This window comes from Coturnix japonica, chromosome 19 (genome assembly GCF_001577835.2).
Source record: "Coturnix japonica isolate 7356 chromosome 19, Coturnix japonica 2.1, whole genome shotgun sequence".
NCBI lineage: Eukaryota > Metazoa > Chordata > Aves > Galliformes > Phasianidae > Coturnix > Coturnix japonica.
The window spans coordinates 5,909,686-6,048,291 of NC_029534.1; the positions used below are offsets into that span (position 1 = coordinate 5,909,686).

General features: G+C 45.9%; 9 protein-coding genes across 13 annotated transcripts in view; 7 read left to right on the forward strand and 2 right to left on the reverse strand.

Moving 5' to 3' along the window:
• Positions 1-2,720: 2,720 nt before the first annotated feature.
• On the forward strand, positions 2,721-15,071 carry PPM1E (protein phosphatase, Mg2+/Mn2+ dependent 1E; the record flags this gene model as incomplete). Its single annotated transcript, XM_015880615.2, has 6 exons — positions 2,721-2,880; positions 6,372-6,571; positions 8,035-8,223; positions 8,993-9,136; positions 9,448-9,541; positions 9,790-15,071. Coding segments are annotated over 6 exons (1,851 nt in total), but the record flags the coding sequence as incomplete, so codon positions are not given.
• Positions 15,072-15,973: 902 nt separating this feature from the next.
• On the reverse strand, positions 15,974-36,919 carry TRIM37 (tripartite motif containing 37). Its single transcript, XM_015880614.2, has 25 exons — positions 36,706-36,919; positions 36,382-36,483; positions 35,173-35,213; positions 34,559-34,675; positions 33,857-33,944; positions 32,663-32,785; positions 31,852-31,975; positions 30,536-30,603; positions 30,233-30,357; positions 28,849-28,899; positions 28,350-28,431; positions 27,249-27,325; positions 26,611-26,790; positions 26,307-26,421; positions 25,884-26,096; positions 25,393-25,529; positions 24,618-24,718; positions 23,475-23,675; positions 21,680-21,991; positions 21,121-21,246; positions 20,451-20,631; positions 19,679-19,797; positions 17,966-18,118; positions 17,067-17,151; positions 15,974-16,664 (listed from the first exon to the last, which is right to left on the reverse strand). Exons 1-25 carry the CDS (start codon positions 36,724-36,726, stop codon positions 16,661-16,663), a joined length of 2,946 nt encoding a protein of 981 aa, XP_015736100.1. The 5' UTR covers positions 36,727-36,919; the 3' UTR covers positions 15,974-16,660.
• Positions 36,920-37,132: 213 nt separating this feature from the next.
• On the reverse strand, positions 37,133-43,927 carry SKA2 (spindle and kinetochore associated complex subunit 2). The gene is made up of 7 exons (XM_015880621.2): positions 43,798-43,927; positions 40,148-40,237; positions 39,287-39,463; positions 38,959-39,045; positions 38,201-38,240; positions 37,668-37,800; positions 37,133-37,584 (listed from the first exon to the last, which is right to left on the reverse strand). The coding sequence occupies exons 1-7, from the start codon at positions 43,828-43,830 to the stop codon at positions 37,458-37,460; spliced, it is 687 nt and encodes a 228-aa protein (XP_015736107.1). The 5' UTR covers positions 43,831-43,927; the 3' UTR covers positions 37,133-37,457.
• Positions 43,928-44,118: 191 nt separating this feature from the next.
• On the forward strand, positions 44,119-48,291 carry PRR11 (proline rich 11). Its single transcript, XM_015880619.2, has 9 exons — positions 44,119-44,387; positions 44,666-44,931; positions 45,439-45,561; positions 45,791-46,039; positions 46,171-46,269; positions 46,734-46,843; positions 46,979-47,041; positions 47,129-47,222; positions 47,902-48,291. Exons 2-9 carry the CDS (start codon positions 44,671-44,673, stop codon positions 47,968-47,970), a joined length of 1,068 nt encoding a protein of 355 aa, XP_015736105.1. The 5' UTR covers positions 44,119-44,387; positions 44,666-44,670; the 3' UTR covers positions 47,971-48,291.
• A 57-nt stretch (positions 48,292-48,348) lies between these two features.
• On the forward strand, positions 48,349-53,269 carry SMG8 (SMG8 nonsense mediated mRNA decay factor). Its single transcript, XM_015880612.2, has 4 exons — positions 48,349-50,364; positions 50,968-51,113; positions 51,450-52,325; positions 52,853-53,269. The coding sequence occupies exons 1-4, from the start codon at positions 48,465-48,467 to the stop codon at positions 53,048-53,050; spliced, it is 3,120 nt and encodes a 1,039-aa protein (XP_015736098.1). The 5' UTR covers positions 48,349-48,464; the 3' UTR covers positions 53,051-53,269.
• A 447-nt stretch (positions 53,270-53,716) lies between these two features.
• On the forward strand, positions 53,717-67,133 carry GDPD1 (glycerophosphodiester phosphodiesterase domain containing 1). The gene is made up of 10 exons (XM_015880620.2): positions 53,717-53,957; positions 57,255-57,297; positions 59,383-59,518; positions 59,989-60,034; positions 60,695-60,813; positions 61,245-61,334; positions 61,873-62,006; positions 62,708-62,767; positions 63,560-63,611; positions 64,027-67,133. The coding sequence occupies exons 1-10, from the start codon at positions 53,822-53,824 to the stop codon at positions 64,147-64,149; spliced, it is 939 nt and encodes a 312-aa protein (XP_015736106.1). The 5' UTR covers positions 53,717-53,821; the 3' UTR covers positions 64,150-67,133.
• A 1,147-nt stretch (positions 67,134-68,280) lies between these two features.
• On the forward strand, positions 68,281-98,403 carry YPEL2 (yippee like 2). Of its 2 annotated transcripts, XM_015880937.2 has the most exons (6): positions 68,304-68,388; positions 75,689-75,877; positions 78,389-78,701; positions 91,955-91,998; positions 92,551-92,659; positions 93,983-98,403. In XM_015880937.2, exons 3-6 carry the CDS (start codon positions 78,585-78,587, stop codon positions 94,070-94,072), a joined length of 360 nt encoding a protein of 119 aa, XP_015736423.1. In that variant the 5' UTR covers positions 68,304-68,388; positions 75,689-75,877; positions 78,389-78,584; the 3' UTR covers positions 94,073-98,403. The 2 variants fall into 2 exon arrangements, with proteins under 2 accessions (XP_015736422.1, XP_015736423.1); XM_015880936.2 differs by lacking the exon at positions 75,689-75,877 and having other exon boundaries at positions 68,281-68,388.
• Positions 98,404-107,035: 8,632 nt separating this feature from the next.
• On the forward strand, positions 107,036-120,604 carry DHX40 (DEAH-box helicase 40). 3 transcript variants are annotated; one of them, XM_015880988.2, is made up of 18 exons: positions 107,037-107,218; positions 107,314-107,459; positions 108,732-108,851; positions 109,960-110,190; positions 110,384-110,450; positions 111,037-111,168; positions 111,835-111,934; positions 112,384-112,470; positions 112,978-113,160; positions 113,603-113,683; positions 114,278-114,435; positions 116,454-116,568; positions 116,876-116,984; positions 117,281-117,375; positions 117,889-117,958; positions 118,165-118,254; positions 118,362-118,590; positions 120,132-120,604. In XM_015880988.2, the coding sequence occupies exons 1-18, from the start codon at positions 107,080-107,082 to the stop codon at positions 120,269-120,271; spliced, it is 2,292 nt and encodes a 763-aa protein (XP_015736474.1). In that variant the 5' UTR covers positions 107,037-107,079; the 3' UTR covers positions 120,272-120,604. The 3 variants fall into 3 exon arrangements, 2 of the variants coding, with proteins under 2 accessions (XP_015736474.1, XP_015736475.1); XR_001559021.2 differs by lacking the exon at positions 118,165-118,254 and having other exon boundaries at positions 107,036-107,218; positions 118,441-118,590; XM_015880989.1 differs by lacking the exon at positions 118,165-118,254 and having other exon boundaries at positions 107,080-107,218.
• Positions 120,605-121,761: 1,157 nt separating this feature from the next.
• The window catches only part of CLTC (clathrin heavy chain), a 29,772-nt gene continuing 12,927 nt past the window's right edge, over positions 121,762-138,606 (forward strand). For both annotated transcript variants that reach the window (XM_015880464.2, XM_015880465.2), the window contains exons 1-15: positions 121,762-121,982; positions 128,895-129,102; positions 130,611-130,879; positions 130,981-131,142; positions 131,918-132,031; positions 132,430-132,603; positions 133,515-133,712; positions 134,379-134,579; positions 134,854-135,006; positions 135,283-135,405; positions 135,667-135,804; positions 136,089-136,253; positions 136,371-136,551; positions 137,013-137,176; positions 138,454-138,579. In XM_015880464.2, coding sequence (XP_015735950.1) covers positions 121,941-121,982; positions 128,895-129,102; positions 130,611-130,879; positions 130,981-131,142; positions 131,918-132,031; positions 132,430-132,603; positions 133,515-133,712; positions 134,379-134,579; positions 134,854-135,006; positions 135,283-135,405; positions 135,667-135,804; positions 136,089-136,253; positions 136,371-136,551; positions 137,013-137,176; positions 138,454-138,579 — 2,418 coding nt within the window. In that variant the 5' untranslated portion in view covers positions 121,762-121,940. The remainder of the gene's footprint in view (positions 121,983-128,894; positions 129,103-130,610; positions 130,880-130,980; positions 131,143-131,917; positions 132,032-132,429; positions 132,604-133,514; positions 133,713-134,378; positions 134,580-134,853; positions 135,007-135,282; positions 135,406-135,666; positions 135,805-136,088; positions 136,254-136,370; positions 136,552-137,012; positions 137,177-138,453; positions 138,580-138,606) is intronic.

The window sequence follows — 138,606 nt, forward strand, 5'->3', positions numbered from 1 at the left end:
TAAGTCGCTCAAACCCCAGTGATGAACTTTTCTGCAATGAGAATTTGAAACTTGCCATCTCCCTTTTCTCATTAGGAGGCCTTGTACCAGGTTTAGAGAACAGAGAAAACACTTGGAAGTTCTTCACCACTTCAGTGCTATCAGCAAGAAGAGCTGTGTGTTGGGTTGGTAACATCATAATACGTGGGCCGAGTTAAACCCACTTCTGACTGTTTTTCTCAGAATTAATTGATGGAAACTGCCCGCTTTCAGGCTTGATTTATTACCTTAGCAGAGTTATTCCAGGATTGCTGCAGAGCATCTGTGGGTGTTCTAAACACGCCCACAATGCCAGAGAATCAGGAAGGATGTACTTAAACCCCCCTAATTTATCTAATGACATCCCTAGCAGTTTTTGTGTGTGTGGGTTTGGTATTGTAGTGAAAATACATTCTTTGGTTGGATAAAGAGCTCCTATGTGAGACTGCTAGCACTGGCTTTAGGGATGTGTAAATAGCATTTGGAGCTGATAGGGGCGATGCTCTGACTGGCTGCATAACTTGTAAACGTATGCTTTAGTTTCGTACTTAGCATACTTAAAATAACACCCCAAAATTGCAGATATGGGCACTCACGATTGTGTCTTACAGAGGTGGCCATCCCATCGCAGCCCATTTTGGCAGCCATTGTCTCAGTTCTCAGCAGTGTTCCCTCTTTGCCCAATAGAGATTCTTGACGGCTCATTTATAAGGGGTACGAAACAAATTTGGCTCTTCCAACATTTCCTACACTGACACGTTGAGGGGGGATCAGCTGGGATTCCTGCAGGTCCCACACAGCCTGTTCTGTTTGTGCCTCAATCGAGCTCCATCTGAGGGAGGTGTGTTTGTAAGTGCTTTTAGCGTGGATTCTTCTGCTGTGCTTTATTTAGGCTGTGCCGTAATAAATAATCTTTCTCTGGCTTTTTTTTTAGGATGCTGTTCTCGTGGTGTTGCTAACTGCAGACATAATTATCCCATCCCAGGCGTCACAATCTCTCACTTTTGTTGTAACATGAAAATTGCATGTAACGTGAACAGCAACCAGTATTGCTGCTCCGGAGTATTGAAGCTAATAATAGAAATGAGAAACCTGTTCTTTGTGAGCTAAATAAAGGCAGACGAGACTCGAGAGAAAATCAGCTTCCACACGCACCCAAAGTAAAGGAGGTCCCGGTGTTCCTCCTGCTGATCTCTCTTAGCACCGGGCACTGCTGAATGTAAATAGGATCAGAGTTCCTGCGCTGTGCTGGGAAGAGCCAGTCCTAAGGCAGCTGATTTCCTCAAGCCGTCGTGCTTCATTAGTGGGCGCAGTGCTGAGGCCTGGAGGTGCTGCGTGAGCAGAATACTCAGCTGCTAATTCCAGGAAATACTCTTAGTGATGGTGCAGTAACACAGCACAAGTGGCTTTCGGCCATTGCTTGGAGGGCTGGAGCTTGTCTTGTGATGACATATCATTTGCAAAAAGATATTTGTTGCTAATCTTGTATTTAAGTAATTTATAGGTGTGTTGAATTCTGAATAACAAGGATTGGAGGATGCATTTCATATATGTTTCCTGGATCTGTTGGATAATCCTACTGCTTGTAGCAACATTTGGTATCAATTATCAAAAATCCCCAAGTGCGGATCTCTTTCCTGGGCAGCAAATCAAATGTGAACACAAGGGATGGTTGCCACGTGATTTTGGGGCTTCAGAACTAGTCTGATAGGTCCATGTTTTGTGTGTTGAAGTTTGTGGATGCTTCTAGGCTGATGCCTCTTCTCCATCCTTGGTAAAAGTGTGAGCACAGAATTCCTGGTCCTAAGTAGAAGAAATAGGCTCAGGAAGGGTATTTGCTCATTACCTGCTCCCTGGACTAGCTGATGTGCAGTTCCATTGCTGATGGGTTGTTTCTGAAAATGAATTAGCTCATATAGTGTGGTCCTGCAATGGTAGACACATCTTATGCAGGACATCATTACCCCTTCTGATTACTATGGAAATTGGAGGTTTCAGGCTGCATCAGCAAGAGACGCCTGGAAAAGCTATGTCACACAAATGGGAAATACAAAGGTATGCATAAATTAAGGAGTATTAAACTCCTCTCGAGTGAGAAAATGTACATTCAAGTGGCCTTGGTTTGCTATAGATTAATTAACCTCGGGATTTATCATGTTTAATTAAGCTACAGTGAGTTAAAGCCACTTTACTCTTGATGGAGAACATTCACAAGGGAGCTTAATTCCCTTTTAACCTTATGCAATGCACACAAACTTCATGTATCCTGTGAGTTTGCCCTAACTTTCCTTGGCGTTGCTTAGGTTTTGGAGACTTTGGAACCTGAAGAGTTCTCTTATCCTTTGGAATCCTGGCTCCATTTCTTAGGAGGAGCTAGACAGAATGGACTTGTGATCAAAGTGTAAAATGGGCACTCAAAATACGCAGTACACAAGGATTGTGTGACAGACTGCGGGGGGTTAAAGTCTAGATTTGAGAAGAAAAGTAAGGGCAAGAAGCAAAACTTTAAAACTTAAGAAATGGGGAAAATAAAAGTGAAATGGGGCTGTTAAAATCTATATGGTAATCTTGGGAAGGTCCTGCTGCTGGATTGTGGTGCTGTCTGACAAAGACTCAGAGGTTTTACAAGTCTTGGACGTGTCCAAGCTCCAGTTTTTCTATAGAGAACGATTGTGATGCATAACTGTGACTGAATTGCTTTGATAAATATCTTCATATTGGTTTCTTTTTTTCTCTTTTCTAGTAATTGCCCTTCATTTCTTGCTGCTGCTTTAGCTAGAGCCACTTCAGATGAAGTCCTTCAGAGTGATCTTTCAGCACACTACTTACCAAAGCATGTGGACAACGCCGATGGGATTATACGTAAGTACACCAGTGCATAACAACGTACAATTGTATGCGGTGTGAATCTTTCTTTTACACCATCTACCACAGTGTCCTATGGATAATTCATAGATTTTAAAGTCATCAGTGCCTTAAATGATCCATCTAGTCCGACTGATTTGGTATGAGATTTTCCCCACATTAGCTCCTGCTATCAGTTAGCTAAATAGGGCTGGACTTTAGCAACATCATTGTCCGTTGTGACATAAAAAGATTCATGAAGAATTTATCCCACTCCAGACAGCACTAGTGGCTCATTTCTTAGTTACAACTTTCTTGGTTTTGACTCTTGTCTAATTTCAACTTGAATTATCTTCTTACATCTTGTTCCTTTCTCCAGCTGTACTTGAGTCTTATATTGAATTTTTGCTCTTCAGACCAGATCTGTCACTCCTTTATTTTAAGAGCATCTCTATAAGGACTAGGACTGTATCTGGTGGCCCTGGATTTCTTGATAAGCACTTGCAACAATGCGTCCTGCTGCTTGCTGGCAAGCACAAGTTGTTCTTCTTCATCCTTAGAGGAAAGTCAGATATGTGTAGGAAGAGATTACTGAAAATAATTTAGAATTAAGTTTAGCTTTTACTACAGCTCTTTATTTATTTGTTTCTTTCAGCAGTGGGTAATGCAAACATGTTTAGTGCTGAAGAGGGAGATTTCCTTTTATCCATATATCCTTGTTAGCTATTAAGATTTTGGCAGCATTCAGCTCAAGGCTGTGTACTTTCCATGCGTTAAATAATTTCATAATTCTGCTGACTAAACAGTCTTGAAAAACTTTCTGGGATGCTCATTACAGCAAAGAGCAACGTTCATCATACTTGCTGAGAGGAATTCTGCCATTCCATCTGGAAAGTACTGTTGCCAAGCCACTTTGCCCATTTCCTCCTTTTGTGACTTAAAAAAGAAAAAGAAATGATTCTGGGGATAAGTAAGAAATCTAAAACTGGCTATTTGAAGATTAAGATTCTGGTGAATTTCTCAGAAGCCTTTGGAAAACTGAGAAAAAGAAAAAACATGCGATGGGTTCTTTTTTGTAGGTATTGCTGCCTCCTCCTGCTGAGCAGGTAAATGGAATAGATTTGTCATTGTTCTGGCTGAGCAGCCTTCATTAATTTCAAATTGAGATCTCAGAGACTTGCATAAATATTTGACAGTCTCCAAGGAAATGTTGACTAAGCCTCCACGCTGAATATCTAAAGAGTTCAACAATAAAAAAAAATCACACCCACAGAAATTTCCATTTAAATCTATTTAAATCTGTAATACACAGATGCAAACAGAGATTGGGTGGTATGTGTACGGGCTGTGTATGTAGCAGACACTAAAAATCTGAGTCTTCAGACAGTGTGTTGAGCTCACTTGTCATAATGAAGGTACTCAAAGATGAAATATACCTCTGCAGACTCATTGTAAGGTACTATAGTATGAGAATACAGAGGGAGAGGAAGATGGAGAACGTATTCTGGTCCATGGTTTTATATAAATGTTGCAATTTCACATAATTTCACACCAGAAATGTACAGGGTTTCTCTAACCAAGAGAAAAATTGGTTGTTGACTAGTCAGAAACCAGAGTTCTTATGATGAAGGTTTTCCTTAATCTCATCTCAGTGACGTGTCAAACCTGAGTTCTGATCCCTGTTGTCACACTGCCCGGATTTTCAAGAGAGGTCTTAAAATTTAAGTACTAAAAAGCAAAATCTGATCACTGGTATTCTCTTTACTCTGATTTTCCTCTAAACCGTGTCAGCGGTCTTTAGGAACAATAATGCCTGAGCTGGATTTCCCACTAGCTGTGGTACAATTAAGCACTGCCTCCAACACTAGGGATTTTGGAGCAGCAGGAGGGAAATGAAATTCTCCATGACACAACCACAATGACAGCTGAGTCAGCTCTGGCTCAGTGCTGCAGCATTAACGAGTGATGAGTAATTTACAGCTGTGAGGGGGTGGTTTGACTTTTGTGGGCCTTTCTCCTGTTTTAACCTCAGGAGCAATTATTGATGAGGCTGACACTACACATATTCCCTGCTGGGGAAAGGTATTTAGGATCTCAGCACAGCAAATCCATTTACTGCACTCTTCCTTTGGAGTCATGCTCTGAATTGTAACAGCTGCCTGACATTGAGGTGTGCAGTGTTTCCCATTATATATGCCCATTGGAAAAAGAAATGGAAGACTAAGTCTCCTGCTGGAAAAATATAATTTGGACACTTCAGGCTGTACGTGTTCCCTCTTTAAATACATTATTCAGCTGAGAGGTTTCTAGTGACACCGGTGGGAGTGGTACAGGTGTTATGGGAGAACTGATATGCATTATTGTGATGGTGGTGGGATGACCTGGTCATTTGCTTTTACTTAATTTTATTTTTTAAGGCTATGTGACCAAAAAGACAGGACTCCTTCCTTCTATAGCTTATTTCCAGCTTAATGATTGCTCTTGCAGATCAAGCCAGAACCAAATGATAATCAGCAGAACCTGGGATATATTTGCTTCTAGAGATCTTGGCCTCCAGATATAGCCCATGTCTTGTGCAGACCTCGTACTGAGATCAGTAAATGCTGCCTTGTAGGTTCTTTACAGAGTTCCTGAAAACCGAGAGGTGCTGTAGCCTTCCCTTTACTCCTTGTATATTCCTCTGTGAGGGATGATTGACATTTAGGGACTGCTGTTCAGCTTTGAAGATGTCTGGCATTGGTGAATGGTCAAGATAAAGGAGATTTTGATATGTTCTGCTTCTTGTTTCCCTTCCTTGATCTTCAGAATGACTGTAAATGCCCGACATTTCACATTTGAAGGTGACTATTTTTCAACAATGACAGTACAGCATTTTCTTAAATTTAATACCTTTGCAGTTTTCTCATTTGTTCATACAGACTTCTTTGACACACTGTTGATTCAGGAACTGGACAATTATATTAAGAAACTGAGAAGATACCTAGATGTGTACACTGCTGAAATAACTTAAAGTAATGCTATTATTTCTGCAGCTCATTATCTGTGTTGCCTCAGTTCTGCAGCAAGACATTGTTTTGAATGGGTACTTTGGTCTCAAACAGTACCTGGCTGTAATGGTTTGTGCTTTCTGTAAGTGATCCTGTGTGCCATGAAGAAGTCCCTGTTGGAGCTGCCATAGCGCGGCTACACCACCCTGTGCAGAGCTACACAGGGGATCAAATGCTGCAGGAAACGCATTGCTCTTCATTTTCCCAGTTCTGCAAATGAGTTCCCCAAAGGGATGGCAGCTTGTTTAAATTAAAAAGACAAACAATGAGCTTCTCACTGATGAATGCTGATTATGATAAGTTTGGCTTCCTCTTTTCATGTATCAGCAGCCAGAATTTCCCTGCTGACATCCATCTCAACTACTTGGCAAAAATGGTTTTGTTTCATCTTTGTAATGTATGCAAGAGAAAAACTCTCAATAACACTCTCAGCCTTTTATTTGTGGCTTTTGTTTTCCCCAGAGATCGAGACAGTGAAACTGGCCCGCTTAGTTTTTAGCAAACTCCACGAGATCTGCAGCAACTGGGTGAAAGAATTCCCACTCCAGCCGAAGCCACACCGCTATTATGAGACATCCATCCACGCCATCAAGAATATGCGGAGGAAGATGGAAGACAAGCATGTCTGCATTCCAGACTTCAACATGCTCTTCAACCTTGAGGTAAAGTGAGATGACGTGGAAGATAATGAATACAGTTGCCATTCATGGGGGGACTAGACAGTCTTCTACTGTGAAAATGAAAACCATACCTGTGATGGACCTGGGAAAGATTGAATGTCAGAGGGTAAGCCAGGTCATAACTGAACAAAGTTCAATTGATTCTGTAATTATAGCAGCTATATGACATGCAGTTTCTATGTAGTGTATATAGAATAAAAGAGCAACATCTGCTAAAATGCCACCTAACTAAGCACTGTGTGTATCTGCCCCGTCCTGATGTAACCAGACATGCAATGGCTGAAGAGGTGACCTGCTGTCATGCAGAAAACATGATGTATTATTTGGTGGAACTCAGGGCCAAACTTCCCTTCTGTATCAGCCATCAAGTGCTCACGCTTGGTCTTCCTTCAGACATAAAACTGGACACTGTAGAATATCAAGAAGAAACTGGCAAGAATTTTACCGCGGGAATCAGACTGCTGCATAATTGATTCTTTATTACATTCTGTCACTTTAATAACCATTTTCTGTGCCCTATCCAAATTCTTACCTTTAAATGATACTAATGCAAGCAGAGGCAGATGTTTCCTCTGTCTGTCAATTGTCAGCTTTCTTATTCCAATTTGTGTTGGAGCCTGTTACTTAAAAATTACAATGTACAAATACTCCAGTCAGTGAGATGGCTGTCAAGGTTGAATTGGCACTGACAGTGGGTTGGTGTGTTATATGTATGAATAGGCACAGGAGCTGCTGTCTCCGGCTGCAGAGCATTGTTTCTTTGTTTGAACAGATAAGGGGAAGCAGAGAAAACTTGACTCTAAGATGAGTGATTTTGCTCTACTTGATTTGTAAATGCAATCACATTTAATTATCTGATGAGCAGGTACATATGAGTGTTTTAAACATGGGCATCTAAAGTGATGTGGATTAGAATTAAAGAAAGAAGGAAAAGAGAAAGCAAGCAGAGGTTATCTGGCTTCACATTTTAACTGTTCTGGCATTTTATCCCTGGTGGATTTCAGTCTTGATGGAGACTTCACATGAACTGTATCAGATGTTCTTCTTCGCTCTCTGTGATTTTCATAGTCACAAAAACTTCTGCTCTATTTGATGGGAATGGCACTTCCTATTTGAACTGAGTGACTGAACTGTGGCAAATGGAACATAAGGAGCACTGAGAGAGCTGTGCAGGTGATTCTTGCAAGGCATCTGCTGCCATTTGCAGGTAGAATTCATTAGCAATGAAGCGGGAATTTTTGTCCATATTTCCCTTTGATGCAAGTGAAAATAGGTCTTAGTTCTTTGTTGTTCCAGTGGAGATTGCCCCTAAGTGCAGTTTAATGCTGGTGAATGCTCACAGAGGACGTAACATGTCTCAAGTTCAAAAGTTTTAAAGACAAACCAATTAACTGTTTGCACCACTTTCTCCTTCAGTTGTTTTCTCAATGTGTTTCCATTGACAGGACCAAGAAGAGCAAGCCTATTTTGCGGTGTTCGATGGCCACGGGGGAGTGGATGCTGCCATCTATGCCTCCATCCATCTCCACGTGAACATGGTCCATCAGGAAATGTTCCAGCACGACCCGGCAGAGGCGCTGTGCCGAGCTTTCCGGGTGACGGATGAACGCTTTGTCCAGAAGGCAGCCAGAGAGGTGACTGAGTTATAGGGGAGACACAGGCCTGACTCTGAAAGTATTGATTGACTTATTAAACAGAACAAAAATACAACCAGATTTGGGTGAATGAGAGAGACAGAACAAGTCTCTGGCACATTGGGCTATTGGACAGGAGCCTTGTTAGCAGGGGTGCACTAAGTGCTGTCAGCAGAGGGCTGTCCATGCAGTCCATAGAGCTGATCCCACCGGTGGTCTTCGTGTTCCATAAAACCTCACCCCATGCACTTCTTACAACATCCAGTTCATTAAGAAGGTTGCTGCTATTCTTACGTTCATATGCTAACTAGGTTTAGTCCTTGGGGTGTTGTGGGTTTTTTTTTTTCCCCCCCCTCATTTCTACAGTGTAAATATTAGCTTTAAAAAGCTAGAATAAAGTGATTGATTCCTCAGCCTCCTAAACTCATATAATGGCTGGGTTAAGTGGAGAACTTGAGATGCAGATAGGAATCTGGCATAGGAAGTCAACTAGCACAGCAGCAGATCTCACTAGCTGAGTCTGGCTTCTGAAATGCAGTTCCAGTTCAAGGCAAGTCCCAGGGCAAAAATTAGTGACTTGCAGTGGCTCTGAGGGGCTCTGAACAGTCAGAACAGTAGGAAAAGTGCTGCCCTGTTTCTCCTTGGGAACAGGCTGCGTGCACGTTAGAAAATCAATACGTTCTGTTCTTGAGTTAAGCAGGAAAGTGTTTTGAAATGGTTCTCATTGTCTTGCTTAAAACTATAGGCTTTTGTTTTTTTTCCCATATAGAGCCTGCGTTGTGGAACCACCGGGGTGGTGACTTTCATCCGAGGGAACATGTTACATGTGGCTTGGCTTGGGGACTCCCAGGTTATGCTTGTGAGGAGAGGCCAAGCTGTGGAACTGATGAAACCCCACAAACCAGATCGAGAGGTGAGAATGGTCTGTTTTAAGCACACCTGGGCAGTGTTTGCCGTGGAAGCTGACAGGGGTCATCGTGATGTGGGATTCTGGGACACTGCGTGTCATTTTCTCAGTGTGTTTCAGAGAGGCAGAGTGTTCCAGTTCATCTGATTTGGTTGGAAGTTAGTATGAATTTGTGTGCAAACCCTTTGCTCTCATCTCAAGGGGCCTGCAGCCCTCACCCCACTGTGTTTGTGAAAATGCCAGGTACTTGTTGAAATGTTCAGAGGGAAGTACCAAGAGCTCTATTCAACCAACTCCCATGTTGTCTTGATGTTTAGGATGAGAAGAAACGCATTGAGGCACTTGGTGGCTGCGTGGTCTGGTTTGGAGCCTGGAGGGTGAATGGGAGCCTGTCAGTCTCCAGAGCTATTGGTAAGAATGGGCTTTAATTCCTTTTTCTGCCTTGGTTTTTTTTTAATGCAAACTTTTTTGTAGCAACCAAAACATGAAATGCAGCTGAAGACAGAACTTCTATATTTGCCTCTAGTTTGAGGGGCTGTTCCGAGTAATTTCTAGCCTGAGGAAGGGAGAGCCACTTGCTCCATGCTGTGTTAATTAAAGGTCTTCCAGATGCTGCAGCTGCAAACCCACGGTCTTGTGTACGTGTTGTTTTTCCACAGGGGATGCTGAGCACAAGCCATACATCTGTGGGGATGCAGACTCTGCCTCCACTGTACTAGATGGCTCTGAAGACTACCTCATTTTAGCCTGCGATGGTTTCTATGACACGGTCAATCCCGATGAGGCGGTCAAAGTGGTGGCTGACCATCTAAAGGAAAACAATGGTGACAGCAGCATGGTAGCACATAAATTAGTGGCATCCGCTCGGGATGCCGGTTCCAGCGACAACATTACTGTCATTGTGGTATTTCTCAGGGACATGAATGCAGCAGTCAGCGTTAGTGAGGAGTCGGACTGGACAGAGAACTCGTTTCAAGGTGGGCAAGAAGACAATGGGGAAGATAAGGAAAACCATGGAGAATGCAAGCGACCGTGGCCCCAGCACCAGTGCTCGGCACCTGCTGACCTAGGCTATGAAGGACGAGTGGATTCCTTCACTGATAGAACTAGCTTAAGCATAGGGTCCGGCATTAACCCGTTTGATGATCAAGGTTATTTAGACCTGACAAAAACAGAAACTAGTATGCCTAATAGTGCCAAATACCTGCCACCAATTCAAGTGTTTAGTCCTGGTATACCAAAGAATGCAAGTTTGATTAATGGTTTAACAGTGAAGAACGAGTCACCAGAGAGCACATCAGCATTGACCTGTGGACAGAGCAATCCCAGGGCGTACGGCTCTCCTCTCGGTTTGCATGCTGCAGGGCAGAGCATCTACAGGGTGAAGGGTTTAACCCCCATCTTCTTTGGGCTGGAAGATGAACTGTTCAAGTCGTTGGGAAAACGAGTTGCGTTCTTTCATTTCCATAACGGGAAGAGGCGACGAGGAGCCAGGCTCAAACCAAAGTTTCACACGCCGCTCTTGGCTCTTGAGCCTTCCCATAGAGAGGGGTCGGGGCTGCCCTTGCCTGTCCGACACCGTGGTAGCACCAAGCTGTTGGTAAGACACTCCCCGTGGTGGAGGCTGCCTAGTCCTAACGCTTACAGTGAGAGCATGTTCTTGACACGAAGACAAAGTCATTGTATACCAGATGCATACCTTCATCAATGCTGTAAGATGTAACTGCCTCCCTTGTGTTTCCCCTTCAGACTCCCAAAATATAGACATTCCCAAAATAAAAAAAACTGGCATCATCAGGAAGCAAAAAAAAAAAAAAAAAAAAAAGGTAAAAAAAAAAAAAAAAAAAAAAAAAAAATTTAAAAAAAAAAAAAAGTGGGCATTTCAGAAGTGTGCTCCAGTCCCCTGCAAAGCTCCAACCGTGTGTAAATAGATCTTAGGAATTAACAATTCTAGTTGTTTCGGTCTCCACAAGGATTGCTGGTGGTGCCAGCAATGCCACAGCCACCCGCACGCACAGTGTCTAGTCACACTCACCAGTGAAAGCTGAATAGCTGGGTCCTGGGAACAGACATTGGGAAGGAACAGCCCTTGAAACTGCAGGAAGGTGAACCCACCCGAGGTGCATCTATGGAGCAATATGTCGAGAAAGGTTCTGGTTTAGAACTATTATTTTTTTCTTAAGAGTGGGGAGGAAGTTTCCATAGAAGTCCAGGGTTGTGTGGGTTATTTTGTGTTCTGCTGTTCTGCTTTCTGTTTATTTCAGGCTATCATTAAGATGAATCAGAGAATTACATCCACTTTTGCAGGTAAAAGACTAAAAGCCATACAGGGTTTTACCAGGTAACTTAGGAATGGACAAACTAAGCTCCTGCTACTCTGTTCTCAGACTCCGATTGAGGTACAGACTCATAATTTACCTATTTTTTTCTTGTAAGATAAAATGTGGAATATGAAGAAAACTGTTTTTGTAGTTTTTAAAGAAAAAAGAAATCATTTCCTATGGCTAGAGGTGCAGCATAGGGAATTTCGTATATTTCTGGTGCTTTTAGTGGCATTTTTCTTGTTTGTCAGTTTAGGAAACTGTTCTCAGTTAGTTTTAAGCAAATATGATTGTGCTTCATGCTTTGAGCCAACCTCTCTCCACCGTAACTTCATCTCAGGTCTTAAAAGAAACCACATCTGTGGAGGTGTTCAGCACAGTCCTGCTGTCACTCAACAAGGCAGAGAACGGCTTGCTAGGAACAACGAGCAATTCAGGAGCTGTTGGGTGTCAGTGATCATTTCTAGATGGCAGTGGCATAATTGAATGCTGTGTTGCAGCATGAAGGACAGTCAGAAGCTGTGTCTACAAGGAGCTTTAGTGCTGCAATTTGATGCTTTCCACAATGTGTCCGAAGGGCTGCAGGAGCAATCCAAAGCAAATGGAGATGCCATGGATGCCTACGAGCAGGGGATGTGCTTGGGGTTCAGTGCAGGAGGTAAAACTCAATGACAATCCCCAGCTCTGCTTTGGTCAGACCTGAATTCAGAAGGACAAGGGAGGGACGTCAGCAGACCTTACACTAATTAGCAGAGTGCTGTTGATCAAACCGCATCAAACAGCACCCACCAGCTCTGCCCTGCTCTTGAGGGGATGTTCAGCCCTTAAGGGAGCACTGGATTAGGACGTAAGCAAGCAGGCTATTCCCATCAGCTCCACTGAACAGGCATCCAGTTACTATTATTTGTTACAATAAGACATTTGGAGAAGTATGAATAAATAAGTCTGTGTGAGCATTTATTGTACAATTCATATCATTTAGCGGTAATAATTTAACAATAGTATTAGTATTTAGCTAGCATTTGCAAAGTATTTTAATATTAAGTAGTCAGGAGATTATCCAACACAAAGAGATGGCAAGGTTTGAATTCTGCCAATTTCTGCTTCTTCTGTCTTTGATGCACTATTTTAAAAGCAATTCTGTCAATAGCAAAAAGGCTTTGTGAGCAACCAGGAGTTGGAGTGTGGCTTCAGATTCCTTTGATCTCATTCAGATGTTTTTCTTTTTTAATCTTGTGGGATCATTGGCTCTTATCTGTCATCTTAGTAAGCCTTAGCCATTGTCTGCGTTCTCTTTAGCTGCAGCATATGTTCCAAGTCACATTTACTAAGGAAATTTGAGAATATATGCAACTCTGGGGCATCTCTATGGTGCCTTTGTTTTAAATTATTCACAGTAATAATAACGCATTGAAAGTCCATCTTAGAGCTGACTCGTGTGTCTGAGAGGATGGTTGGTGTATAAGTGCAATTCTTTGTATGAGTACATCAGAATGAAAAACCATTATGGATGACAAAACTTCTTCCCAGCCTGCCGGAGCAGTTGAAGAGCACTGGACTGCATGTGTGCTGTTTGGGGAAGGTAATAGCTTTTTAGGTGTGGATTCATCAGTGATAACTGCTACTACTCGTACCATTTGTCTCGCTAGGCGAACAATCTGCCATCGTAGTTCCGGTGTGGTCAGGTTAAAAACAAAAAACCCCACCACAAACCATTGTATAGATAGCAAGTGTTCATTTCTTCACTAAATGCATATTTATAGAGTAGATAGGAACCATTTGTAAGGTAAGTCCTTTAAAGTTCTATAATATTAAAGTAGTGGTTATTGGTCTGATATATGCTGCTCTTGATTCTACACACTAGACAAAAAAAGCAGTGCTTTGTGAAATGCAGTGTTTTCTCTTAATGCCACTGGTGATAGGAAGTAGTTCTCTTCAGTTCAGAATCCTGTGCCCTTATTTGCTGCTTGCTCACGTAAGCAATAATCCCCCTCTAATGGTATCTAAGTGTTCTGTATCTCGTACTTTGATTGTCTATCTGGTGACGATGTAAAAAAATATTAGGCTAATATAAAAGTATTTAATTGTATTTATTAACTGTTGATACTGAGATCGTCTGTGACCTGTGTTTTGTATTTTTATCGTGTATCTTAGTAGTGGTGGAATTTGTATAACAAATCTTTCCAATAAAGAGCTGAAGTATCCCTTTTCCGCATCAACACAACCCGCATCAGTTTCAGTTTACGTATTGAGCGTGTCTGCACAACTAGGAGGTAGGTAGTGAAAATGTTCCTTCTTGAATCCACGCTGGTTTTGAGCAATGGGCTTCAGGCTGCCTGAAGCTGCTCCAAACTCGCTCGTATTGCTATTCACTGTGAGTGCTAGAGGGGCTCCTCAATCCCCGCTCTGACAAGTTTCCTGTGCACGCTTTTTAAATGTGCAACTCAGAGGAATGCCTGCGTTGCAGAGAGCAGTATAGCACCAGACCAGGGAGCTGTTAACCCACGTCGATTTGCACTAAAGGTGGGTGGAAACGCATGTATGTAACTTTTCTTTTACCTAGAAGTGCCATCAATTGTCCTTGCAACTTAAAACCATTCAGTATTTGATTTAGATTGTGTTATTAACGCTGAAGGACAATGTCAAAGCAGACTAACTTACGCCACATTTATCGTGGTGCGCTGTCATAGAAACTCCACTCTGTATTTGGAACACTGTGTGTCAGTGAGAAATGCATTGTCCTATGGGCAGATAAGATGAGGCATAATGAAACCCATGTGTAGAGAAATGACTGCTGTAGTTCAGGTCCGCTCTCTCTTCACTAAATCCTCCTACCCTGGCAATGGTCTGCGGGAAAAAATACGAGAAAGATTGGTCTAAATTAGGGGCTGTTTCAGCACAATTTATTCACTCAGCACTAGTCCCATTAACAAAGCCATTAAAGGGGATACCCCAGCTTTGTTCACGCCTGTAATTTAGGGCAATCTTTCTTTAATTCATACCTTCTTTACAACAGCAACAAAAACTTCCTACCCTTGTATCGTGCAATAAGTAATAATGAAGCACCAACACAACCTCCGAATGTTCATATTCTTCTCCAGTCCCTGATAATCAGGCGATCGCACTATAATACTTGCCAGCATTAAAGCTAAAGAAAAATATAAATCCCACCTCTTAGGGTCTAGTACAACTATTGTATGTCGCAACTGCATCCTGTTAGTGGTTCTTTTGTTTTTTGTTTTGTTCTCTCCCTCTCCTTCACTCCAGAAGAGATCCTGAAACGGGAACAGGGGAAGCTGGCTGAGCCCAACCTGAGGGCCTCCATGCGTAGACAGCCAGGTTGTGGGTCAGCTGCAGCACTGGGTGCTGCCCTGGGTGCTCCTGTCCATCCGTCTGTAGTACCTGTTTGTGAAACTAACATGTTCTTTATGCCGTGAATAAATCAAAGCTCATCACTTAGCAGTGTCGGGACTTTCCCTTTGCACTTCTGTTCTACAGTTCACATATGAGTTTATAGTTATAACCATGTATTAGTCATCCATATTTTATTTATGAAGCTGTTTATACAAAAACTGTTGAAGTTTTACCAATATCTTAATAAAACAGTAATTTAAACCACGCTCCAGCTAGTCTGTTTCTTTAAAAGCTAATAAAGACACCTCACCCAGATGGTGGCTGCTGTCCTCATTGTGGTGAAAGATTTTCTTTGTGCTAGAGAAGCAATTCCATATAGAGGAGAAAACACATCTCAGTGCTGGGCTATGAGGTGTGGTTACAGGGAGAAAAACTGCTCATCACAGCCCATGAGCGTTCGTTGTCTGAACTCTGAACTGTAAAGTGTTTTACAGGCACTTTCAGGACCAGCTCCAGCCACCAGTCACTTCTCTAAGGCTTCTGAGCCCATTTCCCTAACACTGGTTTAAAATCCAGCAGCGTGCAAGTTGTTCATGAGATCAGCAAGGCATGACAGTACTGCTTCCTCCTGCCCCTGCAAGTGCTGGACACCAACTCCAGCACAGACCATGTGGACAATTCAAATTATTCCCTTCAGCTTGGACCCTTACTAAGAGTAAAGCATCTGTGAGTGCTGAAGAGGCAGAGCTCTGCCATTACTGCTAATTGAGCTGTGTGCAATAATCAACGTGCTACAGCAAACATGCTTCACTGTCACAGCGTGCAGCTCAACACAAACCCCCTCCAGTGCTCAGCAGCAGGAAGAAGGTGTGCATAACCCACAGCAGAGCTGCAGCTCCTTCCTTCAGCTAAACAGCAGAGACTCACTGCACAGAGAGCAAGCACAGGGAAGAAACTGAGGAATCAAGGGGGTTTCTACATGAATGCACAGCTTTAGAATTCTCTATGGACTGTCATCAAATAATTCAGGATAAAAAAGGGAGTTCTATACTCAGCCAGGCATCGTCACCATTCATTGCTGAAGGACACGTCAAGCTACAAACAGTGTGCTGCTGCTCCCAACTGATCCCTGCCATCAGCTCCATCTTCACACACAAACGTCTCAAACTTCAGAGCAGATTTCAACATTCATTTTATTAACAAAGTGCAAACAGTTTTAAACTATGAGTTGTACAGCACTTACACTGTGGAACACTCATACAAACATGACCATCAGTAGTCAGACGAGACGAGGACAACTATCAGATACAGTAACTCATGCTTTTAAACTAATCAGTTATTCGGCTTCCATCATAGCTTCACGAGTAGTTTAGCAGCTTAAAATGCAACGCACGGCGGCAGAAAGTTTGGCAATGAGTTCAGGTTGGTCCACATCACAGACTGAGGGAAACAACTTCTGTGCCCACGACTTCAGCCACCTCCACCCGCTGCAGCGCAGGGAGGCAGCGCTCTCACACCAGCCATTCATACCCCTTACAGAGAGGACATTCAGATGTAGGCATTATTCCAGTGACAGCAGAACACATCCTGGAATACAGGAACGGGGCTCCAGCACCTTCTGGATATCATTACAGAGCATCTGGAGCTGGCGGAGCCAGCAGGAATGCAGCCTTTACAACGAGGCCTTCAAAGGTTGTTTTGCCCCAGTAACGGACTTAAGATGACTGCAGATGAACCACACAATGGTATTTGACAGAACGGAGTGCACACACAGCCATGAACAACAGCCTTGGACTAAGCTCCAGTGAATAAATGTACGTCTTCCCAGCGAGTCTTCAGGCCCCAACGCAGTCCTCTATCTGGTGCAAAGAAAGCCAGCATTCAGTGACACCCTTGTGACAGGGCACTCCTAAGGCTTCAACAGGCACAGCACAGCCTGACAATCCAAAAAGCTACACTACATTCCAAAACCCAACCAGAGCCTATTGGCCATTACATAAGCACGCTCAACTCAGCTGCTCCCCCTGTAGCACCACATCATTTCTAAGGACTGCCTTAAAAACACAGATAGTTGAACAGCCCTGAGGAGGCGGGTCAGCCACACATCCCCCTGTGGCAGGCTGTGCAAACACCCATCTGTCTGCTGGAAATAAAAGAGGAATGTTTCCTTTAATCTCTGCAGCTCCAAGAGCAGCAGGAAAAGGTGCATCCCTGGGCTACAGCCACCCCAGAAGCCAGCTAAGGCAAACAGTTAGAAATACCTGGTGGTGTCTTCTCCATTAACAAAGCTGAGGTCATCAGGACCAGCTTGATCACCCCCTGGGAACACTGAGCACCGCTCTGAAGCTGAAAACAAACCAACCAACATTTGTTACCTTCATCAGGTGAGCAACTGGAACAGAGCGAGTTCACTTTCCATCAGCTGCAAACACTGCTGTATTGTATGTACTTAATCAGCAACGCTGCCGTACCCGATGGCTTTGACACTGCATTAGGGCTGCCAGGGGGTTTAAATTAAAGATCACTTCAGTCAAACACAGATATGAGCGATGCTTTGATTATTCTGATGAGCTGTCACATTTTAGAGCCTGCTGTAGACATACAGCAAAGCAGTAAACCAATTACTTAAATGAGCTGTTAGGTCATCCTGCTAATGCAGTGCACAATGCTTATTCAGGCCAAAAGCCAGCTTCATCCAGCATCAGATGTCACCTTAGAGCTTTTAATTTCATCAGAAGGTTAAAGCTTTTCAGAGAAACATCAGTGCCATTTTAAAAACTCATCTCAAGTGCTCACAGCACACTCCTGCCAATTAAGATGCAAATTCATGTCTAAGGCAGTGGTTACGTCCCTGAAGTTGCAGCCTACTTAGTGTCAGTGCTGGTACATAGGGAGCTCCAATTCAGCTATGGGTTTTCCAACGCTTCCCCAATGGGAGACTCACCTAAGCTGACATTTCAAGGCTACGAAGAGTTCCCCTCTGCTGTTTTGATCTGCTTTTAATTAGGATCCCAAGAGAGGAGATCTAAATCTTATTGGCTCTTACTTGTGCTCAATACCTCCACAGGTACCACCAATAATCTTCGCTTCAATAGCAGCCTACATTAACTGATGCACCCACAGCAGCATCTGGGAAGGTTTGCTCACACAGCCCATTTACCTTCACTTGAGGACTGCACAGAGAAGGCATGGTTAAACCCCTCCGATGTGGAGTTGGCATCCTCCTGCTCTTCGTTTTCTGTGTCACATTCAATGTCACTGTCACTGCTCATTCCTGGCAGGAGATGAAGGACGTGCTTCTGACATGACCCACCTGCCAAAGAAATAAAACAAATCAAACAAAAGCAAAAACAACAGCAGTAAGGTCTCTATACCTAAAGCATTTGAGTTTCTCAGATGTAAGAGTTATCGGATACCAAGGGCTGGAGGAAGAAAGAAAGAGCACATTCAGAAGTGACTGCATTTACTGACAGGACAGCAGGGAACAGCTTTGGAACCAGCCTAGTTTTTCTGTGCAGCAAAACTGGAGAGGAGCAGTTCCAACATGTCACCAGCTGAGTGCAGACTCGGGTTCCTTCCTGTCTGAGCTGCACTGCCTACAAGTAGGACAGACAATAAAGGTGGCTTTTCAACAGCTAACAAGCACTGCAACCATCTGCTCGGCTACACCAAGCAGGCTGGTCAAGCAGCAATACTCTGTTACAAGCTCTTCCTACAAAAGGGAACCACAGCTCTCAATAGTCAAGGTAGCTTATTTTGTTTTACCAGAGCATGAGAGCACATTGATTATCAGCCAAAGACCTCCACCTCCCTTTCAAACCATTTCAGGGGTGACCAAAGGAGTTTGCTTTGCTCTTCTACTTCTCCAGAGTTGATACTCAAGAGAAAACAAGCATTAACTGAGATGCCAACTCCACTGTAGTTTTTCCTCTGAAAGGAAAAAAAAAAAGTAACATTTGTCTCCTGGTGTTTTTAACAATGAAGTCTTTTAGTTTTTAAAACATTTTCCTGTTAAGACTCTCTGCTATTATAGGAGAACTGCAGGAGCACATCGTGATCACGCTGCAGTGACTAAGAGCAGAAATTCAGTTTTGTCACTGAGAGACCTTCTGCAAATGCCAACTCCCACACAATATTGCACACTGCAGATAGAGATGGATGCTGGCACCTTAATATAGGCTTTGTGCTACAATTCAGTCATTGAAATTCAAATTAGTGCAGGGGTGGAAGGCAGGAGAGTTTTAGCAAGATGAGAAAAAAAAACTCTTCTACGTGGACTTTCAAAAAGAATGCCAATAATACTTTTTTCCAGCATGGAAAAGATGCAGGAAGGGAGTGGGGGAAAAGTTTCCTCTGGGTCTCTAAGGAAACCAGATTATGTACCACAACACCCAGTACAGTTGGGCTGCTGAAGGAGGGATTCCAGTGCAAATGTGGAGGTAGTTACCACTGTGGTGTGTCCCTGAAAGCAGGAGACTTTAAAGCCAAGGTCACTGACCACTGGTTTAACTAGATAAGTTGTTATTTTCAAGGTCATGATAAAAACCAGCACAGCAAGAGACCATGAGGTACATTGAGAGGTAAAGAGGCAGGTCCAGAGAAGCAGAAGGCACCTTGTCACAATATCTGCTAGATCTTTACATTCATGCTGTAACGTAATATCACTATTCATGGACAGCAGTGGCAAGAGATACTCCCCTCTCATTTAGATTTATACCACAGTTGCTAAACGCTACAGCAAAGTTCAGCAGCCACGGAAACAGCTGCTGTTTTTTCCTCCTTTCCCCTTCAAGCTACTTCCATTACAGAAATAAATGATCACAGATCGGAAGCATTGTAGCACCGCATCCACCCTTCACAACATCCAGGTTACCTTCCTCTGGTCCTGCTGAAGCACCCTCAGGAAGCACACCCTGCAGCTCACCAGGTTCAGAGCCTTCATCCAAACTACCCAACTGCGTCCCCTCCGTGCGATATCCTTTAGAATTTGATCTGAAAGAATTCAGGAGACAGACAGAAATCCACATTAGGAACCTGGCTTTCATACAGCTCTGGATAAAAAACCAAACAGCTCCTTTCGGTGCCACACATCTTGTTCAACTCATCAAGTTGTATCCACTTCCAGCTCTGACTAATTTCAAAGTACTTAAGAATTTCAAAAAACCCCTCAAGGTTTAAGGTGAAAATGTATTAAAAAAGTGATTTTTTTTCCCCTGTTGTTACGTAGAATAAAATGTAAGTACTCCATTGCACTCGGCTTAGTTACACAACAGTTATTATGAAACTGCTGAGAAAGTCACAGTGAAGAATTTTCTCTGAAGAAACCTGAAGTGGAAACCTTCAGAGAGATGATATTATGGCAAGGAACAGAGGGACAGGAGACGGTGCCCACCTTGCAAATCAAAGCAGCAGACTACATCAACGGCTGATCAGAATGAAAGAGAAGAAAAGTACAACTTGTGCTCAGGTTACTGAGCCAAAAATTGATACCCATATGGAAACACAGCCACCAATTAGGCTTGGAAGTAATTCCTCTTCTGTGTTACAAGCACCTCATTTCAGCAGATTCGTATTTTTTTCCTCACAGATCAAGGGAAAGGAGAAAAGAAAGGACAAGATGAAGGAGGGAACACACAATTCCTTACCCCAGAGCACCAGCTTTTCTGGTCTTCTCCACAGCAGCATTTAAGCCAGAAGCTCCCACATCAGAATCTGACCCTTCACAAGGCCTTTCCTCTGGCTTAGGCAGTGCCTCGGAAGCATTACTGCTGACCAGGGGCCTGGGACAGTGATGGCGACTGCTTGACTTTGAACTCCCAACTCCACCTGAAAAAAGAAGGAGAAATGCTCAAAGCACAGCACACTTTAAAAAGAATAAATCCAGTCATTTTATATCACTGGTGCATTTCCAGACGTGTACAAGCACATCCTCCACTCCAACCTTATGCTTTCTAAGCATCGCACAAGATGCACGTACCGTCTGTGCATGCTCTGACCACACACACAGTCTCTGTTTCCCCATCTCATGCAGTTAAAGTTCACTTTCTAGTAACACAGACACTCTCTTCACTATTTTTCCCAGCTACAGATGCAAGATTGTTTGGCAGCAGCAAAGCAGCCACTCATGTTGTGGATGAGGCTGCACTCAGGCACAGCAGCACCCACAGCAGACCACTATCAGAGCTCTGTGCTGGTACAGCAGCATTAATTAGGCTTGCAAACAGATCGAGCAGAGTTTCAGGCAAACTTCAGTTACAACATCCACTTCTGTACAACAGATACAACACACCTCACAGTACAGAGGACCTTGCTTACCTTCACAAGTTTGCCCGTCCCCCTTTAACCGAAGATTATCCCCACAGTCCATAGCTCTTCGTAGAGACAGACTCCCTGCTGCTCCAGAGCGAATAGGTTTGGGTGAGTTACTCTTCTTACCCGCAGCTGCAAACACAGTAGAAGTATTTAACCAGATTGCCTGCAGCATTCTGTGCTCATTTTAAGGAAGTTAATGACCAATGAGACTAACATGGAGCTTAACTACCCATCGTGCACACAACTCCTCCACCCTTCCTGTCAAAAGACATAGGACAGAGAAAAGCTTAAGTAAGTTGGGAGCTTCCAGCCCCCAAGCTGGAAGGTAAGAAGGCGAACTAAAATCACCTCTGTTTCACCTCTGCTGTTTGTGACTTCTCAGATTCACTGTTCTCTGAGCTTGTGGCAGTGCTGCAGGAACTTATCTAAGTGTAGGAATGGAGGAGTGATAACTGGAACAGCAAAATACCAAGTTCTGCTGTCACCATGTTTCAATGCAAGTCATAAGATTGCTCCTATTTCACAGAGCATCCATGTCCCAACTCCCTCCGTGAGTACTTACAACTCCTTATGTAACAACTGGTCACTGAAGACTTGGTCAGCAGCTCCATTCCTATTTCTTGCAGCTTGCTGCAGCTGTCTGTTCCACAGGCAGCTAAAGCACCTTGCTCAATGGAGAAGAAGTTGGGCTGCCCATCGCATGAGCCAGCATTGCTGCTCCTTACTTCTGAGAGTTGGTTTTTTACATCAGACATTTTGCTTCGTACTTCAGCCATCTGAGTTTTAAGTCTCTTCAGCATCTTCAAGTCAGGCGGCACACGCCACATCGCCTGGTGCCTCCGCAGGTCTCGATCCTTTAAGGAGTACGATGATGCTTTACCAAAGAGAAGAGTTGAAGAACAACAGGTAAGTAAAACTGTCCTCAGATAAAAATGGACGTTATTTTTAATAGCCGTAAGAATTCTACCTTTTGCCCTGCTGTAAATACAAGGGATAAGATGCTTTCTTTCATACTCCTACAGCACTTTAATTTAGGATGCTGGTATTACACAACCAAGGGACAACAGATTTCTATCTGCCTGAGGAAGGGCATAGACCTTGCTCTTTAAAAAGAGCAGGAGCTCTGATACCATGGCATAAATTCTGATGATAGCTGAGCTCCCTTATACTGCCAGATAAGCTTGAGTTCATGAGCCCGGCTGCCAGTTAAAATGTCAAATTTGTTACGTGTTTTCTATAAAGCGTGTTAAGAGCTCGTCTAAGATTCCCATCCCACCACCACCTCACATTACCACATAAAAATCAAAGAAATCTGGAACTAGGGGAGAAATTCCCTTAAGTACATAAAATTGTGCCAAAGAGCCAATACCTGAGAAAATCTGCATGCTGCTTACACAGAAATCGATCAGCTTTGATGTCTGTTTGAAGTGCTGTAAGTTCTATAACTGTTTTATTGCAAATTCAGCTCTTCAGAGTTTTTAAAAACCTTCAACTTAAAAAGTGAGGCTCAGCAAACTCCAAATGTAACAGCAGCTTTCTCTTATTTGCATGACTTGTATAAGACTTGGGAACAGCCAAACCATACATGTACCTCAGCAGCGGGTAACTCCAGCTGCAGCCAGTAGCTTAAGATGATCAAGAACCCATTAAATACAAAAGATGAGCCTGATCTTGCCTAAGTATTACAGCCCAAAATGCAGCATCTTCTCAATTTGAGCTGTTGGTTTTCATCATTCTCCTGCTTGAGCTTATGTCTCTTTTGCCCCCCAATTGCTTTTTACAGTTTTCCAGTTCAAAGTGCCTTTCTCATATAGAAGTAGATTCCAGGATTTACCTCCTCATTCACATACTGTGCTCCCATCCCAGTACTCTCAACCACTAAACGTACAAACTGTGTGAAGCAAGAGCTGTAACTGCGTTTCTCAGCAGATAGCTGTTTTGAGTTGTTTCGTCTTCCAGTGCTAACCCCTTCTATAAGAGGGCCTTTCATTCATCTCCCACAGCGGCTTTGAAATGAACTGCATGAAATGCATCACTACAATGTTACTACACAAAACAGCCAGCCAGATCAGTCACATCCCCCAAGACAAGACAAGACAATACTCCCTGATAAACACTTCTGTTTTCAGTTGAGTCATACAGCGTTCTCATGCTGAGGTCACCCATCAAGACAAAGAACGTGTTAAGATGCAGCATACTGATGAGCACAGATGAGGATATGAAAGTTTAGCTATCAGGGAAAACAACGGCCCTTCATTCTCTTTTTCCCTGTCCACAAACCTACTTCTAACTCTGGCACTGCATTCTCAAGAGACACTTCCAGTTTGGAATGAAATTGAGATCTGATGTACAGTTACCTCTGTTCTGTAGAAGAGAGGCAGGTGGACGTGGCTGGAGGCCCCAGAGGTTCTCCATACCATTTCTGTCTTTCAGATCCAACAGGTGGATTAAAATCAAGGGATCAATATCAAGTAAACTGCTGCTAGCTGCTGAGCCCAGGGCGCTTCCTCCTCGCCTTGAAGGTCTTCCACTTGCACTGGTGTAGCCATGGCTGGTACCTAAGGAAGAGTTATGAGGAAATAGCATGCATTTAAATGACAAGAGTTGGAAAGTTCATGTAGATGAGGCATAAAAGCATTCTAAGAAGTGTAACAAATATCAGTATTATTTCATGGATTTATGTTCTGAAAGCAGTCAGATGTACTTCAATAGTCTTTAAGCAAAGTGCCACCACAGGAAAGGAAGGGAGGGGAAAAAAAAAAGTGTTTGGCTCATATCTTCCATGTAAATCTCTTAATAAATAGATTGAATAGATCAATTAACAAATCAAAGAGCATTTATTCTCAAGGCACGCACATAAACTTCCTACTTTTTTCACCCTTCCCATTAGATTTATCTGCAGCGTTTCTGGTGAACATTTGTTCTGATCAGGTCATCTCTATGGCTATCTCCACCATATATAAATACACACATATTCAACATTTCAGTCTTATTAGCCTATGGCTCACAGTTTGTGTGATAATAATCTCCAGAAGGCTCGAGATCTTAGAACACCTATTTTAACAATTTCAATCTCTTTCTTCTTGACTCTTAAGATTATTCACTCCCTTCCACGTAGCTGAGATTTCATAGTGCACAAAAACCTGGAGTGATGCATCACACGTTCAGAGGCCACACAGATACGAGTAAAAAGGAAATGCTTTCCAATTTCATTTTCTTGAAATTGAAGGGTTTTCTGAGAGGCACCAAAGTCCCCCTCCTAACTTCACATCCTTTTAAACATCTCTGGATTTCCCCCTGCCCCTTTTATCTTTATTTGAACCAAACCACTGAGATGTTTCTGCTACGCTGCAATAATCAGAACAAACTGCATGATGCAGCACTTCCAAAAATAGCAATGCCTGCAGAACACACAGTTTGACGTCGCTTCCAAAAAGAACAGAGGAAGAAGTCCAGCAGTGCTTTGCCTACATAGGAATTCTGAAGGCTATTTTTCATACCTGACGCCCCAGGAGCGGCAGCAGCAGCTGCTGCATCTTCCATGAGATCTCCTTCTTCCAACTCCATATTATTACTGTATTCCACATCGTTTTCTCCAGACCTTAAGAGAAGATTGGGGAGAAAATGGCAGAATATAGTTATTGGATTCTGGCTGCTCCTGTTAAACACGATGGCACATACCACTAAGAAAAGCACAAAGCACCATGAAGCTCCTGCACTCTGAGCTACACACAGAGTGTATTAATAAAACAACAGACTCCCTAACAAGGAGCCTAAAAGTTTCACACAAATCCAGACTGTAAAATCTCATCCTGTAAACTTTTGTATCCGTACGCATTACAACACATTCTCACGTTTTAATGAATGTTCTCAGATTTGACATTAGTGTGTCAGCTAAGAAAATTAAGCCCTCTGCTTTTCAGTAACTACCTGTCCTTATTAACACTCCTACTGCATCACTTTCTAATACCAAGCTCTATTTCATTGTGACATAGATCAGTGTAGAAACAAATTCCTTACTGTTTTGTCAGAGAATCTTTACAGACTACCAAAGGTAGAAACACCACAAAAGCAAAGGAAGAGACCAGAAAGTAAAGAACCAGTGCCTGAAAATTCTTTGTTTAACATCAACTCTATCAGCTTATGTTACTTCCAGTACAGGAAACATCCCTTATGTTGCACTGACTCCCAAATGCACTGTAACAGTGATATTGCAAATGAATTTTTACTGCTTGGGAAACACAAGGTGATTATCTGGGACTTGAAGTTACTCACATAGTCTCTTCATCGATGTCATTCTCTTCAGTGTTGCTAGTGGCTGTGGAACTAGCTGAAGAGCTACTGCCATCAAGATGGTTCACCTCATCTTCTCCAGCAAGATCTACATCCAGATCACCATCAGAGAGTTCGTGCTACAGAACAAAGAGAAACACTTAACTCGGACCTCACTGCTTCTGCCAAAAGCTACAAACCCAAACCTTCTCCCCACAGAGGTGTCACACTGGAACGTAGAAGTTGGGAGAGTCTGAAAGCACAGTCAGAGCTACATTTTTTAGCTGCAATTGGGAAACCTCCTTACAGTGGGATCAAGTAGCTCTGTTCCACAACATCACGTAAGATACCTCTTGCTAACTGTCAAACACACTGTCTCCTATTTCCACAAAGAGATTAAGTCTCATTTACAATTCAGAACTTCACAAAAGTTCCTACTGCTCATCTATTATAAAAGGCTACATAAAAGAAGGTAAAATAAAGACTGCTCCTACACTGAGGTCTTCATGCTGGATCTTCTCTTCATCCTCTTCCTTGTTATCTCGCGCTGACCCCGGAGCAGTAACATTCTCAAGCAGTGCCACAGTGCTTGGTCCAGACTTCTTTGATCTCGTTTCTGGTCCATCGTCATTCTGGGGACTGAGGTGAGTGTCTGGAGGTGAAATACCTCGTGACTTCTGAGTCCGGGAAAGTTCAATTGTGAGCCTCTTAATTAGGGAGACAGACAGAAACACACACAGAAGATAACAATGGAGCAGCACCATTGAATCAAGTCCTTCTGGTTTATACAAATGTCATCAAAACACAGCATGTGTATCTATCCAAGTCAAAAAATGCCAAATACAAGCTTCATAACCTAAACCAGTGAATTATTAGGCAATACAAGGTGTTTTTGTATTGATACACATCCAACTTACTTCTTTGAGGTTATTGATTTCTTGGATATAACTTGTCTGAGCAGCTTCCAGCTGAGCAATATACCAGTGTTGGTCCCGACACTTCTGGAAAAAGGTTGGTGAGCGCACCTGGAACCTTCAAAGCAATATTTGAGAAGTTTCATTTTTCTGACAGTCTGACCAGCCCTGTGTAAGAACATTGGATGACCTGAAATGTCATCTCACAGACATCCTGCAAGGGCAGCTCAGCCCACAGCAGAAGGGATGGAACTATGATTCTTATGAAATAATAGCAGAACCCCCCCACACACAACATCTTTCTTACCTTAGGATCACAGTGTCATTTTGTCTGTTTAAGTAGCCTTCGTTGGCTAACAAGTCTAGACGAAAGAATCTGTTGTAACCCCAGCACTCTCCAACTTCAAAATCAGAGGCAAACTCCCTAATGATGTTTTTAGTGGGATCGTTGGTGGACTGGTGAACCATTTCTACGCGGTACTCATACCTATGCATAGGAAGATCACAAGGTAAAGACCAAAACAAAGGGGTCAGAACTGCTGAATGCACCAAGCAAAAGCAAACTGCCCTTTCTGAGAAGCCAGCGTGTCCACCCAGAAAGGTGACTCACTTGTAAAACGTTACTGGGGAAAGAAGGCAGAAGCGGGGAGTAAACCACGTCTGAATGCCAGGAGACAGATACTCCCATTAGGTGTTTAGCCAGTTTGCTTCCTTCCTTGAGCAAGCCACTGAGTAACAGCCTGAAAACATCTTCAGGCTCAACAGCCAGCAGGAATCTCACCTTTCAGCACTGACTTCACCAGTCGCATGCAACACTACAGGACCTGAGGCTGCTCTTTTCCAAACCCTTCAGATGCTTTAGCAATAAAAAAATAACAAACCCACCAACAAAAAAAGCACAACAACATCAAAAGTCACCGCTGCTCTCAGAGGAGGTTTGCTTACTTGGATGTCTCTGGCAAGCCAGCTGACAGCTCCAAGAACACAGACAGGTAGTAGCCCCGTACGACTCCATTTCCATCCTTGAAAAAGTATAAAGAAATAAGTTGATTAAAACCAAAACCAGATAAAACGCACCTCTACGCACTCCTGAAGGTTCAGGAAGTAGTTTCAGGAAACAGTTTCAATCAGATTGCCAGTAGTAGTCCATTGCATACACTACAGCTTTCATCTTTTTAGTCTTCTGTGACCTAGAACTCCGCCTGTAACTTGAGCCAAGTGAAGAGTTCACATCTGGAAGTGCATGAACACCTTATTTGTATCAGAGCTTTAGTTATTCTATTAATAATTAGGAGTTCACTTAAGTGGTGGATTGAATAGACAAGCAGTTGTCAGTGTACTAGAAAACAATTCACATCAATGAAAAAGCAGTAAAAAGCAGCTCCAAATCTACACATCCGTTTCTAACTGTGCTGTTTCCCCTCTAACTCTCAAGATGAAAACAGCTCAGGTTAAATATCAGTTCCAAAGTACTTTATGTAAAGCTGTATTTCAAAGCCGCTTCATTTTTGAAGGAAGGGTCATTTTTATTTCAGAAGAACAAACAAAGTGAAGAAGTTATATCAGTTCACAGAGAATGTGTCTGAATCACCAGAAAAAAACATTACGACAGAACTTGTTTTACACTCATTACAATCGAGAACAAAGAACGGCTCAACTTCAACCCTCTGGATTGAAGAAGTGATTCAACTCACCGTTTGAAAATCAGTTTTAAAGCCTTTCCACAGCACACCTCACATAGACAATCCTTAATGTGCATCACCCTGAAGACTTACACAGCAGCCCACCTATGTACTGCTACAATACAATGCTGTGCAGACACATTAACCAGACTGAGTTCACTAAGAACATTCAGCAAAGGATATCTGGAGGCAGAGAGGGAACACCCCACTGGCTCATGATTAATTCTGCAGCCTTATGTTCCTCCCCTCCCCCATCTTTCTACCTATGTCTCTCAAAGAGAAATTGATATTTCAGTCAGAAGCAAATGCATGTCACTTAGGGAGTTTGGGTGTGATAACAATTTTAGTTGAAAATGTAACTCACTGGGTAAACTTTTAACCTCCAACACAGTCCTGACACTTCAAGAGGTGGGCTGTAAACAGGATCTGCTCGCTGTCGCAAAGTACTATTGAGAGAGGAGAAAAAACATTTGCTATTGGGACAAAGCAAAACCCTCCATGCACTGCTCAAACATTTGCACTCTGTAGGTCCATCCTTCTTGCTGTACAGTCGTGTAGCAGCATGAGGCCACGCGTAACATTAAGTGTTCTTAAGAATACATGCATTCCTTGCAAAATGATCCAATCTTCTGTATAAAGTACAATAAGTATCTCATCTTTATCACGGAAAATCCTTCCCAATTTCCAATTTAGCTACAGGTTATAACTGCTGCTCACCTGGGAAATCACATCTTGACCAAGTTTGTCAGATGCAACAGCCTTCAATGAAGACTATTTGGTGTTTAATAAAATATCACACGTGAACAGAAGAAACAGAAAATGGCTCTTAGGAGTCACAGAAATATCATAAGATCCGTTCTTACCTAAAGTTTTCCAATACAAAAGTAGTTGAGTCATAGGCTGGAACCAATTCACTGGGAGGAGAAAAATACATGAGAATACACTGAATGAGGCAAGATTAAAAATCCCAACTTTCTGAATCTTCAGAAGCCCTTGAGATCCCTCAGCTCACCAGAGCCACTGATGTTCACCAGGACCCCACCAGGTTCATTCAGCACTTCTGAAAACTCCATTTATAAACCACCCTCCCCAGGTGATAACACACAAAATTGACTATTTCATGTTATGAGGAAAAAGCAGCTGAAAGTATTTGAAGATAGACATGAGACTTTGCCCCATTACATGCAACACCTAATAATCTCTCAATAGATTGAATTTAGCTTAAAATTCACTGCTAGTTCTAGGAGCATGCAGCTGTTGCTGTTAAGTATAAAACTGAAATGTTTCTGCTTCAAGAACACGGGACACCTCATTGGAAAATGAATCATCAGCTTTAAGTTCACCTTAGAGAGATCTTTATATTTTTTTCAGAAGACACTTCAGGACAATGAAACCATTGCAACCTGACACTGCATTTAAAAGCAGCCCAGATTGATTCGAGGAATTCTTCTCACATTTCTCATGCTTGCAGTTTTATGGGGATGATTTATTTGCAGCCAGATATCTTGAATTCTGCAACCTCCTCAGAGCCCAGCACTAAGAGCATTCTCTTTACAAAGGAGTGTTAGGAAGTGATTTTGTCTAAATATTCTGAATTAAGGTGACCTGCAGAGGCATCTCATGAGAGCCTTGCAATTATACACTGAACCACCCTATTAATTAGAGAAAAAGGACAAACCAGTAAGCTAAGTGTAAAAGGGAAAAAAATAATCTAGTCAGCTGGAACCCACTGTTCATAGTCCCCAGAAGGGATACAGACTTATGACAAAGGTCCTGCAGGAACAGAAAATCTATGTGAGGTATATGCTGCTATGGGAAGGCACACAGTCAGATATTTTTGGTGTATAAACTTGGACACAAACTGCATCAGGGACATCAAGTTCAACAGCAAGAAATGAAAGGAACCATGCTACCAGATTACTCACATGGCAAAGTATGAGTCCCTTTCACCAGAGGTGGTCATCAGGGAATCCCTCCAAAACCAACCTAACCATCAGGATTTCATCACCCTTGCTTTTAAACCACACATAAAATACAGTCATGCCCTCCTGCTCTTGTTTTACATAAGGCCTATACACATCAACATACACCCTACCTCCCAAACTCACTACAAGGACCTCCTCCATACAGCTGAAATCTGTTTCATGGGACATAGGATGTTCTCCTCTAATTATTTTGTAACTAGCAAATCAGTTATAAGACACCTGTCATGTTCAAACTGCAACAGGGAGGAAAAGCAACACTTACCTTGTGAAGTCAGGAGGAACAGGAGTAGTGACAAACGAGGCCATAGGTTTCCGGTGAACCTGCTGGAACATCATCAGGATCTCTGAACTCTTGGATATCAGCTCACTCTTACTGCACGACCGTAACTACCAGGGAACACAGAAAGAAGGATGCTGACAACAGCTGCTGAGCGCTGTGGGTTTTAAACAAATAGCTCTATCAATTAATACTTGAAAAATAAGCCAAAAAGAAAGAAGGTCAACTGAAGAACTACCCATGTGGTTATACACACAAGTGTTACACTTCAGCTGTTCTCATAATCACCTGATGTTCTACTTCTTGAAGCAGAGATTCCAGAAGTTCAGTTTCTTGGGTAAGAGATGTCTTCTGACCTGTTTAAAGAAAGGAAGACCTGTTTAAAAACAAGATGACACACTCCCAAGGTTGATTGAGAAAGCATTTTAGAAGCAAGCCTACGTTTTTAATTAGAGCTGTAGCAATGAACTCATTTGAGGTTAAGACAATATTGAAACATTCTCGGTGTCCCAGAAATGGCAGGTTTGTTGTTTAAGGGCACTTCTTTGAACAGGAAAAAAAAGCAGGACTGACTTCACTGCATTTGCTTTCCTCCAGAAATCTCTCTTATATTAGCAGACATTTTGCAAGTCCACTTTCTCCACACTTTGATGATTGTTTTCATTAAAAACAACAATAAAAAGAGCAGCCAAACAATGTTTAAATGCATTCATAAACTTCAATTAGCATGAAGAATGGGACAAGGAAGAACAAAAACCCTCTGTCACGTTTCTGTTTTTCTCTCATGGGGATTTACTTTGTCCCCATCACACTTGAAATGTCTGAAGCACACTTGGTAATCCTTAGGAAAAAAGGGGTTACCCAGACAAAATGTTAATCTGTACATGCAAATAACCAAGGCGTTCTGCCACAACGCTAAGACTGATCCTCAAACCACACACCTTAAAGCAGGCCTTATGACACAGATACAGGACCAACAACGTATCTATTTGTTTGCTCTGATGTAAGGGTTGTGTATCCTGCAAGACTGAGTTCATATGTGTAACATTTTGAGACTGGTATCTCAGAGAGCTGTCATCTCCAGTATGTACTGCTATCTATGAACTCAGGTGACCAGCCTCCAGTCAGCAAAAAGCATTAGAAACTAAACTAGTAACTCTGCTTCCAGATGCCATACTCTTCACTTGCAGACTGCCCATACACACAGCTCTGAATGGCTGCTTAGCAGGAAACAATAAAGACTTCAAGTTCTTCCAATTACAGTAAGAGGAGACACCATAACAAAGATTCCTCTCTTGGCTAACACCAGTGATCATGGTAACGTCACTGTGAGAAAAAGCACCAAATATCTTCCAACTAAGCTTTAGTATTCTCTGAGCTATTTATTATACAGGAGTTTGAAATGAACAAAACAAGCTACCTCCAGCAACTCAGGGCTGCAATGCAGTAACTACAACATTAAATACAACTGCTACTGTAGGTAGTTTTCTGTCCGTTTCCAGCTTAACCCCATTAAATGGCACGAAGCAGCCATGATCCCAGGCTATGAAAGTTCCTCAGCAGATTTACACATTTTGAATACATCACTCCCAATTCGTACCCACCCATCAATGTTATAAGCTTATTCTTCAGCTGTGTGTCCAGCCGGGCAATCATCATCTCCACCGCGTTCCTGATCTCCCGAACCCGTTCATCCTTTGCACTACGCACTGCCTCCACGTTCCTCTCCTAAAAGAGAAAAACAACAAAAACCCCATGCACAAAGATGGAGTGCTCACACTTCTGTACATTTCACTCATTTATACAACCCCAGAGATCATACAGTGATCTCCCAGACCCCAGAGATCATAAGTCCATAAAATGGGCTGGGTTGGAAGGGGCACTAAAGGACACCTCGTTCCAACCCTCCTGCCATGGAGTGGGCTGCCACACATTATATATGCAAGGACGCTTTCTAGAGCCTCTTCCAGCCTTTTCCTATGAGAAAAAGTAAAAATCCTGGTCTTAATGATTGAGTTCCATGTATTGAATAAGAAAACAGGAATGTGTTTTTAGATGAGCTGCATTACAGGTTATTCCTGTTGCCGAACTAAGTACTTCATTATGATGTTATAAATATCCCTCAGCTCTCATTGAACACATAAGTGTGCCCTCTGGTGGGTGACCAACAACAAACCTGAGCAACATCTTCTCAAAGGAAGAGGAATAAGATCTGCCAGAACAAAGCACTCACATACTGGTTTGGCACAGTAGTGAAAATCTCTCTGTATAGAGATTCATGTTTACTTTCACACAATCAACTGTGCACAGGTACCAAAACTATCTGTGAGCATATGAAATAGTGCACTACTTCATTATCCTCTGACAATGGTACACTGCAGGAAAACATGGTATCATTTTGAGTCAATTTCTTACCACTTCTTGCACTAAACTGATCAGTTCCATGAGTCTCCTCCTAAGCTTCGCCACTTCTTCATTTACTTTTGTGACGTGTTGTTCGTATATTTCTGCCAGTGGCTTAAAAGTATGTCCTCCATGCTGTTCAAAATGATAATAAATAAATCAAGAGAGGAGAAGAGAACATCATTTTAACTTCAGTCTGCTCCTATTAAATTATTGACAGAAGGGAGGAAAGCCTCCTCGTGTATCACTCGTTCTGGACAAGCTCCAAAGCAGACAGCAAGTTGCAAGTCTGCCCTTTGCTTCCCTTCATAAGAAGTCATGAATTTGGCTTTCATAACATCCAAACTTCCCGTCAAGAATTGTTTGAAGTCCTCCAAAACTAAACTGCTTTCTTCACTGGGTAGCCCTAACAAGTCAAATAGAGATGGAAGGTTTACTACTACTAAAACACCCTTCCCAAACAAGAGCAGCAGGCTGTTAAAGCAGCATTCAACCACCTATATTCCAAAGTGTTACAGCAGCCTCTCCCTGAAATATTCCACTGAGAGGATAATAAACTGTGATAGACTGCAATGCTGATACATACTACCCAGAATGCATTACTTAAATACTGAGAAAGATTTTTCCTTGGCCCATAAAATCATAGAATTACCCAGGATGAAAAAGACCTTGAAGATCATCAAGTCCAACCGCAGCCCAACCAGAACCCTAACTCTAAAAACCCTACACTAAATCATATCCCTGAGTACCACATCCAAACGGCTCTTAAACACAACCAGGGATGGCGATTCAACCACCTCCCTGGGGAGCCTATTCCAGTACCTAACTACCCTTTCTGTAAACAAGTTCTTCCTAATATCCAACCTAAACTTGCCCTGGCACAACTTGAGGCCAAAATTCCTCCCCACCACCTACTGTTTGTCCACGACATCCTGAAACTCCTTGTTATTTTAGCTTCCTTGTTATTTTAGCTTCTTTTTAGCAGAAATTCACCTTGCTTCTCTAATTAGAAACACAAGAGATTACCCTTCAAAACCCTTCAAAAACATCCACGTTATGTTGTAAAAGCACACACAGCTATAGCACTGACATGCTAACAGCCAAATCAAGCTCCATAGCTTCCCTGCTTCCTCAGCCTGCGGCTGGACACGATGCTGGCAGCTCCTCACTGCAGCAATGTGCTGCATTCCAGCAGGCTGCTCTTACCATTCCTCCCCAGAGCGCACACTGGTGGCAGATGCACTTCTTACAGGTCCAGCAGAACACACTGAGCTTTTCATGATGATTTTCACACCTCAAATAAAACAGAAAAACAACATATCAACCATGGAGGGTACACATCATAAAGCCCAGAGCTCCAGTAGAGCATAAAGCATTAGCATAGATTTGCAAGAACAGTCAACAAAAATCTATTGTAAAGTAAACATCCTTAGTATTGTCAGGAAGGATTCCACAGAGAGAGAGTGTAGTCATCAAACCAGATTTAAGCCCAGCAGGTGGAGATTACTGCCACTGAATCAAGGTCAGTTCTATGCACAAGCACAGCCCAGGCAAACCTCCACCGTGTCTCTCCCTGCTCCTCCACCAAGCTTCAGGAATTGGAGAAGAAGGCACAGAACACACATTTAGTCTCTGCCCATTTTTCAATGCTTCTTCTCACATTTTCTCTCATGTAAGCTCTACTCATCCAAATGAGAAATTACAGAATTTAGGAGTTTTGTGTGCTATTGCAACAGAAATGAACTCCACCTTTCAGAGAGAACACTGATTACATCCATTAAGCAGTGGCACCATTCAGCTTTTCAATCAGACAACTAAGTTTGTTCCCTGACTTAAAATAAGAACACGATGAAACTCATTCCCATGCAGCAAACTGCAAACCCTTCACATGAGGAATGCTCTATTTACTTGTCTTTCTCGTTTTCTTCGTGCTTTGTGAGATTGCACAGTTGAAGGGTATCCAGCTGCTGCGTGACCTCCTCTGCCCAGCGACAGTTGACAAGCTCCCGGAGCTGCAGTGGGGCTCTGCAAGAAGCATTGCTAAGAGTTACAGCAAGAACTGTGCTCTGGGAGCTAGAAAAGCACAATGAGATGAGATCAGTTCGCCAAGTCCACGTCACTCAAAAAGTCAACAGTTGTTTCAGAAATACAGCAGTGCAATTGAAGCTGACTTGTTCTTACTGGAGGAAGGAAGATCAAACCAGCCCACAGCTATGCAGGGACACCAGAACTACCATTATGTTCAGGTATTCCTGGGTAACACTGGGAAAATACTTCATTTCTCAGCACTTCAATTCCGCCCATTATTCAGCTGTGCCTCTGTGAACACCTCCATAAAACACAGAAATACCACCTTATGAGCCTTTCTATTTAAACTATCGATTAAATACCTTAAAAGCTGAATATGAACTTCTGCAAAAATGACTGGCTGTTTTCTCAAACACCTCCCCTTCTTTAAGGGAAAATACCCCCCACCTTCCATTCACACAGGTAACACATTCCTGGCATTCAGAATCCCTTACCTACAATGAGGGCACTGAGCTCTTTGTTCTGTCAGCCAACGCTGGGGAGGAAAAAGGAAAAATATTGAAGAAACAGCAGGGAAAGAACTGCAAGCAAGAACAATCTGTTGTTATTTACGAGTTAATTCTTCCCATTAATTTTCTACTTTCCCTTCTGTAGAGATTGGAAATTGAAGCATTCAACCACTTGTTACAAAAGGAACTGCTGTCTGTGTCATAGAAACAGCTGCAGTCCTCGAATCTATCTGGTTCAAATGAAGGCAGGAATTCTGCAGCACCCAATGATCCAGCAGAAGCCGCATACAGACCTGGTGCAGGTTCCCAGAGCTACGGGCCAACAAACATATTGCAGCAAATAGATACCTCAAAGACCAGCTTACAAACAACTTATTTCCCCCTACTGGCCCACAAGTTGGACACCTACAGGCCAACAATCAAACCAATCACAGAATCACAGAATGACCCGGGTTGGAAGGGACCTCAAGGATCATGTAGTTCCAACCCCCTGCCTGGCAGGGCCACCAAACATACACCTTTACTAGATCAGGTTGCCCAGGAGACGCCATAGATCCCCATTGAGACCCCACAGACCCAATAGATCCCCATAGAGACCCCATAGACCCCATTGAGACCCCACAGACCCCATAGACCCCATAGAGACCCCATAGATCAGGTTGCCCATGGCCCTGTCCAACCTGGCCTTGAACACCTCCAAGGACGGGGCATCCACAACCTCCCTGTGCAGCCTGTTCCAGGGCCTCACCACTCTCCTAGTGAAGAACTTCCCCCTGACATCCAACCTAAATCTTCCCTCTTTTAACTTAAAACCATTTCCCCGTGTCCTGCTATTGTCAGCCCTTTCCAAGAGTTTACTCCCCTCCTGGGAGTAAGTTCCCTTCAGGTATTTAAAGGCTGCAATGAGGACCACTGGGGACCCTGTGGATGTTTCTCCTCCAGAAAGCTCCACACAAAGACAGACAGTTGAGGAACGAACATTGAAGGAAGGGTCACAACGCAGCTGTTCCTTAATAGGTCCTCGCACAGCCCCTGCAGTGAGGGCTGCTGAGCACAACACGCTGCTGGGAGCACTGCGCAGTGACACCGAGTGCTCACAGCACAAGGAGGGCCAGAAGGAACACACTGCATTGCCAAGAGCAGTTCCGAGCTGATAGAGTCGCAGCAGTTAGTGATAAGGAGGAGCACACTCACCCGAATGCAGCTGAAGCAGCACAGCTTGGAGCAGTGCGGGCACAGCCGCGCATCGCGCAGCTTCTCCATACAAATAAAACATCGGAACACTTCGGCGATGCTCTGGAAAAGGGCAGATCGGGGTTGTTGTCACCGCCTGCTTCACACACACACACACACAATTCACACACGCACAACGCCCAGCTCAGCAAACGCAGCGCCAGGCCCCGCACACCTCACAGCCGTGTAACGATGGGATCGTTCCTTGCACACACACACACACACACACACACCTGGGCCGCGCCCCTGAGGAAGCGCAACCGCCGCCCGCCGCTCAGCGCTCACCTCCACGCTCTGCTCGTCCATGGCCGCGGTTCTCCCGGAGGGACCGGGCTCCCCCCGCCGCTTTGCAGACCGCAGGGCCCTCGAGGGGCACAAGGCATAAGCGTGGAGCGCTCGGAGCGCTACGAGCCGCCGCCGCCAAGCAGCGCAACGCCGCCCCTCGCCCGGCCGGCCGCAGCCATAGTGGCGGCGATGGGGAGGAGCCGGCCGGCAACGAGCCCGCCCTGCGCAACGCACTGCGCACGCGCGGAGGGGCCGCGGGGCGGGATGAGGTGGAGGCGGGAACGGAGGGAACGGCCGCGGGGAGGCACGACGCCATGACGGTGTGGGAGAGGGGGGAACAGCTCTGCCGTCATGGCAACACAACCTGCTTCTGTTCGGTGCGAATCGACCACCCAAACGCAGCACTCACACACAGCACAGCAGTCAATCTGTGGACACACCGCTTTGCTTTCAGCGTTTATTCAGGAATGTGAGCTCAATGAAGTGGCCTGAGGTATTCCTGAGGTATTCCTGAGGTATTCCCAGGCTATTCCTCTTCAAAGCCCCGCTCAGGAACGCAAGCAATACCACAGCCTTGTAAACATCCACGTTCAAATGCCAACCTCAACAGGTTCCACTCTGCAGCTCTTTAAGTCCCAGAACCAGGATTAGTGCACAGATCTCACAGCCCCAGCAGCTCCCAGCCACCAACACCCAGCCAGTCACACAGGAGCTATGGCCGAGGCACAGTGTGTCACAGACCAGACCTTCCCTTACACGACCAATCTGACATTGCCTTGTTTGTCCAGCTCCACAATCCCCAGCTCTTTCAGGACTCGTATTCTCGTGTCAGTGACTTTCATGTTCATTTTCTTCATCTGGGAGATGCTCAGCGCCGCTCTGGAAGGCAAGAAGGAAGCGCTGAGCACGGCAGGACACAGAGCAGCAGCTCTGATGGGAAATGGTTAAAAAAAAGCACTTACCTGTTCTTATTTGTGACGAAGTGGTTAAATAGATGCCTGTACAAGTTGTTCAAGTCTGCTAATTTAACGGTGCTTCTGATACTCCTGGGCACACTCTGAAGGGTTTCTTCAGTCAGCGGTTTGAACTGCGACTCTGAAAGGTTACAAACAGAAGATAGTCGGTGCTTCAGAAATCAGGGCGAAGGAGGAGGAAACCTGCACTGCTCATGAACAAAGCTCCCAACGGGCTCAAGGAGGAAGGAGAGGAGGGAGATTCTCCCCCCAGACTGTTGTTATCACTACACACACAGTGAAACACAAGGAACTGATGATCTGATGTGGATGTGAGATGTGATGTGCATTAATAGACGTGCTCTGTCAGATACCAGTTGGACAAAACAACAACAAAGAACCAAGAATTAATTTCTGTGAAGGATAAATGGATTAAACAGGGGTTATTTCTGTGGTAAAATAGTACACCGTCATCTTCCATAACACAAACATGAGACAGAAACCCATCAAATCACAGACACACACAGAAGGAAGGAGCTCACCTTCAGCTGTGTCAGGGTCTACAGATTCTGAACAGAGTGGCTGAAAATGAACAAGAGAAGGTCAGAACTTCAGCATTTCTTGTGAGTTTTGATGAGAAATTGGGTGTTTTTTTTACAATCTCATTTCTGTGTGAGCAATTACATCTTATTTGGATAACTGAGGATCCTGCAGCCACTGAAGCCAGCTGAAGAATCTCAGGTGTTAAGCACATCCTGGTTTCAAATAAAATATGCTTAAAATACAGCACTTACCAAAAAATACCCCCAAATCTTCATTGTTTTGGTATTATTATAGACCAAATCTTTGCAGATAATTCTATTACAATGTTGTGCTATAAGTAGATATGGGAGAATATCCAACTTTTTAACAAGTGTTAGTTTAGATCTGAGTTCTACTGCATCACAGTTAAGTACACTGATATTATTGCTCATCCAAACTGCACTGAGTTAAATCAATTATTCTTTGCTGCCATCCAAAGTCTTCTTAAATAATGTATGGAGAGAACATTTCCCAGTGAAAACAACAACAAGAAGCAAACAAACAAGGAGAAAAGTCTTTTGTCTAAACAGGTTTTCCTCTATAGGCAGTTTAATGGGGACAAAGAACCAAGTTAGCCAGTAAACAATAAAAAGTTTGCTAGAAACTTCAGCCCCATTTCTGCTAGGTTCGATTCAAGGCAGGAAGGTACCAGCCCAGCCCAGCCCTTCTAATATCAGCCGAGCTGCTTCTGCAGTCCCAGTGCTCTGTGCCTCATTACCTTTCCGACCAGCAATTCCATCTCTTTAGCAGCTTGGCATCCTAACAGCTGTGCTGCCGCCTGTTCTTCTTCGGACAGAGGCGAGCACTAGAAACAAAAGACATTTGTCATATTAGCCACTTACAGTCTAACTTCAACTAAATACTACTGGCTTAACCACTGAGCAATGGATCAGGCTGGCTTCAATCTTAGCCACATTTCTACTGGTAAACTTTCTTATCTCCGAAGCAACCATACATGTAATAGTTCCCAACAGACCCGTGTCTACCCAGAGGTTACACAAATGTGTAGAGCAGTGAGGCCCAACTTAGTGACATGAAAACACTACCTGGAGATCAGCGCGTTGCTGCAGTGTCTGGATGATCTTCATGGTGCCCTCCAGGGCAGCACGGATGCCGTTCATGGATTCTCTCTGCTCTAAGGAAACTTTTTCCAGCTGTGTACATAACGCTTTGTAACGAGATTTCACCACAGAGATTTCTTCTAAGAGAGCAAGTGGGTTTTCCTATGTAGAAATGAAAGGTCTGTTTAAACTGTCCAATAACAGAAGACCTGTCAGCACATTAGAATTAAAAGCATGGGATTAAGACCAACCCTTTCTGATAAAAGGCGCAGTTGAGAGTATCTTTTTTTTCACAGGTACAAATGGTAGATGTTAATAAACCAATACAGCTCCATGGTTCCATAATAAATACAGCAGGAGACCTTTATTGTGACAGCAAATATGATATGGCTGTTTGGATGTGGAAGAAGGTAGAGATTTTGAAACAAAAGGATTCTATATCACAGACTGTATGTCACGATGCACACAGCAACAAGGGCTTTCTATGAGATTTTCACTTGCTGCCATTGGTTGTATCCCTCCCCAGCACAGTACCTGGCACTGCTGGCCAACAGGCTCCTCTCTGCTCTCACACTGGGGCTGCACTTCAGCTGAGATAGGGAACCATCCCTAACATCAGGTGCTCACCTCATTGCTCACCCCCCAGCATCAAACATGGGACAGTTTCACTGTAGCAGAAATATACACTTTCTCATTGCTGCACTGCATTGATACTATGGCAGATACCTTGGTGTACACACAGTAAACATCTCACATTCATGTATTTTCAGCCTAAAGAAAAATAAGTTTATTACCAATTTCATGTAGAACGCCATAAAATCTATTCGTTTAATTTGAATACACTACCTCTGCTGCTGGATTATCGGGAAGACTTTTCATTATCTCAAATTCCAGTCTGTGTTGAATATAATCCAGATCAGACTCCGCCTTCTGGAACTGAAACATTTAGGGTTAGCCACAATGTATTACAAACAAAACCCCAAGACGGAGCTCAGCCACGTGCCCGTCTGTATTCAGGAAGGCAGCAGACAGGTGCCTGCATTGTAAAGGCTGATGAGTTTCCAGCCCTTCAGTGCAGACCCCTCAGGACCAAGCTAAGTGCTGCTGCATGGGGAGCTATCTCAAGGCTCCACCACCATGCAGCTCTTTGATAATGATCTCAGCTTGCAGGAGCTGTTGGATTTATTCTCCCCAGACACAAACACATTTCCCAGTGGTTTGTAAAGCTTTTCCTCCGTGAGCTGCTTTGCTTTTCATACCTTAAGAACTCTGTTAGCAAAACTGTAACACTCCATTATTTACACAGCAGAAACGAGGAGAAAAAAAATGGAGGAGTCGAGTGTACCAGAGATTTGTCTGTTAATTACATTAGGAGTTAATTCTCTCCAATGATTACAGTGACTGTCACACACTCCATTATCCCCCACTAAAACAGATAATACAACTGATGAGAACACATTGCTTTCCTTGGGATAAATAAGGCGCGATGTTCAGTGCCTGCGTGCAGCCTGCTGACAGCATCAGGGCTGCAGCTGCAACACCTCTGGAAGCCTCTGCATGAAGGAAAGGTGGTTTACTGAGCTCAGTGTAATCACTGGGGGGTTCACAGTGACAGTGATACAATGAAGTCAGAACTCTTGGTGTTCACTTCGCTCAGTGCAGTTGTCACTAATTGTATTGAGCTTAACTCTGAAGTAATCAATACAGCTTCAGTAAGGATCAAAACAAGGCTGTATTTGTTAAAGCCCGTCTGATTATTAACTGTTGGGAATGCAGACAGTGAAGATGGATGGATTTCAATATTATCCATAATGATCTGTTCTTGGAATACTTCAGTATCAATCACTTGGGGATGCCCAGCTAATGGTCAGCCATGAATGCTGTGCTGCTGCTGGCCCTCAGGACAGGAACGGGACAGGAATGTGCTGCGTGTCCATCCTGCAGCCCTGCCTTCCCCCTTTGTGCCCAATGCAAACACACACGCAGTACCAACATTCCTACTTCCTCCTGAAACTGTTCTAACTAGAAGAGACAAAGGTTATTATCAGCAATTACAGAACATTGTTATAGGCCCAGGGATGCATTATGATCCGCATTCCTTTAATTTGTAAGCATTTATTTCTTGTAGCGTATATGGAAACACACACCTCCAACACCCCCAAGTGAAGCTTATGGGCTGCGTGACCAGTGCTGCCCAGCAGTCAATTGGGAAATGCGACTTCTGAGCTGTAACTGTGTAACTTACTGACAGGCTGAGAGGAAAAGCAACACAACCGCAGGCACCACGCACGCCATCGCTGCACGCTCTGCTTTCAGATGCTTTGACAATACTATTGCACTGCTAGCTGTGAAGTACAGTAGTGCAATAAAGTCAGAGCATTCGTTAGCAGCAACAGTTCTCAACAAGCAGTCAATGCACTCAAAACACGTGTTGGGAAGAAGTAAGTTGAACCAGGCGGTGTTTGCTGTGGGTCGTGGGCATTTGGGTAAGGGAACTTGTTTTTCCAGTCACCTCCAGTCTCAGCCACAACAGCACTTATAGGGAGCACTGCAGACAGCACTGCTGGCCGATGCCCTTTTAACATTGCACTGCTTTGTGTATGATCACTAGTAGTACAACATAAAAAGGGCGCCGGACAGACACCGCTCAATGGGACAGGAGGGCTCAGCCTTCCACAAATGGTAGCAGAAACCAACTGAAAGGCTCTGAGTGCAGCACCTGCCCACTCCTCCACTTGTACTAATTGCACTGAATGGATGTGTGCAGAATTGAAGTTCCTTTCAGTGCAAACTGCTGAAGTGCACACTGAGAAGCACTGCAAGTGAGTCAGCTCTACGGCTTCTTGCATAATAAATCTCACACTGGAGATGCTGAGGTTCATTCAACTCTTCGTGTCACTGCGCTTTGAGCTCTAGGCTCCATTAACTGGAGATTACCGTTCACATTGTTCTTTGTAAGCTCCCACAAGTTATTTATCCCTGGTTCCACGAAGCTCTGCACAAAACGTGTGTCAGAACCCCTGGGGAAATAAGAAGTGTTATTTCAGCACACTACTGTATGGAGAGCCAACCCCATGGGCAGCCCAGGAGGAAGAAGCACCAAGCAGAAGGGAAAGCAAGAGGCAATAATCAACACAGACGCCATTGTATATATATAAACTTATTAACAAAGAGTTATTACATTCCCATAAGAGGTTTACATACAGGAAATCAGTTTCCAAATGGATTCCCCAATGGATAAAGACTCAGCTATAATCTCAACCCCCCTATCCTCTATTCTGTGTCTCTTCAGCAATGTCTCTGATAACAGAGACTATTAAACTCCATTTTCCTATTCTTTAATTAGGAATTGAAGCCAGAGCTTCCAGAAGGGGGGAACATCAGGCAGGAGCTGGCTGTGCTGCTTCTCAGTGTGTGCATTGAGTGATGTCCTTTCATTCACGTGGAGCCCCTTTCTGCTCTGTCAACAAAGGTACCTAACGGATAATTGAATGATCATTGGATGATAATTTATAGTAACTTTACATGTTTGGGATTCCAAGAATTCCTGGAAGTTTCCACACAGAGAAAAGCCCCAAAGGAGCGCCGTGATGAGAGCAATCCCAGCGAGAGAGAGAGCACTTAACTCGTGTGAGGAATGAAATGATCTCATTAAGCATTTACACGCAGAAAACATTCCCCAAAGGTTTCGGATCGAGGAAAAAAAAACCCAACAAACTACGCGTGTAACAAAACTACACGAAGCCAAAAAGAAAGGCACCAAATAGAACTGCAGCTGAAGGGCTGCGCTGCCCCTGTGGGTGTGTGAGGGCACAACATCGCTTCCCTTCGCTCTTTAACTTTCTTTCCGCTGTCGGAGGACGGGCAGCGTTACATAAGGGCGCTGCGACTGGGAGCGCGGTGAGGGCCCGGACTGCGGGGCCCGGGGGGAAGCGGAGCCGAGAGGAGCCGAGAGGAGCCAAAGGGAGCCGAAGGGAGCCGAAGGGAGTCGAAAGAAGCCGAGGGGAGCTGAGGGGAGCTGAGTGGAGCTGAGAGGAGCCCGGGTGGCGGCGCCGCCTCAGCGCTGGGCGGGAAACCGCGTTCCCGCTCCCCCCGCTGTGCCCGCCGATGGGAGCGGCCGCCCGGCCTGTACCGCGGGGCCAGGTGTGAGCGCTGCCCCCCCCACAGCTCACACAAAATGGATCCGTCCGAGCGCACCGCGCTCCACGCCCCCCCCAACCCAACCCAACCCTCCCCATCCCATCTCCATCTCCATCTCCATCCCCTCCTGAACCGCCCGGCCCGGCCCAACCCGCCCGTCCCGCCGATGTGCGGCAGCCGCCCCCTGCGGGCCGCGCCCCCGGCCTGCTCCTCCCGCGGGCTCCGCTCGGTGCCCGGCTCCGGCCGCTTTCCGCCCTCACGGCCCCGGCCGCACCCGCTGCTCCTCCCCCCCCCCGTGCCTCAGCCCCGCTCCCCTCCGAGCCGCCGCCGCCGCCCCGTCCCGGCCCCGCGCTCACCATGGTTTCCAGCCTGGTGACCGCCGGCTCCATGTTGAATAGTTGACATTCCTCAGGCGGCGGCGGGGAGATGCCCACCCCCCGCCCCGCAGGGTGGGAGAGACGGGGGCTCCCATTGGGCAGCTGTCACTCGGCGCTTCCTTCCCGTTGGCTCGCGGCTGACGGAGGACGCTCGCTATTGGTCGGGAAGGAATGTAAACCCTCTCTGAGGTAGAGGGAAGGCTATTGGTTGGTGGAAAGGCTGCGGGCGGTGAGTGGTTGGGGGAGGGAGCTTCGCGAGCTGCCATTGGGCCAGAGTGGAATCCGGCTGTGATTGGATGGAAAAGAGAGCGCCGGGCCGCTATTGGCGAGAAAGGGTCGCTCCTCGAGCCGCAGCCTATCGCAGCGCGGCGAGGGCGCGCCTCGGTCCAATGGCGGAGCGGAGCGGCGCCCGGCCCACGATTGGCCCTTTCTTCTCCCGTCGAGCTCCGGCCCGGCGGCCAATCGGCGCGCGGCTGGAGGGGGCCGCGGGTGGAGGCGGCGGAAAGCGGCGCTGCCATTGGCTGAGAGCGGCGCGAGGAGCGGTTTGAATCGGCGGCGCCGGGCGGGAGGTGAGAGCGGAGCGGGGAGAGGGGACGGGAGGGAAAGGAGGGGATGGGATGGGATGGGATGGGATGTGCGGGGGGACAGCGCGGGGATCAGTGAGCGCCGGGATCGGGACCGGGATGAACCGGTGCGATGTCACGGCGCCGAGGGAGGTGGCTGCGTTGGGTGTTCGCTGCGGGCGGGGCCGTGCCGTGCCGTGCCGTGCCGTGCCGTGCTGTGCTGTGCCGGCTGCCTGTGTCAGCGGGTACCCGCTGTGTGTTACCGTGTAACCCCTCTTTTCCAGCAGCCATGGCCAAGCGCAGACAGCGCCGCCTTCAGCCGAGCAGGCGCTGTTTGAAGGCCTTTCGCACGACGCCTCCGTGCCCAGCATCGCTCCGAGGTGGCGCTGATCGCAGCGCTGCCACCCGCCCCGGCTCCAGTCCCCTCCCTCCGGCCGCAGGCTCAGCCCGCTCCTCGCTCCGCGCTGCTCCCTACGTTAAACACATGGTCAGGCCTTTGGCAGCGGTGGTGTCGTTGCTGTACTGCTGGTGCCGCAGCGCTGTCACGCAGGTACGTGCTCTGCTTCGTGCCGTTGTTCTGCTGCACGGTGTCAGGGTAGAAAACGGCTGTAAGTGGAGCCCTGTACCCTGCAACACCCGGAGTATGGGCTGTGTTGGCTGCTGGAGGAACAGCCATGAGAAAAACACTGAAACATCATCAAACACCTGAATGCCTGGAAGGTGTACGTTAAATGTGTGAAATGCAGCTCTTGTATTGCAGTACCAAAAGGATTTGCAACGTCTGAAGGCACAGCCCTTCATTAATAGCAGAGACAACTGCTCAGACAGCTCACGTTGGATGTGAATGGCACCTTAGAGTTCATAGATGGAGTGAGCAGGTCTGTTTGATACAATAACTCCTTGGGTTCCTGCTGTGTGGTGAAATCCTGTATCATCTTCATGCCATGTGGTTCTGGGACCTCAGTGAGAACTTTGATCACTGCCGGCAGCTCCAGTGCGGAGCTATCTGCAAATGCAACTTAGTGAAAATGTTCTTGTGGTTTCTCTTTGTTTGCAGGGTTTTCTGGCGGTTAAAGAGATGATTTTTCCATCGCAAACCTACTTAAAGGAGCTAAATGCATTCAAAGAGCAGCTGGAAAAGCTGGAAATGGAGTTTTCCAGACTACAAGGAATGCTGCAGGTCAGTCTCAGTCCCAGTGGGGTGGTGGTTTTTTGACTCAGTGAGGAGTGTTTCACCTCTCTACAATCAGCATCACTAAGCTGCAGTTACTTCATGGCAAAATGGAGCTGGTTTTCCAGTGAGACCTTCTATCTCATTCTTGATCAACTGAAGCCAGAACCTCCTTTCTTAAAAATCCCCCATGCTTTTAGCAGTGGTTTTATTATTCTCTTATTTGTGTTGTTTTCAGAAGAATGGAATTACGACTTCAGAAAGCTCTCATTGTCAGAGGTGCAATAAAGCAGCTCTGGGTGCTCCTGTAGAAGTGCAGCCAGACCCTCCACCATCAGTTCCTGGGCCTCCTGCAGTGCAGCTACAGCCCACAGCTGTGCCACCACCTCCTCCTCCTCCACCTCCACCACCACCACCACTGCCACCACCAAAACTGCCTGCAGCACCTCTCCTCCTCAAACGTGGCAATGGCTCTAAAGCACTTCTGGTAAGGACTGAGTTGGTCCTTCTACTTCACTCACAGCTGAGTTCTTTCGTGGGTTCATGGGGAACATATCTTTGTGAATGAGCAGCCCCTTGCTGATCCTAATCTCCCTCCCAACCATGTTTTGTTCTTAGGAGCCATCAGTAAAAAAGGATGCACCGATGCACATCACTCTCAAAGATCTCCTGAATGTAAAGCTAAGGAAGACAGACAGCAGCCTGAGAACAGACAAGGTAACCAGAGGACATGTGGATAATGGTGCACTGGTTCCAACTGTACACTGGAACCAGTTCATTTCTTATAGTGCTTGTTTTGCCCCCTCGGGGAGTTGTTCAAGAAGTTAACTAGCAAAATCTCAGTGACCAGCTGTAAGGAGCCCTGATTCTGTATGTTGGCACTGGAAATGAACAAATCAAATGACTAACACCAATGTCAGCTCACGTGCAGCACAGCTCTTCTGATTATAGATGAAGGGCTTTGCAGCATCAATATGTTTTGCTCTTTCTTTTGCCTAATTGAGATCTTGTTTGCAGTTGTTTGCTTTTAAACCAATAGAAGCTTATCCAAGATGCATTAAAATCTCCATCATTCAAAGCCATAAAGCACTGAAATCTTTCAGGATACAAACGTTAAATTGATCTGTGATCACTGAGGCCTTCTAAAGTTTATCTGTGATAACATTATTTTCTATCTTCAGTCAGGATCTCCAGCGAGGACACGCAGGGCATTAATTACGGTCTCTGATCTACAGAGTGTTAATTTGAGATCCAAATCCAAGCCATCAGCTCACATTACAAGCTCCTTAACGTAAGATGCTTTCAGTCTTTCTTTAACATTAAATTCTTCCCTTCAAAATACATTTTTCTGTTCAGAGCAGTGACGGATGCTTTACACAGTGGAAAATGTTTCATTAAAACCTGTTTGTTTTGGGTTTTTTCACAGCAGTACCACTCCTAAAAATCAGTTTGATCTTCGGAAACATCTTAAGAAGGTCAATGTACAGAGGTAAGCTGCACTCTGTCCTCTTGCTTGGTTTTTTCCTAACTAAAATCAGACCGAATCCCAATTAACCTCCATTTCCAACCTTTCCAGAAGTCCTGGTGGCACTCCACTAAACAAAGAAAACACTGAATGTGGGACTGGGCTGACACCAATTATGACACAGGCACTACGGCGCAAATTCCAGGCAAGTCATGGTGTCTATATGGGACAAGGAGCTGGCTTTAAGATCCATGCACTTTCATATGGATTTTTCCCCTGCAGTGCAGTGGTATCAGTGCCCAGTCCATAATTATCACCCCAACATGCTCAGTACCCATAAATAAAGGTGTGTGTTCTATCATTCCCATTTAATAGTCAGGAAACTTCAGGATGTGGGTGTTGCTGCCCCTCTCCCAGCAGGTGATCTAACCTGGCTAAGCACAAAAATGGCTTTATCACCATCCCAGTACTGCCAGCACTACCTCTAAGACCAGAGCTCTAATAGAACCTGAGGATCCACCATCACAGAATCACAGATCACAGAATGAATCACAGAATGACCCGGGTTGGAAGGGACCTCAAGGATCATGTAGTTCCAACCCCCTGCCTGGCAGGGCCACCAAACATACACCTTTACTAGATCAGGTTGCCCATGGCCCCATCCAACCTGGCCTTGAACACCTCCAAGGACGGGGCATCCACAACCTCCCTGGGCAGCCTGTTCCAGCACCTCACCACTCTCCTCCTTATGGAACCTTCTACCTTAAGGCTTGGCCATGTCTGTTTTCTTTTATGAAGCATCAGTGAAGGGTTTACATTTGATCTCAACAGCAATTAGTACCCAGCTCACATCCCAAGGTCTGACCCAGCTCTTGTGTTAACAGATGGCACATCCAAAGAGTCCCTCACCGGCCCGGCTGAGCACTGCAAACAGCTTTGATGAGCACAAGTAAGGTTGGCACAGCACCGTGTTCTCATTTATGGCCATGGAGCTGCTTGGATCACGTTTTAATGTCACGGAGGCACAATGGATGTGAGTGTGTTATGAAGGGGACATTCTGAAAACACTTTATCCAAAGCCTGCCTTGCTTTAAAGGCCACATCGTTGCACTGCGTCTCAATGTGGATTTGTATCCTGTATGGACAAAATGAGGCTTTTTCAGTATTCTAATGCCTTGTTGCTGCTGAATCAGGGACTGTTTGTTCCTGGTGCTGGTTCTGTTTGTAATATCCGTGTGTTTGTTTATGGAAATGCAGTATTTTTTATAACAAGACCCATCTTGACCTAATTGCCCACATTGAAAGCAAAGCAGCACGTTTACAGCCTTCCACAACCAATTACATGGTTAAAAGCACATGAGACAACAGCGCTATGTATTGCGTTGGGACCAGATGAGCTCAGCTCTATTAAAGTCCGCGCTGCTTGGAGGCTGAACAGGGCACAGCAATGGAGCTCAGTGCTCAGCATGGACACGGTGTGGCCTTGGGACAGAGTCCTGCTGTACAAGGGCTGGGTTTGAGCCGCACTCCGGCTTCTTTCCCACGGCGATACCGGTTCATTCTCCCCGCGTTCAATGCTCGCTGTGCCCGGGGCGGGGCGGCGCAGGCGCGGCGTTGGCGCAGGCGCGGGGCCGGGCGGGTGATGATGGCGGGGCCGATCGCGGGGCCCATGGCGGGGCCGGGCGGAGCGATGTTGGGGCCGGTGAGTCTGCGGGAGCTGCTGCTGGCCAACAACGAGCCGAGCGGGGCCGCGGCGGGGCCGGGAGCGGCGGCTGCTCCCGGGGAGGAGGAGGTTTGTGTGGTGGGTATCTTCGGTAAAACAGCCCTGCAGCTGTGCTCCGAGAAAGCGGCCCTGGTGAGCACCGTGTGCGACCGGCAGGTGTTCCCACTATTCCAGCGGGAGGAGGCCGAGGAAACGGGCGGCGGAGCGGGGAGGGACGGCGAGGCGGCCGGCAGGGATTACAACCAGCTGCAGGCGTATTACAGCCAGGAGAGCCGCGTGCTATACCTGGTGCTCACCTCCATCTGCGATACGCCGCAGCTGCTGCGGGCGTGCGGGGACCTGGCGGCGGCCGAGAGCCGCGAGGACGGCCCCGCTGTGCCGCTGCCACACGCCGAAGCGCACGAGTTCTGGAAGCACCAGGAGAAGCTGCACTGTCTCAGCCTCCTGTACCTGTTCTCCGTGTGCCACATCCTGCTGTTGGTGCACCCCACCTGCTCCTTCGACATCACCTACGACCGCCTCTTCAGGGCGCTGGATGGGCTGCGGCAGAAGGTGCTGCCCTCCCTGAAGGCCGCCATCAAGGACTGCCCTGTGGGCAAGGAGTGGAAGCTGAACTGCAGGCCCTGCCCGCCCCGCCTGCTCTTCCTCTTCCAGCTCAACGGGGCCCTGAAGGTGGATCCCCCCCCGGGCAGGGGCCAGGACCCCTGCGGCCACCTGGAAAAGCCCCCCCCCAAGAAGCATTCCCCCAAGAGGAGGCTGCAGCACGCCCTGGAGGACCAGATCTACCGTATCTTCCGCAAGAGCCGAGTGCTGACCAACCAGAGCATCAACTGCCTGTTCACCGTGCCTGCCAACCAGGCCTTCGTGTACATCGTGGCCGGTGGGGCGCAGGACGGGGAGGATCCCGTGGCCATGCTTCTCGATCAGCTCAGGAGCAACTGCACCATGAGAGAGACAGACTCCCTGCTGGCTCCTACCCTGTCGGGACCCCGGAGGTACCAGATGATGCGTCACGGCAGGCAGCAGCTCTCCTTCTATGCAGAGAGCAGCAGCAGCAGCTCCAGCTCCTCGGGGCAGCTGGTGGACTGTACCCTGAAGGAGTTCTTGTGGCAGCACGTGGAGCTGGTGCTCAGCAAGAAGGGCTTCGATGACAGCGTGGGGAGGAACCCGCAGCCCTCCCACTTTGAGCTCCCGACCTACCAGAAATGGGTTGCTGCAGCCCTAAAGCTGTATGAAGTGACTATCGAAGGCAAAGACGATGATCCGACTTCTCTCACTGGCGAACTGAGCTCGAAAATCATGGGCAGCATCAAAGTTCTGGAAGGCTACTTAGATATAGACACCAAGTTCTCCGAAAACCGTTGCCAGAAAGCCCTCCCCATGGCCCACAGTGCCTACCAGTCCAACCTGCCCCACAATTACACCATGACGGTCCATAAGAATCAGCTGGCCCAGGCCTTGCGTGTGTACAGCCAGCACGCCCGCGGCCCGGCCTTCCATAAGTATGCTATGCAGCTCAATGAGGACTGTTACAAGTTCTGGAGCAACGGGCACCAGCTTTGTGAAGAACGAAGTTTAACTGACCAGCACTGTGTGCACAAGTTTCATTTGCTCCCCAAAGCAGGTAAAGAAACTCATTTGTGATCGGTTCTTCCTGTGTTCTGAGCAGTGTATTGCAGATAGTGGGAGCGCATAGAATACAATTGCAGTGCATGGATCAGGCTATGGAAGAAGCTGTAGGTGGTAAGGTGTAGTTTCATGCTGTCAGTGTTGCAGAGGCATAATGCCCAGTGGCTATTCTCATGTCCTTATGCCTTTGCATCCTCTGAATTCTGTTTAAAACAGACACCACCATCCCACTCACATTAAGTAACGATTAGGAGCAAGCCTGCTGTCAGTAGTAGCTTTGATTCTGCATTGCTAATTGGAGGGGTTACACTGGACTTCTTCCTTTTATGTAACTCGATTGGGTGCAACCAAGGGATGAAAACTGAGGCATAAGTATTGCAGGCAGAAGGACTATGCCTTGCAAGAAGCTTCTGAAAGCAAAGACAGTACAGTTTAGTGGTGTAATCTACACTGGAGCTTTGTATACAGTGGGGGAAAGAGGGAAAGAGTTGCTGGTGAACAGTTTTATTGGGTAAGTAGCAAGGAATAACAGTGGGTGAAGAGAATCAAGGAATCTCTAGAAATAGTGAGTGTTTTATCTGATTGATTTCCCTTCTAGGGGAGAAGCCCGAAGCAGACAGAAATCCCCCAATCCTGTACCACAACAGCCGGGCTCGTTCCACTGGCGCCTGTAACTGTGGTAGAAAACAAGCTCCTCGTGACGACCCCTTTGACATCAAAGCAGCTAATTACGACTTCTACCAGGTAACTACTGAGCCTCCATTTTTGCTTCCAGCCGTGTTTTTGCATCATCAACACAGTCTGTATTCTGAAGGGACCACAAATCGGTCCTCTTAACCTTATCAACTTGTAAACATTGCTTAGGGAAAATGGAAACACGATGGGCTGAGGGGGCAATTAAAGTGCATTTCATTGCATGCTAATTGCACATGGTCCACTTTGCATCCATCATGCTTAGGCTGTGCTCTATTTGCTGTTTTGCTTCTCTCTTGAGCCTGAATTGTACCTTCTGAATGGTTTGACTGAACTCTCCCGTCTCGGTGACGAGTTGGGAAGTTAACCATGTTTTGTTTTTTGTAGCTGCTGGAAGAAAAATGCTGCGGGAAACTGGAACACATCAATTTTCCCATCTTTCAGCCAAGCACACCTGACCCAGCACCTGCGAGGGACGAGGCATCACCTGCACCTCCAGAGGGTGAAATTGAGAAACTTAAAGAGAAAGAACCTCAGACTCAGGGTGAAAGCACAGGTCTGAGCTTAGCCCTCAGCCTGGGTCAGTCCACGGGCAGCTTGGGCACTTACCCACAGGATGCCCAGGGAGGAGGGGACAATGCAGAAGGTCAGGGGCAGAGTGGGGAGTCCAAAAGTGAGAAGAGGCCGAGTCTGGTGGATCGCCAGGCATCCACTGTGGAGTACCTGCCTGGGATGCTCCATTCCAACTGCCCCAAAGGCCTTCTGCCCAAATTCTCCAGTTGGTCATTGGTGAAGCTGGGGCCTGCTAAGGCTTATAACTTCCACACGGGCCTAGACCAGCAAGGCTTTATCCCGGGAACAAACTACTTAATGCCTTGGGACATTGTCATCAGGACGAGAGCTGAAGATGAAGGAGACTTAGATACCAATTCCTGGCCTGCTCCTAACAAGGCTATTCCTGCCAAAAGAAGTGCGGTTGTGATGGGAAGGGGAAGGCGGAGGGACGACATAGCTCGAGCTTTTGTGGGATTTGAGTATGAAGATGCACGTGGAAGGAGGTTCATGTGTTCAGGGCCTGATAAGGTCATGAAAGTGATGGGAGGGGGACCGAAGGAGTCCGCCCTCAAAGCCCTCAATTCCGACATGCCGCTCTACATCCTGTCCTCAACTCAGGGGCGGGGACTTAAGCCCCATTACGCTCAGTTCATGAGACTCTTTGTGGTGGTTCCTGACGCTCCACTGCAAATAACACTGACACCTCAGGTAAGAAATGGAACCTGTTACCTGCAGTGCAAAGGTTGAGTGCTGCAGTGTAAACTGCAAGGCCAGAAGGTACAAAGTGGGAGGCAAAGGGTGCCGGGGATTTTTCCTTGAGTTCCTTAATGCTGAATCACAAAACAGTGGAACTCGCTTCTGAGATGGGATTGCCATCAACTGCTCGGATATGAATCAGTTGGTGTTAGAAGTTAAGGAAGAATGCTCATTGAGGCTTGACTCAGCACCAGGATTCCAGCAGTATTATGAAAGCACGCGGTTTAGCTCAACAGATACTTAATATTGTTCACGTCTCACTGATTTCTGATGTTTATCTGAAAGCCATCAGACAGGGGGTGTTTCAGTTCATCCCATTAGAGGAAGCTGGGATGCAGTGAATGCAGTGAGCAATTCATGTTTGAAATAGGCAAGAACTGAAGGCTTTATTTCTGCTGGTGTCACTGGCCTCCTCACCCCAGGCCATTCTATGACTCCAGTGATGACTGATAAACTACTCATTTGCTTCTCATTCTCAGGTTCAGCCCGGGCCACCTCCTTGCCCTGTGTTCTACCCCGAGAAGCAGGAAATCACGCTCCCATCGGACGGGCTGTGGGTGCTCAGGTTTCCCTATGCCTACGTGACGGAGCGCGGGCCGTGCTTCCCTCCAAAGGAAAGTCAACAGTTGATGAGTTATAAAGTTCTCCGAGGGATCCTGAAAGCGATGACGCAGTGAGGAGAGCTCTGGGAGATGGGCTGGAGTTTAAGATGATGGTCCCAATCCAAATTATGGATTTAGATTCACGGGTGTCACTGATTTTTGTGACTCCCACTGTGCTTCCCAGGAACACAGGCTGGAAATAAAGCCGAAGTGAAGAAGGGAATCCAAGAAAAGAGTGATTTTTCTGTTTATTAAGGTTTTGTATGTAAAAAATAAAAGCTGGTTATCATGATACATGAGGCTGTACTACTGCTGTGTGGGTGATCATGCTGCTCCCTCTTCCTAATACTTATTACAGGGTGGTGACGCACTGAACAGGTTGCCCAAGGAGGCTGTGGGTGCCCCATCCCTGCAGACATTCAAGGCCAGGCTGGATGTGGCTCTGGGCAGCCTGGGCTGCTGGTTGGTGACCCTGCACACAGCAGGGGGTTGGAATGAGACGAGCACTGTGGTCCTTTGCAACCCAGTCCATTCCATGATTGATTCTATTAGAGAGCACTGAGCCATGAGCTGAGATGGAGCGGTGGGACCTACCGTGGTTTCCCCACTCCTGGTCCCCAATTATCATCCACGCATCCTTCCACCTCCCTCTTTACATCGCTCCTTTCGCATCTCGGAGCCCCGCAAAGCCCCGCTCCGCGCCTGCGCTCTGCCTCGTCCCCGCGGCCCGGGGGCGGAGGGAGCGGTGCGGCTGCGCGGCCGCAGTGGTAGCGGATCCCGCGGGGAGCTGAGCCGGGCTGTGCCGGGGGTGGGGCGGGTTGTACCGGGCGGACGGAGGATCGCAGGATGTCGGCCACGCTCTACGTGCTGTCCACGCTGGGAGGATACGTCCTCACCTCGGCTCTGCTCCTCAAGTGCCCGGGGCTGCTCCACCGGCCCAAGCGGCAGCGGTTCCGCTGCCGGCACATCTCGCACCGCGGCGGTGAGTGGGGCGGGGGGCGCGGGGTTATGGGGGGGGTCCCTTATATCTCAGCGCTGCCCCTCCGGGCGGATCCCGGCCGGGCCGTGCCCGCTGCGCGCCGCTCTCAGCCCTCCTCCCCCCGCCTAATTTTAGGTGCCACCTGCTGACCGCCAATTCATTTCAGAGCAGAATTAATCCCAGGGCAGCCGTGTCACCGCCATCAGCTCCGTGCTCTCCGTGCCGTGTTTCCCCCGATCCCGGCTCCGGCGATGCGGGCATCGCTCCATCCTCAGCGGCCCTCAGCGCGGTGATCAAAGCGCTCCTCTAAATGACCCCGAAATACTCGGGAAGTTTGGGGTTGGGGGTTGTTTTTCCTCCTCCCTTCTGCAAAGGGGAACCTACAGAGCAGGTTCCGTCCCGCTGTGTGCTGCTGGGGGTCGGCGCCGAGCCTTGCTCCGTGGGTAGCAGCACCAGCCGCTGTCTGCTCGGGTTTTGCCCTAAATTCGATGCTTTGTGTGGGGTTTGAGTGCAGTCCCATCGTTCCTCCTTTCCTGTGCCCGACACTGTGAGTTATTACAGCACACGACGCAGGGCTCCGAAAGCTTTTCCTGCTTGGATTTCTTTCATTTGTTTTATGGGACGCGCTGAGCTTCTTTAGGACTCATCACCTTAAATATAGCACAAAGCAAGCATTGCTCGGCGCGTGTCTGCTGCTTATTTCCTGCTGGGTAATTTTGATTGCCACCCATCCATTAATTGAGAAGCCATCACAAACTTGTGGGTGACTTTGCAGCCACTCGCTGTGACCTCCTTAAGCTGCTTTTGTGCTGCAGCCTCAGCTCAGACACAGCCCTGAGCCCCTGGGGGGGCACTGAGAGCCATGAGAAGGGCAGGAGAGCTTTCCCTAAAGGGAGTGTTGGCACATGGAGACAAAGTCCGGCTCTGGGAGCTGCCCAGTGTCTGTGTGAGCAGCAGGAGCTCACCTGGGTGCAAACACAGCCCTGGGTGCCGTCTGGGTGCGTTGCTCATTGCCTGCTGCAGGGCTGAGGATCGCTGACATTTCATACCCTGCAGTGTTTACCCTGGGATGGATTCCTGTGCGACTCTGCAACTCATCCTGCTGCAGCTTCACGTGCAGTGTCAGGTTTCTTAGTGCATTGCTCCAATTGACTGCAGAGCTCCAGGTAACACTCGTTTGACTTTTTCCTCCCCAAGGTGAGGCTTTGCATGCTTCACTTTGGCTCCTTTCTTTGTGCAGGACTCTCTTATCTCAGTTTATGGTTCCTCTTTCATACAGGAGCCTTCTTATCTCAGTTCATAGTTCCTCTGTGGGTGCATCCCTGAGTTATTTCTTTACTCTTGAAATTGCACATTGCCTGGGTCAATAATAAGATCCTGATTCTCTGTGCTGGATTCCTCTGTCAGCAGCAGCTGCACAGACCTGATGGCAGAGCTGTTGTTCGACCCAGGTGGTTTGACACAGGTGTGTGTGTGTGTGAGCCTGCAGGAGATGCCGTGCAATGGCAGAGTGGCTGACGTTGGAACATGTCTTAGTGATCAGGTACTTTCCTTTAGCATTTGTGGGTTGGACCTGCTGCAGGTCGCTGTGTCCAACCCCGTGCTCAGAGCAAGGCCACCCTCAGCAGGTTGGTCAGGACCCTGCCCAGTTGTGAGTACATCCAAGGATGGAGGCTCTATAGCTCTCTGGGCAACCTGTGCCAGTGTTTGATCACTCTTCCAATAAGAGGGTTTCTTTTTCATTATGCTTAAAGTGCATCCCAGGGTTTCAGTCTGTTCCCATTACCTCGTGGCATCTCAGTGGTGCCCCATGGCAGGGCTGGCTCAGCCTCCATCCCGTGGTGTGTTTGTACTTAGGGATAAGATCTGCCCTGGGCCTCTCTCCTCCAGGCAATGATCCCAGTGCCCTCAACCACAGATTTCTCACTGCTTAACTTTCACAGCCCTTCTCTGGTAGTTCCACATCTCACTTGTACTGAAGAAACCAGCATTAGTGAGGGTCATTTTCTTGAGCCAGCGGCTGACTTTGCCTCATTCGTGTCCCACTGGGATGCTTGCAAAGCTTGCTTCCCTTTTCTGAGGGCAACCTACAAAAGCCATCTTGCTGATGTGCAGCTCCCATTTCAGCTGACATCTGAGTGCTGTTCCTCACTTCCCCATAGCACAACTCAGGCTTTTTGCATCCAGCTGCTTTGACTCCCCACTCCTCCCTGCCCAACACACTATTTGTCCCAGGAGCCATCAGAAGTTCTTCTTTCTCTACATTTCTGCCCATAAATGTTGAGATAATGTTCTGGCTGCAGTTTTCTTCCCCTCTCTCCCAGCTCAGGATGCAGGGCTGTATTCTCACAGTTGATAACTTATCTAAAACTTTTTAATTGTAGTTAATTTATAACTAATAATCTGTGTGCTGTACGGAGCTTTCCTGTCTGTTTGGCACTTATCAGTGGTGTCTGATGGGATTCTCATGCTCTCCTTTATCCCTTCTGCCACTTAACCTCTTCCTAATGTTAAAGTCAAACATCCCTGAATGCCAAACTGCAGAAGCTGCAGTGGATTTACCATATATTAAACCACAGAGGTTTGGTTATTTGGATTCTGTCAGTTAAGCCTCCCTGTCAGCTTACCAGCACAGGTAACCCAATGGAAACAGCTGTGAATTGCTAGTTGTGTGCACATAGAATTGCATTGCTTTGCTGGCTAAACACAGCCTTAGGTAAGTGTGCATTGGCAAATAGGCAGGGCCTTCTGCAGCTCCTGTAATTGCTGTTTACAGAGCCTGTCCTTCCTCACTGCGGAGTAGTTGGGATTTGTGTAGATATCCTTCCTCGTTGCTCTCTGTAGCTTCCTGCAGTTCTGCTTCTCCATAGGTAGCACCTTTGTGTGGCAGGGAGAAGGCACAGACCCCACCGTGCTGATGCTTCAAAGGCTTTTATGTGAAGAATGATGAGTTGCAGGGTTTATTCCTGCCAGAGAGAGAGATGGATTTGCTTCCCCTTTCTTTTCTCTGCTGGAGTTTATGTGCTTCATTCCCCATGTGTGAGACCACCCCCCTTTGCCAGCAGCATTGCCCCTTGCTGGCAGGTTGGAGCTGTTTCAGGAGCACTGTGTTTGCTCAAATAAATGCTCTCATTTGTGTATTCAAAGTATGCAAATCCAAGGTGTCAACATGGACCCTCAGTCAGCTCTGGCTTTATCCTCATTCCTCAAGATGTGTTTCTAATCTGATAACTTCATATTTCTTTCCTCTATTGAGGTGAAGTAAAAGGCTTTCACCACCTGTTCTTGTTATTTTTATAGGTGCTGGGGAGAACCTGGAGAACACGATGGCAGCCTTTCACCAGTGAGTACAGATGGAACCTGTATGTCTGTACCTGTCATGTCCTCATTGTCTTTAATGAATGAAGTAATCACCGATGATCTGACTTCCACCACTTTGGGTTACGGCCCTGAAGTCATCTCCTATGGATAACTTGCATGGGTTGCTTAACATTGCTCTCATTTCACATGAGGAAATCTGGGGTCTCATTGCTTCATCTTCCAGCAAATTAAACAGTGGTGCTTCCACATGTGTTGGAGGTTATGTCTACTGGGTTATCGTTATGAAGCTCTTTTTGTAAGTAGCACCACATGCTTTTTTACCTTCTCAGATCAGTGCTACACCATGTGCTGCTGCCCTTCAGGTCCTCTGAGTTTCGGCTGCTGCTCTCCATGCTCTGTGGTTTAATGTCGTTCATTTCCTTCCTCTGTACAGAAGGTTAAGAATTCATCTCCCACCAGGACTGCGACTGAAGTCTTAATGTTAACGAACTTAATATACCATCTGTAAAGCTATTAAGGAAGGCTTCAGTTATGTTTTCTCCCTGCTCACACATAATTCTTTTGCACAATGTGTGAAAGCCTCTTATCTGCGGGTTTGCAATCGAGTTGGTACTGGAAAGCCCTTTAAGCCTCCGAGCATTAAGAAGCAGCGCATTCTAACAGCATTCTCAAAAGCCCTTGGAAAAGCAGCACATCGAAAACCACAGCTGCCAAAGAGCAGCAACCAAATCATGTGGGCTCCTCTTTGTTCCTATGGGGCTGCTGTTTGGGTTTAACTGTGTGGAGTGGGCTCAGCAGTCTGCACTGTGCCTTGCAGGCAGAGCCGTGCCAGCTTCCCCATCCAAACAGTGCCATTGAAAGTGCTGCAGTCTTTTCTATCTCCATGGAAGCTGAGCAGAGCTGTGTTTGGCTGCTGCCTGCCTGCCTCTCTCCAACTCTGCTACGACGCTTTCAGAAAGTGCTCCTTTTTCAACCATGACTTAATCATGATGTAGGATCGCATTGGTTTAATATGGACAGAGCTCTTAAAAAGAAAAGTTAGGCCACAGCTTATTTGCATTTAATTCTCAGAGGTAAACTCTGTTAAGGGCTGTCCTGGGACTCAGATCGTGCTGTGTAATAACACCGCTTCTGTTCTGACCACTTTAATTACTTTATGCTCATAGAGTAACACATGCTCTGAGGTCCAGATCAGTTTTAAACCGATCACAGCTGCCAATTGCAAATAGCATCACTGCATTCTGGAGAGCTATTAGCTCTTTGTGCCAGAGTGGTTAAAAACATCCTTGTGGACTTGTTGGGCTCTTTTTTACCACTGTACGCTGTGAACGCTTCTGGTTTGAGATTTCAGAGTAATTGTTGTGAAGCTGAAGAAGACATTTGCAGTGTCTTAAAGTACCCGGCACAAAAGATATCCCAGCAGTTCATTCACTGACACAGCTGTCCTTATTGCAGACGTGGAGGGTAGTGTTGTCCTGACAGGAAGCTGCTAAGTAAACTCTCCAGATATTTTTATCTTGCTTCATTTCCATTTCGTTTTATGATCAGGCTTGGTTTAGAGAGAGAGTTTTAAGCGCTGTGTTTACAGCAATGGAAGTTCCTGGTCGACTCAGCATTTATAAAGCCCATTGTGCGTTATTAGGCCTTGCCGTGTGCCATGGCATGAAAACAGTTGAACTTCAATGAGCAAAGAGCTCTGCCATCCTGTTGTGCTTTACAACCTCAATTCTGTGCTTGGATCAGAACATGCTTTACTGAACCTGGAGCCTTCTCTGTGGTGAGACAGATCTCACATTGGTAGAGCCAATGATCCATTAAAGAGTGATATTTCTATATGTTGGGTGGTAGGCTGCAACAGACAAAGTGCCAAGGCTCCCAATCCAAATCCCAGCTCTGATTCACAGTGCTTCGTTTATTCTTGCATCAGCTTTCTGCTGCAATAGAGTTGTTTGTTCCTTGCTTGGCAGTACAGTTGTGAGGATTCGTTGCATCATAAAGCATGCAAAGTGCCTTCATTGAGTTTAGTTCAGCTGAATAACACACATGTGTTAGGCCTGGACCTGTACAAAGTATATGTGTGCTTCAAGGCAGACTTCTTTGCTTCTAGTGCTGTTAACATAGGGACGGACATGCTGGAGCTGGACTGTCACCTGACCAAAGATGAGCAAGTGGTTGTGTCCCATGATGAGAACCTGAAGAGATCGACAGGAGTTGATGTCAACATATCCGACCTCAAATACTCTGTAAGTTGGAGGAACGTTTTAGTGCTCAGTGATGCTTAGGAGTGTGTTTGTAGAATGGTTGGGATGGGCAGGAAAGCTGTGTGTGCATGCAGAGCCTATGGAGAGGAAGCTTAGCCTACAAGTTCTCCTATAACCAGCTACTTGATGGGCAAACTGGAAGAGGAATCCACCTGCACTGTTCTGCTGGGCTGCCTTTCCATCCAGTATAAGTGGAATTCTCAGTTCTCAGGGGTGTCTGGACACACTTTGCCTTATTCAGCAGCAGGTAGCAGCGCTCCAAGGATGCCACGTAGTTCCAGAGTTAAGGAACAAAATGCATAATTGCTGTTTAGGCAAGAAATAGAATTGATTAATTTTGTCTTTAAAGGCAGTTTACGTGGCTTATGAGTTACAATTTCTATATGTTTTTCAAGGAGAGTCATGAATATATCCCTGCATTAAGTAGTGGTGGTTTTTTTTGTCCCTTTAAGGAACTTCCACCGTATCTCTGCAAGTTGGATGTCACGTTTCAGAAAGGTGAGCTTTTATCCTTTGCTGCTTCAGTTTGCAGTCCTGGTAACTCATTTTCCATATGGCAACGTCGTATACTGGTGAAGGGAGTGGAGAAACATGTGTTTGCTTCTATCGGGATCTGGACAGGAGAAGGCAAAAAGCAGATACAACCATTTTGGTGATGTGTGGTGATACGTAGACCCACAAGCAGCTTCAGACATTAAAACTGGGGGGATTTGGCCATCTGTCCCCTCTGCTCAAGGAGTGCTTCTGTGGTGCGTTTTCCTAGAAGGAAAGATTCCTCTGGTTGCATTTAGTCTGCATTGGCAGCTGAGCCCATGTTGGCTCGTTCTGGGTTTTAATGATGCCTGCACTCCTGCTGTTGCAAAAATAATGACTAAATCTCCTGCAGTTTGGACCTAAATACCAAACTTATGTGACTTATGATGACTGAGACATTTGTCTTCATGTATTTTCCTTGTAGGAATGAGCTTTTCACAATTACTTACAGCTGTGGCTGAAGTTGGTGCTGGTGTTTCATTGGATGGTTGATTTAATATGGAAAATATGCTTATTTCTGTGTGTTGCTTTTACTGTTAAGATAATGAGTGCTCTGACAGCTCAGCTGATACCTGCAGTATGTCATAAATGGCCGCAGCAGCAACAACTCTCTTGTTTCCCCAGAAAGTCACTCTGAGGGTAAAGATAACCGCATCCCTCTCCTGAAGGAGGTGTTTGAGGCATTTCCACAAACTCCTGTCAACATCGACATCAAAGTGAACAACAACGTGTTGATCAGGAAGGTGCGTGTAAAGATGTGAGGCTGAACAGTGTGTGAGGACATTGATGTTCCAAAATAGATTCTTGGAGTTGAAGTCTTCCTAGAACATGGATTTCAGGCTGCTGGCATCCTTAGATCTTGCACCATGTGTGAAATAATGTGGAACACAGAGATGTAGTGCAAGATCCAACCATGTCAGCAGACAAGGAGAGAGCCTCTGATGTTGTCTATCTGGACATCATTTGGCTCTGCTTCCAATGACGTCCTTCTCTCTTCATCCTGAGTGCAAAGTAGTGTAATTATCTTAAAATGGGAGAGGATGTAGAAGATCTATCGTTCCTGTGGTGACGTATGTAGTAAAAAAGTAGCAGTTTAAATTAGAATTAAATTATTCTGTGGGTAATAATCAAGGAAAGCATGTTGGATTTCTGCTTTTTGGCTTCTATATTGCAGGTCTCAGAGCTGGTTAGTCAGTATAAACGAGAGCATTTGACAGTATGGGGGAACGTCAGTTACGAGGTGGTGTCCAAGTGTCTGAAGGAGGTAAGAGTGGATCCATCTGAGTTTTGTTCTTGTCCTCTTGTTGCTGTATGATGACGTGCACAAAAAGCACCCTGTAAATCAAGGCTGATGGAGCCATGCCAGACTTTCAGTAGTGATCTAAAATCTTCCGTTAGTATTGTAAGCCCAATAAAAAGTGTTAGAATAAATCAAGTGCAGTTACTGCAATACAACATTTAGGGAATAAAGCTGAATTGTTTTATAATATATGGGATCTTGTGATTTTTATGCCTGGAATTCCTATTGCCAGGGTTGTGCATCATTCATCTGGTGCAAAAGCAATTCTTAAGAAGATTGCTTGTTGTATGTTTCTTTTTATTAAAGTAATGGGTGTTGATATTAGTTGCCATTCACTTATATTGGCATGAAGCTGTTTTACAGCTGTAACTGCTATTCCTTTTTGTGCTAAGAAATTATACAGTTTCAAAGTAAATGGATTTATGCTTATTCCAAAGGGAAACTGATAAAGTTATCTTAACCACAGTGAGGTGTAATTAATTGTTCATTCCTGGTCCTGCAGAATGCTGACATTCCCATCATCTTCTGTTTGCAACGTGTCCTTCTGCTTCTGGGCCTGTTCTACACTGGGCTGCTGCCATTCATTCCTTTCAAGGAAGAATTCTTGGAAATCCCCATGCCTTCCATCATCCTCAAGTGAGTTGGAGTTGGTTGGTGGGTGCCACGCTGGAATAGCTCTAACACAAGTGGGCAATCATGGCAGCTGTCCTTTAGGTGGAAAGGGTGACTGTAAAGAGGATGCTCAGTATCTTTATAGTGTCTATCCCAGGAGAGAACAAATAGCATTTATTTCCTGTTAGGAAAGCTGCTTTTTAGTATTCATAAGTGAAAGTCATGCAAATTTTGTGGTCCTCTATGTTTAATGTGTCTCTTGCCAGCTCTGGGTTAAGCTATTGTTATTGTGGGGTACTTATACATATCAGTGTTTGATAGCATCTCCTGCTATACCACATTCAGGCAGCTGGTGCTGGTGCCATCGAGATAGCAGTATGTTGCAGTGCTGGACAAATAACTGATTTTTGCATGTTTCTTCTTCTATCTTAGATATGGAAACAGAACAAATTAGTTTAAGGCTGAGGGGAAGTCAGTACCGGGGTAGATCTGAGATTTCCCATGCACTGTTTCTCATACCGTACTGAAAATGTAACACCCACCTCTGCACTCTGTTAAGTGTGGCACATTTCTCTTCTGTAACCCAGTTCTAAGTCCCTGTCTTGAAGTGAAAGGGAAATTACTGCTCTGAGGAACTGCAGGACTAATTCATCATGCTTCTATTGCAGAAACATCTCAATACTTTAATCAGCGCTCTGCTAATTTTTTATCTTCTTCCTCAACAGACTGAAAGAACCAGAAAAGATGTCAAGAAGCCAGAAATTTATTATCTGGCTGGCTGACACGTAAGATTTTAATCTTATTAAATGTTTAATCATATTTAGTTTCAGTATTGACACTTGGCTTGAGCAGCAAAGAGCAAATGATTGTGACGGGTGCTTGTTGGGTTGTCATTTCTCTCAGATTCTTCCAGCATTTTTGTTCCTCTACACTTATTTTTTTTCATGCACACACACAGAAACACACTGAGATACAGGAACAGTGCAGAGTACTCCAGTGTGACTTAAATACTTGAGTGTGGGTTCAGTTGTTTGCCATGCAGGCAGATGAACAGCTCTGATGTGTTTCACAAGGCTGTGACTGCTTCCTGGTGTTGTCACAGGAGATGCTGTTTGGCTCACACAGTGTGTTGCATTTTAAGGCTATTTGTGCTTCAGAAAGGAGCTTGGACACTTGCAGAAGATGCAGTGAGTGCTGCTGCTTCTGGGTTTGCCATCTGTTTGCTTTATTAAGTAGCAAATCAGTAGAGTTCCCTCATCTTCTGATGTAAAGAACGCAAATCTCATCTGAAGCTGAAGGGATTGGGGTATTGGCCATCATACAGGAGTGTATCTGTACAAAGAAGGAGGATTTGATCTTCAGAACACTGATACAAATGCCCATTATTAATTCAGGCTGGAAATGTTAGGCGGGCTCGAGTTGCTCAAGCTTTCTGCAGTTGAGTTTTTAATCCCTTTCTTGTGAAAACCATTGAATCTAAATGCTCTATGGAAATTGTGTTACAGAACATTTAATTGGTGTTAAAAATCCCATCTATGCTCCTTGTTCTTGAACAAATGTCTTTCTCTGTTCTGCAGACTCCTAATGAGGAAAGCACTTTTTGACCACCTCACTGCTCGGGGCATTCAGGTACAGTGTGGCAAAGCTATAGGAAATCTGCTTTAGGTCTGGGGAGAATCTGAACAAGGTAGAAATGGCCTTAAGATGGGTTTGTATTCTCTGTCCTTTTCTGTGAGGGTTATTTCAGTTCAAATCCTTTGTAGATCTACATAAACCCGAAGCAAATCTTCATTATATTGGGGCTCTTATTGAGTTTTGGAGATGCCTGAGGATTCAGGTAATACCAGAGTTGAATTCAGCCAGAAAATGCCTTTCCATGCCCTGTTTGCCTTTGAAGAAGGATACATTCGAGTGTTTTGGCATCACAGTGTAATGCTTTTAATACATGTGGCATCATCTCTGTCACATATGAAACAATCCAGGTCAGCAGCCGCTACTCTTTATTTGAGTATTTCCTGCTATAATGTATCCTCCCGTATTGCAGGTATATATTTGGGTACTGAATGAAGAACAAGAATACAAGAGAGCGTTTGATCTGGGAGCAACCGGAGTCATGACAGACTATCCAACAAAGCTCAAGGAGTTTTTACACAACTACCCCGTGTAAATACAGGAAAACAAGGAAGACTTTGCAGAACAGATGGAGCCAAGACATTTAATCAAAAAATACGTTGAGCAACGTACACAAATCATGTTGTTTGGAAGGTGATCCTTGACCTTGTCAGGTCACTACCTAATGTAAAGGCTGTCTATTTATTTTAGGACTTTAATTACATAGTTTACGTTTGTAAATAGATCATGTAGCAAAGGTGCACTTCACTAATAGTCATGACTAAGAAGAAAGTTGCTGGATAGGATACCTGTAGATAATAAGTATTGTTTGACCAGTCACAAGTGTTCCTAGGCAGATGTCAAGGCACGTCGATGACTCCAATTATATTGTAGTGTGCAGAAACTGAAGGGTTTCTGAAAGTGTACCCTTTGTGTACGTTACGTATTGCTCGTGTGGCTTTTACTTTTCAGATAACTTGTAGGGTGAGAAAGAGAAGCAACGCACAGGAGAAATAGAAAGCAGAACCTGTGGACGGCCAGGCAGTTCAGCCTGCAAAGTGTAGTAAAAGCAGTCACTTTTTACTTTCCTTCTGTTTTTTTGTCCCCAAACCAAAATGAACCCACTTGGTCAGTGTAGGTTTACTCAATTATTCTTACCGATAAGAATGTTGAGCTCCACTTCCAGCTGTATTTAGACTTCTTTTTGATGTGATGGTAATACGGTGACTCAGTGGTCAAGGTCCAGACACAGCGTTTATTCTTGCTGCTGAGTTTGCTTTGTTCTTCTGCAAGGATCTTGGTTTGCCCCAGGTTCTGAGCTGCCCATCAGGCTGCCATGGCCTGGCAGTGAGCTTCCCAGAGAGGAAGGTTGCACTCGGTATAGATTACACTTCCTTTGAAATGCTCTTTTCACAAAGGAAACCGATGCTTTAGGAGCCTTTTGCACTTTCATAGTTCTGACACCTCTTGGCTCGGATAATGGGAAGCTGTTTTTTAAATGAGGGACCAAAGACTTTACATTTGGTCAGGAGTTTTAGGAATGGTGTAAAAGGTTTGTTGTAAATGAATTCACCCAAAGCAGACATGTTTATGTGCCTGTAAAAGAAGCAGGTATCAGTCTAGGATGTCTGTAAGTTTTAGTCTCTTTTTTCTCCACATTCAATATTGATGAAGTTCACTGGCATGGACTCAGAAGTCATCTTACCAGCAAAAGCCAGGAATCCCCAAGTGTCATGGAATGGGGAAGGATAGAAATGTATTTATAGAAGCTGAGTGCTGTTCTGCCCCTCTGAACAGATGCTGTCAGCCTGTGATGCCTCTGCATTTTGGTTTTTTCATGTTAGGGTTTTTCAGAAAGAATTTGACAGTTTTAGCTTAATTATTCACCATGATATGCATAGAGCCCAGTCATCAGATGGTACTGCTGGAACACAGCTGTCGTGTAGTGATGATGGTATCTAATTCCTTACGGGTCTAAATGATCTCATTTAACAATCAATGCAGTAGCCAGAACAAGAGAGAGATTCACTGCAAGATAAACTCATTGTTCTAAAAGTTTGTAAAGTAATGAATTTATTCCCTTCCACTCTCAGACTTGGAAGGGCTCCTGTTTCACCTGTACCTGTAGTCATGGAGCATCTTTGCTATTTCATTATGCCACCTGAATGGATAACATTCGTTTGTGTTGTGCACAGTCACATTTGTGCAATGTCCATTTAAGAAAAGGGAAGTTCCTTTCCAAGGAGTTCTTATGGATGAGGTAGAAGACATAACTGCATTTACAGTATAATTGAATGTGTGACAGTGGTGGCAAGTGAGTTAATGGTGTCTTTCTCAATGTCTGCCTACTTAAGATGGCTGTAGATTCAATTTCCTTTTGATTTAATCAGGCTTGTTGTATATTGAATGGCTGAGAGGAAAATGTAACTTCCTACCTGCTCATAGGAATAAGGATTACATGATTTATCATGTGCTGTGCTTGTTTCCACTTCAGACTAGTTATGCTGGTAACTGCTAATAATCAATCTAATCATATTTCTCCCTGTTTTCTAATATTCATAGAATACTTTCAGAATAGGCTTCATGTGGATCTCAATAGGCAAATGAAAAACTTCTACCCTCCCTGTTTGAATTTGGTTTACATCATTTCTTTCCCCTTAAGTTTTCCCCATTGCTGCATAAGCAAACTGTTTTGCTTTATTCCCCATTGACTGACAAAACACTGCTGTTGAAATGGACTTTATTTTCACACTATAAGCTACCTGTTTTGCTGTAGAAGTGCTGTTGGGAACTTGTGCCTTCAAAGATGCTCAACACATACTTCAACTGCTGCTCTTCCTACATCTGCTGTAGCTTTTGACTGTGCTGTTCATACACAAGCTCTCTTAGTGACAGATCTGCTACTTAATACCTGAAGTTTAAAGAAGATACATAGGAAGGAGGGGCTCAGTGCTGAAAAAAAGACCTGCTGAATTTGTTTGATCACTTATTTGGACCACAGTAAAGGAGCTGAAGTTCGATCTCTTGATACAGACAGAGTTGATTGGAAGAAGCCATGAATCTGAGCACCAGTTCACAATAGGCCCCAATAACTGCGTGTAACAAAATGACATGGAACTGAGGGATCTTTGTAGGATCTTTGTTCTGAATTGCTTTATTTGAATGTTCCATAACGTGCTGTGGGATTTCACAACCACTTGGACAGAAAACCACTCGTTGAGGTGTTGCTCAGCCGTCCAGAAGGATGCTCAGTTCATCTCTGCCTCCCAAGAGAGGTTTCTTATTTTCCCTTTGGGTGATTTTAACTCTAAGTATTGTTTAATACATACCGTGTTCTCAATCTTTTGCTAAATACTTTATGTATGAAGGATGATGCTTGTATTCCATGCACTTTTAATCTGCAGAAACAGTTTTGGACCTCACTAGCTGAAAACCTGTGATTTTTATTTCTTATAAGGACAGATTGATGCTCTTGAAATGTGGCACATTCAGATATCTTTGCTCACTAAAGATCTACAACTAAATGCTACTTCCTTGTGATCTCTTTGTCTGAATTGTGATTTCTATTCCAATACTGTGCTTTGACTGCAGTCAACTTCCAAATCTCAATGGTGACCTTTGGATGGATGCTCAGAAAAGGTCTTTTGATATACACTGAACTGCTTGGGAGGTTTTGGCCCTTATGTTGGTTTTCCCATAGTAAACATAACATCTGCCATTTGACCCTTGGTTTTCCCATAGTAACCATAGCATCTGCCACCACGTATAGCTAAACAGAACCTGCCGAGGAGGTAGACCTGCCTTCTGTGTGCAAAGCCTTCAGTAATAAACTTACATCAGTTCCTATTTGATTTATGAATGCTTCCTCTGCCCCTCCAATGTTTCCTCCAAGTACGACTGCAGCTTTCCTGCTGGGCTGCCATTGATTTACGTTTAGTGCTGGGTATTAAGGTCAGAGCCTGGAGGCTGTGTATTAGCTAAGAGGTGAAGCAGGCTCTTTGTAAGCAACAGCGTTTAGTAACCTGGAAAGAATTCAGGCAGGCCGATGGGAGGCGGCTCCGCGCTGCCCTTCGTGTTCCTCCCGCACCTGCAGTACCACTGGTGGCCGCCAGGGGGCGCCGCAGCCCTGCGGGAACCCAGCGGGGCCGGGCAGCTGGATATGGCTGGAGCAGCGCTGTGTGTTGTGCTGCGAGTGGGGGAAAACATTTATTTGCTGATAAATTAAAGCGTCTTTCTTTGACCAGCTGCACCTGGTTAACAATCCTACGGCTGAGAACCCCCTGGGTAATGGGCCTTTCCCACGTTTATCACCCAACAGCTCGATTTATATATCGCTATTCTATATCGCTATTATATACCGCTATTACATACCGCCTTGCTGCAGGTGCCTGCCCCTTTAAGAGCCCGCGGCGCTGTTTGTTATTCCCCCTCACGCTGCACCCACAGCTCGGCTCTGATTGGCTGCCGCCTCGCGCTCCTATTGGCTGCCGCCTCCCAGCTGCTGCCTGCGCGAGCCCGACGGCGGCGGGTTGGGGGGGGGCGGGAGCGCCCCTCTGCCCCGCGCTCTGATTGGTGAATTAAAAATGGGCTGCGGCCGGCTCTAACCAATCAACTGGTTGTTGCTATGTGCCAGCGAGAGGTGATTGGTCAGCGGAGGTGCCGCTCGCAGCCGTCGGGGAGGGCGGGCGCTCTTATAAGGTGAGGACGCCGGTGGGAGGGGGAGTGCGCTGCGGGGCTGCGTGCGGCGGGTGGGCCGCGACCGAGCGACGCGTTACGAGGGGCCGCAACGCGGAGAGTGAGTGAGGGGGGACGGGGACGGGGACGGGGACGGGGACGGGGACGGGGATGGGAGCGGGGATGGAGGGCGAGGGACCGAGAGCTGCGCCACAACCAGCCGCTTCCTGCAGGGGGGGATGAGGGGCGGGTGGGAACGGGGGAGAACGGCTGTGGGGGTGGGAGCGCGGCGCTGCAGCACGGCTGGGCTGTGCGGCCTGTAGGGCCCGTGTGATGAGCTGGGGATGTGGGGGATCCCAGGGTGTGAGCGAGGAGCCCGCAGGGTGTGGGGTGAAGGGCCGGTCCTTTGTGTGCTGGTGTTGGGTTCGGTCCGGATGCACCATTAGGGGATGGCAGGAGGAAGCACCGGGTTTGAAGGTTGTGGTGTTGAATCTGGAATCAGTGTTTTGTTATCGTTGTCTTCTATTCTACTTGATTTTATTTTATTTTTTCAGTTTCAAGTGCAGTTGCAGGTGTAGGAAAATCACAGAATGACCCGGGTTGGAAGGGACCTCAAGGATCATGTAGTTCCAACCCCCTGCCTGGCAGGGCCACCAAACATACACCTTTACTAGATCAGGTTGCCCAGGGCCCCGTCCAACCTGGCCTTGAACACCTCCAAGGACGGGGCATCCACAACCTCCCTGGGCAGCCTGTTCCAGGGCCTCACCACTCTCCTAGTGAAGAACTTCCCCCTGACATCCAACCTAAAAAGGAAAAGAAGTTTTGCCCTCTGTCCCTACAGCTGAATCTGACCTCGCTGCTCCGTCACCTCTGCTCCCTCTGTGTGCTCGGGGCTGGGAGCTGTGCCTGGCCTCACGCAGTGCCTCCCAGTGCTGTGCTCCCAATAAGGATTTAATGCTAATGCGGTTACAGTTACTTAAAGCTTAGGCTGGGTAGCTTTGCTGAGTTAGGAGGTTGGAAAAGAGCAGATGCTGAGAGCTGCACTTACGGTGCATGAGGGGATTCTGGATAGGATGTGTTTGGTGACTTCATGCTTGCAGAGCACCCCTGTGTATTTTGTTTAAGCCTTCACTGTGATGGGATCCACGCCTCTGGTTTCCTTTAAACCCTGTTTGCTGTGTAATGACAGTGCTTGAATGGGGAATTGAAAGGATGTTCATTTCTCCTATTGGGGGGGTGGAAGAAAAAACCCAAATATTTAAAAGTGAACCCTTGGTACCTTCAGATTACACTGGGAATAGTGATGATGTCCAGCACTTCTTTATTATTATTATTATTTAACTTTTCTTGCAGGTTCTCTTTCATGATGCCAGTGTTGGAACAGCTGGCAAAGCTGCTGGTCACTGATCTCCCTTGTGTCCTCTGGATCACAGATCTTGACTAAGTGATTTCCTTGCTGCTTGGTGTGGGCAGTTGAGTCAGGGCTGCTCTGCAGAAGGCAGCGTTGCTACCTGTAGTTCCACATTCCCTCAAAGGCTCGTGGATGAATGAATACCTGCTGCTGGGAGAGGATTTAATTAAGAAACTGGTCACTCTGGTGTAGCTTTTTAGAAAGTGGGAGCTCCTCGATCTGGTGTGATGCTATACAAGCATTACGAGGATTACGGAGGAGTGGAAAAACATTTGTTTATTGTTCTTGCATCATGGTTTTACCTTTTGCCATGTGTGTAAAAGGCTCTTGAAGAAAAGTCAATAAAACCAGGCCTTCACTGTGCTCTGGTTGTGAGCTGAGCTGGAGGAGCTTTGTTAGCTTGAAATTAAACAGAGTGGAATTCATGAGTGATCGCAACGTGGAGCTTTAAGTGGAAAAATTGAGTTATTGAGAGTTATTTGTTAGCTGCTTTGAAGCTGATTGTTGAGGTGCGAGGCAGAATTGCAAAGCAGAATGTGTTTATCACTTTGAAACCGCTGCAAAACATACGGCTTCCTTTCTGTTCTGTAAGCCAGTCCTTTGGTTTGCTCCCTCTTTTCTGTGCTTGTTAACGCTGAGGTCTTGTCTTCTAGATCTAATGACAGCAACAAAAGGCAAGGGACATGTTTTCTTTTCCTTCCTGAAGCCAAGGCAGGTCCACAGAAGAGACCTGACTACTCTCACTTGAGGACTTTTCATTTCCTTAGAACACGTTTTTATCTGAAGATCAGCACATCAGCTGGTGGTGCGATGCCAACTGAGCACCTGGACTACTTCTTACAGAAACAAAGCCTTTCTGTAGCTTGGCTTCTGATGGGAGGAGAAAATGCTGCCCATGCAGCGGCCCTGCAGTGTGTGAGCTGGTTGCTGCCTTGTTCTGGTTGTGCCAGACCTGTCTGAGCACCCTCACCGGGGCAGGACGTCGCATCGGAAGTGTGGCTGGACTGGCCAAGCCACTTAAGGCTGCAGGAAGTAACGTAATTAATAAGACTTAGCTCTCCCACATCTTGTACCTGACAATCTCAAGTCACTTGACAGTGCTAATTAAAGCTAATCACGCTCCTCTGTTTTTAGTAAATAGCTATTATCCCTACTTCACTCTTGCTTTAATGAATGGCAGTGTCAGGCGATGTGAGTCACTGGCAGTGGTGGGAGTGCGACCTGTGTGTGCTGCCTTCCGGTCCTTGGGCCTGCTTACATGTCTGCCTGGACGTGGCTTCTCCACGCCTGTTCCAGCATTGTTACAGCGTATTAGAAGGAGGGATGTTCTGCTGACTCACAAAAATACGTACCTTTTCAACTGGCTGTGGTTGCATTTGTGCAGAACTGACCTCCCCAGGTCTTGCTAAGGCTATTCAATGTTGGAAAAGCTGAGGATGCTTTGAGTTTGCCCTTCAGAGGTTTTGATCCTCTGAGGGGAAAGGCAGAGCCATGTCAGGGCTGCGCTGTCACTTCTCCTGTTTCACATTGGCAGCGACTTCGTTATGAGGAGAAAAATGTAGAGTGGTGTGACCTGGGGATTGCACAGCTCAGCCTCAGAACGCTGCCAGATTGAAGTTTCACTGATGAAATATTAGTAGAGGATGGCTCAAGCTATGTGGTATTAAAAACGGATTGTCCAGCCTCACATACACACACACAAAAAGAGTTAATTATTAACTAAGGAAAAGATTTAATGAGAATCCCAGGAACTCCCAGCAGAAGCATTTGTCTGTGGGCACAGAACTATGGGGAGGCGAGTCAGCTCACATACCTTGGCAGCACTGCACAGGCTGGTGAGGATATCCAGGAGGAATTGAACCACAGGCTGGTAGGGTAACAGCTGACTTGACCATTTAAACTCAGTTTGGTTATAAAGTATTTGTCATATGTGAAGATTGGAGCTGTAAGCCTTCACTTGAATTTTCTCCCTTGCCGTAGGTGCTTTGTGCTGCCAATGGAAATGTGAGCTAGAAGAAAGATGGCTGAGCTGCCATGGGAATAAAATATATACCTTGTTAATGTGGCTGCTGCATAGAAGGAGGTGTTTCTGAAGGAGGCTGGTCAGAATTTGGGTTGTTATTCTTTGCATTAGTTAGGAAAAAAAGGTCTGGTTAAAAAGTCATTGACTCTCCCATAGCACACACTAATGGGCAGTGCAAGCCCAAAGCAACAGGGCCTTCTGTTTTGTAGGGTTTATATATGTTCATAGATATATGCATAACTCTGGCAGAGCATAATATTCTCCATGTGCACCATCGTGTTGAACACACAGCTTTCTTCAGCAGGAATATGGCTGTGGGTTGAGAGCTGCATCTTGCTGTGTGCATGAGCTGAGGCTGCTCCCTTGCCCTGCTGCATTGGATGTACCTGGCCAGTCTGGAGGCAGGACATCCATCCCTCAGTGTGGGATGCTGGCATGACTTCTCTTGAAATATAAAGGAGGAAATAGGGAGTTGTTTGTGTTTTAAACGGGTTCAGCGTGCAGCTTTTATTTATTTGTGGCACAAGTGGGATTTGCTGGTAGGAGCAAAAGGAAGCGCTGCCTTGTTCCAAATCTGTCCAGGCTGCCGTGCTGCTTTCCTGTATCTATATGTCCTCCTCCAGCTTGGCAAAGCGATGCTGGCATCTGTTGTGACTGATGGTGGAGCTCAGCCATGACGGTACCTGCCAGGCGCAGGTGGGCAGCGAGCAGCTTTGATGCCTGATGAGCTGCCTGTCCTCAGCAGCGCAGGCTCTTCTGCATTGCAAAGATGCTGCTGCCAGGCAACTCGCAGGCAAGTGGGATGAGAATTCAGGCAGGAGTGTCAGTCATTCTCCTGGCAGAGGCTGAGCCTTGAGAGGCAGGCCCAGAAATGGTGGCTAATTTTGAAGGCAGCTGTGTGAGATGGTGTCTGTCCTGGCTTTCCTGCATCTTTTTGAACTGATGACATTGTAGAGAGAAGCATTTTCTGGATGTTTTTTTTTCCTTCCAGGTTTATTTTTCTCCCTTGCCTTTCGTTGTGGTGCCCATAATGCATTGGATCGGGTTGTTTTGATCAGGATGCTTTGTCCTGTTGTGCAGAGTGAGATGAGTTAGCAATTCTGATGCTTGGTGGGCCGGAATGGGCTGAGTCCAGCCCTGTCAATAAATCCAGCAAGTTCTCCTGCTCATCTGCAGCCATGTCTGTACAGCATCTTGCTGAGGTACTTTAACCTGTTTGTTTTGTTTCCAGTCAGTCATGGGCTGTAGCTCAATACAAAACAGGTTCTGCTGAGAATGCAGCCATCCTCTGGAGCTGCTCGTAGTGACACCATTGCATCTGGGCTCCTGAAAATGCACTATTTTGGATGTTGGCTTCTTTTATACCTTCCCTCCCCCCCATCTAATTTGATTGAATCTCCAAACTAACAGGCTTTTTTTTTGGGGGGGGGGCAGTGTTAACCTAAGTGAGATGTGAAGATTTCCTGTTTGCTCCTTTGATCGATACAAGCACGGATAGCAGAGCTGTAACCGAGGCTTTTCCTGACGAGCTGTGTGGAACATGGCAGGTGCAGCGTGGTTGATGTGCTCATCCCTGATTCATGATGGCCAGGCAGCACCGGATTGCTGCTTTCTGCATCTCCTCTCGATGCCCTCTAGTGGTTACGTGACGGTTGTCTGCGGTGTTTTTGGTGTCAGTGTGGTTTATTTCCATCCACCTCTGCAGATGCTTTTTCCCAGGGTCACAGAGTGCTTCCTGGGGTGAGGACTGGCTGCAGACTGTGGGTGAGGGAGTCAGGGCCCTCTGAGATGAGTGGCTCATGGGGATGTGTCCAGAGGAATAACAGGAATGAGGTATATTTTCCATTGAAGGTGATCTAAGGGAGAAACCTCTGTGCTGTTCTGTAGAGCAGTTCTATGCTTGAATCTGGACAAAGTAAAGGTGAATGTGGTCTGCTGTTTCACTGTTAATTTCCTTTCTCTGTGGGCTTGCAGGGGTTGGAGAATGAGCTGGAAGAACACAGGCATTAGGAAAGGACACTTTAATGTATCAGTAATGATTTCTATTGACCATGGCAGCAATGCTGGTAGTTCTTACCAAGTGTTTGAAATCGGTGCATTTCAGATGCTGAAGAAGTAGGGGAGTGTTACCCCCATATTTTATTTAAGCATATTTTATTGTTTTTCTATCATGTCCCAAGCTTAATGTCAAGATGGTCACCCTTTCTTTCAGGGCCTTTGACTACATATATCATCTCTTGCTATCTTCACATCTGGCTTCAACTTTCCAAAGCTGATGCTGTGGTTCTCAGGATCCTCACTGCAGAACTGCATCATCTGAGTACAAACATTCCCAGCTCTGCCAGCTCCCTGGAGCTTCAGCATCTGCACTTCTGACACTGATCCTGTAGGGAATGGGAAAACACAGCCTGCCCTCTTAGTGTGTTGTGTTAGAGACCAGCCTCTCTCAAGCTGCAATGCATTAAGCACTGTGCAGGTAGTTTCCACGTGAAGAAAGCACTGATAAGTACATGTGCTTGCCTCAAGCCTTTTATTAAAACCGTGCTAAGAACCTGGAGCAGTGTTGGCTGCTAAGGTTGGTGACCTCGTGGAAACAAAGAACTCCCTAGTCTGATTCCCCCGTGCTCTAATTACACTCAGCATAAGTACATCTCTAGTTCTTCCTATGTTAATGAGAAGAGACACCAAAGGAGGAAGGTTGGGTTTCCAGACAGATGGGCTTTTTCAGCACAGCTCCAGGCAGCTTTCTGTGGCATTTGCTGTGTTCTGCTAAGCATTTTACCAGCTAAAGTCTTAAAAAGCAAATAATCTGTAATACAAACCCTCAAACCCAACAGACCTGCTGTTTGTCCTCTCGGAGTGAGCAGGAACACTTGCCTCTGGGCTGCACTGCACATGGGTTTCATGCAAAACGAGGCTGTATAACAGCCTTTGTTCTCTGCTGCTGTGGCATATGGGCTTGTACCAACAGTAACCTCACGTAGCCAGCATTTGGCACAGCCTTCGCCTTTCTCCTTTTTCGTGTTTCCTGAATTACTGAGCAGCTTAATATGAGAAGTGGCTGCTAGGCAGATGAAGGGTGAGTGCTGAGCTGAAAGCTGGCTGAATAGCAACATGTCATGGGGTTTTTTCTTCATGGGTTGATATCTGACTTTGCAGGACTAGGCAGGGCGGCTGTGACATGCGCAGTGCTCTCCAGTGCTGCTGTGGCTGATCCTCACTGTTTGCCACAGTAGATGATGATGCAGATAAGCTCTTCCTTAGAATTCGTTCCTTTTGTCTCAGTTTTCTGACTGCTTGCAGGTTAATTAATACATACAAATTTCTGTTCCACTGACTTGGTTGCATACATTCCAAAATGAGATTCCTCTTGAACTATAAAAGAGAAATATTGGATTATGCAGAATGCAGATTCTCATCTCTCTAATGGTAATGGGCACAATAATTAAGTCATCAAAGCTTTATTATTATTATTCTTTTTAAAGGCAATGCTTGTATGATGTATGGAGTTCTTCTCGAGTTTTTAGTTGTTTTTCTTCAAGGTGGTTTCTTACTTAGCATCTCAGCCAGGTTTCTCATCAAGGCTTTACTTCCCAGATCTGTTTTCTCCTCTGCCTTTAGCGAAGCCACCCTTTTGTTTTGCCTTCTCAGCACAGCACTGAGAACAAGAATCACAATTCATCTCAATCTGTCCCCAGATACCTTCTCACTTCAATCTGTCTCCTTCTGATAGGCGTGTTTTTGCTGACATTAAAGATGTTATGAGGTCAAATGAACAAATTCTCGTGAAATATTTGTGCAGAAAGGAGCATGCAGCAGGTTGTGTCTGTGCTGTTGGTTTCTCTATGATACCATATAGCTGTAGTTTTTCCTGTTCTACTCATTGTTCCAGAGCACTGATGCTTAGGTCAGCAAACAACAAATAAGACATTCCTCTGACGTTATTCTGGCTGGGCATTGTTTGTGTCTCCATTTGGCTTGCAGGGTTCCTGTGGAGTGCTTTCAGACTGTAGTGCTGCAGCACTGAGTTGTTACAGTGGTGGGCAGCTGATGGGGAAAAGAAATGTTTGGCACAGTAACCTGGGAGAGGAGTAGTAGAGCTGCTGGCTGGTGTGTTTACCTGCTCATCGTGTAGAAGAGGGAGGAAAGAGAGAGATCACACTGTTTGATGAGGTCAGTGTAAACGTGGGTTTTGTCAGTCTGTTTGCTCATTCAGAAGTCAGGTGAAATCTTGCTTGTTCCTCAGCTGGTCTGTCTGCTGCAAGCTGTTGCTTTCTGTCACCGCTTTGCCTTGGAATCTGGTCATTTTTGGCCCCCGTTCTGGTCTGCTTAGGTCCAGAGATGCAGCTGTGCACCAAACAGGGCACAGGATGGTCAATTCCACCCCTGACAGAGCCTTTCTGCCTTAACAGGGACAGGTTTTGTTTCTGACAAGCTGGGGAGTGAGCCCTTCTGTGTCAGGATGGGCCTTCCAGAGCTCTAGCTATAACTTTAATTGCAAAAGGTTAATCTGATTAGTTAGAGTTTGCAAAGAGCTTTAAGGATGAAAAGTGCCATGTAAGTGCTGACTATTATGATGGTGATAGATGGGCTTTATCAGCAATTTGCAGGATGAGTAAGAATCTTTCTCCCTATTTGAGTGGAGGAGGAGCTGCCTTCTGAAAAGCAGGAAAAAATATTTTTTTTTGGGGGGGGGGGAAATAAAGCCTAAACCAACAAACCAAGTATCAGGTTGGCTTACCATGCCTACCTCCTGTTGACCATACTGTGGTGAGTGTTGGGCTGTGCTAAATGCTGGCTATGTGTGTCTATGGCAGCTCCCCAGTGTAATGCTTGCAGTACTGTGCTGGGAAGCTGTGTACACAAGGCAGGTTCTGCAGGGCTGCCCAGCCTACAGTAGGTCTGGAGACTAATGCCTTCAGAAGCATAAGTCTTGGATGCCTTGAATCTTCCTTTTCAGCAATGACAAGAAGATTTAGGAACAGAAGTGTTAAGAGACAGAGCTTTCCATAAATGGTGCTTTGGTATCAAGGTGATGAGTTTTGGGTGGATTTTTTTGTTGTTGCATATGTGTCTGACAGTGCTCATGCATGAAGCTTTCCAGCAGGCAGCAGTAATGGATTCACAGCCCTTCTTACTGCTCTTTCAGTCTGATGTGCTGCTTTGTAAGTAGGCAGGAGTTCTGCAGGGCCACGTCCTGCTGCAATTCTCTTGGATCCTGCCTTCAATTCCCCAATAAACATTTTTGTTTCCATCTCACTCTGATGGAGCAGTTTCCCCTTTAGCAAACAGAGACATACATTTGCTTAAAATTGTCTGAGCCCTGCAGTGCTGTGAACCCTGAGCTTGGTGCTTTGTTGGGGCTGTGCCTGGGGCTGCCCGTCCTGGTGGGCTGCAGCACAGCCAGCTCAGCATGCAGGCTCCAGGGATTTCTTCTGGTGCTGTAGGGACCTCAGCTGGCTTTACTGTAACCTGGAAGATAATCAGATACACTTCAGGGCAGTTACACACGCTGGCTTAGAGACCAGCTTTAAGCTTTTCTGCTTTTCTGTTTTGTTCCCTTCAGAAATTTCCGTTGCAGGTCAGGTTTAGGTGATGGGGTTCTTTTGGGTTTTTCATTTATTTTAAGTGAGGGAGTTGTTGCAGTATTTGACACACAAAGTGCAGACTCAGGAAGTGAACACAATCACATATTGTATGGAAGGGAAAATCCTCAGGGAAGGAGCAGCCAGAGCCCATGGTTGGTTTCTGGAGCATGCATGCACACCATGTACTGGGCAGGGAGGGGAGATGCTTCACTTCTGCTGCTGCCTTCATCCTCCAAGGAGGTGTTTGTTACCTGGTAAGGTTTGTGGGTGCAGGATCTGAAAAACTGATTTCTGCCATCAAAATGACCCAGGCTTGAGCTGCCCAGAAGATTCTGTTGGATAATGGTGGATAGTAAATGGGTGTTTGCATCCTGAATAGGATTTGTAGCTGTGTCCCCTGTTATTGGGGTAGTCTTGGAGGCTGCTCCTCTCTTTGGCTGCTGTCGGATGTTCTGATAGGGGGGAAAAACCACTAGAGTGCAGTTGGTGGAGTAACTCCTGCCTTCAGAGCTCACAGTAAAGATGAGCACAATGAAGTAATCCTCCATTTCCCATGTGGAAGCTGGAGCAGATGGGAGAGCAGAACTGGTTTGGTGAGTCGTGCACTTGCTGGTGGCAGAGGAAGCCCAAGCTCTGCTCCCAGCCTTCCTGCAGCCCAGAGAGCTGTGTTGCACAGCACCAGGCCCAGCTTTCTCAGGATCTGCTGGAGCCTGGCTGCTCCCTGGGCTGTGCTGCATTGCTGAGCCTGGATGTGTGCTGTTCCCTGGGGCGTCTGGGAGACAAGACTTGATGAAAATGAGCTTTTTAGCACCTTCCTATTCCTGTAATTCTTTCCTAATCCATTAAGTGTTGGAAGGATGAATAGAGACTGTGAGTGCTTGAGTGATAGGAAGATGGTAGATAGCAGCAGTGGGAAGATATGAGGGCAGGCAGCCAGCAGGCATGAATGTGTGTTGGTCTGACCCACAGACAGCACACTTGTCCCTGGCAGCTCACTCCTCCATGCTTGCCATCAGACTCTTGGCCAGGAGACCACCATAGCTCACATTACAACACCTGTGCTCAGTGTTCCATCTCTGCTCTGTTTTAAACACAGGTTTATGTGAAGTCCTCCGTTCCCTAGACCTGAATCTCTTCCTCTGAAGCTGTCACCAGCGTGTGGAGCCTGCCCCACACCCATCCCCTGCCAAACCACGGCCTTTACCTGTGTCTTCCGGTGTTTCCCGTGTGACCCGTCCTGCGGCAGTGCCTCCTGGGCTACCCCGGAGTTCACGCAGCGCTCGGTGGCTCCAATGGTGAAGATGACAAGGTCCAAGACTTTCCAGGCATATCTGCCTTCATGCCACAGGACCTACAGCTGCATTCACTGCAGGGCTCATCTTGCTAACCATGATGAACTCATTTCCAAGGTACGTACGTGACCTCACCCTGTGGGTGCAGTCCATTTGCTCATGCTGCAGATCAGTCTCTGTACATGTGCCTGGCCTTCACCAGTACTAATGGTTTCTGCTCAGAAGATGGGCTTTTAGGCTACAGGATCTGTATATGAGCTGCTGTTTTTGTTTTAAGTCACTTGGAAAATAGCTGCAGGGGATGGGTTTCCAAACTGGGAGTCCTTAGAGTGCTTCCTGGGGGGGGGAGGGTCTGTTTGTTCCCATGATATTGGCTTCTCCCTCATTTCCAGCTGTAAAACTGCATTAACTGATGGCTAGGACTGCAAGTTGCCTTCCCCCTGTACTTGTTTGTGTACATGCTTGTCAGCATTGCCAAAGGGTTGTTGCATGATCAGGAGTTGTAGAAGTGCCTGGAAGTGTTTTCTCTGTGGAATATTGATCTGTTCCAGGCAACTTCCCTAAAGCCTTTACTTAAGGGAAGATTTGCTGATGCTTCTACTGAAATGTTAGATGTCTTTCCAAAGACTGTTGAGTTGTTGCTCAAATCCACATCGTTTTGACAGCTTCCAAACTAAAAAAATCTGCAGAGAAAATGCAAGGGATGGATGCTGGGCTGTGCTTTGTGCTGGTAAGGTTGGAAGGATGCTGTTTTGTCTTAAGATTTCTCAATCACAAAGGGAAGAGTCTTGAGGATAAACTGAATGAGAAGCATTCAGAGCCAGTAAGTTTAGGGGTCTTTGCAGGGGGAGCAGTGAGTTAGAGAAGCTGAGAGGTGCAAAAGCTGCTGCTAAACTTTTCTGGAGCCTGTTGTGCCTGGCTGTGGTCAAGCATCAGGTTTCCAGCTTTTGGCTGCCTTGGCAATCAACTCTTCCATAAAGTTTATTCAACTCATAAAGTATGTGTTCAGAAAAAAGCAGACACACTGTAAGATTTATTAGCTGAGATGAGAGGAAATTGCACTCGAGCTCTGTGTGTGTGTATGTGTGTGTGCAACTTAAATGAGTTTAGCTTCTGGAGCAGCCTTAAGAGAGAGGGCAGGATCACAAGGCACAGAGGTGCTTTGCCTGGTGGAAAGGGTGTCATGCTTCACCCTTCCTGTTTGCACAGAGAAGATAAGAATGTGTCACCTCGCATCAAGGGCACTGCTTGTTCAGCTGGAAAGATCCTCTCAGATTCTTTATGTTAGGTGCTCAGATGTATGGCCTTCCATTGGAGGCTGCCTCTTTTTCTCTCGGTTGTTGCCTGGTTGGGCTGATCTGCGCCTCTGTGATGTTTTATCCCTGTGCCTAACAGTTGAATTTCAGCATTCGGCTATGAATTATTGCAGACTGCTACAGTTTTGGGTTTTTTTTTTCAGCTTCTGTAGGCAAGCCTCCTCTAAGGCTACCACATCTGAGTCATTCTGGGCCTCTTGGGGGCTCTTCTTGTTCCTGTACAGGGGCAGTAGTTCTCAGCAGAGGAGGGCTGTAAAGCCTCCAGGTTTTTAAGAGGAGGAGGTTTGTACATTTCCACAACAGAAAGAGGTTTTGAAATGTTAATGTCAACAGCAGAGTTAGCAGTTTGTGCTCAGGTCTGGGTGTGAAGCACAGTCTTCCTCTCAGACCAGCAGGGTGCCTTCAGGCCTTTGCTCCTGTGCTCAGTTCTGATATTTGTGAAATGAGGTAGTCACTCCCCTGTCCCTTCACTGGGGGAGTTGTTGCAAGCTGGATTTTGTGCTGAGATGCATATAAAGAAGGAGATGGGTTTTACTTTCTGCATTCATTGTAGGTCAGAATTTGTGCTTTGCTCTTTCCAACATGCCTAGCTCTGAGCAAGGGAGAACACACTTATTTCTCCTCCTTGTTCTACGTCTGTGCCCCTTATGTTCCTGTGTGCAGTACAGCCAGCTTTGCAGGTAAGTAGCTTCCAGCAGGGCAATACCACTGCACCCTGCTTGGAATTTGAGCTTCCAGTCATTAAGACATGCAGGATCTTCCCAGGAATGTGACTGCTAAAATATGAATGCAGAAGAAAAGATCTGAAAACATGAAACAAAGCTGTGTGTTGAATTATGGCAGTGTTAGCTATAGCATGCTGAGGTGCTTGTAACTGCTCATTGTGGACAGGGGTATAGCCTTGTAGTAGTGTTGGAGGAGTGTTGCTGATGGGGTATTAGTGGGTTGGGTAGCTCAAATCCAAAGGCTTTGGGGTTTTAGGTTTTATTTCTCACAGTTATAAACCTCAGTGAGATACATTCTTAGTGTAATTGAAAACTTTATAAAAATAATTGTGCAATCGTAATTTGTACAACGGACCATTAAACTGAGAACAGAAGGGCAGTCCCTGCCTCAAGGGGTTTCCAATATGTGCAGAGACTTTCCCAGGCAAACTTAAATAGTCATCTTTTTATCTGTTTGAGTTAGGATTTTAAACATCTCCCCGAGGCCTTCTTCAGTGCTTTCATCACAGGCTTATGTTAGCATCTGAGAACCAGGAGGTGGAATTGCCCCGCACATTTTCCATATGAAAATCTAACAAACTGAAGGAAGGAACAAGTACTGCAAGGACTGAAAAAGGAACAGATTATTTCAAACCGGTGTGTCTCAGGCTGCAGTGTATCCATCCCATCTTGAACCTGGCTGTCGCTTGATTCAGAGAAGCCCAAATGACACCATCTTTGGAAGCGCTCCCTGGAGAACATGCTTTTATGTAACAGCAGGGTGTTGGTGGTTTTGCTCAAAGAAATTAATTCCTATATTCGTTTTGCCTCCAGTTGTACAAAGACCACATGAGAGCTGTGCCGCTATGCGTGCTGTGAGCCTTCAGCTCCTTTGGCAACATACAAATGGCAGCACTGGCTCACGCTGCTGGCTGAATCTCTAACTGGAGCTGAATCCCACTATTGTATTGGGTCAATCCATACTTTATTTCCTTTTCGTCTCAGTGTTTCTCCTCTTAGTCCTTCAGCACCAGTACTAACTTTGGCTTCAGTGTTTTGCTAGGTCTGGATATCAGAAACTCTTTAACAACTGTCTTTGCAGGACTGATTTTTTTGCTTTCTTTCCTTCTTCAGGAAAACCTTGTGCATTAAAATGGATGGAAGGTTTCTCAATAACCCATTGCTATTTAAAGAAAATAATCGATGCTGAAGCTTTTAAGAAAATCTGAAACTGTTATATGAAGCCAGTTACTAAAATGTTGCCTGTGCACTTGGCCTTTTATCTTTTGCAGCCAAAGGGAGAAAGTGGTTTAGTATGTCTGATTTGTAATGAGATCCCAATTGTGGGCTGGGTCGTCTGGCCAAGAAAGGTTTTACTGACTTAGGAAATAGAAGGTGATCAGATAGATGGGTGGAGTGAATAACTAGTTTTCATTTATATTTCCTTCAGTGCCTCGCATTAACATGAGTGGAGGTTCTTGTTCCCTCGTAGCAATGGATGATTTAGGAATGAGTGCCAAATATAGCGCATACTCTTATTTCATTGCTTTTTCCAATGCCTGAGTGGGCTGAGGCTCTGGGAACGCAACCCAGACCTGAAACAGGTTGCTGTGTGACGCTGAGTAAGTCACTAAATGTCTTTGTTCCTCTTTTCCCTGCTGTACCATTGAAATGCTGCTGTTTTCTCCAGTCTGCTTGGAAGATAAAGCTCTGGAGCAGGTGCTGTCTGCTCTTGTGAATTAGAACGGTATGTCCTAATCCCCTTTGGCTTTACTGTAAAAACCAAATATCGTGCCAGGCAGCTGTAGTTAAAAAGCATATTTCAGTGCTTTGTGTTTCCAGTTACCAAACTATAAGTGAAAGTACTTGTTGGTTTTCTCTTTCTTAGGCAAAACATCTCATGGTTTTTAGAACCTTTAAGAAGAAAGTGTTCTGTAATCAGCAATGGCACAGCCACTCTGGGAAGTGGGTGGATGGGCTTCTCTTGAGATGTTTGCCTTCTGCATCACTCCTTAGTGTGGCTGGAGGAACAGCTGACATGATAGACATTCAACAGCGTAAAGAGCATTTCCTCTCTCAGATGCAGTGCTGGTTTTTACCTGCTGTGTGCTTTTCAAACTGTCAGTCCTTTTCCATAGGAGTTCGTATGTGTCTGGTGAAGAAGGATGGGAATGAGCAGAAGGGCCAAATAAAGCCACACTGGTGTCTTGGTTGCTGACTTTTTTTTCCTGCCATGGGAACAGTACTCCAGCAGAAATGTCCCTGATTATGGAAGTATGTAGGGAATGTCTTGTGGGCGTCTTGCAGTTTCTTTTTCCATGCACTTCTGTGATCCAAATGCTAAATATTATGCAGTGATGTATCCTCTGAAGTTGGCCTAAGGCTTGCCTAAGAAGTTTAATGCTTTCCTTTGATGTCTGCTTGGGACCCATATGAACATGAAATCCTTCAACACAAAAGGCTGTGGCAATGCCAGCACAGAGAATTTAGGGAAAAAAAACACACTTGTGTGTGCTTGACTTCCTCAGCTGGGTTGGGTGGTTAGCTGTAGAGTGCACTTACAAGCTCTTCACAGTCTTTTGAGACAGGAGTTGTGTGATTCTCAAGCAAACCTCACTCCCAGTCGCTATGCATCCCTTCACATGTGCATGCCTGGCAAGCAGGTTGCTGAGCTTGTTGGTACAGTAATCTCAGTGATCCTTATGGCATATTGAAAGCATCAAACTTTGCTCTGTGTTACAACTCTGGGATCTTAAAGCATATGAGACTTTGGTGCTAGCTTTCAGATAACTCATGTATGAATTTAGCTCCTTCAGAGCATTCCCCTGCAGCTTGTATAGGTGTTGTGTGTGGCAGGCTCTGTGGCTTTTGTCTTTCTCCTCTGGGCACATGAGGAAGGCTGTGTGTGACTTCCCAGAGCCTCAATTCTCATTCAGCAGTGCTGCCAAGGCCAGCATTTGTTTGTCAGTTCACCTTGAAGACATGAAGTTACTTGCTTGGGGCAGGAGGAGGGAGAGCATGCACTCAAGCTGAAGAATAACCCTAAGATGATGATGTGTCTGTAAAATGTATTTTTAACAGGAAAAGAAGCATTTAAGTTCCAAAACCAGTCAATGGAAACAGTCCTACATTTCTAATGTGGGGAATAGTGAAATACTGTGGGGTAAGGTGTACGTTCCCTTTTTGGGATAAAGTTCTTACCATTTTCCATCCCACCGTGTTTCTTCTTCCTTTTAAAGTAGGTCTTGTTTCTTCCCAAATATGAACAGCTCCCAGCTTGGTGCTGAGGAGCTCTTAAGGTTGGAGGAGCTATCATTTCTAGCACAGGCCAGTGGGTTTCATCATGATTGCAGCATGTCGTCCTGGAAAAGCATTTAGTCTTGATTTGAAGACTTCAAGAGAGAAAATTCACTGCTCTCCTTGGTCACTTATTCCAGTGGTTAATCATCCTTACTATGTTACAGGTGGGAGACATCAAATTTAGACTTGTCTGGCTTGTGCTTCTAGTCAGTGACCATTCTTTTTATTATTAAAAAATATATAAATAGATATCCACTGCCTACTACTTCTCACTATAAAAGCTGCTGGTATACAGTAACTCAGGTCACTCTTCATCGCTGTTTTGATGGGCTAAACAGATTCAACTTTTTCTGTTACAATGAGATACTGTTTTTTTCCAGTTCTTTATCATTCTTGTGGTACTTTTCTACATTTCAGCCTCGTTTTATAAATGGAAACAGGGCTGGTCTCATTGTTCCAACCTCAGACTGAACAGCATACAGCAATAATGTCTCCACAGTGTATGCATTTCATAATTGCATTAGTCTTACTGGCTCAGCTCTGCACAGTAAGCTTCTGTTCATTTATTCTGCTGTTAGCTCCTTATCCACCAGGTTTATCCATTTTGCACACATCTAGCAGCTGTCCAGGGGCTTTTGCATCCTGCTTTTCTGCTTTTGTTCCCTAATGAATTCTGCATTGGATATTATTTGAAGCTTTGTTCCTAGCTGTAAGTATTGCTGAAATTCAAGCTGTAAGTGGTGAGCGGCAAAGCTGTTCTGGAAGAAGTCACAAGTGGGTCTTGGTTTTGTTTTGCTTTCTGCTTCCTGTTTCACTGCTGTAAACTTTGAAGTAGGTTTCCATGCAGCTTAAAATAAAATGGGCACCTCTTCCCTATGTGTGCTACCCAGGAGGCAGCCCTGGCTGGGCAGAGCTCCTGCAACCAGGGTGCTGTTAGGGGCTGGGCTGGTGTCTGCTGGCCTCTGTTGCAGCCTGGGGACAGGAGCTGGTCTTGGCAGCTCTGGAAAGCTTGTGTTTGAAAGGGAGAGGGAGAATAAACAAATAAAAGTGCCCTTTGCTGGAAAAAGTCAGAATATGAAATCTGAGCAGCGTAATGAGTATTTGTAGTACCTGTTCCATAGCACAGCTACCTAAATTAGATTTTTGTCCTGTGTAATTGCTTCCTCTGGGGCTTAGCCTGCGAGTCACTGTGCTCCCTCCATTCTGGCTGGCTTTAATGGGGGTGGAAGGTGGTCAGGATCAGGTCTCTGATTGAGGCACGATGTATCTGCTGAACGGAGAGAGCCCAAGGAAACTCCTTATGTAATTGTATTTATACAGCAATTAATTGCTGTGTGATTTTCAAAGTATTTCATTCTGTTTCACTCCCCCCCAAAAAAGGTAATAATTCAGATTGGTTTAGAAATCCTTGTCAGGGAGGATAAAAATGGATTTCCTCATCAATCACTTTCTTTATGGAGGTAACTCTCTTTTCACCTGCTGCTTCCTCTGCCTTAAAATTGATGACCTGAGCAGAAATAAAAGAGAGTTCCCATTTATTATCCAGGGGACTGCTGTGGACGCACTGGTTTTGCTGAGAAGCAGATCTGCTCTCTGTGTCAGCTGTGCTGCTGTTGTGAGCTCAGTGGCTGCATTAATGGAATATGGTGTTCTGCTGATCCATGGACGGTTGCTATTATGCTGCTAATTAAATATCTGTTGCATTAGCAGTTTCCATCTTCCATTCCAGTTCTGTCTTGTGTTTATCTCTAAAGCCCATATAGTAGCAATAATTAATGTGGAAAGAAAGGGCACTACCCCTTCCCTGCCACTCCTTTTCCATATAGTTTTTTTGTTGGTTGCTTCAAGCCACCATCACCATCCAGGAAAACAGTCCCACATAAAAATGAGGGGAAAGAAAAACACACTGCTGCTGTAGCAATTGTAGGTTCACTGGAACATACATATTTCTTCGTCATTCTGTATCCAGGAAGAAACTGCTGGGCTTTGTTCTCATCCTGTAGGTTTTTCCACATTAAGTAATAAAGTGCTGCTTTCTTCTGTACCAAACCATAAAGGGTTGCATTGAGTGGATGGTGGTGGTGGCTGAAGTGCTGGGGATTCTATTTTGACAGAGGGGAGTCGTGCAGGAATGTGGTAGGAGTCACTCCTTGCTCCCATGGGACTGTGTGTGTCTTCTCCCATGTCCATCACCCTCTGCTCAGCTCACATATAAACCCTCTTTTTGTCTCATGGAGCTGCTTTGGTTTAGTGTGCCTCCCTATATGTGAAATCAAAGATTGTCTGCTTCATTCTCTCTGTATTCCCATCATTTTTAATTCCAGTGTCAAGTTTTAAAGTGCACCAGCAGCAACCTGAGGCCATCAGAGGTGGCAGAAGCCCCAAAATACTGTGAAGTCATATAGGCCTAATAAATTTGGTATACTTCTTATTTGTCTTCTGTTGTTTGTGCCTTTAGCATTCACATTTTGAAATTTCCCTTTGAGGTCTGTGAGCTACGAGCAGTTTATAGAAGCCCAGGGCTTATTAAAGGAGTCTGAAATGCGCAGGGCTCATGGTAACCTGTTGGGACTTCAGGTTGTGTTAGGGCTGTTAAGGTAATGTTGGGAGCCCAGTGGAGGGAGAATGAGGCAGAGCTGTTTGCATATAGATTCTGAATGTGGAGGTGCTTTACAGAACTTTGGCTTTAGCTTAGCAGTGTGGTGGTTTAAATAGGTATTGGAAATCTGTGTGCTATGGGGAAAAAGAAAGGCAAAAAGAATGCTCACTTGTCTCAAATACTGATTTTTCATTACTGCAAAGCAGGGTAATCTCTTGCTCTCCCCACTGCTGATAATGGGCAGTCTCAGTGGTACACTGCAGAGCACTCCGTTCCCAAGCACTTTTGGAAGTCTTGTGAACAATGCTGGTTTTTCTTAGCTTTATCTCCTAGAAACATGAAAAGATGAAAGCATCTCAAAAAAAGAAAATTAAAGAAGGCTCCTGTCTGCAGAGGGAACGAAGGGCTTCAGTGAGCACTGCTACTGGCAGGGCAGGAGCTGATAACATCTCCTATCAACATGAAGAACCATTGCAGTGACATCATCCATCTCTGAGCTGCTGCTCCCTTCCCTTCCCACAGCCTGTGTAGCCTTTCCACAGCCAGGCAGTAGCAAGATGCTGCTTTGAGGGTGAAGCAATAAATAGTTATTCAGTGTGCTACAGCAGTGTAGGCTGCTGGGGAATAAGGCTGTGCTGAATTAATTGAATTTACTTCAGAGATGAGTTTGGTCCACTAATTCCATATCGACTTTGGGCTTTAAATAGTATTAAGGGCCTGTGTTGAAGCTCAATGAGAAGTCAGGAGCGCAGCTGGAGCAGGGCAGGGGCACGGCTGTGCACCAGGTGGAACAACGTAAGCTGTTCCCCTGACGTGGGTCCGTATCCAGCATCAGCAGAGCAAAATTGAATCTCAATTAAATCAGATCATTAGCTGTCCCTTGTGGGGAGAGCTGGGTGCAATGAATGAACCCTGCACAGCCTGGTGGGTGTGGGGGTTGGCTCACTGAGCTTGTGCTCCCCCAGAGCTGCGGCGCCTCTTCCTTATTCCATGTCCAATTTCTTTCCACTACACAGTGACTCACAAGTGATCTCCTGTTAGAGCCATCCTATACCTAGTGCTGTTACTAGGCGTACTAGTTGCTGTAAACACATAGCAAGCTTTGTTTTGTTTTTTTTTTTTTTAATCCATTTATTTTTGCTGTAAATAATAGGGCTTGAGAAGGTGCCATTCAAGCAGAGCTTTCAGTGTGATGTTGGTTGTTGGGTGGGACGGCAGCTGAGAGGAGTTGGGGTTTAGTGCCAGGGACAGTGAAGTGGAATTGCTGAGTGTAAGTTGCTTTCTTGGTGTAAATGGGGCTCCTTGGGTTTCCACACGTTCTTTTTGGGCACGAGGAGCCTGTGTCCTGGAGCACAGCTTTGTAGCAAACTCACTCCAGTTGGATGGACGTTGCACCTGGGTTGTTAAAGGTTTTCTCTCCCTTCAGGCTGTGTTTTATGTTAACAGAAATCTCATCCTTAGTTGTTCAGAGCCTGAATGTGCCTGGAGCTGCAGGCCGGCTGTGGTCTCCAGCCCTGTCTGTGTGCCTGCAGTGAGAACTGTTTGCAGCTCTCCCAGGGGTAGCTTGCAGGGGCACGCTCTGTTCCTTTTTCCCTCCCTGGGACCTTTTCATTTTTGTTTTATTGGTTTGCTAAAGGGCTGCCAGCTGGACATAGGTAAGGGGCAGCACTCTCTGCAGCCTGCAGAGAGCAGGCAGCAGTATGGAGCCATTTAGTCCTGGCAGCTGCTTCCTGGTTTTCCAGATGATTCCAGCCAGCTCTTTTTGTGCTCAGCCTATTGTCAAAGCTGTCACAAAGACTTGGGACATTAATCCTGTCCTCTGTTTGCTGAGTGGGCTGCAAGCATGGTGAATGGGGAGCTGTAGGTACTGAGGGATGGGGCTGTGCTGTGTAGGTGTGGGCACATTCAGTACCAGTGCTGTCCCCTGGTTGTGCTGATTGAACCTGAACATCTCCTTCTGTTTCCAGTGGTCACCAGGGACAGGAAGGTGTGAGTGCAGAGCTGGAGGTGGAGGGGCACAGCCCTTCTCACATTTGCCAGGGTTTCCCAGGGCTGCAGCTGCACTGAGTAAGGCTTGGAAGGGCTTGAGCATCTTATCCAGGAACCACAGACTGTGTGAACAGAACGGTGCAGTCAGCACTTGCACTTGAGGTCAGAATATAGCAAATGGACTGAACTGAAATGACAGCTCCCAAGGTTGTGGGTATTGAATTTATATGGATGCAGCTCTGGATCCTGCAGGATGAGTCTGTCCCTGCTGTGGCAAGCAGTGTGTACCTGCCACAATGAGCTCCCACTTTAGATGCTGGATCCACACTACACTTCCTTCTGCAGCAGATCCGATCTGCTGTGAAGCCCCAGCTCTTGCCCTGCATTCTGCCTCTTGCTGGAGCTCTCCTTCTGCACTGTGGTTCTCTGCCAGCAAATTTAGATTAAGAACTCCTTGCGCAGAATGACTTTTCTTTGCCTTCATACTGTGATTATTTGGCAGTTTGTGTGATTGTCCTTTCAGCTGGATCTGTGTTGCAGTACAGCAAGAAAAGGATATTTAAATCCCTGCATGCACAAAAGAGGTATTTGTTTTTAAAAATAAGGATTTCCCAGATCTTGTCTGGAATCAATGTGGCTGAGGGGCTGTAATGAGGGTCTGTAGATTGAATGATAGGAGCTTCTTCAACCACAGCAGCTGCCAAAGGCATCTTCACATGGAGCTCCTGCTGGAATAAGAGGCAGCTCAGCAGCTGGGAGTTGTTCCCACCTGGGTGCTCAGCCCTGCAGCTCTTGGGTGCCACTGTGCTGAGTGGAACAGCAAAGGGTTTGGGATGTAAGGAATCAGGAGCAGTAAGCTGTTGTGTGCTGCACATCACAAAAGCTTGTTTTGTTTTTTAGAAGACTCACAGAGAACAGAGAGGGAGCACTTTATTGCTGGCATATACAGATGTGTTTCCAGCCAGACATTCAGCGTTAGCAGTGCAGAGAAAAATATGTGCTTGGGTTTTCAGCAGGAAACAACGACCAAAAATCCTTTCCGTTTCTTTCAGCTAAAAAGTGATACCAGGAGCTGTTGCTTTAGAGAATGTGAAGTCTGGATTTATACGCGCGTGAGATACACTTTTCAATGTATACCTGGAAAATCTACGCAGAGAAAACATACAGCATAGAATGCAGGTCTTACTGCTGACCTCACTGTCCAGCAAACACCAAGCACGTTGCAGAAATCTTCTGTGTGTGTTTAAAACAGTCACCTCACTACAAAGAAAAGGACATCTGGTTGTGTATAAATAGATCAGCTTCTCCTGGTTTTGTAATGCCCATTACAGCATGTGCCATTTTTGTCTGGAGCCCCAGCAGAGAAGGGACATCTCCAGAAAATGCTGAGGTTGCAACAGCACCCAGGTGAAACTTGTCCACGTACCTTTATAAAGATACTGACAGTTTGCTCTTGTGGACAGCAAAAGCATTAGTGAATTTGAGGTGGCTGCCAGACCTTTCTCACTTCTTTTTATGTGATTTGCCAAGTCCTTGTCTAGCTGGAGGGTGGATATCAGGACAGGCAGCAGCACTGAGAGCTGCGTGATGGCACACTGAGAAGTCCTGCTTGGGCAGAAGGTAATTTGTGGGACTTCTATTTGGTGACCACCTCAGATGCCCTGGAGCCCTGGCTGAGCTGTAAGGAGAATCATCTCTGGGGATGCCACTGTCCTCTGGGAGTGCCCAGGGAGCCCCAGGCACAGAGCCAGTGGGTTTGGTTTTGTTGTTTATTAAAGACAGGCATTTGCACAGCAGTAATGGAAAATCCTATTTCTGTACCAATAAAAACTTTGCTCCCATGGTTGTTTTTATTGGCAAACTTACTCTCTTTGGTGTTTATGGAAAAGTATTTACTGGAAGGGCTGGATGGCTAGCAGGCTACATCTGCTTTCATTCTGCTTTGATGGCACACATGTGCCTGGGGGACCTGATGTTTCATCCCATACCCATCCGCAGCCTGAGGGCTGCCAGGGCCCTGCTGTTCAGGACAGCAAGGTGGGGTGTTGTGTGGGTCTGGTCTCTGTCCCCCTGCCCTGGGGAGCAATGAGCTTCGTGCTGTTCTCATTTCCCACCCAGGGTGTTGAGACAATGCTGCCTGCACCTTGGAGCTGCCAGGCCAGCCCTACTTGGTGTGCGGGTATCAGCCAGCTGACAGCAACAATAATAAGGGGCTTGAGGGCTGCAGAAAGATTGAAAGAAGCTTCTCTAACAAATGCAATTACACAAACATACTCAAGCCATGTGTCCTATTTAATTCCTGCCGAAGAAAAGAGGCGTTCCTCAGGGCACTGCTTTTGTCTGTGTGAAAGAGATACCCATGTGCCTCCGGCATCCACCCCTTCTGCATCCAAGTGACTCTTCTGTGCCCTAGGTGGCAATAACATGGGGCTCCAGACTCAGCTGAAGAGCAGCTTCTCCTCCAGGACTCTTCCTGGCAGTGGCTTGTTCCTTGTCAAGGTGGTTTTAAATTTCTCCTTCAGTGAATTGTGACCTCTTATGCTGGTCAGCACAGGAGCTGTGAGTGCTGCTGGTGTGGATGGAAATGGGGCTAACTGCTCCTAGGGTGGCTCTCACTTTGCTTCTCTGTGAGGCCATCCTTGGTCATACAGAACTCCATCTGCAGAAGCTGAGGGTTTAGGAAAACCATTACGTAGCCCAAGGTTCCTGGTTAAAGGGTTAAATGATCCTGAAAAGCTTCTCTTCAGCTTTACCAGCTCCTCAGTCCTTGATGCGTGAATTCCCTGAGGTGTCTCCTAAGGTAACTTGTGCTCACACAGCACCTGTGCTCTTGCTCATAAGCACCAAATGTTTAATTCAGCATGTGCTTGTCAGAGCGCATTAACGTCACAGGTAGAACTTGCTGCGTGTGAGCTGCTGCTGCCTGTGAGGCTCTGGGCAGTGCGATGGGACAGCAGAGCAACCTGCTGGCTCCCAGCCACATGCCAGCTCTTTAGGACCACCTGGTTTTGCAGTGAGGCCCTGGGAGATGCAGGGCAGGGGGGATGTGCCCAGATAGAATGAAAGCAGTTGTGTGTGCAGCACCTTATGCAGAGCTTCCAGGCTTGGTTCAGTTCAGCATGTGCCCATGAGAGTGAGAACAGCTGAACTCTTGGAAATAGGCTCACGCTGCACGTAGATGCTGGAGATAGCAGGTGATAAAGCAGGTGAGGCTGCCAGCAACTTGTTGTGTGGGCAGAGGAGCCCGAGGCAGCTGCTGCCTTCCAGGACAGGGCCTCTCCATCAGTGCTTGTTGCCTGATGATGGCTTTGTGCCTCTTCCACCTGGAGGCACAACTCAGGCCCTGGTAATTGGGCAGTACTGACCATCTGTGGTCATTAATTAAGGTGTTGGGAGTAGTTCCTGGTTTAGCCATATTTCTGCCAACCAACCCACACTGAATTTTGTTTTCTTGCCTTTCAGTCCTTTCAAGGAAGCCAAGGACGAGCATACCTCTTCAATTCAGTGTGAGTAGAACTCCATGCATGTTATCTTTGCATGTCTTTAAGATGCACTTAAGAAAACTCTCACCAAGTAGTGCAGCAAAGTTTTCTTGTAGAAAACCTCTGCCCAAGACTTGTGAGCCTGCTGCAAATGGGCAGAGAAAGGCAGGAAATAGCACTGATTCACATTTGATTGTAAGTTCGAGTTTCAGATAAGCAGCTAGGAAAAGGTGTGCTTTTTCATCATCAGTTTGAGAAATCAGAGCTAAGAGGTGACTCATCTCTTCCCAGAGAGGGAAGTTGGACAGAGAGTCAGGGCTTTATAAATGCAGAGAATACAAAATATCTACATGCAAACTTTTTGTAGAGCTGTGGCATAGTTTGGAAATGAAGATCTTTCTCAAGTGCACAATTAGTGCGATGTACTGGAATGGTATTGATCTTCTGCTCAAAACTTGTACTCAGTATGCTGAATTTCCTGCTTGTGCTTTCAAACACTGCAGTACCCTCAGCTTCACAGCAGGGTCTTGCTATGGGAAGATGCACTAACAGGGAGCTTCTCTCCGTTTTCTCCAGAGTTAATGTGGGTTGTGGCCCTGCAGAGGAGCGGGTGTTATTGACAGGATTACATGCGGTTGCAGACATTTACTGTGAAAACTGCAAAACCACACTGGGCTGGAAATATGTGAGTATCAGCATCGCTTGTTTTTCCTGTGGATGTCTTTGCTGCAGCTCTTGCTGAAGGTTTGTGTGGCAGAACGTGGTCTGGTGGAAAGAACATCAACTTGGGAACCAGAAATGCGGATTTTGGTCTGTAGCCATTCTGCATTTCCATTTTCCATCCTGTCTTTTGTTGAGTTCAGGCTGTGAGCTCTTTGTGACCAATGTTTCATCTTTCTAAGAATTGTGTGTGGATTTAGTTTTGGTTGGGGGTCCCTCGGTGTGATGTAAAATTCAGCCAGACTTTGTGTTTTGCTTGCTCTGTTTTTCCAGAACATCTCTAATAGAGTGGTTCATATATTGCTAATCCTGTGTCCTTCCTACTAGAAATGCTATTGAACATGAGTTGATCTGTTTGCTGTCTCTCGTGCTCCATAAATTCAATTATCTTCAAATAAAGGCTTATGCTACGTTCTAATTTCTGCTTCAGGAGGCACGCAGCATTCTTGTTTGTCAGAACATTCTGACCAGTCTCTGAACAAAACATCTATTGCATCTGTGGCCTCTGGACAGAAATATTCTTCAAAGTCAGTCAAAAGGCTATAAAAAGCAAAGCATCAAAAATGAATGTGGTGGGAATCCGTGCAGAAACACAGCGTGGATCTCACAAATGGAGAAGAACGCTAAGTGCATAAATTGAGTTTACTGTAAAACTAAATACAGAATTCCATAAGCACAGCATCCTCTCTGATGCATGACACAGATGTGTGTGCAAACAGTGAGCCTGAGCTGGGGCTGAGCTGCCTTTGAAGATGCAACCAGAATGTGCAAGTGGAGTCCGTCCTGCTTAGAGATCCCATGCTTTGTTCATCCTACCTATGTAGAATGGGTGCTTCCCAGGATGCCCCTCAGCTCCACTTCCAAGTGAAGCTGCCCGTTAGCCCAGCTCACTCCCAGAGGCAATGCCTTTGCGGCAATTTTTTAGCTGGAGTAGCTCTGGATTCCTAATCTTAATAAATCCTCAGACTGCTCCAGAAAGAGGCAGATTTCATCAGTGATCGTTCCTAAGGCATAGTTCACAGAGCAGTTGCCATTAGCCTGCCTAAAGCCACGTGCTTACAAGGTGCTGGTTGTGCCTTTTCAGCCTATGGAGATGACCAGAATCAGGTTTAAGATCGTTCCAAATGCAATCTTTGCAGAACACCTTCAGGAGCTCCTGCAGTTTGACTGTCCTACCCAGCAGACAGATCTCCTTGCCAGACTGGGGCCTGGACCAGCATTCCAGGTTCTGTCAGTGCGACCGTACCTTCAGATATCATACTGATGGCATTCGTTCTTCTCTGTTTAGGAACATGCTTTTGAGAGTAGTCAGAAATACAAAGAAGGAAAATTCATCATTGAACTTGCCCACATGATCAAGGATAATGGCTGGGATTGAACGGAGGGAGCCCAGCCCTACCAGTGTGTAAGAGAATGCCATCCAACCGAACATTATATCCAAGAGTGAGAGAGTGACTGAACGCTTGGTTCCATGCATTTAGAGGCTCTGCAATCTGGGAGCATCTTCACACCCTTCTCCATCTTTATTGGTGACTGGCCTCTAAATTTCTGTCTCTCTGTCTCTTTGCTTTGTATCTGTTTGTGAGTTGACCCTGGCTGCTTCTCTCTCTGTTCTGGCGTTGGCTAAGAGAATGCACCGAATGCCCGACAGCCATTCCATGTTGACGAATGCTTACGTATGAACTGAAGTTGGCTCTGTGGTGGCATTTTATCAGCAGGTCTCGGTGCAGGAGGAAGACATGAGTTTTGGGCAGGAGAACGTGATAGCGGGTGGGGAGTGGGCCCAGAGGGAGGTCACTGGGAGTAATACTGCACTTCTCCTTTAAGTCCTGGTTAACCAAGGCTTGAAACTGTCTACTTGTCTAAATGGACAGAAAAATACCTCACGGCTGCGTTCTCTCTGAAGCATAAAACTGCTGCTCCGCTGGTGGAGCTTCAGTCTACGCTGGCTGAGCACAAGACATAACCAGTTCTCCCTGCAAGTCGCAGATCTGTGTTTTGTTTGCTGTTTATGAACTTGTTGTCTAGGGGAGGAAGGGGAGACCTGAAGGCTGGAGAGATTCCCTGCCTCTCCTTTTTCTCTCTGTTTCAGGGTAGGTAGGCCAAACATCCCAACAGAACACAGCTGTGGGAGCATCCTCACAGCTGGAGAAACCAAATCCTGACACTTGAGCCCTTCAGAGAGAAGGAAAAAGCCACTTAAGGCACAAGGAGGCTGGAACTGAAGCTTAGAAGATACAACAGGGGAAAAAAAATCTACAAAAAAAGAAGGCAGGTGCTAAGCAAGAAAGAGGAAATTGTGTTGGAGAGGATGGGGACAAACTCAGTAATGTAGGGCACCCTTTGACTTTCTTTACTCCCCTGGGTGTCCTTGGGGGTTTTTTACCAAGCCTTCATGAGTACAAGTAGCAAAGTGCTGTTAGAATATCTTTCAGTCCCATGCCCCAGCCATCAGCTCTGCTTTGGGAGCCTTTCAGAGAAATGATGTGAAAGGGGGGGAGAGGAGGGAGCAGAGGAACTGTGACAGTTTAGCAGTATTGCACAGGTGGATATTTCAAGCCATGAGGTATCCCCCAAACCTTCCCCCCTTTTTCCCACTCCCAGAAGCCTGCTGGAGGCACAGGGGAGATGGGATGGAAAAAGGAAACTAAAGTATCCTCCCTCTACCCCTGAAATTGTGCTCTGGAATTTAAGTGGGAGAGGTGGATGTGGTTATTGTGACTGCAGAGGATAAGTCCTTTGCTGTGAAGTTTTTCAGGCTGATGAGCGTGGACCTTCCCAAGGTGATGGGTGGGGAAGGAGCACTGTGTGTGAGCGGGGAGCTGCGTTAGATGTAAAAAACAATGTGAAGTTTGCTCTGCAGCAGTCCAGCCGCTATCTGGTGCATGGCTCAAAGACTGTTGGACCGAATTAGTGTTATCTCTCTGAGTGAATTTTCTTTTTGTTTGTGGAGTTCTTTCAAGTAGGTTAATCCACTGGGGGAAAATCTTTCTTAATCCAGAAAGAAAGAGTATTGCACAGGGGTTTGTAGCTCCTTATGAAACCGAAGCTTTGGAGCTGTAATCTCTTGTCTCTTGTCCCCACCCCAAGATCCCACGAGCTGGGGACCAGCGTGGAGGGGCTGGTGACAAAATCATTTGCTGTTCATGAAGGAGATGTGAGCAGAGATGCTGCTTATAGGTTGGGGTAGGCTTTACGTGTTGGACCGAAGCCCCAACCTGCTGGGCCATCAAAGCAAAGGCTGCTTTTCTCTTGAACCACTATTTTGTGACAGCGCGTTGTTACACCTGGCAGGGGAAGGTGAGCTGAAGGCTGCTGGAATGGGTGGAATTGGCTCATTTTGTGGCTAGCCTGTTTGGAGATAGCTTCTGCCTTTACCCTTTCTGTTGTGGTTGTGTAGCGGTTGCTTCAGCTTTCATTTCTGATTGTCTCTGCTTCCATCATCCACATTGCCTTAAGCAGTAAAATCCCAGTCAAAATCACAAGCTCTGCAGTACCCACCAGCTTGTTGGCACTGGCCTGGTCCCATTGTCCTGTCCTTTAGTTGTTGATCTGTGACAATTGGTTGGGTTTTGCCTACTGGGAAGTAATTTGCATTCTTCAAAGAGCTCCTGGTCTCCCACATGCACAGCCCTCAGAAGGATCTGTTTGTACCTTGGGGGGAGAAGTAAGGGATAACCCCAAACTGTTAATATGAGGTTGAGAAAAATACCTTGTGTGGGCTCATGGTTTTAAGTTGGTATCACCTATAAATAAGATACCAGATACTAATGCTTTTATCCTTATATTTGGGACAAGAAAGGATGATGTTCCATCAATCAGGCTGTTTTTAACCGTTCCCAGGGGTTACGCTTTTAATGGCAACCAGTCCAAGCCTGAATATGGCAAGATCTTAATCTGGTTTTAATTGGCTTTGTCTCATCAGCATCCACAGATTTACATTGCCCAGAATGTGGCCTCACGTCCCAATAGGAAAACATGAATGTGTGCCTGTGGGAGCCCACATCGTGTACAGAGTAATCCATGAGCTGCCCCATGGCGTGGAAAGCAGCATAACCAAAGACTGCACCCTGTGCTGGGGGCTGTGGGTGGCTCCAGAACTGCCCCCTGGGGAAGCATGGGCTGTAATGTGGGGCAGCCTCAGCCCTGTGAGCTGAGCTTCCATCGCCCTGCACTGCCCCAAAGCTCAGCCTTCACCGAGTCCCAGATTTGCTGTGCTCAGGTGGATTATCTGCTGTGAGATCCCCGTCCCCGTAATAAGTACCCAGATGGTAATATATACAAAGCAGGAAGGAAAAAGAAAAAAAAGAAAGAATCATGTTATCTTGTGAAGTATGCTTTTGTAAATAATATTTAATTTAAAAATAATATTAATAATATATTTGGTGCCGTTTTCTCGGAGCCCCTCCCCGCGAGCACTTTTCTCATCATTTATAAATGATCCCCTTTCCTTCTGCATTGGTTGGGAAATACATTGAGAGGGATACAAACACCCACGTGGATGTTGTCCTGCTGGGGTTGTGACTATGGGGGTTGGGGGGGATACAGGGGCTGGGGGGGTGGATGTGATTCCTGTGCAGTGCTGGGCAGGGATGGATATGGCTCTGGATGCAGGAGCACAGATTGGCTGTGAGCTCAGCATCACCACTTGGAGGTTTGTAAGGAGCTGTTTTTGAAACTGAAGGAAGTCTTTGGACACAGGTCCTGGTTTTCTTTTCTTTTCTTTTGTTCTGTTTTTCCTTTCTTTGTTTTTCAACCAGGCTGCTACATAACGAACTAGAGCGCAAGTTTACCTCTCGGGCAGCAGAGTTCGTTCCTTTGTTTTCCCTTCTGTCCCTGTGCCCTGCTCCCCACTCTCTGTTTTTATCTCCTTGGGTCTCTGTTTGATCCCAAAGCGGACCAACAGCGTGCACAGCTGGGCTGCATTGCTGAGCAAGGAGCTGTTTCCAGCACTGAACCTCTGCTGCGCGCTCCGTGATCCTCTGATGCTGGCACACATCATTTAAAGACAGACAGGAAAACAAAAATCAACCCACTCACAAAACCTACAGGTGAAATTTGTTGCTCTCATGGTGAGGATTTTCTCTGCGTGCGTTTTCCTGCCTGGTGTGTGAGCACACAGACAGCACTGTGCTGGGTGGGAGCTGCAGCTCTCAGCAGGGCCGGGCCTTGGGGACCGAGCACCCAGAAACAATGATGTTACACATAGAGGCTGAAGAATCCTGTTTAAAAGAGGGAAAACAAAGAGATCATAGTGAATTCAAAAAGAGAAACGGACGTATTTAATGCAAGCAGAATGGCACTGTGTGGTACAATCACCAAGAAGCTGTTCTCATAGCTATGAACTGTATTTATCCTTTGTTTTGTTCTTGTAAGGAAATGGGAATGCTTTCCCCGCTGACAAAACTAAAGGACAGTGTTTCCAATACCAGCCTGTCTGTCGATGCTCTCGTGTTTACAAATTGTGTATACTTTGATTTCTTTGATCTTATTTTAATTTAATTTTATTTTTTATTTTTAGCATATTCTTTCAGGTCATTCGCTTCAGTAATAAACGCGATTGGTTGTTTTCCAGTACTTGGTTTCCACCTTTTCATGTGTTTGTACACTGTATATAGCTCTTCAGTATTAGAGGGAGCCGTATTGTTTGTCATATTTACAAATATGTGTTGGTGCTCATTTGAGAAAATAAACTTTTCAAGTACTAAAGCTGCTGCTCTGTGTTGCTGCGCCCATCTCCTCCCGTACTGTGTGCAAACTGAGGGTGATGGAAGTTGGCTGTGGGGCAGGTGGTGCATTTAACTCAGAAATAGTCTGTCTGCGCTCCTTGCTGTGCTGTCAGTGCTGCAGCACCAAAACCCCTTCAGCACACAAAGACTGTGCTCATGGAGCTGCAGCCCCTGCCTCAGCTGTGCTGTGCAGGTTGTGCTGTGGAGCAGCCCCTGTGGATAGCAGGGAGCTGCTCCATCCTGTGCTCACTGTAACTCCTTTCTGAGCTGTCTCTTATAGGTGCCGGTGCTCCCATCTGATCCCTGAGACCCGATCCACTCTGCCCACCCCTCTGAAACCCCAGTGAAGCCCTATTTGGGTCAGGAGCAGCGCTTGATTTCAGGTGTTCCCAACGAGCTGCTGCAGGCACTGTGCTGTACCCTCACCCTGTGGCTGCAGCTCACTGTGATTCCAGAGCTGGCCAGGTAAGCTGGGAGACCCAGGTAAGCAGATGTAGTACCAAGAATGATAATGTTTCCAAAACACAAGGCTGTGCTTCGTGCTCATCATGACAGCCTGGAAGTGGACACAGGTGTGGTTTTTCCACCTTGGTCAAGATGAGCATTTCCTTCATTAAAAGAGAGCTCACCACATCCCATTGCCCAGTGGGTGCACGCATGGCAGGACAGACCAAGGCCAAAATCCTGGGGCTGCTGTGACCTTTCTGTGCAGCCAGAGGACGGCTATAACGGGAAACATGGCTCAGTGCGGGCAGCCCCCGTCACAGCCACAATGATTTCTGGAGAAGACAATCACGGAGCTATAAATACTGCAGTGCTGTGGCCTTTCATCCTGGGGCAAGAGCAATCGGACACCCAGGGGCAGCCGGAGCCAGGCTGCTGGGTGAGCAGAACAACCCTGTTCCCATTCCTGCAGGGACGCGGGTGATGCTGTATGTTACTTCCCTGCTGTCCTTCCTGTGCTGGGTACTCTGTGTCCCCTCATGACATCCAGGCTGCGTGTCCTTTCCTTCCACCTTTCAGCCATCACATGGGGATTCCCTTTGCCTCGTGGCACAGGTTTGGGGCAGCGCTCTGCTGGTGGCACCAGGAGCATTTGCTGCACTCACAGCACGTCAGAAATGGCTTCAAGCTTTGCTCCCTCTGAAACTTCACATGAAATCCCTGTGATTTCTGCACAAAACCCCATGGGGAGACATCCCAGCCCCACTGCTCGTGGCTCAGCCCTGGGCAAGAGCTGCCCCTCACTTTGTTCTCCATGCATGGAAATACTGGCCTAGATGCAGTGAAAGGTTGGAAAGAAAATACAAGTTCTTCCCCAGGGGCTCAGCTTCACCTCATGGAAACATAAAGAATTTCTGTGCAACCTTTTGGAAGCTTTACAGAAATAACAGAGCCAGTATAGGAGTGTGCTTTTATATAGCTCTGCTTCCACGTCAGGCTCTGGTGGTGTTTGTTTTCCACTCGGATCAGGGTCGTCCCAGAATGGTGTTATTTTTGCAGAGGTTCCAGGATCGGGGCTGAGGTCTGAGTGTCCCAAAGGCTGCAGTGTGTGGGTCCCGGCTGTGCCCACGTCCTGCATGGTTGGGCATGGGGTGCTCCATGCGTGCATTCCCCGTGGCTGTAACACAAACCTCACCAGCTCATGGTAAATCACTGCAGGGCTTTCTCTACCAGGCAGGGTGTGAAGGTGAAGCCAACCTCGTGCATGGATGCTGGGTGGGGATGAGCACCCACACCCACAGTGCTGCTGCTTTAGCAGGGGCCATTAGCAGGGCAGTAACAGCATCATTCACTCAGTGCCACCTATTTAGTCACAGCCCCATCACGCCCAGCAATCCCATGTGTGACCACTGGCACGTCCCATCCCATCTCATCTCTGCTGGCACACACAGACACAGCGCAGCCTCCTCCCAGCTGCAGCATCCCCAGCCCTGCAGTGCACAGCCTGTGCTGGGCTGCTCTTCTCCCTGTGCCCATCCCTCCCTGAGCATCCCATGCCCCCAACGCTGCACTCAGAAAAATCCAGGGACTGGACAAGGTTCAAACCTGAGGAAACAAATGTTGCTGGCGAGGCTGATGGAGGGGAGCGTTTGGTTTGGATTAGCAAGAAAAGCTATTTTGAACTCACGTCTGGAACTGTTGGAGCTAATCCCAGGTGAAAGCTGATTAAGGGCTGGATGGTGGGAGCACATCCCGCTGCTGTCTGTGGTTGTGCTGGGGGAGTTGGGGCTGTAGGGTCAGTGAATGGGCAGCACGCATCCCTGTGGTTCCCAATGGAGCCCCTGTGCTGGCACTGAGCGCAGTGAGCATGTCTGCTCTGTGTGTATCCAAACAAAACACTCAGACTTTGGCCACTGCTTTCAGGGTCCTGTAAATGAGTTCTATGGGGCGTGTGCCCTGCATGGGCAGCGCTGCCAATCACTGCTATCTGCAGGGCCGCCTGCTTTCATCCTTTTAAATCTTACTCCACCTCTCCCTCTCAAAGCACCCACAGCAGCTCGGTGTAACAGCAGCCCATTGGCAGAGCCCTGCAGCCTCCATGGGCAGCACAGTTTGTGCATCGCAGCTGGAAAACCACAGCACTTCCTATAGGTATCAGTGCTGCTTTCTTTCCTACATGGCTCTGCGCTGCCAGCACTGCTTCTCCAGCTGCATAAACATGGGGCAATGCTTTGGCACACAGCGTTTGGGGTAAACACCACGTCGTTTCCCTTCCAGAAAAATATTTACTTGCCTCTCTGGGCACTCTCACATTGCAAACACGTTCAGAGCAGGCTGAGATGGGATGGCTTAGAATGGGTTTGTCAGCTTTCCCCCCCAAATATCACTGCGAGGAACCTCGGGGCAAACAGGGCTTCCTACAACCCCGGCTCTGGGGGCTCTCAGCACAAAGCACTGCTGAGCTCAGGCTGCCATCAAAGCCCTGGGTAAGCTCTGCATGCAAATCCTACACGCATATATTTGCATACATCCAAATGCAGCTGGTGAGGTGGGAGTGTTGCCTCTATTCAGTGGTGCCCGACCACCTCCCATAGCCACACAAAGAGCACTGCACTGCCCTTCCCCTAATATCTACACCCTGCAGAGGATCAGCTCTCCCTCTCCTCTGCAGTTGCTGTGCAGCACTTTGGGAAACATGGAGGGCAAATTCAGCCCCGCTCTCATTCAGCTGCGTTCAGTACTGTGAAGCCAACACTTAGGATATATTCATTCTTGGACTCTTTAGAAGCAGCAAGCTCTGACCCCTCCATTTCTTTTCCAGGGCATTGGAGCAGTGCTGGTCAGGCTGTAGTTGGAGACGTGCAGGCTGAGCCGTGCCCATGCAGCCACGTCACTATTTCTGCTCAGATTAGAGGGAAATTACAATTAATCCTCAGAGTTCAGGGAGATCTGTGGGGCTTAGCATTATTTTTTGTCCTGATCACTCCTTATTTTTAGCAGCTGGGCCTTATTTATAGTGGCTCACAAGCGCTGCCAGTCCTCGTGCTCACCCGGCCCTGAGCAATCACCTCCTTTCCTTGTGCTGCACGTTAGCACTGTGCTCTTCCTGAGTTCATTCTGCTGTGTTGCATCCCTCCTTCCCTTACCTGGAGAGGAAAACCCTTTCTGTGAGCCCCTGTCATTGTGCTGCTGCATCCCTGTAAACCTCAGGTCTATTTGGAGGTGGCTGCAGCTGCTGTGCTGCCAAGCACAGGCCCCACTCTGGGATGGCAGTGAGGATTGATTTCTTGATTACAGTCTAACACGTGGTGCTATAATTAAGGAAATCCTCCTGCTTCGGAAAGTCATTAGGAGGCAATTAATTGGGATGGGGCTGGAGGAGATGTGTGGCATCTCTAAAGAGCTACAGCCCTGTGAGCCCTAACCAGGCCTGCAGGGCTGCAGGGACATTTGTTGGGTTTGGTTTCACAATTTACTTCCCCCCCTGCTTTTTTTTGCTCATTATTACATACTCCAAGTTAGTCTGTGTGTCCCTACACAGCACGTTCTCCTGCAGCCTCAGTTGCTGCCCATTATGGGTTATGGATGCTCCTGGTACTGGCCATGGGGTGCTCCTGGTGCTGTTTATGGGATGCTCCTGGTACTGGCCATGGGATGCTCCTGGTACTGGCTATGGGATGCTCCTGGTTCTGGCTATGGGATGCTCCTGGTACTGGCTATGAGATGCTCCTTCCTGCCTTGGCAAAGGTAGAATTCAACTCACAGCCCAGCAGCTCCTCATGGTTTGTTCTCTTTAGTTTTATTCACCAAATGTGAACTGCACAGTAAACTGCAGCTCTGCCAAGTAGACGGGGTGAGAGGATCGACTCACGGTCAGATGAGGGAAACATATTTTGAGGCAGAAAGAATTAATTAGGGAGAAAATCCATATCTCTGTCAGCGTGTGCTGGTGTGAGTTATTAACGCAGGGAGCAGACGTGTCTGATGGGCTTTTCGTGTGAGAACTGTTACAGAGAGATGAAATTTCACTCTCCCAGATGCGAGGTGCACCAGGCTGGATTTTCACCGTGCTTTTTTTAGGAGCAACGAGGGTCGGAATGGGAAGTGATGGCAGCTGGGCCATCACCCTACAGCATCCACGCACCCATTCCAGACCTCCCTTAGCTCCTACGTACGTATGTGTGAAGCAGAGTGCACAGCATCAGCCATCACTGGGTACATCTGTTTCAGACACAGCCATACACACCGGAGCCATTAAACCTCTGGCCAAGCTATAAAGGCACAGTGAGTCATTTTTTTCAGCATCTCAGGAAATCCTCCACTTCAGATGAGATCAGAAGAAGCCATTAGCGAGGAGGGATGAGGATTCATCTCCAAACAAAGGCAGATATGGAGTAATTGCAGTTCTATAAACACGGCATCACTTAAAGAGCTCAACGGTGCACTCAGCATCTGGGGAAGCATCCAGACTTTGTGTTCCATCTAAAGAGAGATGGGTGAAATCCATTGGGACCCTCACTGCTCAGCACTAATCTGCATCGTACGTTTTAGCTTGTCCATTGTACAAATAAGGAACAGGTGGGGTCTGCAGGCCTGGCTCAGGCTCCACTCTGCCCATCAGCGCTGTTTAAGTCAAATCAGGTTTTAAGTCCAATTCATTTCTGCTTGTATGGCAGAAATTATCCCAGGGCTGGAATCGTTTAAGCACCACATCTGCTCTGTGCAGCTCAGACCATGACTGCTGGTTCCGTAGACAGTGTGAAATCAGCAGCAACTGGGAGCGTTTGTAGTCAGGGCCAGAAAGGCCCTTAGCATGCATTGACAGATCAAAGTTCCCCTATTTGTAGAGCATGATAGCTGAGGGTTGTGCAATATCCCCTTCTCTGTGCAGTGCGTGGAAGTACAGTGCTTGCTGTACCCGTGGCCATTAATGGGAAGCACAGCACAGCTCCTGGCAGTGTGCTCAGCCTGCTCATCCACTGCCTTCCCTTCGGAAGCATCACTTCAGCTGAACAAATCACTAAATTTAGCAGTGAGATCACAGGCTCAGGTTGCATTCTGCAGAAGGTCAAGCTGGAGAATCTTATGGTCCTGCCTGGCTTCCATGGGGAAATGCCATTTGGAATACAGCCGCCCAGCACCTTTCCATGTCTGAGTGCAGCTGAATTACACCCAGCTGCTTTTGTCATGGGGACACAGAGTGGGAACATCCCATGCAGAAGCCCTTTGGTGTCACTGAGCTCAGGGGCAGTGCCTGGGGACAGTGCACTGCTGGGGGACAAAGCTGCACAGGGCAAAGGCTGGGGCTGGATGCAGGATTAGTGGAGAGAAAAGAATGTCCATTGAAATTAATGAAGGACTGCAATTAAAGGTCCGTGTATAACAGGGCTGTAGTAACACAGGGACGGGGCTTTGGGTTTGTTTTTGCTTGGCCATTGGCAGGACGTGTGTGGCTCTGGCCTGGTCACTCACAGCTGATTTTACCAAGGGGATAAACAAGTGGAAACTGGGAAATACAACCTCTGCTCCATATGGTCATAAACAAAATACAAGGCCTGCTGTCTTGTAGTTTCAGAGGACAATTCCGGGTCAGTGCTGGTGCTCATTTCAACAGTGCACCCACTCAGGCTCTAGAGATACCATCCCCATACGCCCCTTCTGCATGGACCATTCCCCCTTTTGGTGCCCCTTCATTAAACCCCATTGGTGCACATTGCAGGACAGCAGCGCATAGTAGCACTGTGGGATCATTTCCAACATTCCACCCTCACCTGTCCACAGCGTGTGAGGACGGATGGGCCAACAGGCAGTGCCCTATATGGGAATGCAGACAGCTGAACCCAGATCCCACTGCCCACGACCTTTCCATGCAGCCACTCTGAAACAGCTGCAGCTCCAGCACTGTGCTCAGATATACAAAGGGTGATGGCTTCTTTCTGCACTGCTCGTCCTCTGCTTTAAGAACAACACTTTTCTGATAAGGAATCAGAGCTGGTGCCACAGAAATCCAGCTGACAGAGCTGCTGGGTGGCAGGAAGGAGCTTCGTGCTGCACAGCTGGTCAGCACTGAAATTAAAGCTCTGGGATCTTCCTTCTAGAAAGTGGCCCCACTTTGAGATCCCAGGCACAAAGCAATTATCTGCCTTCACTTGCTCAGTGTAATTAATAGCTGTGCTAAAGGGATGCCACACTCATTGTGACACACTCTGTCCAGAGCAGGAACTTGGGCCTTTCCTCTGGGAATGGCAATGGACCTGTTGTGTATAACAAGGGATTAGAATGTTTCCCATATCCCACTATAACTCATCAGAAGAGAAGAGATATCCTCTGCTCAGGAAGGAAAATAGATCCTGGGGAGTAACTGAGCACAGGAAGCTGGAAGAGCTGCAGCCCTTTATCACCTCTATGTGTAACTTGCAACTCTGCATAAAGCTCAACCTTAGGACAAGTGCAATCTCTGACTTCTTTCCTAGCCTGAAAGTCACTGAGTTTCCCCATGTAGCACAATGACAGGCAGAGCAGCTGTGTGGGTAGAGATGCCTTTTTACAGCTCTCAGAGCAGGGCACTGTGCTGGGATTACTGGGTTCCTCTCCCAGCTCTGCCTTTGATTTGTGCTGTGCTCAGCCCCCTTCATTTCTTTGTTTCCCCCATCTGTGACACTGAGATAACATCACAAGGGAATCACAGAGCGTGATTCATTAATGTTTATTAGGCAGAGGGAAATCCTTAAATGAATGGCACTGTATTGCAGGAGGACAAAGTTCAGGGCTGCTGGGGGTTGATTAGACCCAAACCTGTTATTCCCAGGCCAGGAGGATGAAAAAGAGAACTGAAAATCCTTCCATCCCCTGGTGTGTGTCAGCACAGTCTGCATCTCCCTCAGCACCCAGGGCTGTAGGTTGGTTACAACTGGGCTGGTGGCTTCGAGGGCTCACAGAGCAGCAGTGAAATCACTTCAGGTCATTGCAATGTCAATCTGGAACAGCAGATTTATCCCATCAGAACACCTTCATGTTGTCCAAAGGTGGGATCTGCACTGAAATGGCTCTTCCTGCAGCGGGTGGTGGAGCTTTAGGGAAGAGATTTGTCTGTTTGTTTTTTTGCACGAGTTGTTTCAAAATAGCAAATAAGCAGCAAAATGTGTAGCTGTAGTGGGACAGTTACTGCAGTGACCCCCTCCCCAGCTGCTTTAGTAAGGGCAGGAAGGCAGCCATGACTTACAGGCCTGGTGCTGCACAGACCGAACAAACAGCGGGTTTAGCAACACCTGTCTCGAGCAGAAACAAATATTGACAGTGTTTAGGACCCGGCTTTGGCAGCGGTGTGGCCGGGGTGAGGTTTGCCCTGCAGGTGAACCTCCCTCCCATTGCACCAAGCGCTGTTTGTGTGCTCGGTGCGTTGTGCGTGCACGGCGTGCCACCTTCAGGCTGCGTGTGAGCTCGGTGCACACAGCGGCTCTGGATGGAGCACAGTGCGGGTATGGAGCACAGTGCGGGTATAGAGCACAGTGCGGGTATGGAGCACAGTGCGGGTATAGAGCACAGTGCGGGTATGGAGCACAGTGCGGGTCTGGAGCACAGTGCGGGTATGGAACACAGTGCGGGTCTGGAGCACCCACTGCGGCGTATTGGAACACAGTTCGGGTCTTGGAGCTACAGGCGGTATGGGAACATCAGTGTCGGGTATGAACACAGTGCGGGTATGGAGCACAGTGCGGGTATGGAACACAGTGCGGGTATGGGGCACAGTGCGGGTATGGATGGAGCACAGTGCGGGTCTGGAGCACAGCCGTGCTGCGGGCTGCGCTGCTGCAGCGCTGCGGGCTCCTCGCCCCGCTGCCATCCACCGCACCGCGCTAAGAGGCATCTCATGCCACGAAGCGCTGCGGGTGTATTGATGGCACATCAGGAGAGCGCTGCCCACGCTGGGCACCTCGCACCGGCTCTAGAAAGGAAAACGTGGCAGATTTGAGGCCAAAAACAACGGGTTGGGCTCTAAAGAGGCGTGATGCGGATAAGGCAGGGGGCGTGGCTTAAACACTAGGGGGCGTGGCTTGAGCATGGGGGCGTGGCTTGATCCGGAGCCCGGCGCGTGTCCCCGGCCGCTCTTCCGCGTTGAGTGACGTAGCGGGGGGCGGGGCTTACCTGACACAGCGGGGGTCGCTGAGGGGTGGGTGGGTTTTTACCCCCTTTCCCCCCTTTCTCCCCCGCCATGGAGGGCTCTGAGCTGCCCATCCGCCGCCACCGGCGGGCCCTGGTGCGGGCCGTCAGCGAGCGGCCCTTCCTCATCGTCACCGGCGAGACGGGCAGCGGGAAGAGCACGCAGCTGCCCAAGTATCTGTACGAGGCAGGTGAGGAGCCCCGCGCTGAGGCCTCAGGGCGGGGTAGGCCGCAGCGCTGTGTTGGCCCCGGCCCTGTCAGTGAGTCCGTCCCGTTCTCCCCTCAGGCCTCGCCGAGCACGGAGCCATCGGGGTGACACAGCCCCGCCGCGTTGCCACCATGTCGGTGGCGCAGCGTGTGGCCGAGGAGATGGGCTGTGAGCTGGGCGGCCTCGTGGGGTATCAGGTCCGATTCGATGACTGCAGCTGTGAGGTACGGCCCTGCTGGGTGGGATCCGTGATGTGGGGTGGTGTGGGGTAGAGCTGCTGTTCTGTGGTAACGTGGGGAATGGTTTGAAGCCGGGAGGGGGAGATTTAGGTGAGATATTAAGGGCTGCTGCTGCCCAGAGCTGACAGGCTGAGAAAGTTGGGTTTGTTCAGCCTGGAGAAGAGAAGGTTGCAGGGTGACCTCATTGCAGCCTTTCAATACCTGAAGGGAACCTATAACCAGGAGGGGAGTAAACTCTTGGAAAGGGCTGACAATAGCAGGACACGGGGAAATGGTTTTAAGTTAAAAGAGGGAAGATTTAGGTTGGATGTCAGGGGGAAGTTCTTCACTAGGAGAGTGGTGAGGCCCTGGAACAGGCTGCCCAGGGAGGTTGTGGATGCCCCGTCCTTGGAGGTGTTCAAGGCCAGGTTGGACAGGGCTCTGGGCAACCTGATCTAGTAAAGGTGTATGTTTGGTGGCCCTGCCAGGCAGGGGGTTGGAACTACATGATCCTTGAGGTCCCTTCCAACCCGGGTCATTCTGTGATTCTGTGATATCCCATCCCTGGAGGTGCCCCGGGCTGAGCAGGGCTGTGAGGTACTTTTCAGGCCAGGCTATTCTGTGTAGATTGCTCCGAAAGTAATGCCTTCTATTTATCTAAGTGGAAGCTACAGCATATACGAAGAGCACAGCAGCACTGTTTAATAGAGCAAGCTCTCAGCTGTGAAATGCCATTTTTCTATGTAGTCACCACCTTTAGCTCTGCATTTTTGCCAGTGATGGCCTGTGGGCCACACTCGTACAAATCTGCACCAGCCGCTGTCACCACTGCTGAATGCTCCACCCACCACCTTACTGTGCTCACATCCACTTCTTGGTCTCCGTCCAAGTTCAGCAAGTGTCATGAATGTCAGTGGGCAGAGTTATGCACTTCCATGTCAGACACTGTTCTGTCTGTCTGCCCCTCTGCTGCCATCTGTTGCACAGCAATAGCATGTAATGGAACAAAGGTGGGAAGTTCTGGCAATATTTTGGGCCAGCGTAATAAAACAGGAGGCATTACTTTTGGAGCAGCCCTGTGTCATTCTGTGATATGTATTGTACAGTTCATTTTGCCAGGTTTTTTAACACGTAACAAATAAATTGCTGTCAAGTGAGAGTGGCGATGTGCCCGACCCTGTGTGATGCAACGTCAGTGTGTGTGTGCTGAGTAAATAGCTGATCTGTGTAGCTACAATTATCCAGCACAGCAGCTGAATGTCTAATTTAACTTATCAGGAGACTGCCATCAAGTATATGACCGACGGCTGCTTATTGAGGCATATATTAGCAGACCCCCTTCTCAGCAAGTACAGCATCATCATTTTGGATGAAGCCCATGAGCGGAGCCTCAGCACTGTGAGTGTTGCCTTCTTGAATGCCAGTTTTATCTGGTATATTGCTAAGGGGAAATTTGGAACTCATTGGTAACAATAATAAATATATGGTACTCTTTCCTTCTGGTCTGTTTTCCCACAAGAGCTTTACCCTTCTGTTCTCTGAGGACCATAGGATCACTGCTTGGCTTATTACATGCTGTGTATCCTGGAAGTAAGATGCTGCCCATAGTCCAGTTGGAATTGTTGTAGCTGTTGTTCTGTTTGACAACAGTTGTACCTTGGCTGGTATTTTGCACTTGCCCCAAACTGTCAGGGTTTTGAGGTCAATACAGTTAGTGCTAACTCCACTAGACTTTTAAAAACAACAACAAAACCCACACACTAACAGGAAAGTCCCTAAAACATCTCTCTCAGTGCAAGGCCTAACGTTTCATAGGGTGTGTATGTGACTGCTCTAATAGATTACGGTCATTGGGTTCATAAAGTATCTAAGCTGGCCTAAGTACTAAAATGTCAGTCTGACCCTTTTGTGACAAGCAAAGTGGGATTCAAGTGACCCAGTCCTCAGGAGGCTGCGTTGAGAGTCACAGATGTTGGGTGGGAGAGATAAAACACAGAGAAACCAAAGAACTGCCAATAGCAGGAAATCTGTCTGCAGAGTCCTAAGGAGTGTGCCATGAGAATGGGAGAAAGCAAGCAACCCACGGCTCAGGCTGGAGAAAAGGCAAAATGCTTTCTGAATCCTCATTCTGTCCTTGGCCCTCTGAGGGTATTGCAAGTGAATGAGCAAGAGTGGTGTAAGAAATCACTGCTCCATCACCTGGAACTAAAAGGAGCAGATTTTTAATATACTGTGGTGCACAGCAAAATAGATCTACTGAAACCATAATATGAAGTAGTAGAACAAAGGAGGGTTCACACTCAGGTAACATCCTGGGTGAAGATGATTACTTTTCTTAATTGGTGTGGTATATTGCTTGCAATTAACTTGACCATGGAAATATAAAAATGAAAAGCAAATAATTCTATGTATAGGCTGTGAGAAGAGCTGACGAAACAAATTCTGGAAGCCTTTCATCAGGCACTTCACTGAGGAATTAATATAAATTGCTTCTGTTTTCTGTTAGGATATTTTATTTGGCTTGCTGAAGAAACTATTTCTACAGAACAAGCCACCAGGCAGGAAGACAGAAATGAAAGTGGTGGTGATGTCAGCCACCCTGGAGGTGGATAAGCTCTCAGAGTTCTTTGGGCATTGCTCAGTGCTGCATATTCCAGGAAGAAGTTACCCAGTAAAGGAGATATTCTGCAACCTGCTCAGCCCACGGGACACTGGAAGCTCTGCGTATGTTACAGAGGTTTGGCCTGTTTTGCTTGATTTCTGTGTCACGTTCTGTGCTCTTGGTTATTGTCAGTTGTAAGACCACAAGAATTATCTGTTGGATTGTTGCATTCTGAGCATCTTCCCATGATAATGGGGAACAATTAGTACTGTGAGGATTTTGAAAGAGTATTCCCAGCTGATGCTGGCTTGTTTATTGCTTGTTTCAGGCTGTGAAAGTGACGTTGGATATCCACTTAAATGAACCAGAAGGTGACATCTTGGTTTTTCTGACAGGTGGGAGATTTTATTTCAACAACTGATGGTTATTTCAGGCAGAGTATTGCATTGTCAGCAAAACCAGTACAGCCTTCCAATGACTTTCCAGTTAGTCTCAGAGCAGTAAGTAGAGGAAAGAGAGCTGCAGATTGACAGACAACTCTTTCAAATGATAGCTCTTAGAGCATGTGTAGGTATACCTGGCCCTGTGAGATATGAAAAGTATTTACAGGGTTGGTGCATGTTATTTTCTTTTTTTGACAGATTTACTCGGCATTTATATTGTGCCAGATTTACTCTTTATTTGTGTGGTTTTGCTTTGATGTTAATTCAAGAAGGTACAAATTTTGTATCTCCAAAAAACTACATCAGCATATGGACCAGGCACACACATGCATTTATTTATTAAGGAAAATCCTCAGTGAGAGGCACTGTGGAAAGACTGGATTGTCACCGTTTAGCTAACTCATAAATGCTGCTTCCTCCTTACAGTGGGCTGGGTGCTGTAACATTGGCAAGTCAGTCTTGCAGAGGTGTTGCAACTGAGGAAGAGAATGTTGTAGTTAAATAGGCCACTAAAATGCTCTTGTATGGTTTTTTTTAGGTCAAATTGAGATAGAAAAAGCCTGTGATCTCCTTTTCAAGAAAGCAGAGTCTATTGATTACCGATATGAAGTACATGATCAGTCTATTGAGGGACTGCTTATCTTACCATTGTATGGGTCAATGTCAACAGGTAATCTATTTTGTGTGTTGTTTTTCTGTTTCTGTCATGTTCATAAGCTGAACAAACTTGAGCTTTCTCTGAACTGGCACAGAAGGCTCCAGCCAAAATTCCTATCTGCTGGAAGTGGTGGAGATGGCAGGAATGGCTTCATATAGTATCAAGGTTTCCAGCTTTAAAATGAAGTGTTGCAACACTGAGAGGTCAGATGTCTTATTTAGGTCCTTGCATTTCATTTTATATGGGAAAGACACCACCAGTATTTTGTCAAAGACAAAATTTGACCTGTAACAGAAGATTGAAATAATACAGTTACACAATATAGAAAGTATAGGTTATCAGCATGAGTCACTCTTATATTTGGCAGCAATACAACAGATAATTTTGAAGAGTTAAAAAACAAAGCACTTTGCCCTTTGTTGAATACAACCAATGTATTTTTGGATGATTATGAGTGCAGTGTTTAAATGTGTAAGTGCAGTTTGTAGACCAGGAGACTGAATAAGTGTTCAGAAACTCTCTGGTTCCTAACATATGCTAAAATCTTGAACTGCTTAGTGTTTCCTTTTCAAATTTCATTGAAATGAATTTCACTGAGCATCTGAGGAAGTTTGCCTGGTGTCAGAGGCTTGATTCCAACAGTCAGAGCATTGTTTTACTGACTGCCTGTCATTTTAGATCAACAGAAGAGAATATTTTTGCCAGCTCCCAAAGGAATCAGAAAATGTGTGGTATCTACAAACATTGCTGCAACGTCTCTGACCATTGAAGGAGTCAGGTATTGTTTCCTGTCCCTCACAATAGGTGCAACAGCAGGAATAATTCAGAAAGCTGTACCAGGTTTGGAAAAGCTTATCTGAATTCCTTCTGCTCCCGTACCTGACCAACAATTACCTGCTGCCTGTGTGTGTGTGTAGTGGATTAAAAAAAAACACCTTGGTACTATTGGATAGTCTTACAGATGACTAATATTGTTGGAACCTAGTTTGAAATTGAATTTCAGCTCCACTCAATCAGCATAATCTCACTGGGTGTGGGGAGGTATTATCTGTAACATCCTGTAGACTAAAGCATGGCAGGGCTGCAGCTAGCCTTCAGATTGCAACTCCCTTTTTGCAGCAATTGTAGCAGAAATGTGTTCTGGCTCTCACTGTGTGTGTGTGGCAGCTGCATGTCTGTCTTTTGAGACCTTTGTTGGTTTCTTTCTCTCTGACAAATCCTTTCCAGGTATGTAGTAGACAGTGGATTTGTGAAGCAGTTGAATCATAACCCCCGAGTTGGCTTGGACATATTGGAAGTGGTTCCCATTTCAAAGTAAGTCTGATAAAGGTAATTTGCATGGTGTTTCTGGGAGCTGCTCTGCCAGTATTGTGTATCAGATGCTCTTAAAAATAATAAATTAAAAAAGAGGGGGCACAAAACCATTTCATTTGGTGCTCAAGAAGAAGTGGTTCAGGACACATCATTTCTTAAAGATACAGGCATTGAGAAGGAGTTGAGAATGCACTGTCTGTCTCCTGAATAGTGTCCTATGTTTGCAGAATATAACAGTCTGATTCAGAGGAGTTAAAAGCAAAACAATAAAAATCTTCCTTTGCATAATAATGCTTCTTCATTCTGTTGTATCTTGTATAACTGGGTTTCTCAGTTGCCGCGCATTGTATTATGTCGTATTAAAGCACAGAAATTGATTGTCATAATTACGTGTGCTGTTTTGGATAATACCAGAATGGCTCAGGATTGGTTTTTGTTTGTTTGTGAGTGGTTTCATTTCTTAATTTTTATTATTTTTTTTCCCTCCCTGCCTTTCTGTTTTGGCAGGAGTGAAGCAATGCAGCGAGCTGGCCGAGCTGGCAGGACATCATCTGGGAAGAGCTACCGGCTATACAGCACAGAATTCTGGGAGCAGTGTATGCCTGATCACACAGTTCCCGAGATACAGAGAACCAGCCTGACATCTGTGATCCTGACCTTGAAGTGCCTTTCTGTGCATGATGTCATAAGGTAACCTCTCTGAGGAAGGGGGATTAGCGTTTTCTTCCTGAGCCTCAGAGGCAGGGCAGCACAGGCACTGGCTGCCTGTTGGCAGGAGCTGGGATTAGGTCCCTGGCCAAGTGTGATGGTGCAGTGCAATCAGCTTGTCAGCTTTTCTGTTCCTCTCAGAGTCTTTAATGACAGATTGGAGCCTGAGCCCAGGTTCATCGTGAGGTTCTGCCAAAACTGGCTCTTTATCTCTGAAATCATTAGCGTTCCATGTGTTCTTTTGTTGTAATTCTTCACTGTGAGGCTGCATGTAGTACTACACCCATATACTCAGACTGCTAATGCATACTGTGGTCAGTAGTTTCTACTGGAAGGTTACAAAAGTATTTTAATAAATATGAAAAGTAGCAAAATTAAACAGTATCTGAACAGTTAGATTTTTTTACTTCATTTTTTATTATAGATTTCCCTATTTGGACCGTCCTGAAGAAAGGCATATTTTAGAAGCTCTCAAACAACTTTACCAGTGTGATGCTATTGACAGGTAAAACTGGAGGGGTGTGGTAACTACATGAATTGAAATGTAGTGGTTCAATTATTGTTAATGAGTTATTCACATGGACTAAAGGACTTCCCCTAGCAATAGATTGTTTCCTCATTTCACCAGGAAGTTAGCTACTGGATTTTAGTACACTCATTGTAAAAATTAGGGTTAGAGCATGGCTTAGAACTTGAGAGAGATTAATTTCTTTGCATTGCCCCAAAGTTCCTGAGTAACCATGTACAAATTACTTCAACTCCCTGTGAATAGTTCCTGATCCCAGAGTGGTGTGATGAAGATGCTGAGGCAATGGCTGGAGGCCCATCCAAGAACTCAAGACAGGAAGGGAGATCTTATCCTTAGCTTCCAGGAATTCTTCTTGCAAATAAATAAAAAATCTTAAGCATCTGCTATGCTTAAAAAGGCAGCTTTGCTTGCCATGAGGGAGGCATAGGCAATCTGAAGGAAGGTGATACTTTTTTTGTCTTTCCTGCTTTTTATCCCTATATGGTGGCTGACATTGTACCTGCATGTTATGATTTACGTTTAACCCTACTTCTGTTGAATCTGGTGTTTGGATCTTTTTCCTGGGATAAGGAGAGGCCACGTGACGAGACTGGGTGAATTCCTGGTGCAGTTTCCCCTCCCTCCCAACCTGTCCTGTGCTGTCATAAAAGCTGCTTCTCTTGATTGTGAAGATATGCTGCTTCCCATTGCAGCCATGTTGTCTGTGGAAAATGTCTTCATTCGTCCAGGTAGGAACTCCTGTACCTCAAAACAGCTTTGGGTGGGTGGGGAATTCTGCTTGGATGGGACTTTCTCAGACAGTGGCTAAGCAACACACAGTGCTTCATTTGGAGACCTTTTCTACAGATTCTTGGTGTTTGTTTGGGGGCTTTCTGCCCTGTATTACCATGTATAGTTTTCTGTGCTAATAGTTTGAGGCCATTCGTATCTTAGATGTATCTCAAGATTTTAAAATGGGACCTGATTCTGCAGTTTGAACAATGGTAGAACCAGCCTTTACTTGGGGCCAAAAAATGTCCTGCTGAGGAGCAAGCTGGTCTCCTCAGTTTGGTCCAGCTTTGTTGGAGACTAAGTATTTGCCTTAAATGAATGCCTTAAATAGCTTATATATTGCAAGTGCAGTGCCTTGTCTTCCAGAGGCAGACTTGTTGGGAAGAATGTTAAGGTTGGGACAAACATTCAGGTGCCCGTAATGTTGTACAGCTTTCTGTGCTCTTGGAGGCAGGGCATGCCAGGAACTGAAGACTTTGGAATTGCCACTGTCCAACGTAGCATGGAATTGGGTCGTATTTTTTCCAAGGCTGTGAGCTGTAAAGTGACATATGGGTAACTAATGGGTTGCTGAGAGGTCATGAGAGGGAATGCTGTGCTACAGGAGGTGGGGAAAAAAGAAGAAGACAAAAAGCACACCACAGCAGATGTTTTGTTGGTGGTGTTTGCTGTTGGTCTAATTATAGTTCAGATAGACTGGTTAATTACATGTTAAGGAACGGGGTCACCTACAGATTGGTTTATTTGTTCAAAACTGTTTAACTAAGTGAAGCTTTCAATTTACCGTGGGAAGCTCAGTATGCTGAGAACTGCCTCTGTTTCTGGTGTTTTTCTAAGTGGGAAAAGTGATTTTGCTGCCATTCTGACCTGGCACCTTTCTCAGATGTTAATCTCAGTCTCCCTTGTCCTTGTTCCCATCTCATTTTCCCTTCACCTTGATTCTCCAGCGTGACATCCCACCCCCAAGTGAGTAAAGACTGTATGTAGCACAGTCTTTGTGGGAGACCTTTGTTCCTTCAAGTCACTCATTGGCTCATGTCCAGTTATCTCTGTAGTCTATTAACTGTGCCAGTTAGTGCAGTGGATGAGGACACTGCTGATTGTATAGATAGTCTGTTTCTGTTCAGGAGTCTTTCCCAGTCCCACAGATGTGTGTTTGCTTTCCCATCCTCTGTCTGGCATTATGCACTTGTTATCTGTTCAACCAACACATGCACACACGGTCATCACTCTCCATCACATTAGGACACAAACACAGACTTTCCATTCTGAAGACAGTTGCTCATGTGTGATATGGATATGAACAGGCCCCCTTACTTCATCAGTATTGCTCATTGTGCCCACAAACTTCTGACATCTGTAATACAGCCATCAGACAATGTGTCCTAGCCAAGCACTGTGCCAAGGGGAATATGTTGTACTGGGGAAAGAATTCTTTGAGTATTCAGAACTTGGAAGAACACTTTAGCAGTGTTTTTTTTACCTAGCACATTCCTAGTGTTTAGTGAAGGCAAATTCCCATTAAACTCATGGAAGAATATTTATCTATTTTTTTTTTTAAACTTATTTTTTTAAGACCTCTGTTACTATGGTACTTGAGTAGTGGAACAAAAGCTGAGAGTTGTGGATTAGATGCTGTGCTGGGGTGTTTGCCTCAGGGCAAAGCTTTTGCTTGATCCCTGTGAGCTGTTTGTTCAACATTGCTGCTCCTTGATCTTTTCATGTTGGCATCTGATTTGACTGCAAGAAGAGAGCAATACGTGTGACTTCTCATAGAGGCTGGTAGTCTTCATCTCTAGTGCTGGCTGATGAGATTAATGACTGATTTAATAGCATGTACATATTCTTGTTAGTCTGCTGTAGAAGGGAAGGAAGTGCAGCAAGTGAAACCCACTTTGGAGATGGGCTTGTAGGAGAAAGAGGAGTGATAAGTTGTATCTCACTTCAACAAAGTCATTTTTATTTATTTCCTCAGGTGATCCTCAGAAGCAAAAGGAGGCAGAACTTCAACACCAGGAGCTCTCCTCACAAGTGGGAGGATGCAATGACTTCGCAACCCTCTTAAACATTTTTGAACAGTGCAAAGCAAGGTATAAAATGATTCCTGACAGAAATTGGCTTTGTGTTGCTTAAAACTCCCAGGTGCCAATGGTTTTAAAATATATATATATATTGCATATATATGCCATATATGCAAGTGTATGTGCTCATTTGTAATTGCAGATTTATTTCTTATTGTGATCTGTAATTTGAATCAAAACACCTATTATTTAAACTGACAAAGTGTCTGGTTGTGCAAGGTTGCCTTCTTTGTACGATTGTGACAAAAAATACAGGCAACTTTCTGCCTTCACTTTACAAAGGGCTGCTTTATAATACAAGTATTTCTGTTCCCAGCAAGTCTCCTTCAGCTTGGTGCCACAAATACTGGATCCATTGGAGAGCTGTAAAATCTGCTATTAGTGTGGAGAAACAACTTCGGGAAATAACCAGCAAACTGAAACAGGTAAACAAATACAGTGTTTATGAACTATGAGTTATGCAAGTTTTATTTAAGATTTGTACTGAAACTTGGTCAGATGGTTGATACCTTTCTCCAGTAGAAACCAGCTCACTTAATATTCATTAGAGCATCTTGCAGCAGCTGTGTAACCAACATGTTTAGGGGTGGCCACATGCAGGAAGGAGTATTTTCTTCCTTTCCTTCTGGTTTCTGTGGGGTGATAAACGGATGGAGACCCCTCCATACAGAGATTTTCTTTGGCAAAGATCCTTACTCGAGTTATTTTCTTATTCATCTAGCTACCAGACTTCCCTAAAGAGACTTTTGAAGGCTCTAGAACTGAACTACTAAGGAGATGTCTGTGCGCAGGATACTTTATCAATGTAGCAAGAAGGTAAGTAATAAATCTTGGAAAACTTGAAGGGAAAAGGATACTGTTGAAAGATGTAGCTGCATGTTGAAACAGTAGCAAGAGTGTGCTGTTGGTAAAAGTAGCAAACTAGTTGCATGGGGCTAGAGGTCTGCTCTGCTTTCTAACCCTTGTTACATCCCTGGGCGAGTTGCTTATTCCTTGGAGCAGTAGTTTGTAAAACATCTGTTGAATGAGCTTACAGGTTGGTGACTACTTCCAGATATTGAGTTAAAACACTTTGAAGATGTCAAATTATCATGGCTGTCAAAGGCTGCAATCTCAAACCCTGCTAATCATTGTGTTGTTACACCTGCAATATTACTATAGTAAATTAGATGTATTTTATTCCTCATATGTTTTGTGCACTTAATTCTGGAAGGTTCTTCCTTCTAAATTTGAATACAGCTTTGCTGCTGCTGACTTGCTTAGTTTGTGTTGCTGGCTAGTCACAGCAAAGCATGATTCAGTACATAGAATTGTTCACAACCCTTCTAGATCTGCAGCCAGGACCTTCTGCACGATGGACGGACATGGCAGCATAGTGTATATCCATCCTTCATCTACAGTAAGTTGCCAAGTTCTATTCATAAAGTAGCAAAGGGTCTGTAAAAGGAGTCCATGTAAACTCCTCCTCTTGGTTTGACTTGTGGTAACTTATGTCTGGAAGAAAAAGTATTTCAGTGTCACCAGAGTAGAGTATTCATTTTGAGAGTGAGGAAGAGACTTTCATTTTCAAATCAGCTAAATGTTTGGTTTATGAAATGAGTACAGCATAGGCTGAGCTTTCCCTCTGGCTGTTCTTGGATTTCCTGGGCAATTTTGAACACGTCTTGCTGCAGTTTTTCTCTCTGGAAAGTTAAGGTAATATCAGCTTTACCTCATTCCTGCGTCTGAAGCTTTGCAAGATACTGTAGTGGAGAGTGCCTTTGAGTTCTTATCAGTTCTGAAATAATCTTTATATTTTTAAGTTATATAACCAGGAGACTCGACTTGAGTGGATTATCTTCCATGATGTCACAGTGACATCCAAAATCTATGTCCGGACAGTGTGTCCTGTTCGCTATGAGTGGGTCAAGGACTTGTTACCCAGACTGCATCAGATTGATGCCTATGAGCTGAGCAGTGTGGCACGGGAAGAAGTAACCGAAGAGGAAATAACCAGGTGGAAACATAAGGAGGACCTCAGAAGGCAGTGTGGTAAGGACATCACTAGTGCATACTTGTGACACACGTAGCTTGTTGAACACGTGTGTGTATTGTGCCATGAAGTGCATTCTGGACCAGTGTTAATCTTGATGTGCTTAACATCTTTGATACATGTTGTTCTTGCTGTGTTCTTGTCTGACTGCTATATAATCCTTGTTTTGTGCATGTAGTGGTGTTTGCCTACTGGTCCTTTCCGTGCTCTTTCTTCTGGCTTAGTGTTGCTGACAGAAGCAGAACTTTGCCAAGAGTAGAACAAAAGCATTTTGTCTGCTTTTTAAGTTTGCAGAGGATATCCAGTGATAGAAACTGGGAGTTGCTAAAATAACGCTGACCTGAGGGAGAAAATCCCAAAGGACTATTATAAAAACAATCTTAATTTGGCGAAGATCTCTTTCTAACAATAAATGCAGCGCTGTATGTTTGAATAAGGTGTCATTTCATTAAAGCTGGTGTGTTCTCACTGATCTGGATGCTTGACATTCTTTGAATTTTTCTGTCAGCAGGATTGTAGAGCAGCCAGATGTTCAAAGGGCCTCTTTACTCTGGAGCTGACCCTTCTAAAACATCAATGTAACTTACAGCACTGCACTACTAGCAATCTAAATTCTCTTCAGTTTCCTTAGAATGGAAAGACTGTAGACTCTTGCTGGGACCAGCAACTGTTTCTCTCCTGTGTTACTGTGTAAAGCAGGCACTTTAAGCTGTAAAAATGCAAACTGGATTTGGTTGATAAAACTGATGGAAAGGATATTTGAATTGCTGGAAAACAGGGGGGGGGGGGTCTCATCTATTAATACTAAGTCCAGAGTGCTGAGGGTATCCTTAGTTCTCCTTAGCTTTTTGACTTTACCTGATGATTATAAGTGAGTTTGAGATCATCCTTAGAAATATTCCAGCTTCAAGTAAAAATGGGTGTTTGAAGGGCTGACAAAAGCTTTGAATTGGTGCTTTTTCTAAAACGAACAAACAAAAATACCCCCAAAACCTGAAAGGTGGCTCCTTTTCTTCTGGGAAAAAATATGTTCCCAAGGTCTTTGCTCAAAGGATGCATTTCTAAGGAGGTCTAAGCAGGAGTATTCCCACTGCTTTATCTGTGTATTTCCTTCCCTCCCTCTCCCTCCTATCTCCAGAAACTTATAGTTTATTCCTTATACTTCTCTAAACTTTTGTCCTGTTCCCATTGCTGTCCTTCTACCTAAACCTGAGTTTGAGATGTGGAATTAAGAGAAGAAATGACTGCGTAGAGTACAAAGATAAACAGTAACTCTTATAATGAAAAACAAGATGTACTTCTGGGGGTAGGATGAGCCCAGCTGCAAATACTGACATGGGATTTAAAGCATGATTGGTTTATTTTTCTCCCTTTTGTGGTTCTGTCTGCCCTTTCTGAAACACATCTGAATGACTGTCTGGTGCTTGGGAAACATCTGGAATTCCATTGGGTTTTTTTGGACATTGCACAAATAGGAAGAATTGGAATGCTCTTTTTTTTTTTTCACACAAATAGTATATGTCTCTCTTTCTCCCCACAGAAGGAGCCAAAGACAACCCTGCCAAGAAGCTGGAGAAAAGGAATGATGATAAATCCATTCAGGATGCCCGAGCTCGCTATCTTGAGAGAAAGCAGCAAAGAGCACAGGGTTTAAGTGGCCCATTGAAAGAAGCGAGCTAACGCTCACGGCTGCTCTGCTCTCAGTATTAGGACAGGCAGTTCTGACTGTGTTTGCATAGAGCAAAATGGCTACTTGGAATGATGGAGAAGTTCTGCTCTGTGGTGAGTTGCACTGCTGAGGTGTGCAGAGATGATCATCTCTCCTGCATTTTGTAAGGAAAACTTACCAAGCTGAACTTTGTTGCCATGTGTCACAGGCAACAATCTTGTGGCTTCCAATGTGGATGAAGACACTCTATGTGCCGTGGTGCCAATTCTGTGGCATTTAATTGACTTAGGAAGGGCTCGGTGCCTTTTAATAAAACTTCCTTAAAGTTTTTCTTGTTATTTAAAGCTGGGAGCTGTCACTTTTTGTCCATGTTACTTTGTATGGCTGCGGCTGCACCCTCTTTATTGGACACTCAGGAAAACATATAGGAAGTGCTGTTTTAATGATAGATCAACATGATCCCAAATTCAAAAGGACCTTTGCCATGTGTTCTCTTCCAACTACATGATCCCAGCAATACAGCAATGGGTTGGGGTGAAGATATCTTTGTACATAACACACTTTATAGATGCTTTTGTATTCTTTTGCTCAGGGATGACTTAGCAGCACGCGGTGTTTTCCATTCTGCTACATCCCAGCAGTGCAGCCCTCAGCCAGGTTCCACCCTGCAGTCTGGCAGCAGGCTGCAATTCTCAGCCACCCGGTGCCTGTTATTTCTGATCTCTATGGATCCGTCTGTAAAAAATGACTGTTTGTATAAAGAACACATCAAGAACTGCCAGCACAGCAAAGATGCTTTGTCACCATCAACTTCACCTCCTCATCTCCCCTCAATCCCAGGCTGTTAATGCCTCAGTAACTCGTGTTCTAAGATGATTTCCCAAGCAGGAGCTGTTGTTCCATGCCTTGTTTGTGTGGCTGTGTGTCAGCTTTGTGGTTCTTGCTGTGGGTGTTATGGCAATGTTATTGTAAAGGAAGCAGTGGGGCTGTGCCTCCCTCCTTCCACCACTGTATTAAGATGGATGGAAGGGGAAGGAGCACGCTTCATATCTGGCCTTGTGTGGATGAAAGGGCCCATCCATGGCTGCCATTTTCTCGTGTCTCTCTTTGCAGTACCAGCTGCTTCTCTATTAAGGCCTTATTTTCAATGGGGGGGATTACAATGGCCGGCTGTGTCCCCCCGTGCTGCCCCCCATCGTTATGCGGATGGACACGGCGGTTCGTCGTTACGCCGCCGCCTCGAGTCACCTTGCCCGGTACGAGGTGCCCCACGTCACGTGACCAGCCGGGGCGGTGAGCGCGGACCGGAAGTGACGCAGCAGCTGCTCGGTCGCATGATGTGGCAAAAAAAAAAAAAAAAAAAAGGAGTGATGAGGTTAAATAGTCCCTTCCGGCGGCCGAACCTTCCGCCGCTCCCATTGGTGCGTTGATGGGTAAATCACGCAGCGCGGTGGGATCCTTCCGCGCAGCTCAGGCGGTGCCCGGCAGGTGAGGCCCGGCCTCTTCCTTCCGCGGCGATATCCTTCCGCCGGCGGGGGCAGCTTCCGGCGCTCCGCGGCTGTGTCCTCCCGCTGTGGCCCGTTCCGCCATTGCGGTGCCGCTTCCTCGCGCCGCCCGCATCCCGCTGAGGCGCGACGCCGGTCCGGCCCCGGCCTGGAGCCCCAGCCCGCAACCGCCACCATGGCCCAAATATTACCGATCCGCTTCCAGGAGCACCTCCAGGTGGGAGCTGAGGTGTTGGATGTGTGTGTGGGGGGGGCGGGCTGCTCCCTTGGTGGGGCTGGAGAGTGCGAGTGGGCCGCGTTCGTTCGCTCCGAGCTTCGAAGGGCACCTTCGGGATCCATCGGGCACCTTCGGGATCCATCGGGCACCGCAGCGGGGCCTCAGTGCGGGCGAGGCTGGCGCTGTGCCCCCTGTCACCTGCAGGCGGGAGGGGATGAAGGGGGGGGGGCGGGCGGAGCGAGGCCGGGGCCTACGAGGGGTCGGGGGGGGCCCCGCAACCTTTGGCCGTAATGCGGGGTCGGCACTCGGTGAGGAGAACCGAGCGGTGCGGTAAAAGTACCGCAGGGTGCTCTGCAGGGCGCTCTGCAACGCGCCGGGTGCGGCCGGGTCGGATCCGTGCTGCTCCACGAGCCGCCGGGGGGAGGGGGGGGACCGAAGGCAGCTCCGGGCCGAGTATAGCCGGGTATCCCGCCGGGTATCCCGCACGCCTCGGCCCGGAGCTGCCTTCGGTTCCCCCCCCCCCGGCGGCCCTTTGAGTGCTTCAGAGCCGGGTCTGTGCTTAGCGCTGCGGGTGGTGGTGGGGGGGGTGGTCGGTGCGGCGTGCGGCTGTCGGTGGAGCATCCGTGTAGTAAAGGTTATGGGGTCTCCCGGTGAATGGCTTTTTACACAGCCCGGCTGTCACCTTGTGTGTGTGTGTGTGCCACGGCGACTTTGGTAGATGCTGACACAGCGATGAGTTTGCAGGGTTGCGGTGATGTTTCTTTAATCTAAATGGGAAGGACTTACTTTCTGGATACGTTGTTAAAATAGATGATATTCAGATATTAATTCCTATAGATGTGTTGTTCATAGTCTCTGCAAACACAGTCCCAGTGTCTCACCACTTAACGCTGTCCCTCACTGTGATAGGAGCAGGACACAGGCTGGTGTTGTGAGCTCTATATGCCCAGGTGAAACCCAACCCTGGCTCTCAATACAGCATTGTGGCAGCAGGGCTCACCTCTGGTGCATTATTAAAGATACAAACACTGCGTGGGACCCGGTGCTGGTTCTCTGATGACATGAGTGCAGTTACATAACGGGGCTCATCTGCCACACTCCAGGGGGTGCTGATAGGTTTCAGGCCATTGTGATTGCAGGATGTGATGGTTTGGGGTGAGAATGATTTATTTAACAGTTTATTCTCATTCCTACTTAATGCAGAACATTGACTTAACCAGCATCTCTTACAACTGCCTACATGAGTTCGTCTTTTGCAAGACTTGGTGCCCACCCTTCTGGGCCTACACGTGGCTCTTGCCTGTAATGCTTCAGTTCACTGCAACTGCTGAACTTCCTCATTTCGTTTCATTGAAAGACTCGGAGGAAGTTGAGATTTTGGGGGTGCTGTTTTTTGTGCTGAGGCATCTGCTTTGCTGTTGGAGTAAACTTGGAGAGTAGGAGCATTGATATTGCTCCTTTTTTTGCTGTGCAGAATGGATTTAGCATGTCAGGCTGCTGGTAGGAATCTCTGCAGGCTTCAGTTAGAGAATGGCTGGAGCTGAGCCTGACCTACTCCAAGTAGGGAAATGCTGTACAGGCATTGGGCAACACTTGCAAGTTGTAGCTAATGTTTAACAGAATAGTAAGGCACCCAAGCAGTGCTTTACTCATGAAAAGGCAGGTGGTGGATATGAATGGGAACCTTCCCATGAGGCTGTTATTGGAAGGTGATGTGAATTCATCTCAAAGAATGACAATCAACGCTGAGTGTGGTATGATAATAGTTATCCATGGATCCACTCCTGCAGGTCAGGGTATGGTCAGGCTGCTGTATGAAGCTTGTCCTGATGTGCAGCTCCAGCCCTGCTGCATTGCATATTGTGCCTCTCAGGGGATGCTGGCATGCGCTGTCACTGCCAGCATCTCGCCAAGGTGATGTGGGAATGAGCACAGAAGGGCCCCAGAAGCTCTGCATCATTCTGCTTCTGCACACCATGTCTCTTGGCTACCCAGGACCTAATGCCTTATACCCACAACTTGAACTGAAGAGTCAGAGTGCTCAAGTGAGATGTGGCTAGTTTGCTCCCTAGGTGTAAGGAAGTGTTCAAGGCAGCAGTTGAATGTAAAATCAAAACATGTAGTCAGGCTTCAGGCTTTGTTTGCCAGGCTTGAGTCCTGCTGCAGAGCTTTGAAATCTCAGCAGTTGCAAATATGTTGGATGTTATCTGTGTATTGTCTGTGGTAGGTGCCTGCCGTGCCACAGTAACATCAACAACACGCTGTGGGGAGGCTTTGCATGGGAACTTGCAGGGAGAAACCTTGGGAGATTTCTCTGCTATCAGAACTACCGCGTTCTGCCATAACATCTCAAAGTGAAAGTCTGTATTTCAAGTAGCTTTGAGGAAGGAGTCCAATGGGCATGCAGTGGGAGATCAGAGTTCAGTATGTTGAATGATTGCAGATCTGGCTGCTCATATCTAATGCTTAGTGTTTCCATAAGCTGCTGCTTCTGAATTTAAGGGATGAAAGAAAAGCCCAGCATGGAGAAGCTGCCTGTGCTGGGTGAGAAGGAACCAGGCAGGTCAGCAGGTGATGAACCGTGATATAGCTGAGCTGTACTATCGTGTATTTCACGTAATAACTGAACTTGCACCAGGCATTCTGGTGTGACTGAGGGCATTAATAAATATTTTTCTGAACCCGAATATATAAAGCACATTTAGAATTATTCTGTAAACTTGTCTAGGCAGTGCAGAAACCAGCCAGTTCATGTTATGTACCTTTGTAACTAAGGAGTGTGTTCCTGTGTCTGGCCGCTGGTGGCACAAACCTGGCTGCCCACTGTGTGGGCCCAACGTTTGGTATTTGTTGGCATTTTAAGAAGGTGGGAATGGAAGGCAGCACTGCTGTGCCTAATGGTGTTACCATGGGGCTTCCCACTCTGCTTCATGGATGTGAATTCCTAAAGCTTGGAATGTTCTGATAGAGGTTGTGGGGGAAAATCTGTAGTGAAGAATCCACACAAGCTGACAAGTGTGCGTGCAGACTAATTGGATAGGAGCAATTAGTTAAGCAGTTGATAAGCTAGGCCTCTCACCAAGCCCTTTGCACTAGAATTGGAGGCAGCAGTCTGCAGCAGGGCTGTGTGCTGGGGTGGGGGGACCTCCCCATAGGGACATGACCAAAGCAGCAGCTCTGCCCTGGGCTGCAGGGCTTCTAACCTGAACAGTGTGTTGGTAGCAGTGGGGACCACAGGGCTAGCTTGGTCAGGCAGAAAATAGGAAGGACATAGAAGTCTTCAATATGATGAAGGTCTCTAGTCTGTTGAAAGCATGACTTCCCAGTCTGCCTCAGGCTGTAACTCCCACCTTGAAGCAGTAAACGTGGGCTGTTTCAGAGCTGTTAGCATACTGTGCTGCAGCTACGTGGTCACTACCTCCAACAGATCAGTGTGGACTTGAATCTTCTGTGTGACTCAGGTTTGCTTCGCCAGTTTCATGGATGGAAGTAGATTAGTGGCTGAAATGTAGCCTGGTGCCTTCTGGGCTCAGTGGCCAATTGCGATAGAACCAATGTGACTCACTGCACACCAAGGTGCTTTACTTGTAGAACAAAACAACCACTAATAAAGCTGCAGGTTTCTCGAAGGGCTGAGAATGCCTCTGTGACTTCCAGCAGCACACAGATAAGGGCGCTCTGGATGGGGACACTGCAGCTGCCTGTGCTGCATCCTGTTGAGTGTAAAGCCGAGGTGGAATGCACGCTCAGCACTTCTGCACCCTTCCTTGTAGGCAGAGGGAAACTATTTGACAACTAAGCAAAGTGTCACAAGAAAGCCAATGTTCCAGGAAAGGGTCATCAAAGTGACTGCTGTCAGCAGTTTTACTATTCAGTTTGATGTCAAACATGTGTGTGCTACCACAGCTTCCCTGGGTGAGTTACCCCTACTTGAGGCATACTGCAGTGAAAAAATCATCTTACTAATCAGACTTTCATTTACTGTGTAAGAAACATTTCCTTCTTAGCACTGCCCAGATAAATGCCATCATGGAATTTGATGGTTCAGTGCAGCCCACAGTTGACTCAACTCTCTAACCTCGTGCCTGGAGGATTCCTTCAGGACCCAGTCTGTGCTGAGCAGAACAGATCCTGCTGTCGGTGGCAATCCATCGATGGAGCAGCTCCTTCACAGAAGCCTTTCTTTCATTGTGCTTTCAGGGCACTGCTGGAACTGAGCTCTGCCACAAACGTTAGTGAGTAAAACAGCCTCAACTGGAAACTGGTTGCTCAAGCACTCCAGCAAGTTCTGCTTTTATATCTGTGTGAAAGCCAAGTGTTTTTCATAGCATAATGTAAGAGTATTTAATGATTCCTTCTTTTTAGACTTGTTCCTGAATTGGTGAAAGCTGATGGACCTGAATGAGTGCCGTATTAAATGATTGCTTTTGTTCATTTATTTTTTCCTCAATAGTAAGAGAAAAGGAAGAAAAAAATCTGCTGTAAAACCCTTTTAGTTGTGAACTCTGGAGCTCATCCATGAAGCAGTATTGAAATCTTGCTAATAAAAGCCTACTATTATGTTCCCTAGTAGTAAACTTAGTCTCTGTTTACTTAACTTTTAAACTCTTGTGCCTCAGTCAGCTGAACTTTAGCCTGTTTGGGGAAGGGAATTACCAGCGCTGGGAGAAGTGGTCCATGCTTGAGGAGCTGTGGGCAGCAGGTCTGGGTGGAGGCAGGGGAGCTCCTGTAAGCTTTACCAGTGAAGCAGGTGGCGCTCAGGCTGGCAAAGCTCTCATGCAATCAAGTGCAGAGATCCCCACCATTGGAGTAAACCCTGTCCTGGTGCTTAATCATGCACCTGGATCGGTCTGCTGAGGGACAGAGATGAACTGTAAGCAAAAAGACTCTTTGTGCTTAAAGGGCTTCCTAAAGGTCATGCCTCCATTAGAAAGCTTTCCTGGGTTTGCTTCAGAACTCCAGTGCTAACTCGCTTTTCTTTTTTTTGCCCTTGAAAATCCTCAGTAAGTTTAAGAGCAACCACATCTTCCATGATTAACCAGGGCTGCATGCCTCAGGTGTGACACCTAGCAGATGGCAGCTTCATCACAATTCAGATCTATTTTTCCTGCACTATCTACACTGCTTTGATCCAGTGGTCATGTCCAGACCTCCCTAAGATTTCTGCCATCTGCTTGGACTTGCTGCTTTGGTTTATTCTGCTTACCATGCCCATCTGAATGTGGTGCTGTGAGTCACAGCCAGGCGGAGTGCCTGGTGCTCTCAAACTGCTCTCCTTGAACAAGGAAATGGAGCCCTTTCTGAATGAAGCAGCACTTGCTCAGCTTGCAGCCTTAGAAGGAGGAAGCACTGCATCCTTGTGGGTGTCTTCCAGAAGAAACTATTAGTTAGGTCTCCAGACCCCCTCTACCTGCAGAGATACGGGCAGGTCATGTATTCAGGTGTCACTCTTGGGCTTGGAGGATCCTACTAATAATGGTGTGAAATGGAGATGTGAACCAGCTTGCTTGAATCAGTTTTGCTTCTAGTCTTACCATCTTGCCAGAGAACCATAATGAAACAGTGCCCTTTTAGACAAGGGACTTAATGCAGAGTGACTGTAGAACCAAACACAAAGGCTGAATCATTTTCCAGAAATATTGTCCTTCAGCACACTCAAGGAGATGGAGCTGACTTGCTCTGAGCCTCAGTGCAAGCTGTGCTGAGATCTGCCATCCCCAACCCTTGGCTGATGTGGTCCATCCATAGCAATGCCTGTAAGCAAAGCTTGCTCTGCTAACTCTGTGCAGTGCAACTCAGCTTCTTCTCCCATGTGCTGCCTGAGAGCCAGGGCAGAGGGAAGTGGAGTAAAACACCCTCTTTATCCGGAGCTGCAAGTAGGCTGAGACAGCCTGTCTGGGGTGTGGTCACCTCCAACCCTGTGCAGAGCAAGACTGATAAGGACTTGACTGTTTCTTTGAATTAGAACAATGCTCTGAAGGAACCATCCCTCCTTGGGGGTGTGAAGGGGCAGAAATTCTCATGGCCTCCTCAGGAGCATGAGGAGCTTGCTTAAAGCCTGTGCTGAAAGCTGGACATCTGTGTGCAGTGTGTAACCAGGTTGTTTTCCCCTGTTCAAAATGGAATAAACATTGTTTCGGTACTGCCGTGTTGATACATTAGTCCAAAAGCACATTGAAAAGCTACCAACTGAAGTGCAGTTTGTTGCAAGCTCTGTTAGAATTGTCCTTTCGCGGTATGCATTTAAAGGTTTACAGAAACAGACAGGCTCAGCAGTAAGGGAGATGGCTTGTGGATATCTTGAGTATTAAATAAGGCTGTGATGAGCCATTTCTGATTGCAGTAATGTCCGTCCTGTTGGTTAGATCTGCTTTCTCAGTGATATACAGCCTCACTGCTAGACAAGGCTAGGCTAAATGCTAGACAAGTAGCTTTTTTTAACTCCACAAGGATAAAGATAAAGCTCAGGCACCTCACATGTGGCATTAAGCTTGAAATAGTGATAGATGCCAAGCTCAAATGGAGTGAGATAGGACTCTGGAAGCAAAGCTGATGGCAGTGAGTGCTGAAGCTGTGACCCAAGCACTGCACTGGGAGCTGCCAAGTTCCATGTCCCTTAAACCATCGGAGGGGTTCAAAGTCTGAACACTTGAAGTGAGTTGTACCAGGCCTTGTAGGCAAGGACCCAAGTGCTTGAGCACTGCAGAGCTTCTTCAGGAAGCCAACTGGGTGTAACTGAGGATGGGCAAGGATTCTTATGTTGTGCCATTTATGAGATGTGTGCTTTTAGTTGTGCTGTTACAAAAAGGTACAGGAAGGCCTCCTAACTCCTGTATCATCTTTGTCCCTCACAAAAGGTTTTGGTGATTATGCTGATGTAGTAACTTAATGCTAAACCTTTTTGTTTTCCAGCTCCAAAATCTGGGCATCAACCCAGCAAACATTGGGTTCAGCACTCTGACGATGGAATCAGACAAATTTATCTGCATAAGAGAGAAAGTTGGAGAACAGGCTCAAGTGGTGATCATTGACATGAATGACCCTAGCAACCCAATTCGAAGACCAATTTCAGCTGACAGTGCTATCATGAACCCTGCCAGTAAAGTCATTGCGTTAAAAGGTATGTAAGTCCTGGTAAAGAAAGGTCTGAGGTAGCTGCAGAGCTCTCTGTAGTGCTAGTTTATGACTGACTTAATTCTCTCGGGCAGCTTATGTGGGAGGATGCCTTTCCAATTTTCCACTGCTTAATGAAAGCTTGAGTTCAATTCTGAAAGTAGCTGGGTAATATTTTTTAGTTAAATCTTGCTACTATTTTGTTGAACATCAAGGGGAACCTTTCTGCTTTGCAGTCAGAATGTTTACAGCTTCAGTGCCCTGCAGAGAGAGCTGGAAGGAAAGCTCAGGCTTTAGGATACTTCTGGAATGATCTTGGAGAGAAGCGAGATCTGATCTCCTGAGCATACAGGGTCTGTTAACAGACCTTCTCTTTATAGAATGGGAAACAAAGACCAGGGAGGAAGGGAAATATTCCTGAAGGCCATAGTCTGGCCTTGCTGGAAGAGACTGGTGCACTGATCAGTGCATATTTGTTGTATCAGTCAGAGATAAGAGGGGTAAAACTACCCATGGAAGACTTGTTTAGTCCAGGAAGCACAAGGTCACCTGACTTGGTATCTCTGCAATACAGTGAACAAACATGCCTCTGAAGTCTCCAGCAGTGTCGTTCTTTTCCTCCCAAGAGGCTTTGAATGTTCTGTTGCTTTCAGAATGAATGTATTGCTAATGGAAAATGTTTAAATGTGTTCAATGTTGTGTAAGTTTGACTTTAATGCTGTGCTACTGTTTTGTCACAACTTTAATGCTTTCTTGTGTGTGCAGATGGTGAGTTATCTCAATTGACTGTACTAGTTGCTGTCTTGTCTTATGAAAACAGAAAGCAGAATCAAATAGCTCAGGTTTATGGTGTACGTGGCTGATCAGCCATGTTAAACAACTGAAAGCCTGACATTCTGAGGTTTTTCATTCACCATTATGTGTAATTAAAGTAACTTGTCCTTTTACCTTTTAGAGCTTGTGTTGGTTGCTAGATTCCTTTCCTTGCACAGTTTGTGTTAGTCTGGTTTGCAGCCAGTAGCTCTGTGTATCCCGATAGCGTTACTTAAGGGTTTTGGTTAATGAGTCTGAATTATGACAGCTGTCTAACAGCTCGACTTTTCCATGTTAGGTTGTGTTATTCTTGAAACAGATGTGGACTTCATTTTGAATGACACTGATGTAGTTCTCCTCGTGACCTCTGAGAGACTCAGCATTACCATAGCCTGGTTTTGATGTACATAAGCATCATGCAGCTTGTGTAGCTGAAGCTTTTGTCTTCTACCAAGCTGTTTGATTGGCCAGTGAATGGCAAATTCAGACCAAAAAGTGTACGAATATGTGGTTGTAAAATTAGGAAAGCAGCCTGGTTAAAAGTAATAATTAATCACGAAATGATGCTGCCAATATACAATAGCATGGTCTAAAAAAGTCATGATAGATTAACATCACAATGCAGCTCTTCTACTTTTAACCAGGGCTTGAAGTGACAGGTGGAAACTGCAACAACCTGGCTAACAACATTATGTTTTCCAGCTGGGAAAACGCTTCAAATATTTAACATTGAAATGAAGAGTAAAATGAAGGCTCATACAATGACGGATGATGTCACCTTCTGGAAGTGGATCTCTCTGAATACTGTCGCCCTTGTAACGGATAATGCAGTCTACCATTGGAGTATGGAGGGGGAGTCCCAGCCTGTGAAGATGTTTGATCGGCATGCTAGTCTTGCAGGCTGCCAGATCATCAACTACCGCACTGATGCGAAGCAGAAATGGCTACTAATAACTGGCATATCTGCACAGGTAATTCAGCTTAGTGTGACAACGTACTTAGTAACATTAACTTATGTGAAATTGCTGGCCATGTGCTTGCTGCAATCTGACTGTTGTTTTGTCTCATCTAGCAAAACCGTGTTGTGGGAGCAATGCAGCTCTATTCCGTAGACAGGAAAGTTTCACAGCCGATCGAGGGGCACGCAGCTAGCTTTGCACAGTTCAAGATGGAAGGAAATGCTGAAGAATCCACTCTCTTTTGTTTTGCAGTAAGAGGGCAAGCTGGGGGTAAGGTAAGACTTGGTTCTAAACTTGTTGTAATCTTCAGCGACTCATCCTGATTACCTGCTTTCAGGAAACAAAGTGGTTTAATAGACCAGGTTGCCATATGGGAAAAAGTGAAGGACTGTCTGTTAGTCTGAATGCTGCTTCTGTAGCATGTACAAAAACTGGGGCATGTACAGCTTCACAGCAGGACTACCTGATCTGGAAGTCTGTTTCCAGTCATGAAGTGAGGTGCATGTTGTGACTGCAAACCAGTTAGCAGCTTGAAGGATGTGACTCCTGGTCTCACAAGTAAAGCTGAAGTGAAAAACTGCCATAGTCTCTTTGCTGATTCACAGTATGGGACTTAACTTCCAAATTACTGGATGGAAATGAAACAGTGATGTTGCCACAACCTAATGCCAACACTATAATTATATAAACTACTGCAAGTGAAAGTTGAAACAAAGTAGAGCTAAAGCTAGATTCAGAGAAACGTTTTCTGAGCTGTCTCAGTAAGCCAAGTTGATAGAGTGCATAAAAAGTGACCTAAGAGAATCCTTAAGCTTCTAAGTAGCTAGAGGTAACTAAAGATCTCAATTGTTTTTGTAGTGTATGGAGCATGAGTACAGTGTGCTACACCTTACACCTATGCTAATTTTCAGGAAGACTGGTTTAACTCTTCTGCTTGCATTAGCTTTGGATTTAGGCTTGGCAGCAAGAGAGTTACCATATCTTTATTGTTAAATCCCTTGTTACATGTATTACATGGTAACTAACAAACTGATCTTACCTGTTACACAGTTGCACATCATCGAGGTTGGCACACCACCAACTGGGAATCAGCCCTTCCCAAAGAAAGCAGTGGATGTCTTCTTTCCTCCTGAAGCACAGAATGACTTTCCTGTTGCGATGCAGGTATGGTGGCTGTACACAGGAACCGATCTGCAGGTTCTCTTGGTGGATATAACTGAGTAGCAGAGCACTGGGAGCCAGGTGATCATTATAAATCTGAAACTTGGCACTAAACTTTACTAGTGTGATTTCTTCTCTTGCTTCAGTAGTGCTAAAGTCAAAATGGGGACTTAAGTGGTGTGTGAAGATGGCTCACTCTTATTTATAGAACAAATATCCATGTATATTGAACAGACTTCCAAGATATTAAAACCTTAGTCTACTGTGAGAGCACTCAAGTATTCAGTAAAGATGTAGCAGCACTTGTAGCTCTTTTGAAGTGATGTAATTATCTGGTTCTCATAAGCATCTAATCATTTTATTCAATACCAAAATTGAAATAATCTATTCCTGTCTTGCAGATCAGTGACAAGCATGATGTGGTGTTTCTGATAACAAAATATGGCTATATCCACTTGTATGACCTGGAAACTGGCACCTGTATCTACATGAACAGAATCAGTGGAGAGACCATATTTGTTACTGCCCAACATGAAGCAACAGCTGGAATTATAGGAGTAAACAGGAAGGGACAAGTAAGAAATGGAAACTACTTGCTTATCCAATCTTACTGAACTTTAATGATAAGGCTACAGTGTTCATATTGGTACTTAGATGTCTTCACAAATGAATGAGACAGAATACAGAGGGAGCAGTATGGTAATATCATTTACCTGAACATGAATGCAGCTTGTCTGTCTTCTAGGTTTTTTTTATAACTCTGGTTCTCATTGCATAATTTTAATATATATATATGTGTGTGTGTGTGTATGTTTAATGGCAGTCAGTGCATCTAAGCACTGTCCTACTGTGGGGAGAGAACTAGAATATACTTCCACTTAGGTAGATGACTTCTTACAGAACACACATTAATGCAGTCTTAATACGCTGTCATGGTTTTATAATGTTGCTGTCAATATTTCACATCATAACATCATGTGCAGTATGGAAATTCTTCATTTAGGACATTTCATTTCTGACAGTGTTGTGAGCCCCATTGAAAATGTGCTACCCTGTCTCCATATATATCTTAGTTGAACCAATCTGCTGACATTATGCGGCTATGTCTCAGGACTGAACTATTTCACATGTTGTTTCTTGTATTGGTAATACTGAGCAGGGTTGTTCCTATTTCATCCTCTAGGATTCGTTACTTAAGATGCTGAGTATACATTACAGAATAATGATTCTTTGAGCTCTGTTATTTCTGACTTTTATAAGCAGTTCAGACAGACTGTTATTTGTCTCCCTTGATGCAGTAAATGGTTAAATAGAGGTTCTTTCCAACTAGAGGTATGTTTATCAAATAATGGCAAAGCGTTGCTGTTATCAAGGGATGGAAGAGCTTTCAGTGTATGCTATAGCTTTTGTTTTAGAGATTAACTTAGCAGTTGCCTTTCTTCTTTTATTTGAACTAACTGGGAGCTTTCCTTATTAATTTATTCAGGTGTTATCAGTCTGTGTGGAAGAAGAGAATATTATTCCCTACATCACCAATGTTCTGCAGAATCCTGACCTAGCTTTACGAATGGCCGTCCGCAACAACCTGGCTGGAGCTGAGGAACTTTTTGCCAGAAAATTCAATGCATTGTTTGCACAAGGGAACTATTCAGAGGCAGCAAAGGTGGCGGCTAATGCCCCTAAGGTAATGGTTGAGCATTCAGAACAGTACTGACCTCTACTGACTTAAGCTTTGTGCATCAGGAAAGCTCACTGGGTTTCTTTAGTGGCAGGACTAGACACCTGCCCTAATGTAGTACTTCTTAACATACCTATGAGAAACCTGTACTCAGTGTTCTGACAGTACTCGCATGCTAGAAGGTTCTAAAGCTGGGATAGATCCTGCAGAGGGAGAGAGGAATAACTGCAGTAATATCTGTGTGGCTTAATGCTTCTAGTTCTTACTTGAATCCCCAGTGATAGGGAAAGTCTCTGTGAAAGGACAGCCTCCAGTAGGGGCCATACCTAGAAATAGGGTAAAAAAGAGCAACTAAGTGCAAAGAGTATTTAGCATGAAATTCAGATGAGAAGAAACTGAATGCAAGGACAGGAGTGTCTTAATGTTGTAGGAATGTCCTCTGAACTTAAGACCAGTATCAGTAGCAATACACATTTAATAGGCTGTTATTGCATGTCTTCTGTCAAAACATCTCCAATGCAGTGTTCAGCCGTGCTGCTTCTGACAATTTTTCTGGGTTGGAAAAACATAATGTTGCCATAGTAAGCATTTCTAACTTCAGCTTTCTGGAGGAACTCTTGCCAAGCCACAATAGCAGAACAGAAAACTGAAATGCATCTCTATTTCTGGCAGGGAATTCTGCGTACTCCAGACACCATACGCCGTTTCCAGAGTGTTCCAGCACAACCAGGACAGACTTCCCCTTTACTCCAGTATTTCGGTATTCTACTTGACCAAGGGCAACTGAATAAATATGAGTCTCTGGAACTTTGCAGACCAGTGCTTCAGCAGGGCCGCAAGCAACTTCTGGAAAAATGGTTGAAGGAAGATAAGGTATGTTTGGGATGGATAATTCAAGGGACTTAAAGGGACACAACTGCCTAAAAATGCTTTTTTTGAGAGAAAAACTCAAGCTGGGAAACTCTTCAGTTCACTAGAGTCATCAAACTGCTGATAGGATGAACATCTGTCAATTTTCTTCCAAGATGATGATATCGATATGATTCTAAATGTTTGTTTATTTAATAAACAAAAAGAAAGGAAGAACATAATAATGCACTTTAGTATAACACTGTCAGAGTTGACTTAATATATTTATTTTTAACAGCTGGAGTGCTCAGAGGAGCTGGGAGACCTTGTGAAATCTGTAGATCCTACCCTAGCACTTAGTGTCTATCTGAGAGCCAATGTTCCAAATAAAGTCATCCAGTGTTTTGCTGAAACAGGACAAGTCCAGAAGATTGTTTTGTATGCTAAGAAGGTAAGAGGAAACTTGAATGCTATATCCATTCTCTGTTTTAAGAATAATTGGTATCTGAGATTCTATGTAGCATCTACTGAGATCTAAGGTTCTGTTGTTACTAATTACTCCTGGACTTCATACGTGTATCCTCTCGTACTTCCCTATGTAGTAGCCTCCTCCAAATGAGGAAATTGTGACTGGGTTGTGTAAGCTGCTGACAGAAGCTTTTACTGAGCTCTGTGTGTAGCAAAGCTTCTTCTCTTGCTGAATTTCTACTTTTCACTATTTCTTCAGGTTGGATATACTCCAGACTGGATTTTCTTGCTGAGGAATGTAATGAGAATCAGCCCTGATCAAGGACAGCAGTTTGCCCAAATGCTTGTTCAAGATGAAGAGCCTCTTGCGGATATAACACAAGTAAATAATTTTACTGCTATGTAATGTTAAATCTTGAGTCCTTAAACTGGTAAATGGAGCCATATTACATACCATTAGGGAAAGATTTTGAACTGTACGTTAGGGCTTACTTCAATGAGGCAATGTGGTTTCTTAGTTAGTTTTAAGAATGTAAGTGGCAGCTTAATGCAGTAGTAACCATAATTGGTGTTACTTTGTCTAAATGTGCTTCTAGGTCCTAATCAAAAGCCTATTTTTAAATATTTTTAATTTTTTTTTCAGATTGTGGATGTTTTTATGGAATATAACTTAATTCAGCAATGTACGGCCTTCTTACTGGATGCACTGAAGAATAATCGCCCCTCAGAAGGTCCCCTGCAAACACGTTTACTTGAGATGAACCTCATGCATGCACCCCAGGTATGCTTTGAGAGTTATACTGGCTCAGGTTTGTCTGTGGCTGGACTAGCCACTAGTTTGTGGTCTGTATCAAATGCCACTGGTAAACAAATAGTATTATGAAAGCATTTATGCTTTAACTTTAAAATTCCAATTCCTTTTTATATTTCTTATAAGTACTTAAAACCCCTAGATAGTTTCTCTTCACTTCAGATAATTTCTTGATAGAATTTGTGTTGATGTTTATGTGGAGCTAAGCAATGAATTGTGGCAGTGCTGTAGCAACTGATTATTATTACTTCCAGGTTGCAGATGCTATCCTGGGAAACCAAATGTTTACTCATTATGATCGGGCTCACATAGCTCAGCTGTGTGAGAAAGCTGGCTTGCTGCAGAGAGCACTTGAGCACTTCACGGACTTGTATGACATCAAGCGTGCAGTAGTTCACACTCATCTTCTCAATCCTGAGGTATGAAATCATATCCTGAATCTAGCAAAAACCAGGCAAATGTTCATTTCTTTCAATGCTGATATCAGCTTGTACAGTGTTTCACTTGGGTCTGAAATGGCTGATGTGTTTCTACAGTGGCTAGTGAACTACTTTGGCTCCTTGTCAGTAGAAGATTCACTGGAGTGTCTGCGTGCTATGTTATCTGCCAACATTCGCCAGAACCTGCAGATCTGTGTCCAGGTAGCTTCAAAGTACCATGAACAGCTGTCGACACAGTCACTTATTGAGCTGTTTGAGTCCTTCAAGAGCTTCGAAGGTGAGTTCATGCTCCTGTGTAGCAAGAGGAACTAGTGCTCACCTTTGTACAAGTGTATATGAAGGACTTTCTTACTTGTTGAAAGACCTATTTTGCTTAAGTACCTCTTCCTCAAAACTACCTTAAAACCTGACCAAAAGCTTAAAGCTTCTCTTTTAGATCAGCACCAACACTCAGTATTGTGTACCTTGGTTGTCTGGAATATTTCACTTTGTTTTTTGAATGCTGCTAGAGAGCTTTGAGCTGTAGGCAACCTAAAAAGTCAAGTACTGCAACTGAGGAAACTTCTAGTGTTCTTTCTTTGTCCAAAATGCTCATCATAAGTTTGTGTAGTCGTTGTAAACTTCTGCAGTAATCCAGTTTCAAGTTCTCTTGTAATCAAAACTAGACAGACTTTCTCAGAAGCTAATAGTTCTCCAATCAAGTACTAGCAAAATAACATGTTGATTGTTTCCTTCAAGGTTTGTTTTATTTCCTGGGCTCCATTGTAAACTTCAGCCAGGATCCAGATGTTCACTTCAAGTATATCCAGGCAGCTTGCAAGACTGGTCAGATAAAGGAAGTAGAAAGAATTTGCAGGGAAAGCAACTGCTATGATCCTGAACGTGTTAAAAACTTCCTCAAGGTAACATTTGGATAGCGGTGGATGGCCTTGAATTGTTTGGGGTTCTGATAAAACATGGTCTGTGTTGCCAACAAAATGAGACAGCTTTGTGAAGATAAATCTTTTTCTTTGGAAACTTCAGCCAAATGAACTGTGGTTTAGCTCTGCTAGGATATGCCAGTCAGTGTAAATACATGATAACTGATCATTCCTGCTGGGATTCAAAGTATCTCCGACATAGTTCAGAAGAGTGGAAAAAGATAATGCACTCTAAGTTCGGATTCTATAGCCTATTGTCAGTACTGAGCTTATTGATGAATGTAACTTTGTTAGAAATAGTGGAAACAGTGTGGGAGGGGAAAACTTTATCTGGGAACATTTCCTGCCTTCGTGTTTGTCAGTTACATAGTATAGTCTTAGATTTTGCTGATTGTATCTGAAGATGGCAAAACTCATTTGAAATGAGAATTCTATTTAAAAAATACCTGGTTTCACTGAGTTGTAAGGTATGTAAATTGATCAAGCCAGCTAAGTTAAGTTATTGAGCTGTCAAATTCCTGATGAAAGCTATTGTTTTTTGTGCTGTTCCATGTCTGGAATGTGCAGGACATGTACCAGGTAAATCTCCCAGTACAGGCCTCCCTGTGTAAAGTCCTTAACTATGATTTGTATATGTAGGATTATATTCTGGGATGTGCATGTTCAAATAAGTGATCTGAAATACATGTCTGGACTAGTGTCCAGCACATAGGCAAGCTTTTGTGCTGTAACTGTTGTAATCTGATGCTTGGAATGGTTTTAGCTAACTTAATCTGGTTAACATTTTTAGTACTAGTTTGATTCTTATTGTTCTCTAAATCCATCGCTGTAAGGTATCACAGGACACGTGACACTTAAAGTCAATTCTGTTTGTAAGCTTTCTGTTGCGACATACAACTCAAGTCTTGGTTGAATTCTTTCTGAAATCCCAGAGTGCTAATCCTGCACACCAAACACCAGTGGCGACTAAAAATGCTGCCTAGAGCTTAGACTTACAATAGCTGTACTGTGTTGTAAAACTTCATAGATCTTGCCATGCAAAGAACCACTGTTAAACTTCAGAAAGCTTCTTGCTGTATGCCCTGACATGGGTGTGAGTACTCCGTTTTGCTGCATATTGCAAGCAACAAGTTTGAGTAATACACTGTTGTTATTTGATTAACCATTGAATTTTGAGCTTTTAAGTTCAAGTGTTTAGTTGTATTTGTCTGTTTAAGTCTGAGAACAAAATCATATAATGGAAGTTCTTCTCCTTGTAGGAAGCTAAACTCACTGACCAGTTACCGCTCATCATTGTATGTGATCGCTTCGACTTTGTCCACGACTTGGTGCTGTACTTATATAGAAATAATCTCCAAAAATATATTGAGATTTATGTGCAGAAGGTAAGCTCCAACCAGTCACTTGGCTTT

Bases quoted from the DNA above. Each gene is read 5' to 3' on its own strand.
- TRIM37 (XM_015880614.2), bottom strand. From the start codon at position 36,726: ATGGACGAGCAGAGCGTGGAG. The intron at 26,791-27,248 runs GTAAGCAAACCT...TCCTATGCATAG, and splicing joins GGCTTGCCAGAGACATCCAA to GTATGAGTACCGCGTAGAAA. The intron at 21,992-23,474 runs GTAACTGTACAT...TCTTTGGTAAAG, and splicing joins CTCTCTTCTACAGAACAGAG to CATCATCGTACTCCTTAAAG.
- SKA2 (XM_015880621.2), bottom strand. From the start codon at position 43,830: ATGGAGCCGGCGGTCACCAGGCTGGAAACCATG. The intron at 38,241-38,958 runs GTAATGAGGCAC...GTTCATTTTCAG, and splicing joins TGGAATTGCTGGTCGGAAAG to CCACTCTGTTCAGAATCTGT. The intron at 37,801-38,200 runs GTGAGCTCCTTC...GTAACCTTTCAG, and splicing joins AGACCCTGACACAGCTGAAG to AGTCGCAGTTCAAACCGCTG.
- PRR11 (XM_015880619.2), top strand. From the start codon at position 44,671: ATGGCCAAGCGCAGACAGCGCCGCCTTCAGCCGAGCAGGCGCTGTTTG. The intron at 44,932-45,438 runs GTACGTGCTCTG...CTTTGTTTGCAG, and splicing joins GCCGCAGCGCTGTCACGCAG to GGTTTTCTGGCGGTTAAAGA. The intron at 45,562-45,790 runs GTCAGTCTCAGT...TGTTGTTTTCAG, and splicing joins GACTACAAGGAATGCTGCAG to AAGAATGGAATTACGACTTC.
- SMG8 (XM_015880612.2), top strand. From the start codon at position 48,465: ATGGAGCTCAGTGCTCAGCATGGACACGGTGTGGCCTTGGGACAGAGT. The intron at 50,365-50,967 runs GTAAAGAAACTC...TTTCCCTTCTAG, and splicing joins TCATTTGCTCCCCAAAGCAG to GGGAGAAGCCCGAAGCAGAC. The intron at 51,114-51,449 runs GTAACTACTGAG...TGTTTTTTGTAG, and splicing joins CTAATTACGACTTCTACCAG to CTGCTGGAAGAAAAATGCTG.
- GDPD1 (XM_015880620.2), top strand. From the start codon at position 53,822: ATGTCGGCCACGCTCTACGTGCTGTCCACGCTGGGAGGATACGTCCTC. The intron at 60,814-61,244 runs GTGCGTGTAAAG...TCTATATTGCAG, and splicing joins ACAACGTGTTGATCAGGAAG to GTCTCAGAGCTGGTTAGTCA. The intron at 62,768-63,559 runs GTAAGATTTTAA...TCTGTTCTGCAG, and splicing joins ATTATCTGGCTGGCTGACAC to ACTCCTAATGAGGAAAGCAC.
- YPEL2 (XM_015880936.2), top strand. From the start codon at position 78,585: ATGGTGAAGATGACAAGGTCCAAGACTTTCCAGGCATATCTGCCTTCA. The intron at 78,702-91,954 runs GTACGTACGTGA...CTTGCCTTTCAG, and splicing joins ATGATGAACTCATTTCCAAG to TCCTTTCAAGGAAGCCAAGG. The intron at 91,999-92,550 runs GTGAGTAGAACT...CGTTTTCTCCAG, and splicing joins GCATACCTCTTCAATTCAGT to AGTTAATGTGGGTTGTGGCC.
- DHX40 (XM_015880988.2), top strand. From the start codon at position 107,080: ATGGAGGGCTCTGAGCTGCCCATCCGCCGCCACCGGCGGGCCCTGGTG. The intron at 110,191-110,383 runs GTTTGGCCTGTT...TGCTTGTTTCAG, and splicing joins GCTCTGCGTATGTTACAGAG to GCTGTGAAAGTGACGTTGGA. The intron at 114,436-116,453 runs GTAGGAACTCCT...TTATTTCCTCAG, and splicing joins AAATGTCTTCATTCGTCCAG to GTGATCCTCAGAAGCAAAAG.